This window comes from Lynx rufus, unplaced genomic scaffold (genome assembly GCF_022079265.1).
Source record: "Lynx rufus isolate CCGP_SWC_20201006 ecotype Redwood Valley unplaced genomic scaffold, mLynRuf1.p SCAF_16, whole genome shotgun sequence".
Classification (NCBI taxonomy): domain Eukaryota; kingdom Metazoa; phylum Chordata; class Mammalia; order Carnivora; family Felidae; genus Lynx; species Lynx rufus.
Genome location: NW_025814830.1, coordinates 15,698,156 through 15,820,051, shown reverse-complemented (window position 1 = coordinate 15,820,051; position 121,896 = coordinate 15,698,156). Strand labels below are relative to the sequence as shown.

Below are 121,896 nucleotides of genomic sequence, written 5' to 3'. Positions count from 1 at the left end.
GGAAGGACAAAGATATACACTCAGCTATGTTTTTTAATGAACACCAACTAAACTATCCATTTTCAGTTTCCACCTAACCGCCACTGATTCTGTCCTGGCGGTGGGTGAATTGAAACCCTGTATGCCACGATGTGTCTCAGGTACAGCTGGGCTGGAGAAACGTTTGGTGAACTCAAACTCCTGACACTCAAGACTGTCGTTACTCAAACCGCTCAGCGTCACCAAGAACTTAGGGGCTGTCTGTGCACCAGCAGAAAACCTGAAAAAATGGTTACAGATCTGAGAAGCAGGGTGCCTGGGTGGCTCGGTCGGCTAAGCATCTGACTCTCGGTTTTGGCTCAGGTCACGATCTCACGGTTGGTGAGTTCGAGCCCCACATTGGGCTCTGCGCGGATAGCGTGGGGCCTGCTTGGGACTCCCTCTCCCTCCCTCTCTGCTCCTCTCCAGCTCACACACAAGATAAACTTAAGAAAAAAAAAAACTCTGAGAAGCAAACAGGAAAAATGGTTTCGTTTTAACTTGGTCACTTCACGAGCACTTTTGCGTGCCTGTCGCAGGAAGAAATCATCTGTACTAAACGCTTCAGTGACTTTTCAAGGCATCTAGCTTGGGCCACAGAGTTTTCCACCCCATGGTGGTTTCACCTCTGGTGTCCTGTCTTCTCACGTGCCCTTCATCTTGGCTTGGAAACTCCTGGATGACGGCACCGTGAGGAGACAAACCTGGACCGGTTTGGCACAGAATCCCCCAGCCCCGGGTTCTGCGGGAGTGCGGAGCTGGGCCAGCAGAGGTAAGGACAGGCATTCTGCCCTCGGCAGGGACCAGGCCCCGCCAGCCTTGAAGTCTCCTTGCCGGAGAGGAATCTGGCCCGTGGGTTTACGCTTAGGGAAGACGTGGTCTCAGCAAACACGGAGGCCACGAGAAAGCTCACCTCTGCCGTGGAGCTGAGCTGGGGGGCAGTGTCTCTCGGGCAGATGCCGGCTTGGCCAGCACGTCCGGTGTGAAAAGGAAGTCAAGGCAGGGAATCTCTGCAAGTCTCAAGTTTTAACTATGCCTTAAGTGCCCCCTTCAGAAACGCAGCTTTGAGGCCGTAGCCGTATCAGAAAGGCTTCTTCCTCTACCGCTTCACCTTCTCCCGTGCAAAGGCGCGTGGAGGCCGGCTCCAGCTACGCGCCCAGCACCCGGCGCTCTGCACCGTCAGCGCCCACGTCCTAGGTCCGGCCACGCGTGCTCATCTGCAAAGGGAGAAAGGACAGAGAGGGAGCCGCGCACAAAGGCCCATTTTTGGAAACTTTTTATTGCAAGTTCCATTCTGCATATTGATTTTTGAGAGAAAACACTGGAAATGGATCTTCCCTGAGCAGAGGAATACAAATGACAGCAAGACACATTTTAGTTGCTATTAAAGAACAGAACTGTTTTCCATTAGCATTTCAAAAGCCACTGTCATTCAAGCAAAGTAATAGCAGACTGAGGTGTGATCTTGCAGAAGGTTAAGAAAGATTTTCCCCCGAGGAAACAGCATGATCAAACACGGACCCAGCCACGTGATTTCCGAGCGCCCATCTGGCCGCCGGAGGGCCCGTCGTGAAGAAAGGTTGCCAGGCTGGGTCCCTGGTCCCACTGGGTGCTCCCAGCTGGCTCTATTTGGGGCCAGAGAAGGGAGTAAAGGCCTTGTCGCTGCCTGCCATGCACGCTTCGATCTCCTCCACTGTGCGGGGCACACAGGTCAGCAGTTCCATGCCGCTGTCGGTCACCACGACGTCCTCCTCGATACGGACCTGGCTCGAACGGCAGACACTCAGTATTCCTGAGCTTGGCCTCGTGCACCAGATCAGAGTGTCAGAGGGGCCCCTTCTCAGGAGCGGTCTGTCCTGCCCCTGATGGAAGGGGCTGGCCTCCGGGCTTCCGGGGGTGGCCGCGGAGGGGAAGGCTCCTCCCATGGGGCCATCTGCTCCCGCCACCTGCCCACCCCATCTGCGACAGACCAGGAGAAAGGACGGGCCCGGGGTCCTGGTCAAGTGAGGAAGCGAAGATCATCCCTCCTCCCGCTAGGGCTCCTGTGTCAGGACAAAGAGGCGACCCGCGGCAGCGTGCGCTAGGGGGATGTTCTGGAATCAGAGACCCCGGGGCCTGTGGGCACTCACCCCGCCAAATCCGCGGAAGCGCTGCAGGACCTCACGGTTGAAGAAGCAGGCGCGGGCCGGGTCCGCCAGGGCCTCGTCCAGGAGGTGGTCGATGAAGTAGATGCCCGGCTCCACGGTGAGCACCATGCCGGGCTCCAGGTGCCGAGTGGTGCGCAGGCTGCGCAGGCCGGGCTCATCGATGCGCTCCACGCCCTGCGCGGACACGAAGGCCACGGGGGCCTGAGGAGGGCTGGCTCCACGTCTGCGCTCCCCGGAGCTGCGAGGGAGGCTTTGTGCTCCGGAGGGGCTCTGGCCCAGGCTGCCCCTTGCTGGGCCGTGCCCCGAGCGCTTCGGTAAGACCCTCTACTCCCCGCAGACTCTGCCCGCTCCCCCCCCAATACCCCCGGAAGCGCCTGCGGGAGCCCCGGGGACAACCGGCGCGCACACACCCAGGGCCGCCCGCCCGTGCTGGCCGTGCGGCCGCCTGGGGTCCGGCTGCCCTCACGCAGGCCTCTCCTCGCCAGAGGAACGGCAGAAGCCAAACTCGTGAAGCCAAAAAAGCTCTTAGGGAGGCTGCGAGGCTTCCCGTACCACATCTTTTCCTTCCAGGCGGCTCACTTGGAAAGCGGCCCCCGCGGTGCTGGGCGCTGCTCCCCCAGACCCAGGTCTCCCGTGTGGCCTTCCAGGAGGGGGGCCAGGTGCCGTCAGCAGGACGGCCCCACGCACATGCTCAGATGCACGTGGAGGAGGCCACGTGGGCGCCCCTAAGGAACGGCTGCCCGCCTCCCTGCAGAGGCACCCTCTCCCCACAAACGCACACCTGGCCCTGGCCTCTCGACTCTCACGGCGTAGCCAACACCCGTGTCCCCGGGTCCCTGAGGCCCGGGGCCAGGGAGCAAGCGGGCAGCGAGCAAGCTCTGGGGCCGGGCTGCGGGCTTGCCCCGCCCCGCCTGCGGCTCTTCCCTGGAAGCCCAGCTGCTGGACACGGAGCTGTCATTTCTGACTGTTTAGGGGCCAAGAACATCAGACTTCAATTAGCGGTTCATGTAAGGTAACCAGAAACAGGCTGGCTCGGCCTCCACAGCTGGGCACAGCAGGGAAGGCTGTGACCGGGATTCCACGAGGGTGGGGACAGAAATGCGTGTGCAGCCACTCTGGCATGAGCTGGGCCGGGGCGGAGGTGATGAGGGGACGTTAAGGCACTGTGACCCCTGATGAGTCATGCTTTGGGTACAGATGCCTATCTGGTGTGGTACCGGGTCCCGTGACACTTTTTGCCCGGAAGGGCCCAGCCTGGAATGTCGGTCCCCGTGCTCAGGTGAGAGGTGCTTGCGGGGCAGGGCCTTCTGCCACCTGAAATCTGTGGCTGCCCCCGGGCACCCTCTCCCTGTCCCTCACCTTCGTGCCACCCGAGCACCTATCCCTTTCCCTCCACTCCAAGGGCGGCAAAGCCAGGGCCCTGGCAGAGGCAGAAACCTGGCCAGGTCGTGTCTCCCCGTCCTCCTTTGGTCACTGTGTGCCCGCACCGAGCCACACCGTGGGTGTGCCCAGGGGAGGGGCCGTCTACGCAGGCCTCCGGAAAATTCCAGGACCACCACCCAGACTGCAGGTGAGGGGGGGAACGGACCCTGGGGGCAGGAGACTATGCTGGCCCCGACCTCTACCCCTTCAGAGCACTGGCTGTCAGGAGTCTCCCCACAAGAACGCCCGTCCGAGCGGGGCCGGGAGAAGCATGGGGGCTGGGCAGGGGAGAGCAGGCCCCACGAAGGGGAGAGGCCGAAGCCCCGGCCCCTCCAGCCCAGGGACCCGAGGCTTGTGGGGAGCGGGGGCGCCTGCCCGTGCCGCACCCACACCGGCTTCCGCTGGGGCAGAGGGCTGGATGGGGCCTCCGCTTTGACTGGGCTCTGAGCAGAGGGGACCCAGATGTGTCTGCAGGCCTGAAATAAAACAAATGACTTTTATAGGAAAAGCCATATTTTTTCTACAATGTTTATCTGTCAAAAGAATAGACTCTGTGAGCACAAAGGGCTGCTTACTGGAAAAGATAAAAGCAGTTTGCTGCCAATTTTCTCTGGTGGAAAAAAAGAGTCCTGGCGACTAATGAATAACGAACCTCAGTTAACAATGTCTGGAAGGCCCTGCTCTTGGCTCCCTGTACACAGTGTGATGGATAGAAATTAGGAAATTAAAACTGATTTTGTTTCTCCAAATTTAACTGTTTACACTTGAGGAAAAAATAATTGAATAATAATGCTTCTCTTGAGCAATTTTTCCCCCAAAAAATCGTTCTTGGTGCTTTCAAAATACCCTGCAGCCAACAGGCCAAGCCTAGTCTTGGCTAACTGGCTGGTGGGCCCCAGGGTGTGCACCGATTGCATAATCAGCCCCCTGCACCTTGGGCACCGGGCCAGGCGGCAGGGCCGGGCTCACCCCCACCCACCCGGGGCCCGGAAAGACCGCAGCCACCTGCCGGGCAGGGCCTCCCCAAGGCTGGCTGCAAGCACCCTCTGGGTGGTCCTTTCGAGACTCGGTTGGTAGGAGGGGGAGGGGAAAGCCTCGTCTGGAAATGCCCACGGAAGCCTCCCTCCCCTGCCAAGGGTGCCTCGAGCGCCTGCAGACGAGGAGGCCACGGGGTGTGCTGGCCCAGGGGCTGGGTCTGCTGCTGGGCTTGTGAGGGGTGCTGGGCTCTGCTAGTCCCTGGAAGGCCCAGGGCCAGCCATGGTGCCTCGCCACCCCCACCCGAAAGAAGTCAGAGGCAGGGGACAAAAGGGCCGCAGCGCCAGCCCCATCACTAAGAGCCAGCTCTGGGGTCCCCACTGCTCTCTGGGGACCCCGCGTGCTGCACACTGGCCACCTCCCACCCTTCGGGGCAGCTGTCACCCCCAGCGCACAGCCTGGGGCTCACCAGGCAGGGCACACCCACCTGGCACTAGGTCCTGAGGTGGCAGCCACCAGGGGAGGCGCACTCCGGGAAACACCCCCGCAGCCGCCTGAACCAGGACCGACCAATGGGTGGAGGGACAGGAGGGGTGGGGGGACTTGTGGGACCCCGTTCCTCCTTCTCTAGCCGGTCCCACTACACCGCAGCTGATCCCAGAGCCCCGACCCACCGTGGGCAGGGCCAGCTCAGCTACCGCTCACGGGCAGGCCCCTGGCTGACGTGTCCACACTGACCTCGGGGTAGCCTCCCACGTCGTGCACGTCAATGCCCAGGAAGTGGCCGAGCCCGTGAGGCATGAACACAGCTCCCAGGTGGGCCTGGACCATGGCGTCGACGCTACCGCTCAGGACTCCGATGCGGGCCAGCTCCTCCAGGTGGATGCGGTCAGCCAGGCGGTGCATGTCAGGCCACCAGACCCCTGCGGCTCCAAAGGAGGCTGCAATGAGCTGCAGGGACTGGCAGTCCGGCTGGGGCTCCCCAAGGGAAAGTTTGGGGGACACGTGGAGCCCTTGCACTGGCTGAGGCAGGACGGCCGGAAGTGAGTGGTGAGGGTGCCGCAGCTGGGGACCCCGAGACCCTTCCTCTGTCTCCGTTGTGCCCTCAGGGGCAGGCTCCTGTCCCCCGTGGCCGGGCGTCCAGCTTAGGTCTACTCCCCAGCCCGTGGCGTGTCTGCCCGCGGCCAGTGCGTGCTTCCGGGGCCAGCGAGCCCAGGAAGGTTCCTGAGCATCAGGAGGAGAAAAGCACATGTCCCCCACAGATGTGGGGCTGCCTCAGTGAGCCCCAAATCAAAGCTCAGGGCCTCAGGCTGTGGGGCGAGGGCATGGCTGCACACCCCCAGGCGGGGCTGAATCACCCCTGGAGCCACTGTGGGGAGCAAAGGTTTCGGGGTGAAGGTGCAGCTAGCACGAGCTAGCACGGCCTCGTGGGCTGGCCGGCAGGGGTCTGTGGCTCCGCCTGCCATGAGCCAGGGTTGACGGTCTCCACGGCAGCCCAGACATCCAGGCCCCAGACTGCTAATCCAACTCATCTTTGCCCCACGCTTCTGGGGCAAAGGTCACCGGGGAGAGCATGTCCCCAGGCACTGAGTTTCGAGGCAAGCAAGCTCAGGGGCTCTGTCCAAGGTTCTCAGGCAGCCACCCTCAAACAGCCTTGGCCATCGCGGGGGTACGCCAGCCCCCCCCACTGGGCTGGCGGGGTCCCACTCCAACCTCACTCCAGGGCACTGGGCACTCCACCTAAGTACCACACAAGGACTGAGGTTGGTGAAGCTCCCTGCCCCACGCCACAGGGCTGATTTGGGGGCAGGCCACATGCTGGCTGAGGCCGTGGGCCAGGACACGTGGGGCCAGGCAGACGTGGGGGCGTACACCCCTGAGCAGTGATCCAACCAGAGGGGGCCAGTGCCAACCCTTGCGGCCTCGTCCCTGTGGGGAGCGACACTGGCTCCCAAGTGGCACCCCCATGACGCCCTGCCCTCCACATCCACCAGCACGGATGATGGCAGCCGCAGAGGGGCGCCCTGGCATCCTGCACCATTGGGAACCTGCACGGAGCCCGCGCCCACAAGGGCTGGACCAGCAGGTCTGGGCTCAGGGCTCCGAACCTCTGTGGCTGGCAGAAGGTAGCCCAAGGGCTCAATCCAGGGGTAGAGAGGGGGGCCCACTCTGGGACACAGGGCATCACCCTTCAGGCACTTGCTGGGCACCAGTCCTCCACCTGGGCCCCCTTCCCCGCCAGGGATGGAGACCCCACAGTTGGGGTCTTGGGCTGGCTGGAGGCACAGCGTTGACCCATCCTCCTGCATCCCTGCAGGCCAGGCTCTGAGCAGGTGGCGAGGGCTGCACCCGGGCCAGTTCATAGGGCGGGAGTCGGCCCAGGGCCCAAGGTGCAGGGAGGCCGGGGCGGGGGGGGGGGAAGCCCCGTCTCTAGAGACAGACAGCCTCCTTGGAGTCCAGCTCCTGAGGCCTGACCTGCCTCGGCCCACAGAGTGCCAGGGTAGTGGCGGCATCCTAGGGTCTGGCTTTACCCACTCAAGCAGCGGGGAGAGCCCGGTTCAAAGCCCTGACGGCAGAGTCAAGGTGGGCGGCTTTCCTCCGAAAGTTGGACATCCTGAAACGGAAGGCTGGGTACTGGATCCCAGCTCAGCTGCTAATGCACTTCTGGGAGCCTCAGATGCCTCCCTTTGTCAAACAGCTGCAATGCTGGCCCTAGAAGACTGGCCACAGAGACTCTGGCATCTACTGGGGGACCGGGTCAGTAACCCCCCGCAAAACTGTCGGCCAATATTCATCTGTTGCTTATGGCCCAGCCAGACCCTACTTCAACGCTGGATGTCCGCCGTGCTCCTGGGGTACCAGCCAAGCCTGCTCCGGCCTCGGCTCCCCGCTCCCCCGAGGCCGACGCACCCCACCTCGCCCTCCCCAGGCCGGGCCACCTGTTACAGCCGCACACAGGCCGCTTGGAGTGAGACCCACTGCTCAGGTCTCGACATATGTGGGCCCTGCCCTGGAGGGACCTTCCCAAGCACTCTCTCCACCGTCCCGGTTATTGCCCTCCTAGCACCTTGTTCCCTGGACGGGTCTGCCTGCTGGTTCCTCGCACCTCAGGACCAGAGAGCTTGCTGGTTCAGGGGCAAAAACACCGCAGCTCTTCCGCAAGTTGTGCTTCCGCCCAGATCCCCTGGGCCTGAAAGTGCCCCCAGGCAGCTCTGCAAACTCTCCCGGGCCCGCCTGGCCCTGGGGCTGAGGAAGGGCATCCTGCACCCCGACTCCAGAGCAGCTCCGTTTCTCTTGGAAAGGGGCCTTTTCCGGTGGCCAAAGGGAAGCCCCAGGAAGCGGCCTGACGTCAAGCCTGGCTGGCTTCCAAGTGGGCTGCGGCCTCGGCAGAGGGGAGTCAGGTATAAATCATGCTCGGCCGGCAGCTCGGCTCCTCTCCTGTCCTCTTGGGGCCAGACGCGAGGGCCCAGGCGGTCCCCACGGCGCCTCCAGTCTTCTTCGCCTGTGTCCTCGGGGCCGGCCCTGCACACGCTCTCGTGGCTGGCAGTGGGGCTGCTGCCTGTGTGTGGTTAGGGTTGTGACAGTGATCCAACCTCCAGCAACTTGGCCTCAGCGTCTGGCCCGGATGGTGGTTACGACACCCTCCGCCAGGACAGGGGCCCTAAAGTGTGTGAAGGTTGCCGTCCTTGGGCTGGGTCAGAGGAGTGGATGCAAACCAGGGGACCTCAGGCTCCCCCACAACCTCAGCAGCTCACAGGCACCTCGGGGCCCATGTGGCCAGCTCAAAGCTCAGCGGTCCCCTAAGCCTGCTCGGGTTGGGGATGCCACACTGGGGACCACACTGCAGACTGGGCATCGGTGGCCCTGCCCGCCCTCCCACCTCCGGCAAGCCCCAAAGCTTTGTCCCACCTTCCCTGAAACATCTCTGGAATCTAGACCCTGACCTTTCCTGGACTCCTGCCTGTTTCCTCCCCAACCCTTGCAAGGCCTCGTTTCCCTGCATCCTGCTTAGAACGCGGGAGCATCCTGCCCTGAGGACAGAGCCACGTACGTGTACCTCAGCCCGGCCTTCTCCAGGCTCACTGCCCTCCACCCCTGGGCCCACGACCCTCGTGCCGGCGCTTCCCTGTGCTTTCCACCTGCTGGCCCCTCAGCTGGTACCACCTCTCCAAAGTCCTCACCTTCTCACACTCTCTCCTGTGAGCCTCTGTGTTAAGGCCTTCTCCGGGAAGCCCTCCCTGACTGCCCCTTCCTGTGCTGTCAGAGCTCTTCCCACCAGTGGACAGCACGCTGGCCAGCTGTGGCTTGGTCAAAGCCTCTGAGCCCTGGGAGGAGGGCCCTGTGTCCTGTTCCATGCCCGGCAAATGTGTGGCCTGAGCAGGAGCCCCGGCCCCCATCATGGCTCTCTCCTGCAGCCAGTGCTGTGACCTCATGGGCCCAGGATCCAGGTGTGACCCCCCCCCCACACTGCTCCTCTGTGCACTCAGACCCTGGGGTGCCAGGGTAGCATCTAGGTTTGTGCCCGTAATCCGGCCGTTGGCTCAGAGAGACCAGAGAGCCCTGGTGCCCAGGCCCCAGGTCACAGGCTGATCTGTGCCCACCTGGCCCCCTTTTCCCCACACCTTTCCCCAACGGGCCAGGGTCCAGGTTGGCCCCTGGGAGCCTCAGCGGCATCCCTCACCGCCTTAGGCCTCCCGTCCAGAGTGCGGCAGCCCCAGGGGCTCGGCCAGAGCTCAGCCAGGAGGGCCCGGAGAGCTGAATCCTCACTGCTACTTCCAGACAAAGAGCTCACTTCATCCAAAGACAATGGCCCTCGGGAGACCACGTGTGCGCCAGACCCTGGGGGTGCCGCAAGGAAGGCGCAGGGCCTGGTCCCAGGGCAGGCCCCGTGGGCTGCAGGGAGCCGTCTGGTGGGCCAAACTGGCGCAGGGCTGAGGGTCTCCAGCCCACCCCACCGCAGACCCGGCTGCTGCCAGGACCTCCGGGGACCCATTCACCCTGCGGAAGGGCAGGGGGCGGCATGCGCCCTGGGGCTGCAGGCGCCTCCATGCTGAGTGGAGCGCGGTTGCCTCTCAAAGTCTCCGCACGCTCCCCCTCCCCGCACCCCCCAACCTTGGCCAACAGCCTGAGGGAGTAAATGAGGCCAGGGAGGGTGGGAACTTGTCCACCATCCTCCAGCCAGCAGGGGGGCCTCTCAGGGCCCTCCCCAGACAGCCTCCTCTGTCCCGGCTCTTGCGACAGAGGGCGCCCGCAGACCGGGAGGCACACTGTCCCCGCACCCTTCCGCTCCTAGCCATCTCCAAGAAGGGGCCTGAGGGGAGCCCAGCCACTCCTGACCCTGTTCCCATCCGGCAGGGAGGCAGAGCTGGCAAAGGCACCCCGACCACAGGCCACAGCCGACACGCGTTGTGCCACGCGGGCCGGCACAGCTCCGGGTGCCCTCCTCCTGCTTGGTCACCTGGTGGCTCCACAGCGTCCTCTCTTGCCGCCTGGGCTGCTCTGGGGGCAGTCTGCTTCTGACTCTGTGCTGGCTGCACCGGCCCCCGCCCCCAGGTGGCCAGAGCCCGGACACCAGCCGGGCCAGGAGCTGCATACAACTGCACGAGCGCAACGATGAAGGGCTTGTTCATACGGACCCGCCGCTTTCACAGCCGTGGGCTGCGGGGCCCAGAGCCGAGCGCGCAGTCTACACTGCCTCTGTGGGGCCCTGTGGCGGTGCGGGCTCAGGAGGGCGGACCTGTAGCCTAAGCGGGGGAGGCCAGGGCGGGCAGGTGAGCACAGAGGGACGCGGAGGGGAATCGAGTGCTGGAAGCGGCAAGAAGTGCCCTCAGTGCTCCATGGTGGCTGGAGGGACGAGGGACGGAGAATGCACGATGGACAGCAGTCTTTGGGGCGCTCCTGCTTGGGTTCACCCCAGGCCTCCCTCACAGGCACCCATGGAGACTCCCTGGTACCCATGGAGACAGGGTGGTCTGCACGGGGTGGGCCGCTTGCCCCAACACAGGAGCCAGGGAGAGCTTCAGTTCCACCCAGCCATGGCGGCCAAGCCCCTGCCGTAGGACTGGCGTGGGGGGCACCTTCCCAGGTACGGCCCCTCTGAGTGGGCTCAGCCACCCTCCCCTGGCTGTCTGGGTGACAGGGAGGCAGGCCCCGACGCTGACCTGGGGTTCTGTGTGTTCTGACACACAGAACGCCTTCGGGGTTCTGGTCCTTCTGCGCTTCTCCTCTGGGCATTTCACTGCCACTCTGGTGTCTTTATTTCCGCTTCCCTGGAAGGTCGTCGGAAGCAGCCGTGCAGTCTCAGCGGGTGTGTGTCTTGGCCCAGCAGCCGGACCCACAAACCAGGGGCATTTCCGCTAGGACAGGACATGGGGCTGACCTGGCCACGGCCTCCTCGCAGCTCTGGGGAGATGAGCTGTCCCCACGTGAGCAGCTCTGTGGGCACAGCTCGGCCTGCCTGGCATGGGAGCCGACAGAGTCGGCCCTTGGGCACTGTCAGTTGTGTCGCGATCCCCAGTATCCGTGGGAGAGGTGGGGGCTACAGCAGGGATCCGTTCCCACCCCGCACCCAAGGGAACCTCCAGGCCCCAGCACAGGCCCAGCCCGTGCCCCACTGTGTGCTGGGGGAGGACCACCCCGCCCAGTCTGTGCAGACCAGCTCCGCCGAGCCCAGCCTTCTGCCTGCCCCCAGAGGGACGTGGCCAGGCATGTCCAGGGCACAGAGCACCAGGCCTTTCTCAGTGCAACTGGCCGGGGGCCCTGGGGACAGCGGGCCTGACTACTTTCTGGGCAGAATGAGGACCGCTTTGTCAGCCGTCGGCCAGGACACCCACCTGGGAAGCGCTACCCAGGTGTGAGCAGACTCTCCCGAGGGTGGGGGTGCTGCCAGGTAGGCCGGGCTGGGGGCACAGTGTGGGGAGCACAGCGGAGGGAGCCCCTGTCCCAGTCCTGGAAGTATGTCCGGGGGCTGCGGGCGGCTGTGCTCACAGATGCCAGGGAGCACGCCACAGCCCATGGCTAGTGTTGTTCAAAACTGAACAAACCCTTCTCATTGTGGTGTCGAGGGAGCAGGAAGGGCCATGCCCCTCGGGGTGACGGGTGACCGCTTCTCGAGGCTGGACCTCACTGGGAATAGGGGATGTGTTCCCTGGTTTAAAGGTCAGAAACACCCCGCGCCCACCAGCACGCTCTTCTGCTGCCCGGCTTCCAGCGCCCCTCCTACGCCTCCTCCGTGGATTTGCAGGCACTTTTACACTCCCTTCTTTTACACAAAAGGGGGCCATTGGCCACTCCATCCTCCACTTTCCTGACAACTCAACAACCATCCTGGAGGTTCCCATGTTAATACTCAGTGGCCGCCAAGGCTTTAAAAAAATTTTTTTTTAAGTAGGCATCATGCCCAGCATGTGTGGGGCTCGAACTCACGACCCTGAGATCAAGACCTGAGCCAAGATCAAGAGTTGGACACTCAACCGACTGAGTCACCTAGGTGCCCCGTGACCTTGGCTTTTTCAAAAATTAACAGAAGATGCTGCCTCCTTCTGCAGCTGCTGAAACACGCAGGTCCCATCACCTCGTCACCCCAGCAGGGGCTTAACTTTTAAGCTTTCCTTTCGGGTTGAGCTCCCCGTATTGGGACCACCGAGCTCTGTTCTTGCTGGATGAGTGAGGGGGCCGGGCTGGGGTCTGCCAGTGTCCCTCTGTGGTTCCCTAACCTCTGGTGGGGTTAGGTGGGGGGGGCTCTGCGGCCAGACGGGGGCCATCCGGAAAGGCCCGCTCAGTTTGCCTCAGAAAGTGACAGTTGCTGAGGAACCCTCAAAAGCAGCTCTTGGCCTGATGACCGAGGCTGTAACTCATCCCAACAACGGGCAGTGGGGGCCCCGGGGCCGTTTAGCCAACACAGAGCCATCAGCCTCAAGAGGCCACATCCTGGGGATTTTATAGTTTGGGGATCTTTTCTTTTCCTGAATAAAGGCTCCATGGAGGGATGGCAGTCTGACTGCCATAGTCCCTCTGAGTTCAGAATGAGCTTAGAGTCCAGCCTTCGAGGGTGTCATGGCCAGGTCCCCAGAGGGCTCTGTGGCAGCCACTCACCATTCCCCAGACACTGGGGAGACACTCGGCCCACGCCAGAGCCAGCTGCGGCCTGAACAGAAGGGCGCCCTGACGTCCAACCAAATGCCAGTGTTGGCATTTGCTGATCAAGACCTCTCTGGAGTGGACCCTGCTCCAGGAGAGGACAGCGGACATGCTGACATTCCAGTGGCCACTGCGACCAGGGGTTCTTGCTGGTGGAGAGTAGCAGGTGGGACTTGGGGTGACCTTGGGCTGAGCTCCCCGATTCCCAGCTCTGTCTCTCCTTGCTGGCCAGCCCCCTTTCCTAGGACTGCTCCTGGGGGTCTGACACCGCCTGGAGTCTTGGCCAGCTGAGTTCCTCCAGTGACGGGGGACCGAGTCAGGCTGTGCAGTGCAGGACCTGCCCCACAACCACCAGTGCCCTCACCTGGCTTCATGGCGCTCATGACAGCGCGACAGCTCCGCAGCACCGCCTCATAGATGGCCTTCTGGTCTGCGGTGAACTTGCCGTTGGCGGGGAAGGAGCAGGTGATGTCGGAAGAGAAGCAGTAATACTCCCCACCCATGTCGAACAGGCTGCAGGGAGAGGAAGGTGTGAGGTAGGGGGTGCCCTCCCCCCCCCAACTCTCCACCGCGCGGCTCAAGGGCAGCCTGTCGGACCCTGCTGGGCGCTGAGCCCGAGCCATCTTGCTGGGTCACCAGCGCAGGAAGCAGTATGGGGCCTCCCACCCCAGTGCATCCTCACGGTGCCATCAGCAGAGACCTCTGACCCCAGAGCAGGGAAGCCTGGAGTGGGGCCGATCCCACACACATACCCCTGCCCTCCAAGGCCTATGGACGCCCAGCTGTGGGGACTGACTTGGAGAATGAGGAAGGGGCAGACAGGTCCCCAGGCCCTGACGCAGCATCTGGCCTCCATGCACTGCTCATGGGAGCCGTGCAGGGGCCGTGGGGAGGAATGCCCCCATCCAACAGACAAGTGGGATAAGGAGTACCACCCAGCTCTCCTGGGCCTTGGTGTCTGAGTGAAAGCTCAGCCAGTGTCTCTGTCCCAGCACGGAGGTCCCCCGACCGGAGGACCCTGCTGGGATAGCACAGATGTGCTCTTCCAGGGCCTGAGGGAAGGTCCTCACACGCAGCAGGGTGCCCTGGCATCCCAGTGGCAGGGGAGGGACCAGCGGGCACAGGCAGAGGTGGAGAGTAGGAAGGCTGCAGAGGCCCTGAGCCAGGGTCTGTGAGCCAGCAAGCAGGATGGTGCCAGAGTCCGGAGGACAGGCCGGCTGGGCCTGCCCTCTGGACCCCCTGTGACAGGGCCCAGTGTGGCAGGGCTAGGAGGGGGTGGGGTGGGCCACTCCACCACCCTTGCTGCCTGCCCGGGCCTCAGGGCCCTCGCTGGTCAAGGGCAGGAAGGAATCCTGCCCTGCACCCCCATGGCGGAACGCAGCGGGTCATGCGAAGGGCTGCTGGGTCACCACGCCAGAGGGGCCCCGGATGAGAGCAGTGAGGGGGGCACAGACCGAGCCCCCCTCCACATCCCATCCCACCCGAGCACCTCGGCAGGGTGTTTGGCAGCAGGCACACAGGGGGCCCCACCAGCACCCCCAGCCACTTCATCAGCCAAGCCATGACGCTCATGGTGACAAAACCGATTGAGGGCCACTGGTCTAGCCCCAGGCCCAGGATTCTGCTGAGTCTTCAGTGCCAGGTGGCCACAGAGTCGGGAGGAGCTGAGGGGTGGTGGGGCTGCCTTCTTCGACGGTGCCCGGCTCTGTCCTCAGCTTCTCCTGGGGGTTGGTCTGCAGCTGCACAGGTCCTGGCAAACCTGAGCCAGGGGCAGAGCTGTGCCTTCCACCGGGGCCTCTCCCCCAAACCCAAATCCTCGGGGTGAACACCACCATCCACAAACATTCCAGGGGCTGCCTGCGAGCCTGCCTTTGGGGCCCTGACCCCAAATGACAGAGCAGGGGGTCCCTGGCCCTGCTGGTGGAGCAGGGGGTCGGGTCATGTGGCCTGACAGGAAGCACCAGCTACTCCAAAGAAACAGATCTTTGGAGAAGAAAAACTTGAATGCTCAGGATCCCTGGACACTTTGCTGGAATCCAAAGTCCCCAGCCAGGCACTTTTTAATCTCCTGTCTTTTTCCTATTGCAAAACACCATAAACAGTGTCAACAGTGCAAAAAGCAGGAGATAACACCTCAGGTGATTCTCCGGGAGTGGGGGGAGCCCCAACCAGGATGGCACAGGAACTTCAGGCTGGGTCAAAGTCATAGACTCCAGCAGACTCTGCTTGGGGCAGGCTGACGGGGAGGACCTGGGCCTCACTAGAGGTGACTTGAAGATGAAACAGAGAGGCCTTGAGCAGACACGCCCAGGCATCTGCTCCCTGGGAAGCTCCAGATGCAACAGGGTGTTTGGGCCAACAGCTGCCTGTAGCTTTACTCCTGCCAGGGGCACACTCACAGAGCTGGGTGGGAGGGCGGCTTAGCCCTAACCTGCTGGGAAAGTGAGGCTCTGAACACTGGTCCAGCAAAGTCCCATGTCGGGGTCAGAAGCTCAGAGCCCAGGGATGGGCTCTCTTGTCCTGGCTCCAGCACTGGGTCTCAGGGCCTCAGCTCTGCTTCCTTTAAGATGGAGATGCCTCCACGGCTGCAGGTTTGTGTCCTTTTAGGGCCGATGTATAGAAAGGCGTGGGGAGCAGGTCTGTGTGGGGCCATGGTCCAGTTTCACTCGGGGAGCAGAGCATTTTCATTGGGGCCCCTCAGAGGCAAGAAAAGAAAAATCGTTTGTGGTTTGTGGATTCAGAACGTCCAAGAATGGCCTGAGCAGACAGGACAGAGCCGGGAGCTTGGGGGACACAGACTCCTGGGGGCCACCACATCGGCAGCACCCCCCCGGCAGAGGGCTCTACTGGTCCGTCTGGTCTCAAACAAAAACAGAAATTGAACTATTTAAAAAACGAGGAAGCCCACAAAAGCGCATGGAACACTGGAGTCATCTAGAGCAGCAAAAACAAGACGCTTCTCCTCGGCAGACAAGACTCCTGACCAAGTTTTCCAAAAACTCTCCTCAAAAACACAGAACATGGGACAGTGGGTGCTGGGAGCTCCTCAGCCAGCCTGGCCTTACTGTTCAGATTCTAGAAGACTTTGCTTGTATTTTTCGTTTGAAAATCATCTGCTTACTGTAGAAGGAAGTATACGCCCAGTCGGCCAGCTCCATCCTGCCCAGCGACGCGCGGGGCACGGGGCTGGAGTCTATTTTCGTGTTCTCAGTTCCCTATCTTTCTCTGCCCCCCCCTTTTTTTTCTAAACCCCCCTCAGAGTTCCTACACACATAAGTTATTCACATTCAAGCTGCTCTGGAATCCAGGGACGAAAGCTATCTCTTTCATAAATCATCTCCCTCCAGCTCCTCTGTGTCCATTTCATCCGCCCTCTGAGCGCAAAGTGACAATGGGGAATTCGGTCATACTTTGGCTCCACCAAGCGCTCAGGATCCCTCCTCCCCGGCTGCCTGGGGACACCCACCAGGGCCGCTACCTTCTTTGGCCGAGTGAACGCGTATGATAATCTAAGACATCTGGGGAGATATTACACATCTCTAAGCAATACGCTGGCGTCTCTTTCCTCACATGTGTTTATCTGGTTCTATTTCTGGCCGGGATGAGAGGTTCTGTCTGCCCTTGGCTCCTCCCCAGCAGCCTCATGCCCGGGCTACCCGCCACCATTGGCTCAGCCAGACCCTCCCTAAGCCCCTACCTCAGCTCCCCTGGCCCCACCGCAGAGGCCGGCCGGCCTACAGGCAGAAGGCCTCTGAGATGGTTCGGCCAGCTTGGGCCGCATCTTGGGGAAACGCTGCTGTGCACGGACAAGGCTCCCTGCGCTCGGTAGGTAGCTTCACTTCAACCTCCCGAGCTGTGGCCTAGCCCTCGGCCACCTCTCACTCAGGACCGGCACTGTGCATGCACACAGGCCTCTATGCGATGGCAGGAGCATTTCAGATCGCAATTTGCAGTTGCCCCAGCCTGCGTTCCAGGCGAGGCCAGGGGATTTCTGAGAAGTCGGAAACTCCTGCTTCCCTCCAGGCCTCAGGGTGAGAGAGGAAGACGTACTAGTCGCTTTCCCGCTGATGTACTCCAGCGGGCAGCCCCTCCAGATGAAGCACACGGGCTGCCTGCCCGCCTCCAGCCCAACCTTCTGTGGAGTGCCAAGGCCCTGATGGGACCAGCGGGGCAAAGGCCATCACTTGGAGGCCGCGGGCTGACTCATCAAGCAGACCTCTCCCCACACCTTCTAGGCATCCCTGCTCCACACCCTGCTCCACGGGGCGACTGCTCCCATGGGGCCCAGGCAGACAGGAAAGTTGCCCAAGCAACCACCCCCAGGAACCCAGAGCTGGTGATCCCTGGTACCCATGGTAACAAAAGCAGGCACAGGCTGGGGGCGTCCTGTGTGTCTGGAGAGAACTGCTATTCCCATTCTACGGATGACGTGGAGAGAAGCAGAGCACCGGTGAGGGGTCAAGTCCCCAGGAAGGACACTGCATGGCACCAGGCCTGATGTGTGGGCGGGACACAGCGCCCACCCAAGCCCTTGCCGCCACCGAAGCACCGTGGACAAAGCCTGGGCGTCAGGGCAGCGGCCTCCGCCAAGGAGGGACTCAGTCGGTGTCACGAGCACAGCACATGGTTCATTTCACTTTTTTGGAGTGCAGTGTCCCATGATGTGTGTGAGCACCCAGGCTGTCTGGACCAGTGCTTTTCAAACTGTGGGTGGTGAAGTCAACAGAGTGTGGGGTACAGGCCAGGATGTAACAGACAGAAAGCATGTGGTAGGGGGATCTGATTATAACTGGGGCTGGGTTAGAACATCAAGGATACATCTAACTGGGTGGAAGGCTGAAGGTTACAGCCACCGGTCTGGCTGTCCAGGCTAGCAGGGCCTGTGCCCTTCTGACAGTGTTCTCTTGCCCTGAGGCCTGGGCACGTCCGTAAGACCATCAAAAACTCAGGATGGGGCTGCCGGGTGAAAATCAAGTGTTCCCCTGTGCAAACAGCAAGGAGAGAGGGGTCTGGGCTGGGCCTGACACCAGGGAGTAGGCCCTGGAGGTGACACTTGTTCTCTGAGGTCAGCCAGGGCATCAGGCACCAGGACAAGTGGGGCCTAGAACCCAGCCCAGATGTTCCACCAGCTGGGGAGGAGCCCCCAGGCACAGACTCACCCCTCCCTGTGGCCGCAGAACGGTCCTGTCAGCCTGTGGGATGCCAAGGGGGCGGCTGGGGCCCTGGATGAGCGGCAGCCCCCCTCCCCCATGGCCTGCAGGGTGTCCCATGGATGCAGGCTGCTGCCCATGGCACGGTGGCCCAGGATAGAGGGAGCGAGGTAGGGTCACTTCCCCAAGCAGTTTCACGCCTAGCCCACATCTAACCTGCGGGACTGACTGGGAATGAGACAAGGGAAGGAAGGAGTTGGCGGTAATGGTGCTGGTGGCAGGAAAGGGTGGCCAGGTAGGGAAAGAGCCTGCCTGGACCATGGCCCCTCACAGGCCAGTCCCCTCATCTATGGAAGGAAAGGACGGGGCAGCTTGGGGCTGTGACATGGGCAGCAGGAGCAGTAGCATGTGTCACTGACATGCCAGCAATAGGTCAGAGGTCTCCAGGGGCTTCCCTGTGAGGAAAACCCTGGTTTCTCCAGGCAAATAGAAGGGGGCTTTGGCCACTGTGTGCTGTGTCCCCACCTCTGTGTTAGCAGGGTAAGGCAAGAGAGAACCGGGGCTTCAGGCTGACCATCATCAGGGCGAAGAGAAATAGGGGTCCCTGTCTGCTGACAGGAGAGGAGAGGAGAGGCGGGGAGAGGATACTGCATGGGGCCGGACAGGCCTCTCTCCTGGAAAGTGGGCTGGCTCCCATGCCCCAGGGGCACACAGGAGAACTGCCTGCAGGGAGGAGGCCCGCCCACACATCCTGAGACAACACTGCCCTCTTCTGGCCAGTGCTGGGAGATCCGGCTCGGCACCCACATGCTGGGCCACCCAGGCCTGGTGATCCTTAGGTGTTCTAGAAGGTTCTCAGAGGGAACACAGGGCATGCTACCTCAGGAACCATCACTCTGCTCCCTGATCAAATGGACGGAAGCAGCAGCTGAGGAGGGGGTGTCCTGGCCGTTTTCCAAATCAGAACCCACTGGAGGCACAGCCTGGCCCCCTCCTGCTGAGGGCCCCAGGGGAGGCGGGAAGGCTGCCAGGCCAGGCTCAGACCCAGGAGTTCAGCACAAGAGAGGGTCCAACCCTGGGTGTACTGCTTCCGGGTGGACTTGAACATGGACAGTGGTGCTCCCTGGGTGCACCTCCATCCACTTTGGGACTGTGGTTTCTGGGAAGCCAGTGCAGTACATGGGAGCTATGTCTCTCCTCACACCCACCTAGCAGGGGCTGATTTGGTGAGAAGGGGTCTTCTGGGGATCCCCCCCAGGATGGGTGTCCAATGACAGTAGCCACCACCCCTTGTGTGAGCATGTGAAGGGCATTAATCAGCAAGTTTCCCACACTCCTGCCACCCTGGTTTACAAGGTCTGCCACTTGCCTCAAACTCCAAAACAGAAAGCAGCTAATGGCTCCTCTGGGATAGTGACGGGGAGATGGGGTTCCTGGTGAAAGGGCTCTAAGCCCAGGGCAAAGCCCCAAGAGGTCCCACAAGAGGCCTCACGGTCCTGAGTGAGCTGAGTACTAGGGCCCCAGCGATCTGAAGCCACATCAAGGTCACGCAGAGCAAGCAGGACAGCATCTAGCAGAGAGAAATGGGAAGGGGCCCACGGAGTCGGCAGGCCCTTACTTCTCAGCTCTGGGTGACAAAGCTGATGTGCAGGGAGAAGCAGCATGCCTAACCTATAAGCTCCAATTCACAGGCAGACGACGGAGGCCAACAGCGGTCATGGCCCTAGGAAGGTGCTGGTACTGGAGGGACAGAGGCATGGGCGGTGGGCCGGGCCCGGCTGGCTTCATGCTCTACTTGCACACACCTTGAGGACAGGGCTGGGGCTGAAAACATACAACAGGCCTTGAGACTCGAGAGCTATCTGGCTCAGAGTCTGCCGGTGGCTCTCACCGCCAGTCTGTCATGGAGCCAGCTGCTGGAAAATGGCCTCAGGGCGGGGCGCCTGGGTGGCGCAGTCGGTTAAGCGTCCGACTTCAGCCAGGTCACGCTCTCGCGGTCCGTGAGTTCGAGCCCCGCGTCAGGCTCTGGGCTGATGGCTCAGAGCCTGGAGCCTGTTTCCGATTCTGTGTCTCCCTCTCTCTCTGCTCCTCCCCCGTTCATGCTCTGTCTCTCTCTGTCCCAAAAATAAATAAACGTTGAAAAAAAAAATTAAAAAAAAAAAAAGAAAATGGCCTCAGGGCCCCGGAGCACAGGTACAAGCCCCAGACTGCTGGCTCTGAGGATGGCCACCATCGCAGCTCTCACCTGCCAAGGCCATGCTGTGCCAGGCTCCCCACTCAACACTGTGTATTCTCCCAGAGATAGGTGCCCTATCACCCCGTGACTGATGGAGAAGCTGAGACTCAGGGTACCATCCACTCAGCTGGGGAGGGGGAGGGCAGGGGCATCATCACACAGCCTGGGCTCTCTAAGGCTCCCTGTAGGGGTGCGGGGACACGTGTGGGACTGCGAGGAGAAGGATGGAAAGGCTGGCTGCCTCAGCCCTACCCCCACCTTCTCCAGTACAGCCTGACTGCCCCGGCCCAGCTCTGACCCCAAACAGCGCCTCACTAAACGTTCAAACATCTCTGGGGCATTTTCCCCTGACTTCAGGGGACTGAAGCACCCAGAGCGTGCCAGTCGGTGGGCACCTGGAATAGCCGAGGCTCTGGGAGACACTCAGCTTCAGGAGAAACTCTGTGCTATGCTCATATTTTGGTTTCATACCTTATGATAAAGTATTGTGGCTTTTATGTTGGGATAACAGAGTGATTTATTATTTACCGAACACAGTAGGCACTCGGCAGATCAATTTCAATAAAACAATGGATTATAAACGCCGCCAGCAATCTGGCAGCAGCAGTAATCAACAAAACATGTTGTTCTAAATGCTGCATAATAAATTGACTATAATAAACTCATAATTATTCTACTGGCTACATTTCAAAGTTAGTACGAGAAAAATAAAATCACCAATTTGGACTTGGCATTAATATCCGTGGGATTCCTGGATCGCTCTCCTCTCTTAGCTGCAAGCGGCAGATGCAGGTGCCATGTGCTCCCACGAGGGCCAAGGCCACATCTGGGCCATGTGGAAACCTGATCTACGCTGCGCCCCGGTCAGCCGGGCCCCTCCCCAGCAGTGGCCACCCCAGGAACACAGCCGTGACCAGCCTCTCCTGGAGTGAGGATCGTACTGGGGGCAGATAAAGAGGAGAGCGGAGAAGCAGACAGTCCTCTGGGGTATGCCAAACTCACAGAGGAGAAAAACTCATGGCCACATGATGCTGCCACAGGGCCCTCCGGCAGGCCAGAGCTGGTCCAATGACAGCTGAAACCTGCTGGTAGGGCTAGGTCTCTGCCTCTGCCCGAGGACCGATTCCCACATCCTGGCCTCCAGGCCCAGCCAGAATGGGCTGCACAAAGAGCATTAGGAAATGTTGCAGGAGGCAAGAGTGCCTGGGGATGCCAGGTGGTTTCTTGGGGCCACGAGTGGCTCAGCCATGGCCCGGAGGGCAGAGCCCTCCCCTGTCTTTCCTTCGTCTCCAGCTGAGCCAAGTCTGAAGCAGCCAACTCCCTCCCCAAATCCTTCTGGCTCTGCACCTGGACCCTCCTTGTGTCTCAGTGACCTCACCTACACGTGGAGATGGGCAGCGGGACACAGGGTGGGGACAGGGTGAGAAAATCTACCCAAAGGGATGTCCCTGGTGCCAGGCACTGGGGAGACTCCTGTCAAGGTTTTTGCATGCCCTTGGCCCCTATGCCTGGAATGACTCGGGAAGGGTGCAGCCACTTTGGGTGCCCCCCTCTGTATGTTCTGGTCCCTGCCCTGCCGGCCCAGGCCCCTGGGAAAGGGCACATGAGCTCAGCACCTGCGTTTCTGACATGTCTCTTCCACCCCTCCATGTAGTCTTGAGAGGCATGTGCCACCTCCACCAACAGAAAAGTAAACTGAGGCTCTGGGAGGGAGCTAAGTGACTCTGTTTCCTCCCAGAAGGCTGAGCTGGGCTCTTGCCAACAGTGGCCCTACCCAGAACATCCCGTCCAGCCGCTGACCCGGGTGAGCGCAGCTAGTCACGGAGCCTGCAGTGCCCCTGGCAAGGACACCCTGGGATTGGGTGGGCTTCTGCAAACACATAGCGACAGCTCAGAACATGGCTCATGCCCCCCAGTGGATGTGGACCAGGGACCCCTGCGTGCAGGCTCCCCTCCGTCCCAATGCAGGGCTGAGCTACACGCGCGTGAAGCCAGGTTCAGGTTCAGGCCAGCATGCAGGCATCACCAGAGCTCTAGCTCGGGAACTGAGCCCAGCAGGGCAATGCCCACACTCTGAGAAGCAGCAGGATACCGACTGGAAGCAGGCTTGCTGAAATCTTGCTCAGGTGCCCCGGCAACCAGGAGGCGAAGGCACCAGAGAACCAGGTGGGACAGTCCGTGTCCCCCACTCCGCCCATGTGTCGGTGACCACAGCAAAGATGCCTGCAGGCTAAGGCAGGGTGGCGACGCGGGGCTTGCAGCCTTTAACTGGTTCTCAGTAGCCCTGTGGCAGCCTGGGCTGACCCTGCCTGATATGTGGGTGCTGGAGAGGAGAAGCAGGGAATGCCCAGCGCCCATGAGCTGAAGAGAGAGCTGGTCCAGGTCAGCAAGGTCACAGACCCCTCCCGAGGCCTGGAGCAGCTGTCTGGAGAGGAGCGGCATATGCTCAGCATGAGCCCTACAGACCGGGGTCGTGGGCAAGATGTAGGATTCTGCCAACAGGGGCCAGTCCATCGGAGGGGTGGGGGCTGCAGATCCCGCCCACGCCTGCTTAGTCAGGGTTCCACGGGGTCCTGTGAGCACTGTAAGCTGTGCTCAGAAAAGCCCTGCAAACAGTCTTGAAGGTCAAGCACTACCTCTGACCTCCTGGGCTAATGGCCATTTATGGATGGCTGAGGCTGGCAGGATTCAGAGGGGGCGAGGCTCCCTCGGGGTCTTCCCTGATCCAGACTAGGTGCCCACCCTCCTGGTGCCAAGACAGAGGTGTGAGTGTGGCAGTTACGGGGCAGGGGCTGGGGGCCACCTTGGGCCCCCAGCACAGGGCCCTCCACATCCTCTTTCCCTGATGATGGACAGAAGGTGCCATGCAGGTGGGGGGCCCTGGCAAAGAAGTTTGGGCCCAGGGCAGGCCTGGGGGCCTCATTGTGCTCAGCTCTCCCAGGGTGGGGACCAAGAGATCCCAGTCTGTTCCCCTTGAGGTGGAGCCCCACTGCGGCCGTGCGGGTCACATGCAGAGCCAGGGCAGGGGCGCCTCAGGGCTGGCCTCACTCACCACATGTCTCCGTCCTGGATGGTCCGGTCGTTGGGGGCCCCGGCATGTCCATAGTGCAGCACGGCCGAATTCTCACCACTGCACAGCAACCAGAGGAGGTCAACAGCCCATCTTCGCCCAGCAGGCCCCGGAGGGGGCACCCCACCCTGCCCCGTGGGCACTACCGCCCACCCTCCAGCAGAGGCCCAGCGGGGGCTGTATCAGGCCCACAGTCTGAGGTGTGGGCGGGGAGCACACCGGCCCCGGCAGCTGTAGCCATACAGCTGGTGGAAGCCTCTGAGTGCACGGTTCACAGCGCTGCCACCGTCAGGGCTTCCCCAGGTGAGTGCTGTTCGGGCAGGTGCCCTTGGGCCCGGGGATGTGGGACTGGTGGGGGGGACAAGGGTCTGAAACCCAGGGAAGGGAGTTTGAGGAAGCCCTCTTGTCCTGGCGGAGGGAGAGGGGAGACCCAATGTCAGGGGCCACCATGCTGCAAGGCTGGCTCCTCTGCTCGAGACTGCTTCCCTAATGAGCGATGCCTTTAAGAAAAAAAGGACTTTTAAGTCTGTCCAAAGGAAAAAAAAAAACCCACCTGGGTGTAATATTTATGGCCCTGTTCGGGAGTCTCAGGAATCATAAAAGTAGAAATAATGATTTTTCTCTCTATCCACCAGAGAAGAACATTTCCAAAGACTGAGATGTTCACATGTATTATTCATGTGCCGAGGACGTGCACATCAGCAGAGCTGCAGGCTCCGTCCTGGCTGGGCAGAGGCCAGACCCTCTGACCCAGGGGGGCAGAGCAGGGGGAGACTGGCTGGGGCGAGCCTGGGAGAGGAGGGGCCACCCGCAGCCAGGTTGTGCCCCTCAAAGACACACACCTAGGGTGACACATGCAGACACACAGACACGCAACACTGCACACTCGGGAAGCCTGGGTGGCTCGGTTGGTTAAGTGTCCAGCTTCGGCTCAGGTCATGATCTCATGGTTTGTGAGTTTGAGCCCCGTGTCGGGCTCTGTGCTGACAGCTCAGAGCCTGGAGCCTGCTTCCCATTCTGTGTCTCCCTCTCTCTCTGCCCCTTTCCCGCTCACACTGTCTCTCTCTCTCAAGAATAAACATTTAAAAAAATATATAAAAAAAAATAGTACACACTAACAACCATGAGCCGCCCCATACTCATGGTCATTTGTACCCCATGCCTCCAGCCACCGTGCAGGTGACACACACACAGAGACTCAGAGCTCCCTGCCTCAGCCACAATGTGCCACATGCAGAGGTACCTAGAGTGACACCCCCTACTGCAGAGACCCAGACTCAACCACAGTGGTGATGTTCCTTACACAGCCACACTGACAACCATGCATGTGCACGCGCACACACACACACACACACACACACACACACACAACCACGGCCTCCTGCACTGACAGAGCTCCTTCCACCTCTGCTGCACACAAAAGCCATCACAGGGTAAAGTCACGTCCTGGCCCCCACACGCTGGGTGTGTGCTTGTGTGGAGGGACGAGGAAGGCCAGCCAGCAGCCCCAGGGGAGCGGCCACCCTAGAGGAGGCCAGGAAGGGCACGGCAGTGAGGGGGCCACCCCGGCTGGGGGCCTCAGGAGAGGAGAACAATTTCCAAGTGTAAGCGGGCACTCATGTGGGCACGGTAGTGAGCAGGCGTGCCTGAGCTCAGGGGGGCGGCGGGGTCTCCTCGCCTTCTCACAACCTCCTTCCTCCATTGTTCCCACTTACCTGCCGCAGATGCAGGTGTAGGAGCTGTGGCGCATGCCGCCCCGGGAGTAGCAGTAGTGCTCGAAGAGGCTGCAGGGGAAGGAAGGAAGGAAGGAAGGAAGGAAGTCAGGGTGCGGTTGCCAGAGCGTGCACAGCCCCCACCCCAGGAAAACCTTCAGCCCAAGCCTTGCTTGGCTGCACCCGCAGGAAGGCCTGAGTGACCCTGCATGGGTCCACGGGGCTCATAGCCTAGAGCCCAGGGTTGGCCACAGGCCACAAGAGCACAGAGGCCAGTAAGGACAGGGAGCAAAACTAGAGAAGCCACCCCGCCTTCTGGGCCCCCTGGGAAGCGGGGGCTACCGCTGTTTCTGCGGGGCTGGAGGGAGGGTCTCCCTGTGACTCCCAGGTCCAGTGGCCACGACCCACCCCACCAGGAGGGGCTGGACACATGGCCAGGAAGGGACATGAACTCTCCAGGCCCCAAGCTGGACTCACATGGCCCTGGGCCTGACCCTGGGGAGGTGCACAGGGAGAAGAGAGCAGGAACCACTGGGCACTGGCCTGGGGGACAGGATTGAGGGGCAGGCCCTCATGCAGACCGAGCAGGGCAAAGCCGTCTCTGGTCACAGGTAGAGGGGGTGGAGAGAGGCAGGGTCTGAGGACAGGCCCTGCTTCCCGTCCTCAGGCCAAGCAGCAAACAGGCTGGCTTCCTGGACCAGCTTCTAGCCTGGGAAGGGGAGGCCAGAAACAAAGTCTGGAGGGAAAGATGAGACCCTAGAGGGGGCAGCCAGCCCCCAGGCCGAGCCCAGAACCAGAGCCTGGGGAGGCCTCCGGGCGTGCAGGATGTCTGCAGACCCCTGAAAGCCCAGGAATGTAACAAAGGTCAGAGGGTAAGCCACCCTTGGCAAAGGTCTGGGCCCTGCCCCTGTCCCCCTGCCCCCACCCAAGGGGCAGATCCTGGAGATGACTGCAGGGGCTGTTGGACCCGACCAGCCACATCAACACCACATTAGGAGCAATGAACCCCAGGGGGCCACGCTGCCAAGAGCTCTGGGGAGGCCACGACCCTGCCCATACCCCCACCATAAGCCCCAGGATCTGGGGTAGGAGCTCGTCTTGGCATGGGACGCTGTGCTCCAAGAGCTCAGCATCTCCAGGCCTCGCCCCCTTCCTCAGGTCCAGCCCTCCCGCATCCCTGGAAGAGAAGCAGGTCTGGGGGGGGGGGCCCACCCCCACCCCACCCCACCCACCGGCCACCAGGGCAGGGGACCAAGCACGGGGCTGTGCCGCTGTCCCTGTCCTCAGCACACCGAGGCCGCCCGTGGGCACGCTAAGCAGCAATCCTGCCCTGTGCATTCTAGGCCTGTTTTGGAGAATGTCTGTATGGAGGAGTCTAATCTTCCAGGCACTGTAAACACCAATTATGTATAATTGTGATGACTGGGTATTAAGTAGTTGTCATGCAGGAGTGGTTCTGCTACATTCAGTCGGCTTTCAGACTTGCTTTACAAACCTCCCGGGATAATTGGGTATCTGCAAGCGAACTATTTCCTCAACATAAAGGATTTCAGGAACTGCCAGGGAGGCGAGGAAGGGCGCACACGTCTCCTTATCGGTGCCCTGTATTCACCAGAGAAAGCACTCTGGTGGCTCTGGTGGCCGCCACCGACTCCCACCTCCGTCCCAGAGACCATGGGGGGCGGCAAGACGGAGTCACAGCCCCGAGTGTGGCCACAGCCCGGCCCATTCCTCCATGGGGCAGGCAAGCCTGCCCCGGGCAGCCTTGGACACCAGCGGTGCACCACCTCTGCTCCCAGCCTAGAGACCAGGGCCTCGGACGCCAGGCTTCCACACAGCGAGCCCACAGTGAGTGGAGAAGGCCCAAGCCACCACGGAGCTGCAATGCTCCCTTAGCTTTGGAAGACACAACCGTGCCTGGTCAGAAGCAGACCTTGGGGCTGCACGGCCATTCTCCAGGTGATGGGAACAGCGGGCCTCTCCTGGGGTCGGGGGACAGGCAGACAAGTGCAGGCTGTGGGAGCCACCAGCGTCAGGAAGGCCAGGCAGAGGGACAGCTGTGCCACCTGCACGTGCAGGTGACTAAACAGGAACATTCTGCGGCAGCCTGAGGACGAGGGGTGGGTGGCTTGTCTCCCTCCTCTGCAGCCAGACTCAGCGGCCTGCCATGTAATCTACTCAGTGGAAGCAGCCCTCGTGACACACCCCTGGCTTCCATTTAAGAAAAAAGGACTTTCGGGGGCACCTGCGTGGCTCAGTAGGTTAAGCGTCCGGCTTCAGCTCCGGTCATGATCTCACGGTTTGTGGGTTCAGGCCCTGCATCAAGCTCTGTGCTGACAGCTCGGAGCCTGGAGCATGCTTCGGATTCTGTATTTCCCTCTTTCTCTGCCCGTCCCCTGCTCATGCTCTGTCTCTCTGAGTCTCTCAAAAATAAACAAACATTAAAAAAAAGAAAAAAAAAAAAGAAAAAGAAAAAAGGACTTTTGGGTAAAAGGCGTAGCTTACAGAAGCACCAAACTAAGCAATGGCTGACCCGGTTTTCACCCGCAGATTGCAGCCCGGCTCTAGGTCATTCTCCAGACACGGGGACAATCCCACACAGCGATAAGGAAGAGGAGAACCACCACAAGCTGAAAAGTCGCTCTAGCTGAAAATGATTTGAAGTTCTTCAAACTGGACTTCAGCACCTAATTTAACTTTTCTGATATGATGTGAGGACCAACTGGTGACGATAACAGGTGAATGCAACAGGCCCACATTTTCTGCTCCCACACCTCGGAGGCCCCTCTCTCTGGGACCTCGGGTGTCCAAGTTCTGGGACAAGTGCAATGGCTCAGGGGGCTCATGGAGAGATGTGAGTCCGACATATTTCTGATCTTCAAGGGGTAGGGGTGAGCAGTGGGTGCTCCAAGCTGGGGCCACATCGGTGACACGAAGTTCCTGCAGAGCGTGGTAAGCATCGGCCACGAGGACAGACCACAGCAGAGCCACCTGTTCCCACTGCACAGTTCACAGACCAAGGCGGCAATAGAAGGGCAATTACTAAAGATCCTTCTAGAACCTTACGGAAAATATGGCAAACTGTGAACCGGATGAGGGTCCAGGTGACTTATAACCATAGGAGCTTAACTACGGACTGGCGCAAATCTACAGCCAAATTCGGCCATAGGCTACCAATTAGCCCCTCTGGAGCCACAAGGAGATGACAGCAGAGTCCGCGGCTAGAAATCCTCCTTCTCCCACACTCAGAGGTGCTACGTAAAAGAGAATACGCAGAGCCACGTTCATAGGACAGGAAGGAAGGTGGGGCCAGAAGAAGAGGGAGCCGTCAGTCTCAGGAAGCTGGAGGTCTTGGCCTTGCACTGCCATGTGGGGCTGGCGACAAGGCCTCAGGGACATAAGAAGCAGCGGAACAGAACTGAGACCCCGCCCCCACACGCAGCTGTGGCCCCGGGCAGGGATGCACCCTCAGCAGAAAGGCAGGCTTGGAGAAAACTCGCCAGTGTCATAACAGGCAGTCAGGAAGCCTGCCTGGGCTTTGGGAATAAAACAAAATACATGCCCTCCCTCAGAATTCATACTGTAGGCCTGTCCTCCATGGGGTTCAGGTTCCTGGTTTTGGAAACCCCCACCCCCACCCCAAGCCAAGAAATGAGCAGAAAGCTATGTTCCTGACTGGTGATGCCTGGAGCACCTGCACCCGGCAGGGGCAGACACAGAACCAACTGGGCCGTCACACCCTCGACCCAGGCCAGCCAAGATCTGTGCACACGGATGCACATGCGCGCGCGCACACACACACACACACACACACACACACACACGCTGAGGATGAACTCACAATCCGAAAATAGTCCACAAGAGTTGTCTTCTGCTAACAGAACCGTCAGATGGAGACTGTACACATCGTTTAAAATAACTGGCGCCTAAACCTGGAGCATGCAGACAGAACAGGCAGGGCTTGTGAAGAACCACAGCGAAACTCCTGGAGGTGACCGGTCTGTCCATAAGGAGACGGGGGCAAGAGGCCAGGCAGTGGTGCTGGAGGCCCAGAGATCACCTCTGCTTGCTCTTTCCATCTGTGGCTCTCCCGTGTGTCACAGTGTCCTGCTGGGCCTGACTGCCCTGCTCCCTCCTGCTCTACCTGCACAGAGCACCTGACCAGGCACCAGGCATGTGGCCCAGCCACCACTGCCTCCCCCCCCCACCCCCGCCTCCCGCAGCAGGAGGGCTTCCTGAGGGGCAGAGGGATGCAGGGGTCTCTCACACACCTGCCGCTCTGTGGCCCCTGAAGCTCCCCCAGCATGGCCATTCCCCAAACTGTAAATTTATACTCCTTGCCTATAAATTTCTCCCAAGAAAGACACAAGTGGAAAATGCTTTGTATCCAGGCATCAATGAGAACCTTTCAGTAACCTGGGAGAGTCTGTGCTGTGAATAATGAGGTGGATGGAGCCACCACAGCGACAGAGGGGCAGGCCCATTTGTCAGTGCCTAGAGTGACGAATGGGGCAGGGAGAGCAGATGGCCTCGGCCAGATCTGCAGGAAAGGTGTCTCCAGGGACAGCACTGTGGGTCTCCGCCGGGGCCTGCAAATCCAGCCCACGGAACCTTCCTGGGCACACGGCCCAGCTCCTGCCCCCTGAGGTTTATCACCTGATGAGGAGATAGCCACAGCCCTATAAAAATGCATGAGCTGCCCAAGATAATGGCAGAAGGGCTGCCCCGGGCAGCCGGTGTCAGTGAGCTATCAGTGCAAGCGTGAGCACTGGCAGGCCAGCCAGGGAGGTCAGCGGGGGCCACATCAGCCCCCTCCCAGGCGGGGCCCTGATGCACGTCGGTTCCCGGGAGGCCAAGCCAGGAACAGGAGAGTGGAAGGGAAGCTGAGCAGGCTGGTGCAGGCCACTCGTCTGAGCTGCGGGTCTAGGAGAGTGAGCAGTGAGGACACAGGGTTATTGTGTGTGGGCCGAGGCACTCCGAGCTAAATGCGGGGTCCTCCTGGGCCAGGGTGCACCCCACACCCACTGTTACTGTGGTCTCAGGTGTGTGCCCCACGTTTTCTCCTGGCAAAGGCAGGTTCCAGTTGCTCAGGCCTGTAGGTTCCCTACCCTGTCTGTGCCCCATAGTCCTTGCTCTGGGCCACATGCCTCCCAGGGCACTGTTCCGTTCTGACACTGAAGTCAAATCCTAGCTCTCTGCCACTTACCAGCTGTATGGCCGTTCCGTGACTCAGTTTCCTTATCTGTAAAATAGCATAAGAGTACCTCCCACAGAGTTGTTGTATCACTTAGGTGACATTATACATATGAAGTACATAACACACCAAGCCCTATGTACAGGACACATTAGCTGTCACTGTTGTCATGGTTCAGGGGCCTCAAAGGGAGTCACACAGCAAGGATCCCTCGCTGAAGGAAAAGAGGCTGGGTTTGGGCCATCTCTTGCCTACTCCTTTAAAGCCAAACAGAATCCCTCCATGGCCGGACACTGGCGCCCGAATATTCCAGAGCAGCCAGGGTCTCCATGGGCGCCCACCAGCCCCACACGCAGGTGGACACGTGCAGCATCCCTATGACCGACATGCACACGGGGCTTCCCCTGACACGGGGCATCTCAGCCGCCTCTGTCCTGCTCACACATCCTGAAGTCTCCCCTCCTCGGGGAAGAACCAGGGCCTCGGGGGATAAGAAGAGAGAAGAGTGGGGGTGTCTCATGATGTCTGGGGCCAATGACTATGCTCTGTGCAGTTATCACAGCACTGAGTTACTTTTCATTCACGTTTCTTCTGTTTAATTACTCTTAGTTTTGGGGTAGAAATGACCACAGCTGTGTAATGAATGTGATATTGCCTTTTGCAGACCTAGCTACTAAAAGAAAATTCTTGATAAGTAAGGAAACCACAGTCCCACAGAGAGCAGTCATGACATCCACCCGGAGGCGACTGGAGGGTTTTCCTGTTTTCCCAAAGTGGAGGCAGCAGCCAAAGAGGATCCAGACCCAGAGGAGAGGTTTCTAGTAGGACGAGAACAGCCTTCCCGGGAAGCCGGAAGCACAGACCACATTGTTTTTGAATTTCCGGGAAAGGGTGGATGCTGCTTGGCTCACTTCTTCCGGGGGTGATCAGATGTCATCAGAACGCACCCAGCAGGAGGGCCCCCATCCCACCCTCATAATTGTTGCCATGCAGCGTGGTTCCAGCCACCCATCCAGGGCACGGCCCAAATTCCCGGGGGGGATCCTAGCTTCCGTGATGGAGTTCTCTGTGGGCCTTCTGAGGGCTGGGTTCCGGGCTCGGTGGTGGTGAACTGAGAGGCTGTCCTGTCCGTCTCCCTCCCCAGAACCCCAGTGAAGAAGGGCACAGGGCAAGCTAGGGAGCCACCGCCGAGGGGTTTTAAATGAGCGAGGAGCATCCACACAGTCTGTCACCAAGAAGGGACTGCCTTCAAGCCTTGGACTGAACCCAGACATGCGTTAGTAATAAAACCAGAGCTCAAGGCACAGCTTGTGAGACTTGGCACCACCAGAGACACAGACCATGTGTAACGGCTGTGGTGGCTGTCTCCGTCAGCAGCAGTTCCTTCTGCCTGATGCTCCCCGAATCCCTTCCTGCTGCCCCACCTGGGTCCCGGACTGGGGACAGTGACACCCTCCTGGCCAGGACCTCCCATGGCCCGTAACAGAAACCGAACAGTCACCAGCAGCCTTCAGTTTTCCACAGTTGTTGGTGGGAAGGAGCGATGTTCCTACTTTGTGGATGGAAGAATCTGTGGCTCAGACAGGTGGCGTGCTGTGGTCAGGGAACCCACTGCATCTGTGTCTGAGCTTGGCGTCTCGGCAGGGTTTCTGACCCCGATGCGCCCGAAGCCTCAGGCCTGTTAGTGGTGCACGTGCGGGAACAGCACCTGCCTCAGCGGGGCGAGGCGACCCGCTCTGCAAATGCTGGTGGTGGATGGTGCCACACCGCGCCTTCCAGGGCCCTGGCCTCACACGTGTGCACAGGGCCCCACCCGATCCCGGGCCAAGGCCGGCCACCCTGGGACAGCGCCCCAGGCAGGACGGTGCAACATACGAGCTGGTGCTCCAGGAGAGGCCCCTGGGACGCAGAGGCCCCGCAAGGGAAGATTCCACCAACCAGAGGCAAGGGCAGCAGCAAAGACAGGGTCACGGCGGGAAGACGAGGAGCACCAGAGAGAAGCCACTCACTCTCTCCCTGAGAGCAGCGTTATCAAGGTACGAGATAATTAGCATTTTAATTGGATAATTGGGAATTCTAAATTGCCTATCTTGTATTAAGCATAACTGAGGACATAACATGACATTCAATTAACAAATACTCCTCTTTATTCTTGACATGCTTGATTAGGTTGAATTTCTGAGTTCTTCGGTATCAGTTACTGGATAAAGCCCTGGCCACGTCAGACTGCTAATAAACACAAATCATATATATACACACATATATACATATATGTGTGTATATATATATATGAATATACATATATATGTAAATATGGAAAAGATATTAGAAATTCTCTACACAAAGAAAAAATTCACCCATAATCTTATGCCCCAGAGATAACCTCTATCAGATATTTTGTTGACCATCCTTCCAGGCATTTTTTTAATGCAATAAACACAGATTTAAAATTTTTTTACATTTTATAATTTCTAAAGCTTATTATTAATTTATTTTGAGAGAGAGAATGCATGTGTGAGTGGGGGAAGGGCAGAGAGAGAGAGAGAGAGAGAGGGAGAGAGAGAATCCCAAGCAGGCTCCACGATGTTGCAGGGCTCGAACTCACAAACTATGAGATCATGACCTGAGCCAAAATCAAGAATTGGACGCTTACTGACCAAGCCACCCAGGCACCCCTTAAACACAGATTTTCAAAAATAATAACTCTATACTAAAATAGTAAAACTGTTTTTTAAGTCACTTTTTGACTGATGTCTGATCTGACATGCATACAGAAAAGGACTACAATCAGGGCACCTGGGTGGTTCAGTAGGTTGAGCGTCTGACTCCTGATTTTGGCTCAGGTCATGATCCCAGGGTTGTGGGATCGAGCCCCACATCTGGCTTTGCGCTGAGTGTGGAACCTGCTTAAGATTCTCTCTCTCTCTTTCTCTCTCTCTCCCTCTCTCCCTCCTTCCCTCTCTCTCCCTCCCTCTGCCCCTGTCCCCCACTTGCGTACTCTTTCTCTCTCTAAAACAAAAAATGAAAAAGAAAAGAAAAAGAAAATGACTACAGTCCTAAGGACCCAGCACGGTGACCTGTCACGAAGTGAGCACGCCCATCCAATGTGCCCAGCACCCAGGGGCCCCTCCCAGTCAGACCTCACTCCCAGGGGGGCGGCCTGACTTCCAACACTGCAGGTTAATTTCGCCTGTTTTTGAACTTTATGTAAGTGGAATCAAACAGCATGACCTCTCTGTCGGCTTCCTCCGCTGCTCCCCAGTAATGCTAGGTGGTGCCAGGTGGTGGGTACTTGTCATCGTGCGTTCTCATTGTTGGTAGCGTTCCACTGGTTCCGCTCTGCTGCTGCTGAACATTTTGGCCATTTCCAGACTGCAGCTCTCATAGGCGGTGCTACTGTGGACATTCTGGATCGGTCTTTGGGGGGCAGGGCACATGCACCTCCACCGAGCACACTCCGGGGCGGACATGCTGTCACCGGATTTTGTGTGGGCTCAGGGTTAGCGGGTAACACCAGTCTCTCCAGGTACTGTATCAATTTATTCACCGGCTCATAACTTCCTCCTGTGCACGGGGCCCTGTGCGCGGGGCCCAAAAGAGTGGAGAATGGCCCCACCCAGTCCTGGACAAAGGCTGGGATATTTTGGGGAAGGTTCTTGCTAAAGCAAGAATGTTTTCCCCTGTCAATAGATACATGTCTATACTATTTTTATTTTTAGGGCTGTCCCTCTGTCCAGAATCTGACTACTTCTCCCCACTAATGCTGGTGCGGGCCACGTTCTTCTCTCGCAGGTTGATGGTGACGTTGGTGTGGCTGGTCTCCCTGCTTCAGCCCTTGTCCTCTACAGAGGGCTCCTTCTTCATGGAGTCCTGGCTTCCCAGGAGCTGCCCACCTTCCTCTCACTTCCCAGTCTCCCTTCATCTTCTCCATCTGTCTCCTTGCTATTCCTGGGACCGCTGGGCAAGCTCCCACCTCAGCACCACTAGATGAGCCCCATTCTCTCTGCCTGGAATGTCTGCCCCACAGATCCATAGATTGCTCCCTACTTCAGGACTCTCCTCCAATGTCCCCTTCTCAGGGATGCCTGTCCTGAGCTTCCTGGATAAAGGACTCCCTCCCCTATAGCCCTCACCATCTAACTTTTATCCATCCGGCCTTACCTCCATTAGGCTAGGGTTCTATTTTACGTTCACTCTGGTATCTCCTGGGCCCAGAATAGTGCCTGGCACACAGGCGCTTCTCGGTACGTTTCTGTTCAGTGGCTGAATAGTAAATGCTTGCGTGGGCAATACCACGGCCTATAATTTACTCAACCAATTTCACGCTGTTGGATATCTAGGTTGCTTCCACCTCCGTGTTACGATGGACACCCATGGCCATACGCCTGTCGCTGTCTTTGGACTAAATTCCTAGAAGGAGAATTACATGGGCACGTTTGGAGCCTCAGAGCCTGTTGTGCCAAACAGACCCCAAAAGGTTCATAAGGATTTTCAGGGTCCTGGATGGTGCCCCATGGGGCCTGTCTGCCCACTGAACTGTGAATCTGGTGGGCAAAACACAAAAGTATTTTGTTTTTCATTGATTAAGTGGCAAGTTTACATGTTTATTTCCTCATATTTCTTCCTTGCTGAATGGCTCATTTCTTTTTTAGGAAGCTAGACGCTCAGTTTTCTCTTATTGATCCTTACGGGATTTATATATGAAGGATACTAGCTAATGGTTTTGACCATCATCTATGTAGCAAGCAGCCGGCCCATGCTGACCCTCTCTAGTGCCTTCTTGGATGATTCCCTGGAAGAAGGGCAGGGCAGCTGGGGCAGGGGCTACACACAAGGGCAGGGATGACTGGTGCCCTGAATGTGACAACATACAGGAAGACAAAACCTGGAGCCTGCAGCGCACGGCTCGAGTGGAAAATTCTATATCTGTGAGCCCCGACCCCTTTGGGGCTGACGTCTTGAACGAGTGTGAGGGCCCCAACTTTGGGAGGCCCCTGGAGAGCTTTGTAAACGTTTACCAGTGCAACTGACAACGATCTGCCTTAATCTGGGATCAGTGTCTGCTCACATCCGACCCAACCTCACCAGCCCTTGCCGATGTCATCAATAACACCCTTTTCGGCCCCAAATGGAAAACTCTCCCTTGAAAAAATGCACCAGGCCATGCTAGGAATCATCCACGGAGGCTTAACGTATGACCAGGAAGGGGTAGAGGGAGATAATACTTATTCAACACAATCTAGAGGCTACTCTCCCTCCAAAGGATGCTTGCACCCCCACCTCCCCTCCCCAGAAAGGTGCAGGGGAAGGAAGAAGGCACATGGGGCACCTTCAGGAAGAATGATGGGGGGGGGGGGGCTTCCTGTGAGCTAGTATTTCCCACGGCATGACAAAAGTCCACGAGATGACATTATAGGGTAGACTGACAAACAGGTTTTATGCATTAGGTATTTATTTTAAAGTGTTCCGCTCCATTTATGGCAAATTATACTGAGTTTCACTCACGACAGGGATATAAAGCTTTCTTTTAAAGGATATTTAAAGGAAAAAAAAAAGCAAAGAAACTATTAAGCAAATAGTACTACAAGTGAGACCAGGATTTGGCAGATGGTGAGAGCGTGTCACGTGCCCGATGCTGGGGGTTTCTGCTTCTCTGAGGAAAAGCCCGTTTTTAGTTCTGGGTGGGAATATATTGGTCCAGAAGCTCCCTGCCAGAGAGCACCTGCTGGTCTTTGAAAAACAGCTGGTGGGAGGGACTCAAACAGAACCCAGTCTTTCCTGTACCCCCACTTGCTCCTGTCCCTGGCCCAGCAGCCTTGGACCCTGGGCCACCTCGGAACCCATAGGGCAAATGCCACACAGGCTCCTCTGTTCTTAGCACCTGGGGTGAGGAGAGGTGTCAGGGAACAAGGCCACGTCCAGCAAATCTGGCCGCCAAGGTCCTCGGACGAGCAGATGCCAAGTTCGTACCACGTTGCTCTGCTCCGCCACTGACTGAAGACGAGGAAGGGCTTCCCCGTGGCCTGAATCCTGGCTGGAGCCTTACTTGGCACTGTTTCCGCCTTCCTTTATTTAATAGCTCCTCATAAAGCCGGGTCATTAGACAGAGGCTGTTCAGGGCAATGACTCCCTCGAACGCCCACGCGGGACCACGGGTGAACAGCACCTCGGGTGCCTGGCGGCTCCCGCTCGCCTGTGGCTCCCTTTGGAGGCACCACTCGCCAGGAGGTCCCATGCCCCAAATTCCCGCCACCACCAGTGGAAGAAGCAAAACTTGGGCTCTTTCACCACACGGGTGCTTCCTACATACCAATCCTGCGGAAGACGAGGGTCCGGGATTCCACTTGGTGCACTCAGGACGAGACCCCTCGTCATCCCTTCTAGAGAAAGAGAGGGCTTTGCTCCTCGAATGCCCCTAGGGTGGGTGTCTTGGTTCTACAGAGCCCGGTGCTACTTGATTTCCAAACATCGAATTTCTTTCTCAGTCCCATAATCTTAAAGAATTTCATAAATTTGCCGTTTCCCATGTAACTTTCCTGGAAAGCACCATTTCACATCAATGCCTTTCTAAAGTGGCGCTCCAAAGTATCGGCTGGCTCTCCCCATCCCGTCTCCAGCTCTGGCCAGCCCTCTGGGGCTCGCTCCCCTCTTCTGAATGAGTCACCCTCTGGGTCTCACTGGTGTCCACATGTTGCCTCCCAAACACCCTCTGCTCCAGGCTCTGACGCCAGCCGGGCCCAGCTGCGCACACACAGACCATTCGAGGTGTTTGAAGCACAGGACACTAAATACAGGGACCTGGCAGGGAGGATCACTGCGCAGCAGAAGGCTGGGGCCACCTTTAGGCGGGAGGACCCAGGAGAGTCCCGTCACTGCAGGATCCTGGTCACCTGCAAGAAGTGAGAAGCATGGCCGCCTCACCAGGTGAGCACTCCCCCAGGGACCTAAGACACAGTGTGTCCTCTTTGAGAACATTCTCCCAAGCTCCCGGGAACCACGAAGCCCAGGTTGGAGCCAAACCGGCAATGGAAGGAGGCCCAGACACCGTCGGGCAGGCCTGGATGGGCCCTTGGTGGAGACAGCCCTTTCTCCTCCAGCATATGGGCTTCTCTGCCTGGGCTGCCGAAAACCCTCTTCTAACGAGCCTTCGCGTCCCCGCTCACAACTCCAAACGTTCAGACACACTTGGCTGAAGGAACAACGGCAATGCTATTTATCACTTTGAAAGTCTTTATCCACTTAAGATGATAAATGGGGAAAGCATTCAGGCTGCCCCTGTAGAAAGATCAGCCCTGAAAAGAGGAGGCACCGCCACGGGGGACGCTCCACAAGCACGGGGCTGGGGAGTGGGGCGGACAACGGGGCAGCGGGCTCGACCTTCCCGGGCCCCAGGGCCTCAGCACCAGCTCATGTCACATGGGCAGGTGGTGGCTGGGGGGACGGCCACGGGTGCTCTCCACCTGCTCCCAACCTGTTGCAGGATGTCCACTCTGGGTCCATAGGGAACAGGTGAGGTGACTTAAGAACTCGTTCTCCTACTCTGGGCCTTTCCCCTGCTGAGTTCCTGCAGATGAAGGGCAGGTTCCTGAAAGTACTCCTCCAACCCCCGTGAACTAAAAATTTCTGTAACGTAAACCTATTTATCAATAGCTAATTAATAAGGTCTAAGTCCTATGATGACAGGGTGATTAAAGGGTTTCTGGAATAATCCATTTTTAATTAAAATGCGACCCTCTCTTGGTTTCTGGATAGATTCAAAAGAAAGCCTTAACAGATGTCTTGTTTTTAAATACACGTTATATGAAGCCAATAATTAGAAGAATTCATGCTTTTAATTATATTTTAATTATTCTTTGCCTATTGATGCAAAGTTAAATATTCTTTCTTTATGGTACTAATACTGCTAACCAAAGCCAGCAGACAGCTAGCAGGAATTTTTGCAGGTGTGAGTCCCATTTCAGAGAGCTGTGCAGCAAGCAGCAAAGGCACTTTGGAACTCTGCCTTCATCCGGATGGCAATCTACTTCTGGTGAACCGCATGGTCTGGAGGTGCTCTCCTGGCTCCTGGTCTGTAAGAGTCATGCTCCAGGGCAGAAGCACCAGCCATGTGATAGGAGGGTCTGGGTCTCCCCTTCTCCTGTCCAGCCACGAGGCAGAAAAGTCCCGTGGCTTCTCCATCCCCTTCCTGCACATACCGTGAAGCACCTCACCAGGGCAACCCACACAAGCAACCAAATCACCCACCAAAATTCAAAAAGCTTACAAAATGCGATGAGAACTTGGAGTAGGGGGCAGAGGGAGTCACAGTGTCATGGTGTGCTTCCCCGTCTGCCATGCTGGCCACTGTGGGGAGCATCCATACAGCCCAGCGTGCCCTGAGCACTCTGTTCCAGGGTCTTGCCGACTCCAGCGCAAGCCCTGCCCCCACTGCAGCACGCTGTTGGCTCCCCTCCCGCCAGGATTGCTGCAGCCCCACCTCACTGGTCCCTTGAGTCCAACAGGCTGCTCTGCTGGCCTCGAACCAGGTCCCCTCATGGCCCACCTGCCTGCCCAAGAGGTGGTGACTGGGGGGAGTTCTCAGTGGCCTCTCCCCCCTTTCACCATCAAAAGCCCTTCCTAGGTCAGCCTCCTTCTCCTCCCTCACCACACACCCTTCATGGCTTTCACTTTTGCATATGGCTATGCCATGGCACCTGTCCTTTCTCCTTACCGGTCTCGAAGGGAACCCCTAGATGTAGGCCCAAGGCACCCTATACCTGAGGCTGGGCACACAGCAGGTCCTCAGTAAACATCCGAGCAAAGGGTAACAGATGGCAGGGACAGCTGGCCTGAACATACCTAATGGTCAAAACAGAACACACACACACACACACACACACACACACACACACACACACGAGCACATGCATGTGTACACACACATACACGTGGCATTAACCCCCAGCTTCCCAGGAGGTGCCCTGGGCAGAGACTTGGATGTGTAGCTCACTGTCTTCCTGTAGTCAGTGGGACCACGTGATGGGCTCTCACCAAAGGGAGTATGAGCGGAAGTGACGTGTGCTGCATCCAGGCAAGGCTCCTAAGAGTGGATATAAGCTCTCCATGCTTTCTCTCTCCCCTCTCAACAGGGGCAGAGTTGGGCAACGGAAGCAGCCCTGACACTGGTGAAGGACAGCCGTGGGGCCTGCTTCAGGCTACAGCATGGCTGGGAATAAACAGTCACTGAGCTGATCCAGTGAGATTTGGGTTTTTGTTGTTAGTGCAGCAAAGGCTATCCTATGCTGACTAACACATGTAGTGGGCTTACCTGCCAATTCACAGGGAGCAAAAATGTCAGCATCATTCTTACTTGTTACTTTTAAATGCACTGTAGGTAGACTAAAGAGTATAAGTATAAAAAACAAAACCATGTGGATGCATGGATTTGTCATACTATCCACACCAGTGTTGAAATATTTCATAACTGTAAAGTTTCTAAAGAAACTCATAAAATCATAAGGATAGGAGAAGGCATATGCAAATAGTTGAATTGTTTAGAGGCAGCAGAAGAGGCCTACGTACTCATGCAAAAGACAGCAACTCTACAGGAAAGGATGAATTTAACCATTTATTAAATGGTCAAAGCTATGTAACAAACTAGGAAAAATATTTTGACAAATAAAACTGAACATGAAGAGCACATGAAGTGCTCTTACAGATCAGTAAGTCAACCACGAATGTCCCAATAGCAGATTGTGCCAAGGACAGACAAGCCACAAAGACAAACGCCAGAGAAATACCCGCAAGAGAAGTGTCACCTCTCTGGTAATCATGGTTTCCCTTATCAGATTGGTAAAGATGAAAAACAATAAAAACAGCACAGTTAACTTTGAGGGCCAAGTGCACTCGTGTGTGTGTGTGTGTGTGTGTGTGCACCCGGCTCAGTGGTAGAGAGCATGGGTTCTACAAAGAGGCTGCCTGGCTCCTCCAAGACCCATCTGGCCACTGTGGGATCGTGGGCCAGTTGCTGAAAGCCTTGGCCCTTACAGGCTTGGTGTCCGAACAAGTGCAGAAGGTAGGTCTCCTCACCTCAGGGGATTAGATGAGAAAATTTCTAGGAAGCACACAGTATGTGCTCACTGGACATGAACGTCATTGACAGCTATGAGGGAGAACAAGTTCCAGAGGACCAGATGGGCTCCGTGAATCAAAATTTCCCCCAGCGATTCCACTTGCGGAACCTACCCCGAAGACATGACCGGCTGAGATGGAGAAGAGATGGAGAGATAAGGTCGATCGCTGCAGTGTCATTCACACTGGGAAGCCACTGCCAGCACAGGACCTGTGTGAGCGGAGATGGCGGGGCCCCACAGGTGCGCCGTGCCCTGGCTCAGAGACGGAGGAGACAGCCACTTTGCACAGGAGGAAGAACAAACTCTGCCCTAGCGTGATCCCAGAAGATCAAAGTCCGTTTGTCTGTGCCCCTGGTGAGACCCAGAAGCATGTTTGCTAGAGCAATAGGGGTTAGCAAGCCTCTGCATCACAGGGTTTTCTCGTATCTTGTTCATAATGTTCTGTACTGACTAATTTTCCTACTGGAACAGGTAATATCCTTTTGTCAGACAAAGCCATTTCACTTTGAAAATATTGTTTTGGAAGAAACGGAAGCTCCTTGTTAAAGACCAGCTGGCCTACACCCAGCCTTGCCCTGCTGGCCTGCCCAGGACTGGCGAGGTGCTGGCCCAGCGGACACAACCCACGCAGCCGCGATCCGGGACGACTCCGCGAAGCTGCCACAAGGGGTCGCCAATGCACACCGCCTGCCACCGCTGGCACAGAGCATCTGGAGAAACCTCAGCCAGGCTTGAGGGCCTGCAACGCAGAAACTAACTCTGTAGGCAAGACTCTCTGGTATGGGGTGTGGAGAATCCGAGCCACAAGAAGGTCTTGCCAGTGAGCCCTGCTTCAAAAGCGCACTCAACTTCCTTTCTTCTCTGGAGTCAGATTCTGTGGCCAAACCCCTGTCTGCACAGAGGTCTCCCTCCTGCAGGGGGACACTTGGGGATGTCAGAGACTGGCTGGAAAACAGTGCTGCCTGCTTCTGCTGGCTGCCCACTGCACAAATGCTGCCCACCCCTCAGGGAAACACGGAGGGCTTGGGGCCCCCCTGGAGTGAAGGGAGCAAGAGACAGGATGGGGCCAAACGTGCAGCCCGGAAGGACAGAATTAAGACAAAGGCAAATCTGCCTTCCGTGCTCTCCATCTTCCCTAGGGGCAGAAGGAAGCTTCCCTGCCCAGGGGGACTGTGCTGCTCCACAGAAGCAAGCCTGCCATTGTAAACAGATTCAGCAGGCACAGGGCAAATCACCTAGAAAACACACAACATGACATTCACCAAATGCTCCTGGAAAAAACTCGGATTCAGCAAACAGCTCAGATCTGAGTGGACTTCCATTCGCAGCTTCGGAATCCCCTAATGGAATGCACTGGGGCCTGGCAAAGGTGGGATGCCGGGGCTCCCTGCACAGGCAGCCCGGAGACAGTGGCCCTAACGTTGCCCGAGTCACAGGCACACATCCCCCAGAGGCGCCCTGCCCCCGCCCCCCTGCCATACTGACCCACAGCCACGCCGGGTGAGGGGTGTCAGCCCCCCAGTGCCTGCAGCAGGGTGCTGTGGGGGCAAACACTTGAAGGGAATTGTTTCTACCCCACTAGTTCTGGAACGACCAGGGATCCCCAGGGCCCTGGGAGCTACACAAACACTTCTATCCCGTGTGAACTGGCTTGCCTTTCCTGGCCTTCCTCGCCTCGGGCACAGAACAAACTCAGCGATGCCTCAAAGCGCCAGCCTGCCCGGAAACTTCAATAACTAGGGAAGGAGAGTTCTTTATGAAATTTTTGTAGTCGGGCTGCTAGTTCTCACCTCTTTCAGTGTGAGCAGGTGTTTTATCCTTAAACTACAGAGCCAGAGCTCTCCCTCCCTACTAAGGGGGCATTCCCACTGAACAAACACAGGGCACACCAAGGCCCTTGAGACTGTCTTAGAATAATGATGCCCATTTTGTACCTCCAGGGGACTTAACTAATTTAACAGGCAATTTTAATAATAAGTATATATTAATTCTACATTCTCTTTTTACCTATTTCTGTGACTATGAACTGTTAGGAATTAGGCAATATATTACAATAGGCTTCTAGGGACTTTTTATTAACTAATGCCCCATATTTAAAAACCTTCCTGTCAAATGAGAAACATTAAGAAATGCGGTCCCTTTTATAATTGCTTCTAATAGACTCAATATTCAGGTCCTGGCCTTAACAGACAGCCGGGGAGGTACTTCCCTAAATTGCATTTAACTTTTCATTTTCTTTCTGTCACTGGCCAATGGAATAATTCTGAAAGCACACAAATGGTCATTTTACTATGTCAGCCTGTAGCTCTCGAGAGGCCTATAAATTTGCAGAGTATGAGGACGGCTCACGATAAGGAACAGACAGCAGCCTTCCTACCCAGACTGTCACTGCAGTCACCCTGCTTTGTAGGTTTGCTCTTTGCTTTTTGGTTTCTTTGGTAAACCTATTTATTGAAATAGAACACCTACAGAAGAGTACAAACATCTTAGGTGTCCCAGACTGATGACAGTTCACAAACAGATCCCTTTGATCAAGATCCAGAACATTCCCGGTCTGGCAGGTGTCGACCCCACCTCTCCCCCTGCCCCTCTGCTCCTCCACCACACTAAGTTTTGCCTGTTGGGGAGCTTCATGTAAGTGGGGTGATACAGCAGAGGCCCTTGAGTTTGGCTTCTTGCGCCAGACACGGCCCACATGAGAGCTGTCCGCCCGTGGTCTCTGCACAGCGACAACCTGGCTGTCCCCACCACTCAGCAGTACTCGTCGAATGAACACGCCACAGTTTATTCATCTCTGCGGGAAGGCTTTGGGTGCCCCCGGTGTTAGAGTACGCCCCGTCCGCGCATGGAACGTTCTCGCACACATCCCTGGCCGTGTCTGCTGTGTACTAAGCGGAAACGCTGGTTGCCAGGCATGGAGTGCTCAGCTTTGGTGGATGCTGCTGGCTCTCTCCCAGTGATGGTTCCGGCACCTCTGCTCTTTATGTTCACTATTCTTCCTTAACAGGGAAGAAGGTTTCAAGCCCGTGCCTTTATGAACCAGAGGCTTGAACCTGAGTGTGAGGCACTGGAGTCCCTGGGAGCTGCAGGGACCCTCCTGCCTTCCTTAACCATCTTTCCCGTGGCAAGACCTTTCCCATAGGACAACAGCGCAGTGGCCTGCCCTCCACCCCAGGGCAGGACCACACATTTGTAAGAAACAGAGCTGCGGATGGCTTCCGATGCCCCCTCGGAGGTACCTGTCTTTCCACCAGTAGACGCCTCAGCAGAAATGGAAACTTAATCAGGAATAAGGAAGGGGGAGTGAAACACACAAACCAGTTCAACTACAGAAGAAAGCTGCCAGCTGAGGGCACCCAGAAGTGGCTGGGAAAGGTCACGCCTCAGGAACAGGGTCAGGAAGGAGCCAGGTGGAGGAAGAGGACGTCCAGCAGGCAGCAAGTGAGGCCCAGTCCTCTCAGGCCTGCCCTCCCTGCTTCCGATAAAGGACTGAGATGGGGCAGGCAGGGGCTGTAACACTAGACGGTCATAGACATTTGAGGACAGCAGAGACAAGGAGCCCAGACAGACACCAGCTCCCACAGGGAAGGAGCCCCAGGGCGCGAGTCTGTTGCACCATGAGGGACAGGGAGGGATGCTCAGGGGTGGGGTGGGACAAAGGAGGTGTTGGGGCAGCCAAGTTCGGGCAGCTGAGGTGACGGCTCCCTTGTCTACTCCGCACTTTCAGGCAGAGGAGAGAAAAGGCCCAGCCCCCCAGGACTGTCCCAGTAAAGCCACCAAGCTGAGGAGGATCCTTTGTTTTCATTTCCAAATTCAAAGGGCCCTGGGCTAGGCTAAGCCAGCGTCTGATCCTGACTCAAAGCCATAAGGGACCCTGGTGAGCCCAACACAGAGGAGCCTCAGCTGTGGCAGCCCAGGGGGCTGGGAAAATTGAGGCCCCAGAAGCCAGTTTCAGAAGTTTATGAATAATAAATGCAATTAATGTGATGGAAAACAGAATCTGGAAGCTAAGCTGAGGCCCCAGGGCGGTGACTCACCAGGTCACCCTCCCTTGTCACATCTCTGCCCAAGACTCTCAGAATAGACAGGTGGTATGGAGGCGGGGCATCAATCCCTCATCTGGCTATAGCCCAGAACAAAGGACAACTGAGGCCTGGGTCTGGCTAGAGGACAAAGGCTAGAGAACCACCCCCCCCCCCCTTCTCTAGCTCCGGGCACAGTGCACCAGGTGGTAGGCTCCTAGCCCGAATATGTCTCTCTGGCCTCAGTTCCCTTCACTGTCAAACGGGGATGACAAATATACTTTGGATGTGGTCACGTAAGTGCTGACCTCAGAATCTCCAAAGGCTGCAAGCAGAGGATTGCCCTGGGCCCTCACACGACATTCCCATGGTGTCCCCCACTTGGGCTCTGACACCAGCTCCACATTGAGGGTCTCCTGCTAGTCTGAGGCCCATTCGCATGGCGGTGTCCCCTTCAGGCTCTCAGTAGGTCCTCTGCCTGCCTCGTGCAGGAGGAGGGGAGCAGGTGTGGAGGAAGGTGCTGGCCTCCAGGAAGCAGTGAGAAGGAAACAGGCGGGAAGAGCAGGGGGAGGAGAGGAAGAACCTGAGGTTCAACCGGCCCAGAGCTCCCCCTGACTTCCCAACCCCAGGCTGGTTTCAGGGTTCTGCTCTGGCCTAGGGGAAGTGGGGGAGAAGGACGGGGTGGGGGGAGGGACGGGCTCTAAGTGCCTCACTTGAGGCTGGCACGAGCTTTCTTCCGTGTCTCCCACTGGCCCAGGGCAGGGTGCTCCTTCTTGACAGGCTGGGCACAGCCACGAGCTCCAGGCGGCCTGAGGCTGAGGAGACACCTACCCCACCACGGGCCACAAGCCTGGTGCCCCCGGGAGGCCTCAGCAGATGCCGCAGACCCTCCTCACTCTCCCCACGAGGGCGCCAGGGCCGTCCATGAAGATGGGTGAGGTATTACCAGGAAGGCTCTCTCACTTACTACAAATTGCGCCTTTATGGGAAAATCAATGACACTGCCTCCTTGGTCTTCCACACTTGTTGCTGGTCTAAAGTAATTACTCGGCAGGGCGACAGGCCGGAACTGGGCTGGTGTTCCCGGGAGCGCCTGCTGGCCCCCAGCCCTGCAGCCTGGGGAGCCCAGGAAGGGAAGCTGTCTGGAGAGCTCCATCCATCACACCCGGCTCTCTGTGCTTGCTCCTCGGGTCTGCTGGAAACACACGTACTGTGTGCCAGCCACGAGGTGCCGTGATCGCGGGGTGAGCAGGGCGGATCCAGGCCCTCTGTCCAGAGAGAGACAGAGGTTCCCTGAGTGAAGTTGCACAAGGCAGAAACCATGTGGGGAGGGGACCCGTGGGAAGACTCCCTGGAGGAGGAGGTCAGCAGAGAGGGCAGAGCAAATGGGAAATCCAGAGGCAGAGAGATGTAGGGCATGTGAAAGGAACAGCAGCAAGGCCCGAGGAGACAGCCAGAGCTCGGGGGTGGCACAGAAAGCAAAGAGGCGGGGGACCCGAGGATGTGGCCTGGGAGGCCAGAGGAAAAAAACCCCTTCCGCCTCCGACCCTCGGAATGGCCGTGGCAACCCTTCCCGGCAAGGCCACTCTGAACGCTAACTTCTCGCTATAGTCTACCTCTTTCTTCCAAGATTTCTTTAAATGATAGCTTGTTTAACTACCAACATCAATTGGCCAGCAATTCCATGAACAAATGCTTCTCTGCTTGTCTCCAAGTTCAGCCACTTTTATTTGTCCCCGAGTATTTGGCAGGAACCAGTTACATCAATAAAGAAACGTCAATTTTTAACAGCCACATGAGATGCAAAAGCTTCAGATGGATTTTTCGTCAGCAAACAGGGCGCCTGGAGGAACAGTTATTAACAGCCATTGGAGACACACGGGCAGGCCCGGGAGACAGGGCTCCAGATTTAGCCTGGATTAAGGAGCCACTGCAGGCACCGGACCTCTCGACATCATAAATAATGCTGAAATTTTACACTGTGGTTGAACTCCTCGTTGTCACATCGTTTAGTCGCGGGGTGTGTGACGCTCTATAGCAAAATGACAAATCTCTTTCTCAACTGCTAAGTGGATAGAGCCCATCGGAATAAATCCAACCAAATTGCCCGCTACAGGTGAGCAGGCAGCGACACGAGGGAGAGAATGTGCAGAGGGTGGTGGCATCAGAAACAGCTTGGACAGTGATTTCCGGAGGCACCTGGACTGTGCGGTGAGGGGCCTGTCTTCTCGGTACCCCTTGCCACTTACTGCCACATTGCCTCATGGCCTCCTCAATAAGACAGGAGTCTGATGCCCAGGCTCTCCCCCAAAACAGCCAGGTCGCAGCTGAGCTAATGACAGGGCAGAGAAAAGTAATATAGGCAGAATAATGTAGTGATGTGTCTCACCGTGAAATATGACGATGGGGAAGTGTGTTCATATAACGGGTGATCCTCCTGGAGAGCCGGAAATAACCCTCTGAGTCCTACAGGCTGGACCACTGCCCAGACGGAAGTCCCACGGACATCACTGACCAAAGAGACTTCAGGAAGCATTGGGGGAACTGAGGCAGGATCTCAGAGGGCAGCCCTTGGGCACTGGGTTTCTGGTACACACACTCAGCTGAGCACAGGGTAAAGAGACCCATCTGCTCCCTGGGACTGGAGAAGCGTCCCAGCGGCAGGGATGCTACACTCCAATGGGGCACCCCCTCTGCCAGGCCCACGCTGTGCCTGTTCGGCGGGAGAAAGAGTGCCCGTCTTACGATCCCACCCTGGCTCAGAGCCCCAACCAACACAGCGGGGTGCTTCCTCTCTTGGGCCAGACTGGCCTGACTTTGTGGTCATCAGACAATGGAACCTGCAGGGCACCAAGAGGCAGATCAAAGGGTTCCACTGGCCCTGCAGTCCGATAACATGAAAAGGCCAGGCCACACCGACAGCCCAGCTCTGGCAGGGCAGCTGTCCTGGAGGAAAATGTTCTTCCTGCACTGGTTGCTCTCCTCAGAGTGGTAGAGTGGAGCCTCATAATGGCAGATCTCTGGGACTGAATGGGTGGTGGTCCCTCCCCATTCTTTAACAGGAACACAGGAAACAAGCAGAATGCTTTCCAGCAAAAAGGGATCTGTTCTCCAGGACAAGCTGGTGGCACCATTCTCCTCCCTGAGGTGCAAAAGTGTCTGTTCTTGGAAGGGACCTGGAGTAGAGGTTTGGGGTCACGGCCCAAGGAGGAAAAAGTGTGGTGTTGCTGGGGCCCCCATAACCTGGCATGTCTCACATGCACTCACAGCCCTCAGAGTATTTGGGCTGGGGCTGGGTCCTGCACTTCCTGGCCCCGCACCTGCCCTGGGCTGGGCTCTTAAGCTTTCGGGGGCCATGACCTCTGCCTGGATTGGGAGCCTCCAAATCCTCTCCCAGAGGGGCCAAACCTCAGGCAAAGTTGGGTCAGCACCAAGGCTTTCTCCCCTGTGCACAAGGGCAGTGGGAAGGGGGGCCCAGGCACGGGCAGGCTGGCCTCTGTGCAGACTGGTTGGAATGCCTATTGAACCCCCCTGGGCATCTGGGTCTACTGCGGGACCCAAGCCATTGGTCTCAGCTTCTGAGAGCTCTCTGCAAAGGAGACGCTCAAGGTAAAAGGGACCTGAAGCAAACATGACCGCTACAGCTGGTTCCTCCTCTGTCTGCAGTCACGGAGCGCATCAGTGTCCTCCTGAAGGGTGGCTGGCGCCCCCGACGGTCAGCCTGCTCTGTGACTCATCGGCTCACTTCCTCTCAGGTGCTACGACCCTCGGGCTTCGATTAATGCCTCGTATAAACTCTCCAGGGCAAATGCCAAACTTTACAAGATGAGGTTCCAAGAAGTGTCCTTAATGATTTTATGCTGGCTTTTCCTCAAGCACAGCAATGGTCCATTTATAACGACTCTAAATGACATCCAGTGGGACCTGTCGTAAGATGGGTGACCTTAGCTGGAAAGGAACTTGCCCCACATGCTCCTCTGATCTTCCACTGTTGCCTCAACTTCCCCAGGCACAGGTGGTCTGGACTCTTCTTCCAGCGTTCCCCACCTCACTTAGTAGCAACTCTATCCTTCCACGTGCTCAAGTCAAAAACCCTGGAGTCACCCTTGATGTGACAGCAAATGCTGCTGGCTCTACCCGGTCTGGAGTGGATTTCCTGAGTATTGCTGGGCCACCAGGTTCACCAGGCCTGGCGTAAAATATGCCCAGAACTTGCCCGCTTCTCCCCTCCGACACTCTGACCCCGGGCCGGTGCCCTGTCACCTGTCAGCCCTTAGGGGCCTCCTCACTGCCCCCCCCTGCAGTCAGCTCTCTGGTGACCACCAGACCAAGTCCCTCCTCTGCTCGACCTCCAGCCCCAGCCCCGGTCCCTCTTCTCTGCCACTCAGGCCTCTCCTGACACCCCAGGGCTCAGCCCCCCAGCACCTCCAGGTCTTGTTGGACCTCTACGCAAGGCCTTCAATGCCACCCTACTCAAAACTGCAAATTACTCCCAGGACTCCCTCTTTCCTGGTTTTATTCTTCCCTGGTATTTGCTACCACCAAAAATGCTGTACATTTTACTTATTTATTTTGTTTATCTCCCCTCTGGAGCTTCACAGACAGGTTTTCCTCTGTTCTGTCTCCCTGCTCCTAGAACAGTGCCTGGCAGCTGTAGTTACCCAATAAATTTTTATAACCCAACGAACTGGCACAGGCAGGCTGGGAATGAGCCAGTACTCACTGGCCCACACGTGACCTGCTTGCCAAGAACAGAGGTGTGTGGCAGGGGGTGGGGGGGGGGGAGGGCATGTGTCAGCCTGCTCGGCTGAGAGCTACAAGAAAGTCAAGAGAGCTTCTGCTGTGCTCCAGGCAAGCCATCTGCATGATCGAATCGGAGCTCCCTGAGCTGGACAAGTCTAGGTGCAATTCCTAGCAAGGTTCGGCTGCACCGACTACATCTGGAAATGTTTTGGAAAATCCTGGTCTTGTAGGGACAATGAGTCCGGTTTATGCAGGTTCCATCAAGCCCACAGAGATCAGCTCTGGCTTTCCCAGACCTCCTGAGATGGCATCGTAAATCTGCCTTCAAAAATGCCCTGGCATTTCACCTCTTGCTTGTCAGCCTGGCCAGCCCTGGGGCCACCTGTGAGCGATTGCCACACGTGCCACATTGCAACACCAGCACACGCCCCTTATCTGCCAGCGCAGGGGCACAGATCCAATTCCCCGATAACCACTGGGCCGTCGGGTTCACCAGGGCCGGTGACCACATCCACAGGAAGGGAGGCTGCCTGGAAGGGTGCACGGCCAGGGGTGAGGTGGGGGGTGGGACACGACCTTGTTCTGACACACATGACTTTGGCCCCAGTCGGGTGGACGCTACTTGGACCCTGAGTCCTCCGAGGGGTGAGTGAGGAGCCATCCTTCCCTACCACCAGAGGAGGAACAGGAACGTTTATTGAGCACCTGCTCTGTGCCAGGCCACCCTAGGCCCTGGGGCCCTGACTGCAGCCTGGAACCTGCTGGGCCTGGGCTCCTGGGACACCATCCATCCCTGCCAGTGACCTCTGCCTACCCCTCCAACTGCTTTGTTCCAGACCCGTTACCTGTGCAGGGTCACAGACAAGAGGCTGCAGCAACCTCTGAAGGCCACACCTGGCTCTCAGGCAACGGCTCCTGGGCTTTCTGGCTGAGGCTGACCCTGGCCAGGGTGGGGGCAGGGGTGAGCTAAGCCTCCTACCCCTTCCTAGGCAAAGGTGGAAACTTCTACCTTAGGTCGAGGTGGCCAGATTCTGCCCCGATTCTGGCTTTAGGTTATATATCACCATAATTCAGACCATCAACATTTTGTCCTTTCTAATTTTTACAGGTGTTTTAAAAACCAGGACCCCTTCCCCTCCCCCCCCACCCCCCCAAACGAGACAACCAGGCCTCTGTGGTGCCCTGCGCCCTTACAGTGGGAGTTGCTAGGCTTTGAATCCTGGCTCATCTGCCTGCCAAAGGTATGACCTCATCAAGTGACTCGGCCTCTTTGTCCCGCACTTTCCTGGCCCACGGAAGGGACTGAACAGTAGTCCCTACCCTTGAGCACAGAAGAGCAAGGGGCCCAGACCAGGCTGCTGTGTGATCAGACCTCAGAAAATGCTGCCACCACTGCCACTGTCCCCGGAACTACACCCCACGGAAGCAGGGCCATCCCTTTGCGTTGTGTCCCCAGAGCTCGGGACAATGGCAAATGCTTGTGAGAGAGGAGCGGTCTAACTGAGGGGACATGCCCTGGCCTCATGGGTTTTGCGTCTTACATGCTGGTCCAAGAACTCCTCCCCAACTTCCCCTTGCCCCTCCTGGAAATCACCACCTTCCTGTCCCCACATGTCACCACTGTGTCACTTCTAAGACCCCAGAACTACTGCCCCTGGCTCCTCCCTGCTCTTCTACCTGGATGGCGACCCCAGATTTGTACCCTGTCCCTGGGAAAGTGGTTGAGTGTTGTCAAAAGACCCACCTACTGCCTGCCCTGGTTCCTGTGCCTCTTGCCCAGGGCCAAGGGGGACCTCCAAGGGCCAAGCCTGTGCACACACACACACACACACACACACACACGCCTGTGGCCCCAGGCAGGGAGTGTGAGGAGGTGTGCTTAGTGGGTATGCACACCACACACACACTTGTTGGAGGCTGGGGCACTGAAATACAGCCAGGCCCTGACTGAAAGTACAGCACCAGGGCCCGGGGGATCTCTCTCCCGTCCAAATCCAAGGGCCTCATAAAAGCACAGCCCGAAGGCAGAGTCTCTGCCATTTTAGGCAGGAAATACGACTGGGAGGCAGGAGGCAGGAGGCAGGACAGAAACCAGACAACGGGCGCCAGGGGGAGCAAAACCGGGTCTGCGCAGCACGGCCCGAAGCCACCAGGCAGCCAAGCAAGAAGTGGGGGACTCACTGCCATTCCTCCTCTCCCCTCTCCCCACCGTCTGTGAGTCCTCAGCTCCAGCTCCAAACTCACCCCCCACCCGCCCTCTCCTCCCACAGCAGCCTCCCTGCTGCCCTCCTGCTGCCCTCTGTCTACTTGCCACCCAAAGCCACAGTTTCAGCTGGTCAGGTCCCTCCCCCGTCACAGAAACCTCTGAGGGGCATCTCACTGAGACCTCGCCCCGCCACCAACTCCTCTCTTAGCTGCCAGGCCCCACCCACTGTGCCCTCTGACCACCCGGCAAGTGCCGGCTAGCTCCTCGCCCCCTCTCAGTCTCAGCTTGAGGGTCATGCTGGGCCAAGACAGCTCCCTGTTCTTTCCTGGACTCCAACTTCCCACCATGTGTAATTCTCCTGCTTGTCTGTCTCCCCCTCTGGAATATCAGCTGGGAATCTGCCCCCCACCACCCGCCCACCCCGGGCCAGCCCAAGCCCTTCAGAATGCCAGTACTGCTGAGTTACCTAATGAACCAGCAGACAGGAAACCAGGCCTGATTTCTCCAGGGAGCAAAGGCAGTTATGTATGGGCTGAGTTGTGTCCCCAAGAATTCTTATGTGGAAGTCCTAGCCCCACTCCATCAGAATGTGACCGTATTGGGAGATGGGCCTTTAAGGAGGGGATTAAGTTAAACTGAAATCTTTAGTGGGGCCCTAATCCAGTCTGACTGGTGTCCTTATAAAAAGAGGAAATTAACACAGAGACACCAGGATGTGTGCCCACGGAGGAAAGGCCACGTGAGGACACCAAGAGAAGGCAGCCTTCTGCTGGCCAGGGGGATAGGCCTCAGAAGAAATCAAATCGACTGACACCTTGATCTGAAACTTCTAGCCTCCAGGACTACAGAAAAATAAATTTCTGTTGTTTAAGCCCCTCCGTCTATGGTACGTTGTAATGGCAACCCTAGCAAACAAGGTACCTTCGGGACAGAGGGATGAGAATGGGCTCCAGAGGGAGGGAGGCTGTGACCACAAACCACCAGGCCTGAAATCACCCATGACCTGAAAGCTGAACTAGAGTCCTGCCAGGGTCAAAGCCAAGACCTTGAAGGAGCGGGGAGGAGGGGGAAGGGGAGGAGGAGGGAGAGGAGGAGGAGGGGGAAGGGGAGGAGGAGGGAGAGGAGGAGGAGGGGGAAGGGGAGGAGGAGGGAGAGGAGGAGGAGTGGGAAGGGGAGGAGGAGGGAGAGGAGGGGGAGGGGGAGGCAGAGGGGGAGGAGGAGGGAGAGGAAGAAGAGGAGGGGGAGGGGGAGGAGGGGAGGGGGAGAAGGTGGAGGAGGAGGGGGGGAGGGAGGGGAGAAGAGGAGGGGGAAGGGAGGGGGAGGCAGAGACGGAGGGGGAGGGAGGGGGGAGGAGGGAGAGGAGGGGGAGGCAGAGGCGGCGGGGAGACGGAGGATGTGAGGAGCCCCTCCCTCAGGCCAGCTCCAGCCACAGCTGTGTGGCCTGCAAGGAGGGGCCGGGATCTGTGTGGCAGAAAAGTGAAGTGGACCCACCGCCAGCCCGTCCCCAGCCCCACAAGGAAGGACTGCCAGTGCGGAGTGTGCAGACCGTAACCTCTTGGAGATTCATTTCTTGCCTCTTCAAAGCATTATAGATTGATTGCCAAGTCTTGCCGTAAATCAAAAGAAAGTCACTACTCATTACCTACTTAGAATTCCCTGAGTTCTTCCTGGGAAACCATTTCTCAGCTGTTTGATCTCTGAGCCACCAGCACTATCTCTAGGCATGCCACCCATCACGGCAGCCACCAGACACTTTCTTCTTCCAGGCTCCTTTCTCAGCACCTAGATGAATTTCCACCTTTCTCAGTTTCAAGAAGAGCTGCCAAGACAAATGATTCAAAGACTCCAGGACTCCAGCTCACGCTGAAAATATATGGACTGCATACAGCCTGTTTGGAAACACGCCACGCCGGAAGGAAAGGCATGAACCACACTCGTGTCGGACAGGTCATGCTGGCGGCCAGGCCCCAGACTCACCAGGACACCAGGACACTCTCTTGTGTCCTTTTGCTTGTGGGACAGTGACACTTGTCCAGCTTCAGCTAGCAGCAGCTGCCCTTTCCCTGGTCAAGACCCTCCTACCCCTGAGCAGAATGTCCCCAAGGGCCCCAGGAACTCACTAGCTGGCCGGGGCTAGTAGGAGCAAGGAAGTGCCTCACTGGAAACTGTGCATCCAGGAGGGGCCTCCTTCCCAGTCCTGCAGCTGGTACCATCTTCCCAAGGAACCCCTGCCCCAAAAGGGCTCCTTCACCCCTCAAGAGAGCAAGTGGTGCTCGGCCGACATCAGCTTCCCCCACCCAGAGTGTCTGTCTCTACAGCCACCAGCCCGGCTCCAGCAAGAGCAGTCAAACCCCACTTCTCTTGCTGGGATGAACAGCAAGACAAAGTAACACAGCAAAAACCAAGTCCGGCCGGGCCCTGACCCCTACCAGCCACCAGGCGTGTGCTGTGGCCGGGGGCTGGACGGGCAGGGCCTTCCACCAACGAGCCCCAGTCACCCCTGGCTGGAGGGCAGGGGACAGTGCACCTGGATCTTGCCAGGAAACCTGGAAGACCCGCCCGGGCAGCCCACAGTGCTGTTCCTGAAGGTCATGAAATGGGGGCAGCCCCAGCCCAGGCCCAGACACAAGTCAACAACCACCACTCATGAACAGGGGAGCCAAAGTGCTGTCACACGCGCAATTCATTCAGCTGGCGAGGGTGTGTGGCACACTCACAGAGGGCGGCCCCAGGGGAAGGCACAACGCAAGAGCAGAGGGGGCGGGGGAGGTGCGGGTACTTGTGCTGCGCCACCAGAGCACCGTCTTTTCTAACAAAACCGTAGAATAAACATGAACGCGGCCGGCTGGGCCTGTGAGGAGTGGCGCCGGAGCTGGGAGAAGCCAGCCTTCACGGCCGGGGTCTCGCCCAAGGGCAGTGGCTGCCATCTCATTCCGCTCGGAGAAGCGGGGAGCAGAAGAAGACCTTGGAGCGCAGCAGCGCCAGAGGCCCGGGAGGAGCCTGCAATGTTCCACGGTGACAACGTGGAAGCCCAGACCCCCTGGCCTGCCACCACCAGCAGCCATCAGCGGCCTGGCTTGCAGACGCCTGCATCTCTCCTGGACCCAAGTACCACGTGTGGGGTCCCGCATCGGCGAGGGCTGCAGGAGAACAGCAGTAGAGTGGGGCAGAGCTGCCCCAGCCCCTCTGACCGGCCACCCCGACCCCACACCCTCCTCTGGGGCGGCCGCAAGTGGAGGCAGCCGGGGCGAGGACGGCAGCCTGGACTTCAGTGACCACTGGAGGAAGCCGGAAGGCTTGCACTGACTGCACGCACCATCTATAGAGCCTGTACACCAGAGACCGAGGGGAGCCGCGACGCAGGCCAGCAGCCGGTCTGGCCCGGGGCTGGGGGCCCTGGGCGACTTGTGTGGGACACGAGCCTGGCTTCACAGAGAACCCAGCACCCAGAGCCTGTTGTTGGGGCCTCTAAGTGGAAAATCCCTCTCTGTGGTTTCATCAAAAACTACCTCCAGGTTTCAAGAGCAGACATGCCTGCTGGCAGATAGGGAAACGGGCTTTCTGAGTTCCTGGATTCAACCCTTCATGACATCTACAGAATTCTGAGTTAGGAGGGGAAAACTCCCAGCCCAGAATAATTGCTCCCACAGGGAGCATCTTTCTGCACCAGCATGTAATAGGCCTGGATGAGAATTTTCTAAAGACCGGCACCAAACCTCACCATATGATCACAACTGTCTGCCTACTCTGGGCGCAACACCCGGACAAAGGCTCCTACTGGACAGCTCTGCGCTGACGCTCCTGGGACTTGGGAGCCCTGCTCTCTGGTGGTCAGAACTGAACAGGACTACTCCCCCTCCCCGATGGACACGGGTCCACAGGCCGCATCCCCACCCCTCCTGCCGGCCACTGGGCTCCTTCAGAGGGTGCAGGGAAAGAAAGGCTCTTCCGGGGTGGGGGTGAGGCCTGGGGGCACCTGGCAGGTAACCTGTAAAAGACTGAAGCTAACCAGAAATTTACACACGAAACATGAGAAACAGTCTTTTTTTCCCCCTACAGCTCTCCCATTTTTCTTAAAATACATGACCCTTTGGCTCTTATTTTTCCTGCTTTTGATAGAGACGTTGGTATGAGAAATCTTTCTTGACTCTGAAAGCAGCTGCGGCCTCAGAGTGATGAAAAGGGTGATGGAAGAGGGCCGCCTGGCACTGGGGGGAGTGGGGAGTGACAGGGTGGGGTGGGGTCTGTGGTGGGTGCCTGTAGCTACTCAGTGCCCACTGGGTTGCTACTCCTTGGGAACTTCAGCCCAAGGTTACCATCCATTTCAATTTCTAGGAAAAGCCAGAAAAGTCTCCTGAGTTTTCATTATTGAGGCTAAACAACCAGAACAAACCCAAAAACCCCACTGTGTGAGCCCAAGGAAAGCTGCCTATGTCCTAGAGTCTAGCCCAGAGGCTACCAGTTTACAAACTCTGGCCTTTGTCTTGCTAGAAAATTCCTCCTTGGGAGTGAGAAGTGGGGACACCCAGGGTCTTCCCACCAGGACCCTAACCTGACAGAAGCTTCTGGAAGCCCACGGGAGCTACAGGCAAGTCTCACATGGGCCCCAGAGGGGAAGGCAGGCCAGCTAATGGGACGTGGCCAAAGCCAACTCAGCCAACTCAATGATCCGCTACAGAGAAGAAGAGGTCTCCTGCCGCCACCAAGAGAAGGCTCAGCATTGCTACAGCCAGACCAAAGTCGTGGTAGCCAAGTCATAAACAAGGATAATTAGTGAGCAGTAGAGCCGGTGTATGGCGGTTACCATAAGTGAATGGGAAGAGAAGCAGGAGAACTTTCTACTGGTGCAGAAGTGGGAATCATGACAGAAAAGATAAGGGCCAGAGGAGGCATCCAGGGGACCCCATGCAGAGCAGGAATTTAAAAGGAAGATCCTGAAGTGAGGAAAGGTTTCATTGTTCAGATTAAAGAACCAGATCTTGGGGCGCCTGGGTGGCTCAGTTGGTTAAGCATCGCACTTTTGATTTCGGCTCAGGTCATGATCCTAGGGTCGTGGGATTGAGCTCCATGTCGGGCACCATGCTGAGCATGGAGCCTGCTTGGGTTTCTTTCTTTCTTCTCTGCCCCCACCCCTCATGTTTTCTCTCTCTCAAAATAAATGAACATTAAAAAAAAAAAGAAAAAGAACCAGATCCTAGGCTCACAGGGACAACTCTAATCCTGTCTGCATGGCTTCTGGCCCCCAAACAGGTCACCACATTAGCTTCTGTAACTGAGAAGGAAGCCACAGAGAAACTGGGGAGTGACGTCTGTCAGAGTGACATGATAAATGATAGTGTCTCGGATAACGTGACCCAAGAAGATAAATGCCCCTGGGGAGTGACCAGGGAGATAACAGGAAACACACAGGCGTGATATTCCCACTTGAGTGGGCAAACAGCCACCACTGCTGGCCTGTCCTGCATGGACAGACCAGCCTCGCTTGTGGCCAAGCTGCTCCTGACTCCACAGGGCTGTTGCTGACATCACAGGACCTATCACCTAGATCACAGTCAACCTGCTGTGTCCTCTACCCCGTCTGGTCTGTGTGTGATGTATGATGCTCTACCCGCCACTGGCCTAAGTCAGAACACACCTGATCTATGTCTCGACCCTTGAACCGTGTGGCCCTCCGTACCCCCCAAGACCCTTGCTGACCACTGGCTGCAGAACTGTATGCTAACGCAAAGAGCTCACACCTCTTCTCAAGGGGACGCCTTTGCCTGGGCCTTCAGGCCAGCTGGCAAGGCTGGTGGGATTCTGACACCCTAAGTACGGCTGGAGCCCAGACCAGCACCAAGAAACAGCACCAATCCTTGGGAAATCCCGTCACCCTCAGAATAAAGAAAGACTCCTATAAGCATCAAGGCAAGAAAATTACAAAGTTCCCTAGAAAGGAGAAAGAAGATGATTTGCCTAAGATCTCTGGCAACAATGGAGGGTATGGTTTCATGGGATGAAGATTCAATACCCAGTGAAACCATCCTTCACAGAGGAGGCAGCAGAAAAACTCTCCGATGTGCAAGGTCAAAGCGAAAGCATTCAAGGAAAGGAAAAACATGGTACAAAACAGGGGTCCACACTGGATTCAGTGAGACAGTGCTAATTCTGAACTGTTACAAACATGATTATAAAACAACACAAATGTTGAAAATAACTGCTGGAAAGAGAAGTCAGATAGTAAAAAACTGGAAGGCAGAGGTGGTGGGGGAGGATAAAGAGTAAAACCATGCTGAATGTCTCATTTTTCAAAGTGAAGAATCGATATTTTTCACAGAGGTAGAGACTATAGAGAAACACAGGGCCTTTCTTCTTAATTTAAAAGTAACTCTACACCAAAAGTGGAATGTGTAGAACAAAGAAAACTTCACCAACTTTCCAGGATGACAAAAAAATTTAAAATCCTGAAAGGTGGTACAGAGCCAGAAAGCACCAAAGCGCATGAGAGAGGAAACCTTCTGGTCATCAAGACGGATGCAAATGGCTCTCCTAACACCTAGGGGCCCTCCATCTGGAACACAAAAACTGCAGCTGAGAAAGTTAAAAGCAAGAGTAAGCAAAGATACACCAGGAAAATGCAAACACACACACACACACACACACACACACACACACACACACACACACTTAATATCAAAACCAGTAGCAGATAAAGTCAAATTCAAGACAAAAAAGATTAATTAGGTCAACAGGGGTTCCTCGAAGCTGTACGAAGGTAAAATACACAATAAAAAACATAACAACCATGGGAATGAATAAAACACAAAAATCTGTTAAGAACCACAGAGGAATTCATAAAACCACCTCTCTTAATCCTAGAGAAGATGTACAAAATTAAGGGACGAGGCAGAAAACTGGAATAAGATGAGAAACCGTACATTAAAGCATGTACTCTAAAAATAAAAAATTAACATTTTCCAATAAATGTTTAATGTTTGGTTTTATCCCACAAAATACTGACAAAAATAATTTTAAATAGGTCACAAAGAAAAATCTCAAAATTAAGAAAAATAAAATTTACATAGACTACACTTTTTTTCTTAATTTTTTTTAAACATTTATTTGTTTTCAAGAGATGGAAAGAGACAGAGTGTGAGTGGGGGAGGAGAGAGAGAAGGAGACATCGAATCCGAAACAGGCTCCAGGCTCTGAGCTGTCAGTGCAGAGCCCAATATGGGGCTCGAACCCACTAACCGTGAGATCATGACCTGAGCTTAAGTCGGATGCTTAACCGACTGAGCCACCCAGGTGCCCCTACATTTTCTAACTCCAGTGGAAACCAGTAACCAAAAGTTAACCAAGAAAATCAACCAACCACATCTATCTGGAAATGAGAAGAAATGCTCTTAGTCCATTTCTTAGGTCAAAAATCAAATCAGCTAAAACTTCGTAGGATATGGTAAAGGCAGCATCAAAAATATATGAGCCAAAATTCATTTATTACTCAACAAGAAGAAGATTGGAAAAAAATGAAGTTTCAACTGAAGAAGTTTAAAGACAGATGTTCATAACGAGGTCAGGAAGGGAGGAGAAAGGAACAAGCATAGAACTGGGGATCTAGGAGGCAGATCAGCAGTGGAGCTGATAATTACATCTGGAAGCTGATTGTATGAAGATACCATCAAAGTGGCCACACAAAGCATCCCCATACAGAAAGAGCAGACAGTCGGGAACAGGAAAGGAAACGTAACTCACAGACACAGAGCAGGTTTTCACACTTAACATAATAAAATAACCTGGTTCTAATAAGTTCAAAATTCTTGATGAGAATAAAAACGTTCCAAGAACTAGTTTAATATTACATGTCAACTATACTTCAGTTTAGAAAAATAGATAAGGGGCGCCTGGGCGGCTCAGTCAGTTAAACGTCCGACTTCAGCTCAGGTCACAATCTCGCAGTTCGTGGGTTCAAGCCCTGCATCGGGCTCTGTGCTGACAGCTCGGAGCCTGGAACCTGCTTAGGATTCTGTCTGTCTGTCTCTCTCTCTCTCTCTCTCTCTCTGCCCCTCCCCGACTCATGCTCTGTCTCTCTTGCTCTCAAAAATAAATTTAAAAAAAAATTAAAAATAAATAAATAAAAAGATGGGGCCGCCAGGGTGGCTCAGTCAGTTAAGCATCTGACTTCAGCTCAGGTCATGATCTCACAGTTCGTGGGTCAAGCCCCACATTGGACTCTGCTGTCAGCACAGAGCTCACTTCAGATTCTCTGTCCCCCTCTCTCTGCCCCTTCCTCATTCATTCTTTCTTAAAATAAATTTGAAAGAAAGAAAGAAAGAAAGAAAGAAAGAAAGAAAGAAAGAAAGAAAGAAAATGATAAAAAAGAAAAACAGCCTTCCAGGAAAATGTACTATACGAACTCTAAGAGGAATAAAGGATAAAGTCAGACTGAAACAATGCCTTAGGAAAACCTGAAAAAGTTGTCCAAGAAATCCTCCCCCCAAGAAACAATAAGTTCTGATAGTATCGAAGGATTTCTTTAAACGTTCAAGGAATAGACATGCTTCTTTGCCTTCTTTTTCTTTAATTTTAATTTTAATTCCAATACAGACAGCATACAATATTGTATGAGTTTCAGGCGTACAATAAAGTGATTCAACAGTCCTATACATGCCTCAGTCCTCGTCACCACAAGCGTACTCCTTAATCCCCATCATCTATTTCATCCCCCTCTGGAACCATCAGTTTCTTCTCTATAGTTAAGAGTCTCTTGGTTTCTCTCTCTCTCTCTCTGTCTCTTCCCTTTGTTTGCTTGCTTTGCTTCTCAAATTCCACAGGGGTGAAATCATATGGTATTTGGCTTTCCCCGACTGACTTATTTCACTCAGCATAATACTCTCCAACTCTATCCATGTTGTTGCAAAGCCCCTCTGCTTTCTAAACTGTTCTAGAAAACAGAAAAATGTGAAGAACTTCCCAAATCACAATCTCAAAAACCCTGTTCTCAAAATATGGCAAAGGGAGTTAAACAAAAAAAAATGTGTAGCTCGATCCTCTACTTTGAGCCTTTATAGTAAAAGAGTTAACAACAAAACAGTCCTGGTGATGCGGACTAGATGCCAGGCCTGCTCTACATACTGTCCACATAATGATTCACTGGGTCGTCCGAATCATCCTATGAAACGCTGTTATTACCTTGTTCCCAGATGAGGAAACTGAGGCACAATGAGTGGCAGAACTGGTATTCAGATGCGGGGCGCACCAGTCTCCGGAGGCCGTGCTCTAACCACCACTCTTTACTGCCTCCCCATCTCAGTCATGCGGCTTGTTACAGCAGAAATCTGCCGTGACGAAGCAGTGCGTGACACAGACGCCACACTAGCTCCCCACCAGGAGGTCCCTGCAGAAAATCCACCTAAGGTACACCTAGTGCCCGATCCTGACGTCTCAGCCCCGCTCCGATAAAAGGAACTGCGGCTCCTCGGAGAAATGGCTGATTCTAGGGCTGGAGCGGGGAACACACAAAATGAGCCTGGAACATCCCGCCGAGCCAGAAAGTAAGACAGAGCTCAGAAAGCAAACTGACCGGGGGTGGGTGATGTCAGAGGGACACAGGAGCCTAACTGAAAGAGCCCCCGATGCCCAAAGCTAGAATGATTGGAGCAAGAAAATAAGTAACACCAGATTCTAACTCAAAGTAGAAAATAATCGGCTATGAGTCCATATAGATAGAAAATAGTCCATAAATGAGTGATTCAGCAAATACATAAACGGAGAAGAAGAGACAAATCCCTACACAGAAGAATTACAGACAGCATATGTAGACGCTTCCAAACCAAGAGGACAGAGCACAATGCGGTACGGGAGGGGGGAAAGAGAAGCTTATGGTGGAGACACTTGACAAACGCTGCCTGTTAGGTGAGGGAGGTCAACACCAGGGATAAGTGAGGTTGACAGCACGGAGCCCTGATACGACACGATGCCAAGAGGCACTCTGCTTCTGTGGTCTTCCTCCCAATGACCCATGACCCCAGTGTAACCCTGAGAAAGACATCAGAAAAACGAAAACTGAAGGATCTTGTACAAAGTATCTGACCAGCATGCCTCAAAACTGTCAAGGTCATCAAAAGTAAGGGCATCTGGGAAACTGTCACAGCCAAGAGGAGCCTAAGGAGACCGGACAACCAAAGGCAGTGGGTGTCCTGGGTGGGATCCTGGAACAGGAAAGGAATATCAGGTAAAAGGTAAGGAAAACGGAATAAAGTGTGGACTTCAGATAGTAATAATGTGTCAACATTGTCCACGAGCTGTGACGAATGTGCCAATCATGTTTAACGACAGGGGGAAATGGGTATGGGGTATGCCTGAACTAGCTAATATACTTGTAACTTTTCTGTGATCCAAAACTATCATAAAATTAAAAGTTTATCAATTCCTTGAAACACATATACACAAAAAAGGCCAAGGGAGACGCCAAAAAGGCATCTGACAAAATTCAACATCTTTTCCTGATAAAATCTTCTCATAAGTCAGGAAGAAAACACTACTTCCTTAAGCTGATGATATCTATTTATGAGAAGTCAACGGTTAGAATCGGGTTCAATGGTGAAATACTACAGGAAAATCCATACAGATGCCTGCGGGCACCGCTGTTACTTACCAGGATTCTCAGGGGGCAATTTCCCGGGCATTTGAAGAGTAAATGCCTATTTCTATTGGCTTTGTCCCCAAAAGCTCTAACTAGGGCTGCATCAACCAGGCTGCTTATTTGCAGGAAGCCTTTCTCTCTGGTTCTTTGTCCACATTTTCCGGCCGAATACCAGACCTGTTTGCACCCTAAATGCACCCATTTTCCAGTTACTCTTGTGGGCAAAACGCACTACCTTGCTTTAAGCCTCAGAGGCCCACAGCCCCTCCACCACCAAGGTCCCAGCTACACTTTCAGACACGGGGTCTGCTGAACCTCACAGAGAGAGCTACTCCCCTCCCTCATGTCTCGTCGTGCGGACACAGAAGGCTGGCGGGCACGCGGGACCTGCCCTGCCCAGTACGGGATGGCCCAGGATGAGGCAAAGCCTGTTCTGAACACTGAGGAATTGTCTCCCCAAGGTGGGCCTGCCTCTTCGAAAGGGCTCGCTCAGCTCATTGAGGTACAGCCAGCTGGGTGCAGTTTCGTGGGCTGCCTTCCTGAAGGGTGTACCAAACAGATGGGGGTTTCCTGACCCCTCTCGTGGTAGGCCGAGTGTGGCCTGCCTCCAACAGCCAAGGAAGTGCTGGCAGGAAACCTGCATCAGCCTCACAACACAAGGCAAAGAACGGGTTCCGCCACACCCAGACCTGGGGTCTCAGCAGGCCCTTTATGAGCCAGCCGTGCCGTGGCTTCGTCCCTCAAGGTGGCCAGTGGACAGAGGATGTGTCTGCCATGGAGGGGACAGGACATGCCCACGACAGTGACTAGGCCCACAGAGAAGGCCTGTCACATCCGTTCTCACCCAGGGGGGCTCAGGGTCAGAGGCTGACTGGACCCACACCTGCCCCAAAGGCCCCGAGCAAAACTCTAGCACCTTCATGGAGGAAAGTAAACTGAGGGTGGCCTTACTGGCACCCAGGCTTGCCTAGAGGGAGACCACATTAGGTCAGACCACTCCCAGGGGACTGAAAGCTATACATCTCCAGAGCCTCCAAGAAGGAGGAAAATACGGGCTTCCTGGTAACATCCATCACCAGTGAAACCTGGATCCTCTGCACGACCCATAAGGGGCACGGCCAGAGCCATACAGGGCCATGTCTGACCACCACATCCAGCACGGAGAGCCCCCGGCAAGACCCAGAGCCAGAGTGGGGCACGCGGGTCCAGGCACCTGAGAGATGGTCCAGTGCACCGGGAGGGCTGGACAAAGAGGGAGCTAATCTGAGAAAGCCTGGCGGTCTCAGGACACCTGGAAATGCAGCCCCTGCAGATACAACAGAGAAGCCGGGGAGTCTGTGGGTCCTGTGGGGGAGCTGGGAGTGAGGGATGAGCTCGGGGGTCACCTGTGCCTGGTGACGCCTAGGGCTCGGGTCAGGGGGCAGGACAGGGAAAAGCAGCTTGTCTGCGCCAGCTGCCTGTGTTTCTACAGCCATAATCGCCGCGAGTTAGTAGGCTTGTGGTTGTGGCGTTTTCCTGAAAACTCTCCCATCTTCCAATTATCCTCACTGCAGTTAAGCGTTCTAGTCCTCAAAAAAAGAAAAAAAAAAAAAACGGACTTATTTTACAACAACACAGCAAGGGTTCTGCAACCTGCTCCCTGGGGTGGGTGAACTGAAAGACCCAGCACCGCACAGCTTACGTGGAAAGAGAGAGAGTATGTGAGTGTGAGTGTGTGTGTGTGTGTGTGTGTGTGTGTGTGTGTGTGTGGTGTATATGTGGGTGCAGGTGTGAGTGTATATGGTGTGTGAGCGGTGTGGTGTACAAGGTGGTGCACGATGTGGGGGGGTGTGTGCACAGTACTTTGTAACTGTGTGTGTGATACGTGCGTCTGTGTGGTGTGAGTGATGGGGCGTGTAGTGTGCATATGTGTGGCATATGTATGCGTGGTATAGGTGGGTGGTGTGGGGGGGTGTATAGGTCTGTTGGGAGTGTGTGTCGTGTCAGTGGGTGATGTCTGTGTGTGTGCACACACGGGCGCACAGCGTCAGGGGAGGAGACCCTTCCGCTTGGCCCCCATCTCCCATGCCCGGTGTGGACTCAGAGGGCACACCGAGTGCACAGAATCGTGACTCACTCGGTCCTGCCGGAGGGCAGGGGAGGTAAGACGACCTCAGAGCGGCCAGCACAGCGGAGCGAGTTCTTCAGCAACCAAGGAGGCTACTGGTGTGGGCTGCTGTGGGGACACAACAGCAGGGAAAACCCAGGCCTTGTCAAGGGTCTCCAGGCAGGGTCGGGGGCGTCTGCCAAGAAGGACCCCAGCCCGGGGAGGAGGACGGACAGCCATGCAGTCCCCCAGCACACCTCACAGACCTTCTGCCTTTAAATCCCTCCCACGACCCCCACAGAAGTGGTCACGGGTCACGGGAGAGCCCCAAATGCCCCATTCACAGCCTGGGGAGAAAGCATAATTTCAATTAAGTTCCCAGGCTGTCCAAAACATCGTTATTAATCTCCTTGTGGCAAACGTGAGCCGGGACCTGCTTACGTAGCCAATTGAGCCTGCTCTAAATTAGCTTTTGCAGGTAACTGGTTCCGCCGCCAGCCCCACGCCAGCCGGCTACATGCTGGTTACGCCTCTAACGTGAAATAATATGAGGCAGTAAAATGGACGGCCTGGTTGGGACTGCACTCAGGTGCCCTTGGCACCCGATTTACCCACACATTAACGTCTTCTCGCTTTAACACAATTTACTATACCTCAACTGCAGAAAATGATGTTCGTTCCCTCTGAAAACCCTACTCACAGGCACAGCCCAGAGGAGAGGGGGATCCTAATAAACGCCATCAGCTCACTTTTTCTTTTAACATGCCCTCAAGATTTTATAACAAACCTTTGATTATAAAACAGACAAACAAAGATGAGGACCGGGTTTCCAGGCCAGCATCTCTTTGGCCTGAGTCTGGGCACCACTGCCCTGATGGTCTGCCCTCTTCTGAGAAAATCAGCCCGTCTCAACCCCCCATCCCCTGGGCAGGCTCCCACCCTGCCCCCAAGTCCTGACACACAGGAGTCCTTGCTCGTCTTGCCCTGTGTCCCTCTGTGGGGCTGGTCAGGCTCCTGGCACAATGTCCAGCAGGTTCCAGGGATGCTGTTTTGGGCCCGTGGGTCAGCAGCCTGCACAGGAACCTGGGCTCCCTGGGCCTTCCCGGGCATCGGTCCAGCCTGGCATTAAAAGGGCCACACCCCATGGGGAAACAATACCTGCTTTAGAGAGGATTTTATACTCCCCACCTAGTTAAGAAAAGAATTCTAAAAGTTCACGGTGGCATAGAGGACAGCAAAAAATAGCTCAGGACATTTTCTTCTCTCTCCCATCCATCCATCCAACTCACCCACACATATCTCCTGACACCAACTGTGGGGCAGACACTGGGGATAAAGGAGACAGGACTTCAAGAAGCCTCCAGCCTCCCAAGGACACCAACCACAAAACTGTGTCACAGAGTCACCCGGGCAATGACAGAGAAACGTCCTGTGGGGAGGAAGCTTGAGGCAGAGAGAAGTCAGCCCATCTCACCACAGCACGTGTCCCCAGGGGCTTCAGCTGGCACTGGCCTCCTCAAATCTGGCCTGGGACATCCCAAAGGTTAACAATGACAACCATCTTCCCACTGCCTTCGGGGGTGACACCCTCAGCCCCCAAAGGTCACCCTGCTCACCTGTCCTTCAGGAACAGATTCCGCCTGGTTCTCATCTTCTCTGCCTCAGCTTTTCCCCAGCACAGTCCCAATCCCCCAGTGCGGTGCCCCAGGAACGTCCCTGTTCTCAGCTTCCCATGTGCACCTCCTGCAGCCAGCTGTAGCGTGTGCAAGGCATACAGTAGGTGCACGATAGCATGCACACCTGGTGCATCCAGTCAAGCTGAATTAATGCCACTTGGCATCCTCAGGACAGCTGCTCTGCTGTGAGCTTCAGGCTCATGCTTCTGATCCACAGAGGAGGCGGCCGTGGGGCCAAGGGACTGGAGGGCGGGGGCACTGAGCAGTTTGAAGACGAAGGTATGGTGTCCCCAGAGCTCAGCTTAACCAAGACCCCTTCAAAGAACAGCCAAACTCAATGTGGAGACTCCGGATCTTGATGCAAACAGACCAGCGTGGACTAGGTATTAGTAAGATTAAGGAATTACTGTTAATTTGGTTAGATGTGGTAATGATGTGGTGGTTACATAAAGGGAAAAACACCCTCATCAGCTGAGACACCTACTGCTGTATGTACAGGTGAAATGACATCATGTCTGGAGTTGGTTTTAACTTCTTTTAATGTCTATTTATATTTGGGGGGGGGAGGGGCAGAGAGACAGGGAGACACAGAATCCGAAGCAGGCTCCAGGCTCCAATCCGTCAGCACAGAGCCTGACGCGGGGCTCGAACCCACAAACCGTGAGATCATGACCTGAGCCGAAGTGGAACGCTTAACTGACTGAGCCACCCAGGTGCCCCGTGGGGGTTGGTTTTAAATATAACTATAGCAAAACAAAAGGAAACACAAACTCTGCTGGGGACTTTCAGGCTCATTATATTATTCTTTTCTCTTTTTTGCATAGGGTGGTGGATTTCTGAACTTTCTCATGAAAAGAGAAAAAAAAACCCTGCACTGCCTTGGGTCGGGGAGCAAGGAGCTGGGGGAAGCATTCCGAGGGCCGCTGGCCAGAGCTCACACACAGGCCCACCTGGGCTGCAGCGGCCTCAGGCTCTGGACAGTGGGTGGGAGGGCAGCTCATGTCCCTCCCAGGAGCCAGCTTTGGAGCTAGACTTCCGGCAGCTTAGGACACGGGGCTGCCACCGCACAGAAGACGTTAGGGCTCCACCCTGGGGCAAGCTAGTCCTGCTCTAATTTCTGGGTTATTTTTATTTGAGGCATCAGCCAGGGGCCAATTCAGCGGGGAACAGATTTGTGGGGGCAGTGCCAATCTGGGGGACCGCTGCCCGGCCCACCTCCCAGGTAGCCCTGTAGAACCCTTCCTGGCCCTGATCCTGGCGGGGGACAGGGGCTGCGGGACTACCAGAGCAGATACCGCACTGCAGCAGACCACGTGGAGGCAAAAGCTGGGACAGCTCTGCGTGCCTGTCCCTGTCCTCCTCCAGCGTGACAGAGCTGGGTCCTTGATGAAGCACTTGTTCCGTGCCCCCTCCTGGGACTGCACAGCAACAAGGGCCCTCAAGGCCACGTTAACCTCTCACTACTCGGGGTAAGAGGAGAGAAACACAGAGGCCCTCTGTTCTGGACTCCTTTCAGGGTTAGACTTTGAAAATCATGCTGATCCCCAAGCCACATGAGGTGAACAGAAATGCCCACAGTGTCCACTGCTGATTCTGTCTGCACTTCAGTCTCACCCCACACTGACAAAGCAGGCAGGCCAGAAAGGCTGAGAGAGGGACGTGGAGGCACAGCGGGCCCCGAGAGCACCTGGGGGGACTCAGCAAAGTGGGGAAGGGGTGACAGTACCAAACCCGTACAAGGGGCACCCCGCCATGGGGCGGGCAGCATAAAGGTGAAACTCTTTTCTGTATGTACACTTCTGACACCAAATGTGAGTGACACCAAGCAATCTTCCCATTCTCTGTGGTCACCAAATGGACGTCCTACAATTTAGTTCTGACATGAACGGCCAGAGTGAGTTACAGACCTCCCAGTCCCACAAGCCTGCCCCCACTTCGGACACCAATCGCAAGTCCAGGCCTCTGGTACTTCTGGCTGACTGGCTATAAACTGGGGGTTTCTGTGACCCCCTCCCTTGGGTTTGATAATTTGCTAGAATGGCTCACAGAACCCAGGAAAGTGTTTTACTTACTATTACCACTTTATTAGAAAGAATACGACTCAAGAAGAGCCAAACAGAAGAGGGAGGCACAGAGCAAAGTATGGGGGAGGGGCAAGGAGCTTCCATGCCCCCTCCAGGTCGCCACCCTTCCAGCACCCCCCCACGTGTCCACCAACCCCACTGTGTAAGGTTTCTATGCACGTTCCCTTCTGCAGGCACGACTGAGTACATCACTGGTCAGAAGTCCACCTCCAGCCGCTCTCCCCCTCCCTGGAGTTTGAGGGGGGGCTGCAAGTTCCAACCCCCTAATCTCAACAGTGGTTCCTCCAGCAACCAGCGCCCACCTTCCACAAGTCACCATATTAGCATAAACTCAGGTGCCCTTGAAAGGGGCTTATTATGAATAATTCAAGAATTCCAAGGGTTCTAGAAGCTCTGTGCCAGGAGATGGGGGCAGAGACCAAATATGTGTTTCTTATTATATCACAGGGGGTGTCCTCTCCCCAGTGGAGCTTCTAGACGGTACTGTCACTGGCGGGAGACCCGGGACTGGGGGCCTCCTGCCCCAGGACCTGGGTGGGAGGAGAGCCACAGGAGCAGTTTGGGTCTGACCCAAGGGCTTCCTCATGCCATGGGCAGCAACCTGCTGACCCCTGGGTCTTGGAGAGGGGCTGAGGCGCTGGCCAGGCCACACCCCTCATGCTGGGCAGCCCCGGGAAGCGCTCCAGTGGGGCGCTATAGCCTAATTGGAGCCCAAGGTCAATGGAGTTCTCCAGAATGCTTTACGAGCCACTTAACCATTCCTCGACCCAGTCATCCAAGCACAGCAGACATAATGGCAGTGTTTACACATAAAAATGGCAAGCTTTCTTTACTAGCGGCTTTCAGAGTCACAATAGCAGCTATTTGGTAAAGTTTCCTGCAAATTGCAGAAACAAAGTCCAAGAGTGGAATGATGGGGCACTAAACCATCCTGAAAAGTAATCAGAGACCATTACCATCAAACACTCCGCCGAGAGCCGGGGAGGTGGCCACAGTCAGAAGACAAATCCTCTGCCCACGATGCCAAAGCCCTGCTCACGATCCCCACTCAATCTGTGCGCGGGGCTGCGGCGCCTCATCTGTTACTTGCTCAGGGAACATAAATTACTGTTTTTTACATTTTAATCTTTACCCAGAGAAACACGGCAGCTTACCTTTCCATCTCATATTCTTTCATTCCCACTTTTACAGCCTTCATTACCTGGAGGATGGATATTAAGCAAAGACATTTGTATTAAGGAGATAAGTAACACTGCCTTATAAATAATGTATAGCACTTTTTCAAAAGAATCTCTTCTTTGAAAAAAAAAAAAGAGGGATATGTGCACACAGTGGTGCAGAAATGTAACAAATTAGAACTTTTTTAAAGCTCCGAAAGCCGCACAGTTTATTTAAACCACTCTGGAGCACTTCCATTTGGAAGCCAGTGGGCATCCAGCACCCAGCTCTACGGCACAGGCAGCGGCAGACCGAGGGCGGCAAAGATTTAATCCAGATGCCTCGTGAATACTTGATGCTCAGAGAGTGACAGTGACCGTCCTAAAAGGTTTCCTTTGTTTAGCCGTCATAGAACGTGCAGAAAATGAAACACATACAAGAGGCTGTGGCTCACAAACGCACAAAGCCACGACCACCACTAAGCAGGCACCAGGCCACCCGTCACCCTGACCGTCCTGCAAGAAATGCGCCTCCTTACTTGCTCTGGCTCCTCAGGTAAAGTGGGAAGGTTTGGGAAGGAGGACAGTTTTTGGAAAACGGAGGACAGTAATCCATGTGCTTGAATCATGGGTGAGGATGAGAGAGTCTTGAAAAGCAGCTGGAACCTGCCGGAGTGCTGGGAAGGAGAGCCCTGCCCTCTTGGAAGTGGGGGACTTGTGGCTGGGAAATGCCCTGAGGGTGGGTGCCTTAAGGTGAGGAAGGGGCAGAGCCTCTCTTGTCCCTGCCCCCATGGGGGAAGAGAGAAGAGCCATCACGAGTCTGCTGGAAGGGACACCTGCTGCCTGTTCATGGGGCACTTGGGACTAAAGCTCCCCAAGACCACCCATCCCAATGGGGCCCTCCTGCCCTGCTCAGAGCAACACCACTCACCCACCCCAGCTACCAGCACCCCAACGAGCCTGTGCCCAACTTACCTCCCGGTGGGCCTCACTGGAGATTCTGTTGGTGTAACGCAAAACCTCCAGCTCCATGTCCGTTTTAAAGACCCGGCTTCAGAGAGAACAAAGCGGCAGGTCAGTGACTCCCAGCAGGGGCTGGCTGAACAAGCCCCCTCCAGCACCGCCTCCACCCCACGCACCCCCGCCAGGGAGACCTCGGGGCCCGTCACACCTTGCACAGCCTGGGAAGGGCTCGCGCCCAGCCAGGCTGCAGATGGGCCGCCAAGGCCCAGGACGGATACGCTGCGCTAAGTACCACCCATCCTGATTTAATGCCAGCCTTGGGCGTGCAGGCTGTTTCCAGTTTCAAGATGTGGAACCCACCGTGGGTGGTGGAAGAGGCCCAGATTCTGTAGCCAGACACGCCCTACCTCACTGAGACTCAGTTTCCCCATCCATAAAAGGGATAAAATCTACCTGGCAAGGCTCTTAGACCTGAATCAACTGTGCTGACTCCGAGGCTCTGCCCAGTTCGCTGAAGAGGTCTCCCGTTTCCTCCCTACCCCACCCGCCTGCCCTCGGGGCAGCCCAGGAATACCCCCTGACTCTGAGCCAGGGGTGGGAGTGGGGACAGCAGGTGGTGCAGCCACTTCCAGCTGTGAGTGCAGGTAAGAATTGTGGAAACAGCTGGTCTGCAGAGAGGAGACCAGGAAGACACGAGAAGAGAGGGGGTGCTGTGTGGGGCAGGCAGGCACAACCCAGAGACCCTCCTGTCCTTCTGACACTTAGCTGTGCCTCCTGCCACTGGACTCCAGGGGGTCCTGGGGTCCTCATAGTAAATTCATGTTAGTTTTCCCAGATCTGCTTAGGTCTTTTTGTAATCGATCTCATTGCCAAGTAAGACTCAACCAGAGAAGCTACAGAAATACTGGTTGTCTACCCCTCCACTTCGAATAAGCAACTCTAGGCCATGGGCAGTGGTGGCCGCGACCAGTCACTAACAGCCCAGCATCCTCGGTGCATCCCCCATGGCCGGCTTCACCAAAGCTCCCCTCCCTCTCACGAAGGGGACACATCTGAGCAACCTCCGGATCAGCAAAGCCAGAGTGTCTGACGATGGCCCGCCCCTCTGTTCACAGTGTATCTGTCTCTCGTCCGGCCGCCATCTGTGCCCTGAAGCCCGACCCGGGCCAAGGATGGCAGCGAAGGTGCCCCCACCTCCATCAGGGGCAGCAAACCTCTGGAGACTGCACAGAAGTCGCCGCAGTCAGCCACTGACTCATGCCGTCTGCATGGTGCCATCCAGCTGGGACAGCCAGCCATCTGCCACGGGGAAGTGACAAAGGTATCCTGGAGCACCGAGACGCCCTCCTAAGACCGTAAAGCTTTCTGGGGGATGTGGAAAATATAAACCCCTGAGCCCAGTGGGACTTTTCCCAAATGAACATCCTTTCTTTCTTGAGAAGGAGTCCCTGAAGGCTGACATTTGGCTCTTTATCATCATAAGGTGTCTCTGATTCTCCACCAGGACACTGGGAGCAGCCCACCTGGGGACCAGAGAGCTGCTTCCTGTGCCCTGGAGGTGAGGGCCCAAAGCCAGAGCAGGACTCAGGTGAGCAGCTCAGGCTCCTCAGGCCCAAATCCACTCACAGGATAACCTAGCAGCCTGATGCTTTGCTCCCCACTGCCGCCTGCCCGGTTCCAGCCTGAGCGACTGGTAAGCAAGGAGCGGGCCTCTCTGTTCTCAAATGCGGTGATGACCAGAGTAACAACGCAGGTGGGAACCAGGCCCAGGCTGTGCCCGCCTCCAGCCCTCTGACCCTCTGTTGGGCTTAGACCTCTGGTCCAACCTGCCAGCTACCACTCCTGCCAAAATTCCAGACCCCCAGGCCCTGTGCCCACCCATCCGTGTGGCCTTGACCAAACCCTCACGAGGGATGAGCCAGAGCCCGTGCCTGCTGCCCCCATGTTCCAGGGCCATGAAGGCCTTGGGAAAATCCACGGCCGGGCGGATGGCACAGCAAAAGCTCCCAGTCACCAGCCCCACCGGTCTCGCCACGGCCCCAGTTCTGCTGTGAGTTGTGCGGGGGTGTGCAGGGCGGGAGGGCTCCTCTTAACTTTATCTCCCCAAGATCTCTCCCTTCCCCTCCTTGGGCCCCCTCCCCAGCTCAGTGCATAAATGCACTCCTCTCTCTCCCCTCCTCTCCAAATTCTCAAGCCTTCCCCTCCCCACTCACGTCCTCCTCCCCACCCACTTACAAGGGAAGGGGTGGATCAGGCTCAGCACCCCAACACACACCTGGGTTCAGAGCCCACGTGGCCCCTATTACCGGGAGCTCTACGACCACCCACTTTCCTCCTCACCCCCGCCCCCCCCCCACCCCGTCCTCCTCCTCCAGCCAAGCTCTAGCCTCCGCTACTCCGCCACGTTTCTGGAAGGGAAACCACAACTGTCCTTGCTTTAGGCGGGGAGCAAGAGGAGCTTTCGTGTTTGATCTCAGAGCTCTTCCCCATCCCCTTCCCTTCTCTCTCCCCTCTCCTCTTCTCCCTTCAGCCCACCCCTACCCCCTGCCAGCCCCCCTCTCACAATGTGTGGGAGGACCCCAGGCTGCCAAATTCAGGGGCCTTCCCTGAGTGCAGAGAGGAAGCAGCACAGTGACCCCCGCCTCCCCTGGCACCGCTGGGCTGCTCCCATCTCCCGATAAGGCCTCCCTCCCTCCCCCTCTCCACTCTGCCTCTGCACCTGCTCCCGAATGGCTATCTGTGGCACAGGCCTCTCAGCCGCTCCTCCACCCGCAGGTCGCCCAGGCACCTCCAGCTCGGCGGGACGCCAACTCCCCCACCTCACCCCACAGCTGCAGCGCCCCCCTGCCACTTACAACAGAGACCTGCGTGCCATCCCAGATCCCTTCCTGTCCCCTATCCATTGCTCCCACATCCAAGTGATGACCAAGGGCTGCAATTCCACCTCTATACCCTCTCTCAGACCCTCTGTTTCTCTCCATCCAGACCCCACTGCCTCTGGCCTGGACAACCTCTCTGGCCTCTTCGTGCCTCCAGGCCCATGTGCTCAGGGACAGCGGCTGCGGATCTTTAGTAAACGCAAATGTGATCGTGCTTTTCCTTGCTTAAAAGCTTTGGTGGCCATTGGCTTCTCCTCCAAGGGGACCTGGACCGGAACCACATTCTCTTCTCATCAGAGACACAAGCACTTCCAGCCATGGAGGCCACGTCTTGTTTTCTTGCCCAATTTGAGTTTGTGGAAGATGACACATGAGGCTTCTAGCTGCTTTACTCAGGACTTACTTGTAAGTCATGTTTTAAAAAAAGGGGGCTTCCTGAGTGGCTCAGCCGGTTGAGCATCTGACTTCGGCTCAGGTTATGATCTCACGGTTTGGCTCATGAGTTCAAGCCCTGCGTCAGGCTCTGGGCTGACACCTTGGAGCCTGGAGCCTGCTTTGGGTGTCTCCCTCTCTCTCTGCCCCTCCCCTGCTTGCACTCTGTCTCTTTCTCAAAAACAAACATTAGAAGGAAGGAAGGAAGAAAGGAAGGAAGGAAGGAAGGAAGGAAGGAAGGAAGGAAAGGAGGAAAAGAAAGAGAAAAGAAAAGAGAAAAGAAAGAAATCAAACTGAATCAGGACAAACTATGCCACAAAGGCAGTTCTCCAACGAAACCGGCCTGGCCCAAATGAATCCAAGCTTTAAAGACCCCGAGAACAGATGCCTGTGTGCTGGCTCACCTGATTATCCACAGGGCACTCTGGGCCTAAGTCTTGTCCAGGTGCCGGGCGTTCAGCCTGGCCCCCTTATCTCCAGGACACAAGCACCAGAAACGGTTTTTAAGATTACTGTAAAAAAATAACAAGACTTTCCAGCATCTGGCAATTTCTCGCTATCTTCGGGAAGGACTGACTACCCTGAGCCTGAGGAGGCTATTTCCATTACTCGTGGGCAGGAAAAGATAAGGAAAAAGGGATTCCACCACGGCCCCGCCTCTGTTGTCCCAGCGGCCTCCGGGGTGAGGGATGCCTAGTGTCACACTCGGCCCCAGCCTTGTTTGGCCCCGGGATGTGTGGGGTGGCAACAAGCAATATAATCTGCAAGTTTTCTATCCCCAGGAAGGGACCGAGGCTGCCTCCTCCACGAGGCATCAGAGGACCCAGGCTTAGGACAGGACAAGATGCAGTTAACAAGTCTGCGCTGGAAACAGCTCAGGCTCCTCGACTAGCAAGAGGAGGTGGCTGATGTGTGCAGGCGATGCAGCACTCGTGCAGAGTCCCCAGGCCTGCGGCCACACCCGTGAGCATCATCACAGCCAGCGGGCCACTCAGGGGGAAGGCAGCGCTATGGGCAGGGGAGCAGGAGTGGGGAGAAAGTCCCTTCACTATGCCAGGCCCAGAGTCCCCTGCAACAGGCCAGAAATGACAAAAACCGGACTAGGTTGAGATTTTTTTTTGTGCAATCTGTTTTTTTTTCCCCTTAAATATGCATAGGTCACAAAACTGCCTCTGGGCATTAAACCCAGGATTAAGGCATTAATGAACTGAGGTTTGAATGCTCCACTAATTAAAATAGTAGCAAGACAGAATGAAGTATTTCCAAAATCAGTGTCTAAGTGTCAAAGTGCCACCGTGTTGAACAAAACCCATCTGAAGGGACAAGTATTCCATCCCTCCTGGAGATGAATGTGCAGGGGATGGGTCTGTGGGAGCAGGCGGGCAGAGTTCAATGCCACAGGACCCCACATCCATTCCCTCTATACCCCATGACCTCGTGTTGCAAAGGATAAAATCCCAGAACAACAGGAGGGACAGAAAGGAAAGAGCTAGTTGGAATTACATATCTTCAGGAGGCTCAATCAATAAGCCCTCTCAAAAAATCAGAGCCATGAAGAAAATAGCGGTTTCGCTCAGCAGTGAGCTGAGTGTGCTTGAGACGTGGCGTGGGCCGCGTGCAGGGGAGGCATGGGAGGGTCCACCTCTGCGTTTGCTGACTGGGGCCCGGCCACGCCTTCCCCTCTGCCTGATGTGCCCACACCCCATCTGCTGCCTTCTGGAGCACAGTCGCTCTGCCCTAGGATCCCCACTGTCCACTTGGCTTTCCTGTTCACGTAGGGTTAAATGCCTCTTCCTCAGGAGACAAAGGCAGCAACCCTACTGGAAGACTTTTCACGTACACACCAAGAATCTAGGTCATCATCTACGTATCTTTTCTAATTCGGGACGTGTTACCAGGATGCAGGGTCCTGCTGTGCCATCCACACCTCACCATCTCCTGCGCACAGAAAGCCAGGGGAAGGAGAAACAGGTATGTTATTCCACTGCCGGATTAATACACGCAGGACACCTTCACTCTGTGTAATTAACAGTTCTAAAATCGGCGTGTGACTCAATTTAACACAGTCTCTCTTAAAACCCAAGAAGGCACACGGCAATTGCTGACATGCTTGCTCTTCTGTGACGCTTCCAGTGGTACTTAACTGAAATCCAAGGCGCCGAGCTATTAAGACTGCACAAAAGTATCTCCTTTTATTTCCTAACCTGCCTTCAGATCAATTTAATCATCTGCAGAACAGGAAAGGAGAACCACAGCCTAAATTATGGAAGTGAGACGCCTGCTCTTAAGTTTCAACTTTTGACCTCCACATCCAAACTGCAATACCCAGCACAAGAAAAGAAATTATCAGTTATGATCTTATGTTTCTGGGGAAGAGTATGATGATAGAGGAATTTACAGGAAATCAAAAAGGCACTGCTTGAGAGAATGGAAAACAATAAAGCAGTCACAGAAAGGAAATGAATGACGCCCAAACAAACACTAGGAAGGAAGCGTCCTCTGTGCTAGCAGAGGCTGCTCCTTGCCTATCAGACAGGCTCTGGGAGGAATCCCAGATCCCCAGCCCAGCAGCTAACCAGGAGCCGGGGTGCATGAGTGGCAGGGGGCATGGTGCTGAAGCAGGCTTAGCCACACAGTCCTGGGCACCTACCTGCACACGCTGACCTCACACAAGACCCATGCCGGGACCTCTGAGCACCCCTGCATCTGCAGTGGCCTAGAGGGGACTTTGAAATGGCTGAAACGCAGGCACCCCTCCCCCCCCCCCACTCCTCCAGGGTGCCCCTCAGATATACAAGGGGTAGCACAAGATCCGGGAACTACCGACCTGGGCTCAGCCCCTGGCTTTTCCTCAGGCAAATCATCTCCCTGTGCCTCAGTTTCCTTACCTGTAGAATGGGGATAATCGGAGCACCTAGCTTAAAGCATAAGCAAAATATCTCTTTGAATGAGGTGACATATGTCAAGTGCTTAGTACAGTGCCTTGCACACAAGAAGTCTCAAAAGGTGACATTTTATTAAGCTGAGTTAGCACTTGACTTCTACTCTCATTCAAGCCTTGAGCCATCATCCACCAAGGGAGACCACTTCTGTTTTGCAGGTGAGGAAACTGAGGCTCCATGCTATAGGCTGAATATCTGTCTCCCCCCACAAAACTGATATGTTGAAACCTAATCTCCAATGTGTCGGCATGCAGAGGTGGGGCCTTTGGGAGGTGATGAGGCCATGAGGGCAGAGCTCTTGTGATTGGGATTGGTGCTCTGATAAAAGAGACCCAGAGAGCTCCCTGTCTCTCCTGCCATGTAAGGGCACTGCAAGAAAATGGCCACCTCGGGACCAGAAAGTCTGTTCCCACCAGACACGGAGTGTGCTAGCACTTGGATTTCCAAGGTTCTAGAACTGTGAGAAATACATTTCTGTTGTTTATAAGCCACTCATGATGGTAAATGTTATGGCAACCAGCATAGTCTAAGACACTTGGTGAATCTTCACAAGTTAGGTATTACTACAAGCTCACTGACAGATGTAGCTGAGGCTCAGAAAAGTTAAGTGACTTCCCAAGGGGTGCAAGCTGGGGTGAGAGTTTGGATTTGCCTGCGTGGAGGGTTTTTGTGTCACCCCAGGCAGTCCCTCTCCATGGGGCCTAGACAGAGGGGGTGATGAAAGCATTCAGGACGCAGGGGCCCAAAGATGTACCAGTGAGTCATAATTTAACATCACAGAAAACCCTCTCCTATAAATGAGGGACCAGCCTTCCATTGCACCCAGAATCCTTCCTTCGCTTACTTGAAGAGGGCAGTGATCAAGACCACCATGGATCTCACCCGAGAATGACTGCAGTCACTACAGAGGCCAGAACCCATGCTATTAAAACACACCCTTGAGGCAGGAAGGACAGTGTGACATTTCTAAATAGTTCTACTGCCATCAAATGCCAAATAAGTCCTTTCTGCTGCTGGCTTTGATAAAGTTGGGAAGTATTCTTATGAATGCAAAATCCACCTCAGAGCCTTGGAAGTGTCACTAGAATTAAAGTGTGCTTGTTCCAAAGTAACGAGCTAATGGCTGATCCCTCAGGAGATGCCGGAGCGGATAACCCAGCCCGGTCTCCAAAGCACCCGAACTGTTAGCAGCCGTGAGGGAATGTCATCTGTGGGGCGTAAGTGGGTGCGGGCCCATTCCTGGGTATCCAGGATTTACTCTTCTGTCCACTGGGAGCTACAGATGGGCCAGGCGTCTGTTACTTTACAAAAACAAGAAAAGGAGGCTGTGAACGAGAAGGACCCAGGCCCCATCCTCAGAGGGCGCGCGGCTGCCGACAGAGCTGGGCTGGCCGGCCTGCCCTCCGGTGAGCGCTCCCAAGGGGTCAGTCCCGATGCCAGTCCCAACGGCCCTCGGATTTCCACCTCTGGCCCAGCCTCTCTCCCACTGGAACCTGCTTCAAACTCAACATGCCCCAAACAAGTCCCCGATCTGTCACGGCACCTGCTCTTCCCAGCCATCCTCATTTCAGTGACACACCACCCAGCTGTTTAGGACAAAAAAAGGAGTCACCTTCAACTCCATCCTTCAGTTGTGTCATAGCCGGCTCCTCCCAGGGGCGTTCCCCTGGACTGCCACGCCACTCTCAGCTCTGTCACACCACCTTTCCCCTGCCACCTGGGCCCTGCAGCAGCCTCCCAGCTGGCAGCCTGTGCCCTCTCTTGCCCTAGAATTGAGTCTCCAGACCAAGGCCAAAGCGATCGTTTAAAACACAAACACAATCCTACCATTCTCCTGCTTAAATTCGTCAAAGGTTTCCCACGGTTCCCGTTTCTCTCAAGATCAAGTCCAAGCGGACACCGTAGCCAACCCAGCCCCCTGCCCATCTCTCTGACTGCCCTCAAGGCCTCGGAACACGCGGCCCCTGGACCTGCATCATCTTCTCCTTCTTCCTGATGGAGCTTCCCCTAGTCAGAAGGTGCCCAAACTCCAAGACTAGGTGAGCAAGACCTCCCAACCAGATGGGGAAACATGACCACAAGGTCATAGCATCAGACACGAAAGGTCCACGCACCTCCCCGCTGTCAGGTGATGAGGTGCCAAAGGCCCCACCTCGCCGCTCTTCTACATTCAGAGTAAGTGCAGCCTTAGAACCAATAAAACACGTGTTATTGCTGAGCAACTCGATGGCTTAGGAAGAAAACTGGCAGCACGTCAGAGCTGGAGGGCCACTTCCAGGGCCCACGGAGGGGATGCCCAACCCGAGAAGGTTTGCCTTGCTGTGACCTAACAGAAACCAGTCGTGCTGCAGGACCGGGCTGCCGGTATCAGCAAGGGAGGAAACTAGGCGACACAAGAACACATACAAAAGGATGGCAACTTGTCAGGACACAGATGCCACAGGAGGAAAACACGTTTACCTTTCTGGTAATAGCATTATGGATGATGTCTGTTTTTACTCTTTTCATTATCTACTTTAAGTGAGCTATGTAAGTGTGGCTCGCTTAGGGTAGGAGTTTTTAAAAGACTGCTTAACAAAGGAAAAGATAAATTTAATTGACATTCAAGTGATTTATGCCCTTTCAGAAAAACAGACCAACTGGCGCGCGCGCACACACACACACACACACACACACACAACCAGAGAAGAGAGCTGTTCTGGGGACTGTCTTGTCTGAGGGGCTCTCTGAGATGGAGCAGGTGGCGACAGCCGGGTCTCTGAGCTTCCTGAGCGGAAGCACAACAAACAGCCAAAGCAACCACAGGCAATACTCACCACTCCACGATCTCTGGATGAAGAATGGTGTTGTTGACGTTAAACCTGCAGAGGAAACACAAAGCAAGCCTATTAGTTCAATGGTCCATCTTCTCCCAGCAAGAAATACCTCTTTCAAGACATACCAAGAGAGGACATGACCCAAAGAGGGCCGCAAACTATAACTCCACGACCCTCCGGCCCACAGAAGACCTGCCGCCCGCTGCTTGCAGCAGACATGCGGCCGCACCGAGCCCCCTAAGTGCCGTCACTTGGGAGAGCAAGCTGCTCGGCTGCAAAACTACCCTCCACTCTTGCCAGGCAGACCTAGCCTCCTCTGTCAAGTGTACCAACACACTTACAACAGGAGTCCCAGAAGAAAAGGAGAGATGAAGGAGAAGAATATTTGAAAAAATAATAGCCCAAAATGTCATCGATTTAATGAAAAACACTAATCTACACATCCATAAGGCCCAATAAACTCCAAACAGGATAAGTCCCAAGAGATCCACACTCAGACATATTATAACCAAACTTTCAAAGGACAAAGAGAAAATCCTGAAAGCAGTAAGAGGGGAAGAGAAAAAAAAAAAAAGAAAAAGCATGACATACAAGGAACCCTCAATAAGATCAATGGCTGATTTCTCATCAGAAACTATAAAGGCCAGAGGACAGTGGGATGAAAGAAAAAAAACAGTGTCAACCAACATTCTATATCCAGCAAAGCTGTGTTTCAAAGATGAAAGAAAAATCAAAACAGTCACAGATAAACAACCTGAGAGAATTCATCGCTAGAAGACCTATCCTACCAGAAATACTAAAGGGAATCTTTCAGACTATAGTGAAAGAACCCTAGACTCACTCAAATCCACGTGAAGAAAATGAAGGCATTGAAAAAAGTAATTACATAGGCAAGTACAGAGACAGTGTAAATGTATTTTGTGTAACTCCTTTTTTCTCCTCTCTGACTTAAAAGACAACTGCAAAAAGCAACAATCATAAATCTGTGTGGACCAACACAACATACGAAGATGCAATCCGTATGCAACAACAGCACAAAGGAGGGGACAAAACAAAGCTATGTAGAAGCAAATTTGTTGTAGACTACTGAAATTGACATTAATGCAAACTAGACTGTTATCAGTTTAAGAGGTCATTTGTAATCCCCCAGGTAACAACTAAAAATATAATTAAAACAAGGGCACCTGGGTGGCTCAGTTGGTTAAGCCTCCAAATTGGGATGAGGTCATGATCTCATAGTTCGTGAGTTCAAGTCCCACATCAGGCTCTGTGCTGTCAGTGCAGAGCCTGATTTGATTCTCTGTCTCCCTCTGTCTCTGCCCCTCCCCAACTTGCTCACTCATGCGCGCGCTCTCTCTCTTTCAAAATTAAAAAAAAAAAATAGCTTAACGAACTGAGCTCATCAGCATATAAAAAGGATACACACCATGACCAAGTCCAATTTAGCTCAGGAATATAAGGTTACTCTGACAGACAAAAATAATCAGTGTAATATGCTCTAATCTATTAATTATATTAATAATTTATATCAACAGAATACAGAACAAAACCACATAGATACAGAAAAAGGATCTTACAAAATCCACAACCTTTCGTGATAAAAAAAACTCAGTAAACTAGGAAGAGAAGGAAACTGCCTCAACCTGATAAAGATATCTACAAGAAACCCACAGCCTACATCATAGTTAGCGGTCAAAGACGAAAAGCTTTCCCCTAAGATGAGAAGCAAGGCAAGGATTTCCTTTCTCTCCACTTCTGTTCAATACTGTACACAAGAAACATCTGTCACAGTGATCATACACTGGAAGTCTCAAGAAATTTCAAAGCACTGAGATACAGAAAATGTACACTGATTACAGTAGAATTAAACTAGAAATCAGTAACAGAAAGAAAACTATAAAATCCCAAATTGTTTGGAAGTTAAGCAACAAACTTCTAAAGACCCACTGTTCAAAAAAGAAATAACAAAATTAGAAACTAAAAGCATGAAAAATCAGAACTGGTGAAATGCAGCTAAAACAGCACCCAGAGGAAAACTGATAGCGCTAAAACGTACTTAGTGGAAAAGAACACTGAAAACAATGATCTAAGCTCCCATCCCAAGAATGTCCCTTTCTTCTCTCTCAAGAAGCTAGAGAAAGAGGGGCGCCTGGGTGGCGCAGTCGGTTAAGCGGCCGACTTCAGCCAGGTCACGATCTCGCGGTCCGTGAGTTCGAGCCCCGCGTCGGGCTCTGTGCTGACGGCTCAGAGCCTGGAGCCTGTTTCCGATTCTGTGTCTCCCTCTCTCTCTGCCCCTCCCCTGTTCATGCTCTGTCTCTCTCTGTCCCAAAAATAAATAAACGTTGAAAAAAAATTTAAAAAAAAAAAAAAAAAAAGAAGCTAGAGAAAGAACAAACAAACCTGAAGAAATTAAAGGGAAATGAAAATGTACAGAAATCAATGAAATAAAAGGCAGACATAAAAATAAAGAAAAATCTACAAAGTCAAAATGTGTTCTTTGATAAGATAAACATAACTGACAAGGGGACCCCAGAAGACAAAAAGATCAGGTCGGGGTACATCATGTGTGACCCAGAGCCCAAGCTGTCAGTGGGAAAGCTGGGGAAGCCTGGCATGGCCCAGCACAAAGCACAGGCCTCAGCAGAGAAGCTCCAGCAAGCCTTCAACCCTTTGGATTCTGAGCCCTGCTCCATCTCAGGTCAGGATATTACACACAGGGCATGCTGGCTTGTGACCAGGCAAGGACTCTCCATGGCCCCATTACCAGGGTTTGAAAAACACCTATCTAATGCCGTGGTTGTGCAGCTGGTACCCCCACTGCTGGCTGAGCCCATCGAAGAAGGAGGGACAGAGGAGAGAAGGGAGAAGGGGGCATTAGCAGGCCGGCAAGATTCTAGCTCTCCAAAGCTGTCGGGAATCCTAGCTACACAAATTCAAAGTCACCTGACTAATTCAAAGTCACCTGAAATGCTGTAGAATCAAAGCCCTACTTGTGAAATATCAAAGAGACCTCAGGCAGCCAACATGGTTTGGAGTCAAGAACAGAGCAGCAAATGACATAAATCAAGACGACAACCCATGCTCTGCCTCCCATTTCCCCAAATGTCACTTTGACATTAGGAAAAGCAATGGCCTATCTACTCAGCAGGCAAACACAGCAGTAAAATCTCACTTTATAAAATGTACATACGTATGCACACGTGCACCTGTGCACACACAAGCAGCAGAGTGACCCAGCGCACAGGTAACATGGATATAAAGAGACAGGTAAGATGAACACACACACAGGCAGGCATGCGCTTAGGAAGAGATGCACGTAGACACACACAGATGTGTATGCAACACACACACACACACACACACACACAGGCATGTAGACGCACCCAGACTAATACACAAAGATCCACCCCTAAATATACACACATAAACCCACAGATGCACACAAATGCACACTCAGATACAAAAACACTCAAGACAGGGGCACCTGGGTGGTTCAGTCGGTTAAGCGTCTGACTTCGGCTCAGGTCATGATCTCACGGTTTGTGGGTTCGAGCCCCACATTGGGCTCCGTGCTGACAGCTCAGAGCCTGGAGTCTGCTTTGGATTCTGTCTCTCCCTCCCTCTCTGCCCCTCCCCCGCTCACGCTCTGTGTGTGTGTCTCTCTCTCTCAAAAATAAACAGTAAAAAAAATAAAAATTAAAATTAAAAAAAACCCACAAAAACCAAAAACACTCAAGACACACAGAGAAGAGTCCAAAAGACATTCACCGCAGCATTGGCGGGATTTAACTTGGGGTGATGAAATTTGGGTATTATCTCTGTGTAGTCAGCATTTTCTATGATGAGCATGTATCAACTGGGTAAAAACAACAACAAACCCATCATTGCCTATGAGGGTGGGGAGCGCGTACCCTAGAAGCAGAGGGTAATTCCCTGATGGGCTCTGCCTGAGGGACGGGTGACAAAGGGTGAGCAGTATGGGCCCAACCATCCCTGTCCCTGTCCTCCTCCCTGCAGTTTCTAACCCAAGGAGGGAGGCGAGGCTTGCCAGAGAACAGGCCCTAGAAGGGCCCCCCACTGCCCACCCTTGCTAGGGGCTGGGGTGGGTTCCTATCTCCTCATGGAGACTCCATGGGCCATAATGAGAAGCCCACGCCTCACACTGATACACAAGTTAGCAGTAACCACAATGCCAAGTCCTCACGCCACAGACCGGCATTTTGTTGCGATCATCAGGTTTTAATAAAGTCCCTCTATTTCCTGGGTTTAAAAATTCACATCTTTGAATATTAATACTCCTACATTAGCAACCCCCAAATTCAGCAATTTCATATTTAACTGCTTATTTAAATGGAATTCATTTGTAACCAATTGTCTTCAAATATGCAAGGCAATTTAAGTAAATGCCAGAAGATAAGAGATATGCTTGTCCCGAATAACCAGCTGATGTGAAATATCGACCATATTTCTCTCTCAGACAATGGCATGACACTGAGCCCTCAGTAACTCACTGCCCTGGCCTAGGGCTCCTGGGCAGTCTGCCTACTTTGAAGGGAACTATTTCATGCCAAGAAGGCACCCCCCTGGGCCACTTGGCCCCCACAGATCATCTTCTCCTTCATGGTCAGTCTCTCTCTTTCTCTCTCAGGAAAATCTGCTCTAAAATCTACCTCCTCAGATGCTAACAAAGATTTATCACGCCTGCCTCTGCTCCCAGGCTACAGGAACCAACCTCTCCAGGCAGCTGTGGGAGGGAGCCCACGGGGAGACCTCACAGCCCCCCACTCCTGCACAACCAACGTCTTCACCTCAGCTCTGGCTCACCCCAGCCACAGAACAGTCCTGGCCATGCCCTCCCCAGGACCTGGCAAGAAGTACCCGACCCCACTCTCCAGCCAGAGCCCATGGGGTGTCTGATCCTTCCACATCTTCTGTGGGACTTATCCCTGCACCAGTGTGGCCACACGTGGAGCCGTGGCCTGTGCCAGAGCCCAAACTCAGCACAAAGCCCAGCAGACTCTCCCCACCTGTTCCTGTCATCCCAGAGAGAATAGACACACTTCTCGGTGACCCCAGGGGCTCCAGGCCATCAGGAGGCCCCAGTGCATGTCTACCCTTCCCACCTCACCCTTGTCTTCCTGTTCCCTCTGCTCCTGTTCTCTACCATCACCACCACTGTGAGACCAGACACATTCCCCGACGTGGGTAGCAAGCAGCCTGACCCTGATCTGAGAAGGCTGAGACCGGTCTGAGGTCTCCCAGAACCAAACCCACAGCCCCACCAAGGTCACAGACCCAGAGGCAGCCAGCCCCGAGGAGCCAGACTTGGATAGAAGGTCGCAGGCCAACTGTCCACCTGGACCAGTGCCCAGGGGGTCTGGACTGGGTGGACATGTTGAGGCCACTATTCTACTACAAGCTCCTTCCTCCCCTCAGGCCAAGGGATAAAGATGGCCTGGGATGGCCCATCAGCATAAACCAAGAAGCGAAACCGGAACTTCTGCCACAGCAGGTCAATCAAAAATCCAAGATGCAAGGTGTTTCAGAGAAGTTCAAAAGGGTCAAAACCAAAACCTCCGGGAATAAGGTGCTTTATTATAACCGATGATAGAAGCTGATGGAAAGTAGGACAATAGCAAGATTCACCTTGCTTAGGAAACAGGCTATTATTAGCCCCAGCAAACAGCTGGAGACAAGGCAGGCAGGTGAACGTGGTGGCTGAGCCGCAGCAGCCCTCAAGGACAATGGCAGAAGTCAGGAGGAGGTAGAGTCAAGGCGCTGGCAGCCAGGATGGTGGGAGGCAGGGGTCTGAGCTGCACCCAGAGCCCAGGAATATAGACATGACTTTCTGTACGGAAGCCACTGGCGGGCAGCTGGAGGCAGAGACTGGGGCCCAAGGTCATACCCGTGGCCTGTGGGGTGGGGGCACCTACCAGAGGTTCCTCCCCAACAGAACCCCTGAGGGTGGAGCTGCTCAAAGGGTGCCCCAGTGGGATGAGAGGCCCAGAGGGAAGGGAGGGAGTACCACGGGCAGGCCAGGGGACTCCAAGGCAGAGAAGCCCAGGGGAGGCCTCTCACCAGCAGTGCGTCAGCCAAGGCACACGGGTACAGAAGTCAATCCCTCAGCACCGGCATGCAGGAGCAGGCTCTCAGCCCGGTAGTGAGGGGCCTGGCAGTACCCCAGAGTCAGCCCTGCCTGGACTGGACTACAGATTAGAGAGGGCCTGGGGAGAACATGCAACATTAAGGCAGTCCTGGTTCTCTTCCAGGTGCTTCCAGATGCTGACCGGGTGGGGTGGGGGTTTGGCAGAGCAGAGGCTCCTCTGGGCTCTTGGCAGGGGCTAAGGAGTCCCAGGGAGCAAAAGGGGACAGAGGCTGAGGTCTGCCTCCTGAAGGGAGGTCATGTTCACAGCAGGACTCCTCCTAGCAGGGGAGGGGAAAAGGTCTCGGCTTCCACTGCCCCCTGACTGTGATGTCCCTGGAATCTCCCCATGCCTCTTCTCTGGGAAAACTTGGGGAACGGCCAGCAGAGCTCTGCTCTCAGGGGCCACATCGTGAGCTGCCTCCCAGGAACCACACCTGCCACAGCACCTGCCAGACCTGTTCCTGGGGTGCTAAGGAGGTTCTCGGCATCAGAAACTCTGGAGGCGGCAAAGAACCCACAGCTCACTGGTACTGGGAACCTTATAATCAGTGATCCTGAAGTCCACCTGGCTCACTACATAGATGGGGAGACCAAGGCTCAGGAGGCAATGGGGTTGGGGGGGCTTGATGGGGGTGTGCTTGTGAACAACTGTTTACTGAGCGCCAGCTCCGTGCCAGGCTCTGGGGCAGCAGGATCCCGTTTCACCCCCAGGGCAAGCCCAGGCAACACCACGCTACACGTGGGGGAGCTGAGGCTCAGAGGGCAAGCTCTGTTTAGGTCATAGCACCAGTCAATGAGGTGATCACCAGGGCTCCCTGCTCCCACTCAGGGCCTTCCCCACCAGGCAGAGACCGATGAGAAGCTGGAGGGGCCAGCCCACGGGAACAAAGACGTTGGTGTTGGTCAAGATGCGTGAGCAGGGCAGCGGTACGTCCACGGTGCTGGGGGACCAGGGGAGGCTGGGCCCCACACCTCCCCCTCCGGGGCCTGGGGAGAAATGGCAGCTCCACAGCCAGCATTTCAGAGAGCGAGCGCGTGGCGTGGCCGTTCTGAGGAAATTCCCAGGAGGACGCAGGGATTTGAGCAATGAGAAGCAAACCTGATACCCGCCCCCGTCCCATTGCTCTGATCATTGGGGGAGTGATACATATTTATGAGCTCATAATCCTTCCTAATCACCCCTATATCACACAGCCGCACAAACTCCCTGTGGCTCAGGCTCATACATAATTATAAGGCACTTCCTCTGTCACCGCCTCAGTCCACCAAAGGATGACAGGACGCAGTGGCAGTGGTGCAGAGTTAGGCTCCAGTGGGGGAGGAGCTAGGAATAGAGGCCCAGGAGCAAGGCTGGGAGCTGTCCACACTCAGCAGCCTGTAGGAACAGGTGCCTCCATTCAAGGGCTCCTCTGCTGCAGCCTGGGGCCCCACAGACGCCCCAGGGCCAGGCACGAGCCGGCCCAGGGACACAGCACAGCTAGCAGGCGGCACTCTCCAGGGGCCTTGGCGTGAAGGGGACAAGGAGGGCAAAGTGCTCTCTCTGGGCCCCACATCTGCCTTCCTGCCCGGAGAGGTCCAGGAGGGGAAGCAGGGATTGAAGACTCTTCCTGGAGCTAAATGGGGGAGTAAGGGCAGGTAAGGGGGTCCCTGAGACTGGGGCAGCAGGGGACTCAGTCTGGGAGAGGTTAGCAGCCAAGAATAAGAAGGGGCTGAGAAGAGCAAAGACCACAGAGCTCAGAGCAGGTGTCCAGAGGGAGAGCAGGCCCCCGCCTGTGTGTGCTCCCCAAGCCTAGGCAGGTCTGCACTTGCATTATGGAGCTCAACAGAGAAGAAGTTGAAGTGATTTTCGGCAGATTATTTTCTAAACATTTCCTCAAAATGCCCAACTAACTCCTTAGCCTCTTCCTGTTCACGTACTTTACGTCTAGTTTGTAGACAGGGCAAGGCCTGCTGGTGAGATGTGAGGGGGGCAGGACGGAGACCATTCCGGGGGCCCCAGGACTCACCTGCTGATGCCCTCGAAGGAGGCCTCCCTGCAGACACTGCCACTGTCGGTGTTGACACCACGCTGCAGAGACAGAGGGAGTGTTAAGGGTAGACTCGTCACACGGGGCCACGGCGCAGGTCCTCACAGCCTGCGTGGGAGTGCCTGCCTCCTCCATCCAGCCTTAGGACTGGGGAAGAACCTAGAGCCCCCACCCCTGCCCGGCAAACATATCCATCCCTTCCTGCCTGTCAGGTAGCTCCCAGCCAACCTCCCCCTCCCCACAAAGGCAGGCAGTTCCTTTCTCTGCCGCAGCTTAAAAAAGGAGGAAGGGGCCACACAAACAGTGTCCCCGGGGCACAGGAGCCTCCTCTATCAGATCACTTTGCCAAAACCAGCTCAGGCTGTGCAGGCACAGATGGGGGCGACAGGACCAGGCTCCACCACCGATCTGCTCTCCCGGGCCGGCCTCATCTCCCTCACACACATACGTGTACACACGCTCCCCACTGACAGGGTCCAAACAGCACTGTCAAATCCAGCCCTCCCGAGATGCAGGTAGGACCCAACTCAGGCATGACGGGCCCTCCCAGGTGACACGAGGAAGCTGCACTACATCCCTCTTCTTTCTCTAGCTGTAAGGAGACTCCAGGTGGAAAGGACGGGAGACAGACCAAGGGACTCAGAGAAGAGTGTGCCATCCCCACAGAGACAAGGCCTTCTGACCCACCCTCTGCCCTCAGGAACTGCAGGCCGATGTTTAATAATGGCCCCCAGAGAAAACACACCGGACCGTCTCTGACCACAACCATCTCACGGAATCTTCCTTCTTGGCCATCAAAAGAGCAGAGCAGAACAAAGAGAACATGTGAGGGGCTCAAGTAAATAAATAAATAAGCAAGAAGAACCATTTCTGAAGAATGATTAACAAGGGAGAGAAAGGTCACTTTGGGAGGGAAGAAGGGTTGCACACTCTCCATATCTGAAACTCCCCAAGGTCAAAAAAGCGTAAGACAGCAGCAGTCTTCTTCTCTGAGCCACTCCGCAGCCCCAGTGCCCCCACAGCCCTATTTAAGGCACCACAGGCCCATTGCGCACCCCACCCAGCCCCAGGTGGCACCAGGGACCCACCACACACCCTGCCCCACGTGGTACTAAGGACCCACCATGCTCCCCACCCCACCCCACCCCATGTGGTACCAGGGGCCAGCCGTGCACCCCACCCCACCCCCAGGCTGTGGCAGGCCCTCGGCCATTCAGTGTACCCGATTCTAAATCTGATGCCACAAGCCCAGCACCCTCGTGGGCAGATGCCACAGGTGCATCTTTAAAATCCTATTAACAATGGAGGAGACACAGGGTGGAAGCACATTGATATTCTACATCCACGGACTCCAGGAGCTCAGCCTGACACAAATACATTCTCTGGCTGGGTTTTATTTTAACCCTTAGAGTAGGTATCTTGTCACAGCGGCCTTCTGCCAGAACACAGCACATCCCAGGGACACGGGAGAATCGAGGTCGTGACCCTGGACACGTTCAGCCACCCCGGATGAGAAGGTGTCGCTCTGTGTCACCGATGACCATTCCTCTAGGTTCTCAATCCTCCCCTATGCCTCTGCTGGGACAGGCAGCTCCCCGAAACCCTTCCCCATGGTGTCCGGTCCCTGGATACCAGCCACTTACCAAAGTGAGGAGCACAGAGGGGCCTTGTGATGTTAGGACACTGGCAATCTGAAAGGTCAGAAAGAAAAATCCACTTTTGAGCAACCGTGAAGACGTTCGATGGAGATGATACACCACCATTACTTAATCATGGCGGCTCACATTTACGGAGCACAGTGTTAAAACGGGCAGTGACGTTGCTGTCCCCATCCTGCCGCTGAGGACGCCGAAGCTCACAGAGGCCAAGGGACTTCTGAAAGCCACGCGGCTATCAACTGGCAGGGATTCAAACCCAAACATGGCACACATTCCCACATGCTGCCCTGCCTCCAGGCCCCACACACATCCCAGGCTCCAAACCGCCAGACCTGCCCACCCTGCGAGGCCAGCACCTCTGTCCATCTGCCAGTCCCGCCCAAAAGACCTGTTCGTAAGAGCTCTTAGGCACTGATCCCAACAGCCTCCTGTCCCCAGGGCAGACACTTTCCTCCCTGTCCCCTATTCATCTCCTAGGCCCTGTCTACCCTCTGTCCCCCATCCTACATCCCTACTCTCCATCCCTGCTCCCCCTTGACCCATGCAGGCCTCTTGCCCCTGCATGTTGGTTGCTTTGCACCCCGACGCCATGAAGGAGCGTGTCCTGCAACCCCATCTCTCCACGCCTTTGCCTGGGCTCTCACCTCTGCCGGGCGCGCCTCCTCCCCACCTCATCAGTGCGTACTGAGAACCGAGGCCCTCTGGCCCCCCAAAACAGGCTCGCTCATTCTCTCCTCTTCTGCCCCATTCCTTCAGCAAAGCACCTACCACTCTGCATTAGCCATGACATCTGTACCCCAAGAACGCCAACCACCCCAGTGGGAGCACTTTCTCCCTCTCCTGGCCCCCACTCCTCAGTCTGCCCTGCATCTTGGCTACTGTAGCTCCTACTGCATTTGAGCCACTCCCCCCCCCCAAACTCCTTCACACCCCGACACAGGGCGAGAGTGAGGAAGATTTGTTTGTGTCTTAAACAGCCTTACTGAGCTACCACTGACATACTCTATAACGCACATATTTAAAGTGCACATTTTGATAAGTTTTGACATATGTATATCTATACATGATTTTTTAATACTGAGAGGCTCCCAGAGAAAACCTGGAATATACTGAAAAGTATAAGAAGATAAAATACACCTACAATCCCATCCCCAGAGACTTTTTTTTTTTTTACCTCTGCACATAAAAACAGAGATCTGTAATGACATTTGGATCATAAGGAGTTACACACTTCACTTATTTCCTGAGATTAAGTACTCTTCAGCCACGTGACTCCCACCAGTCACTACGGCCGGGGATGGTAAACAGCCAATGAGCCCCTGATCACGGCCTGCGCCAGTCCTTCAGACATCATCTCATTTTGCCACCCGTGAAGCTGGTGCTACAAATGTCCAGATTTCACATATGAGAAAGACTATGGGTTCGCTCATTTGTTGAGGTTCACAGTTCAAAAAGAGCGAGCCTCGGAGCTGAACATACGGCTGCATGGCCCTCTCTCAATAGATATGGCACACGATTTACTTACTCATTCCTCCACTGGACACTTAAGTAATTTCTCATGGTTAACCAGTATAAGTAATGCCTGAGGAACATTCTTCTACACGTGTTTATTTCCTTAACATAAATTCCTTCAAAAATTTATTTCCTTAAAAACAAAATTAGACCCAGTGAGACTGCTAGGTGAAACGCCATATACGTTGACCTTTTTGATGCCACTGGCCAGGTTACTCTCCACATGTGCACCAACCGTCTTCCCACCATGGTGCACAAGGCTCCCTCCCCACCCGGACCCTCCCCTCTGACTCGGAACCGCTCTGAAGACTGAATCCCCCACCTCTGTGCTGCACAAACCAACGGCTTGGCTGAATCCCCGCCACTCCCGCAGGCCCTCCTGGAGGAGTGGGGGGCGGGGGGGGGGGACTCATTAAAAGAACAAGAGCTGTGCATGTCAGGCCCCTGGGTGTGTTGTCACGTCGATGTGAAGGGTCTACATTCATCAGCACAGAATGATTCCGTCAATTACGGCAGCAGCACTGGAGAGCAAGCAGGCACTTGGGGATTGTATGTGCTACTGTCCTTGGGAGAGGGGAGCCACATAACAAATGTGTGGTCTGACGGTTTTTCTCTCGGCAACGGCTCAGGACGTGCCGGTTAGGAATAATGCAGAAAGCAGTCCTCTCTGCACCGCCTGATGCGCAGGCGGGTCGAGCCCCGACACCGAGCAGGCTGGGCGTCTGCTACTTCTGTCAGGGCAGCGTCTTTCATCGATCACGGCTGCTTGAGCGGGCCCTGGTTACCTTTGCGGTTGCAAAACCTCCCCCAACCTGGCAGCTCCACCCGCCCTTCCCCACGGACACCCATTAGCAGTACATTCTCATCAGCAGACCCTGATTCCGGGCCTGGCGATGAAGGAGACGGGACGCGCCTGTGTGTCGCCAGCTCAAAATGCAGCTCCAGCACACGGGACGGCACGGCTCTGACAGCACAGGGCCTCATTTCCATGGAGCGGTGGTCACTGGGGACCCATCAGCTCTCACAAACCAGTGCCATCAAATGCCCCTGACTTGCTTCGTACCACGGCCAGCATCGATTTCCCGGGCAGCCGGGCCTCTCTGGCAGGTCGAGGTAGATGGCACACACAGAATTTAGCAGGGCCTTGTGCACAGGGACCCTCCCCACCTTGGGGACAATCAGAGGCTTCCTGAGGACATCTCATGCGCCTTCATGCCCAGGGCCCCAACCAGGCCTGAAGGCTACTCTTCATGGGTGATGATCCAGAGAAAGGGGCAGGACAGTCCTTAAATGGTGCTGGTAAGAAAGCCTGCACTGCTCTAGGGAGCTGGACCCTGCAAGCATCTGAACGTTTAAAAATGAACTCTTTTCCATGGCAGTCAAAAACAGGGGTGCAACTTGGTGGCTGGGAATGCATTTAAAAATATGAACTTGTTTCTAAAATTTAAGTATCAGGAAAGATCACATACTACATGGATTTGCAGGCACTCCTCCTGACAAAATGAAGTTTCCAGCAACTCTGGACCAGCAGTCCAGATGTAGCAGCCATCCCCACAGGGCCCCCCACACCCCTGCCCTCAGACCCCACCATTCCCTGATGTCTCTCCACACCGAGGCCGAGAGGCAGGCAGCATCTGTCTCTGTGCCGCCACAATGGTATCTCTTTCACCCTTCCTGCCCGCATCTGAGCCAATGACCCTGGCACCTCCCAACATGTGCCCGGCACCACAAAGGAGAGCAAGCGCACGAAACGTGCCCTCCACCCTGCAGCTGCCCTCCCATGAGGAATGCCAGCCTCTGCACCGCACTTGAGTGAGATGTCTTGAAGCACCTGCCAAGGTTCTCCTGAGCACCCCGTTCTCAGGGAGGCACCATTTGCTCTACCTTCCCAATAATTCACATCAGGTCGTCTATGGGGATGAAAGGAACCAGGCAGCCATGTTTCCTATATCAGACGCCTGCATTTTATACATGACATCAAGTGACCAGCCACAGCCTGGGGTGCGGGCCTTCCTGCCTTCTTTCAGAAAAGACAAGTGAGCTGCTTCCCATCTGTGATTTGTCACAAATAACCAAGACTGCCCAAAGCCAGTTGGGGCTCGGCACCATAGAAGTGGCCTGAGGAGTCCTTTCCTGATCCAAGGGGCTTCCTGTCACCGTCTATGATGGAGCAGGTCCCAAGCACCTCAAGGGCCCCCCAGCACAGGCGTCTTAATCCAGTAGTCTATATTGTCAGGCTCCATTTCGAGCCACAGAAAATCGAAGTCACTTGGGAGTCTATGTCATCCCCTTTGACAGGGCAAATGCAGAAGTGGAGGGTCTCTGGGGTCCAAAGGTCCTGGGGTTGCCCCCTAACTCTGCTGCTTCCCTGGCTAAGGGCCCACAGTTAGGGCCTTTCACCTTGGCCTTGGCTTCCTCTGCAATGGGGCAGGGGCTGTGGCCTGCATGGGATAGGGCACAAGGGATGTTGCTGGAATCAGCAGGTGCCACCCCAGAGTGAAGCATTTGACCAGCTGTTAACAGTGAGCCTCGTGTCCAGTAAGAACCACAGTGGCAACAGTGATGAGAGTACTGATTAACGATGACAGCAGCGATGATGGGACACAGAAAAAGCTCCTGGACCTGACATCCTGTCCTCTGAACTCCTCTGAAGACCTCATTTAATATTCTGCTTTGTACATACAGACTCAGAGTGAGCTGCTCTCTGGGGCTGTAATTCTACACTATCACTACCGGCTCTCCTGTCCCGCCACTCCAGACTCTGTTTCACTGCATTTGGAGGCCAGTTCTACGCTTCTCCCCCCAGATCACAGTACAAACGGAGTTGAGTTTCTCCCAGCCATAAAAGCAAAAATGTCAGAATGCAGCTGGGGAGGCTGCAGTGAAGAGATGCTCTGACTTGGTGAGTCCCAGGCTGCCCCCTCCAAATTTCTGGAAAGGTCAAGGTCCCCAAGGACGATAATGTTAAAATGCAGTTTATAGAGGCAGGAAGGATGCACTTGCCAAGGAGAGGGTCAGGAACAAAATCAGAACGAAGGATGAGCGGGTCCCTCGCTCACTGGTACTTAGAGATGCAAGGTAAGTAGCAAATGACCTCATTAGGAGCACGTGAGTAAATGTTCAGGCTATTTGAGATCCTATACCCAAAGAAATCAATACAACAGGTCACAAGTGTATTAACCGACTCTTTAGATGCTATGAGTTGCCCCCCAGTAACTCAGTATTGAAATCCAAGGACAAAAAGAAAGATCAAAAGCCACCCTCTCTCCACAACCCAACCAGGCAGAAGGTGCTGCAGAAACAGGTGCCCATGGCCCTGGGCGTATGGGTGCAAGCCGCACTCCTTCACCAAGGCCCCCCCGACCAGGCACCGAGGGCCACAGTCACCCTCTGCACCAGACCGTGTCCTGGCTACGGAGTTCAGCCCTGGGTCCCAGCAAGCTCTGATGCCCACACACCCCTGGAACATTTACTCAAGCTGGCTGGCTGGCTCCTCTGCTGCTTCCACATGACCCCCAGCACTTAATGTATGTCCACGTGCCACCTTGGTCTGGGGAAATTGGCATGCGAGGGCCCCATCCCGCCAATCCTGCCAGGCTGGCGGTGGGCCTGGAGCAGCAGGCACTGACGTGCTTGGGGCACCCAGTCCTGCCCCATCAGCAATGAAAGTCAGGGGCAGCCCCTTGTGACTGTCTGGATTCGGGACAGATGCAGAGTCCCAGAAGGACAGTCATTCACCTACCCAGGCCACATGACACCCCTGGGCACCCACGTTGGGAAGTAGATTAAATCCGGGGGCCTCCAACTGCACCCCACCCACAGGTCTCTCAAAGTCTGGGGTTTTTCTGACAGCAGCATCTGCAGCCGGCAATGGTCTGTGGGGGAGCACCTCCCCACACGTGAAGGCCCGGGCTGAGCCCGAGGGGCGCTTAGATCGGACCTCCCAGAGCTGTCCTCCCACTGGGAAGCTCAGCAGCCACAACCCAGGTACAGAGGCCTCCAGCTGCCGAGTCAGGGCACCGCCCAGGCACCTCCCCTTCAGGGAGGTCTGAGGTACACACTTCCCATCTGCTCTCTGCAAACGTGGGCACTGCCGAGGTGGCTGGCAGCCGGGCGGTGGCATCCCACAACACACAGCCAGGCTATGGCAGCGAGAGGAAGGGGATGCCGGAACGGAGGGGTGACGGAAGCCCTGACCTGCACAGAGAGGAGCCGGCTGCTACTGACCTCGTCTGCATACTGGACGTCATCCACGGCATACTTCTCCTTGAAGTACTCCTTGGAGTGGATCCTCAAAGGGAAGCACAAAGAACACCAGGGTCAGGGTTTGGCCACACTCGGCACGGGCTGCCTTCCCGCTCTCAAGCCCAGACCATAAAGCCCTGGGGCCCATTCCCGCCCCGACACAGAGCAGGCACAGACTCGGATGGCAAGGGGCACTGGGCCACAGATTTAATGCTGAACCGTCTGCCTCTCCCGACCTCCCCAGTTGACCTCCACTCGTCCTTGGAGCCCGTGACCCTGGCCGCCTGCAGCAAGCATCTGCAGACCAAACTTCACTCTCCACCACCAGCAAGAGCCCACCAGGCAGCCAGCCAGTATACCCTTTGGGGCATGAAATAAGCTGCCTCCCAGGAGCTGCCCCCCATGGAGCCTCTTTAAAGGAAAGTTTTAAAATTAACATTTTAAAGAAGTCAATATCAGTATTACTCATTGTGATGAGAACATTCAAGCTTACTCATCTCTGAAAAACCAGCCATGAGAAGACAGACAAAGGAAGGAGGAGGTTGGGCCACCTCCCGGAGGGCTCCCAGTCATGGTCATGGTCATGGTCACGGTCAATGGTCCAGCCAGCACCCCCCCATCCCCCTGCCTCCCAGCAGGTGGGTGAGTTGATGTCACTGCTGGTGACAGAACTCACATGAAGTGGAGCACTAGCCACACGAGGGGAGGATGTCACAAGCCAAGTCTATTGACGCACACACGCCATCCTGCGCCATCCCACGCCTGGGCACCACATCAGCACAGGGGATATACCCCCCAGCCTGCCTGTGATCACATGGTATTCTAGTCATCGAGCGTTAGATCCGAAAGCGGCCTCGGGAGAAAACAGCAGATGGTTTTCAGACTGTGCTTCCTGGACTCGCAAGGGTGAGCAGATGACAGGGGGGTGAGGGTGCCAAGGGCAGTGTGCCTGGGGACGCCCAGAGGGGGCAGGGGAGGGAGCACACTTCCAGACTTGGAGATGGCCACCTCCAAGAGCAAGCTCCATGTGCCTTTAAGACATCAGTGACCAGGGTCACTGCCCGGGAAACAGAAGCCCACTACCCTCCCTGAGCCCTGCACGGCTTCCCGCTCCACTCAAGCATGCACCAGACAGATCATGGCCAGGAAGCAGAGAGCATGGACCTGGGGGGCAGATGGGTGGGCCTCAGGGATCAGCAAGGAGCTCACAGCCACACACGGCGAGCAGGGCTGAAGAGATGACGGTCTCACTGCAGCGAGCTGCTCGGTGCCCCAGAACGCTCTTTGCTTTATCTCTCTTTTGGCTTCTCTGAAGTGGGCACTGGGTGTCAAGCTCTTGCTGTTAATTAAATTTGCACAATCCAGTCACATTAGCTTCCACGCCTGAGTCAGGACTCAAACGTCAAATGGCCAAAGTCTGGCACCACCAGCAGTACCACCTGAAGGAGCTACGGGGCAGGAACAGATGACAGGTACCTGGATGCGGGAGGCCCCGGTTCTCTGCTTACTACGGACAGCTCACTGACCCTCGGCTACTAAGCGGTGACACTCTCAGCCGTGCGCAAAAGCACGTGCCAGAAGGGAGGGGTGGGGCCATCAGTGTCATCACCACGTCCACCCTCGACCGCACCAGCTTCGGTCTCAGCTCCAGGACGGATGCCCTGCATCCTCGGCAGGTCCCCAGTCCACCTCTGGTCCCCAGCCACTTCATCGCTTGCAGCTGTGGCAGGCACCCAACGCCAACTCCCAGCAGATTTGGGAAGTGCAAAGGGCCTGCTTTCAGGGGATGCTCCCTACAGGTGGGCATCTCAGCCATTACCCCAGGGAATGTGTGCCTGCCTGCCTGCCCGCCCTGCCTGGGAGTCTCGGTGGTCAGGCTTCAGCACAGACCTAGATTGGAGACCTGAGAACATCTCCACACACTCAGCCTGAGGTCAAGGTCTTCGCGATACGGAACCAGGGGAGATGGGAGGAGGAGGCGTAATGGCGAGGCAAACACGAGGTAGCTGTGACCTGTGGGTGGCCCCGGGGCTGTGCGCTCACCTGTCCACCCCTCGCCTACCAGCCATAAGCCGCTCCACTTGCCACAGGGGCCGAGGAGCAGCCAGGGCCAGCCAGCCCACACGAGAGCCTGCTGCCGCCACCCTGATTATCCGGGAGGAAGGCAGGGCAGGAGTCAGTCCCACCACGTGCCCCTTGCCCTCCTCAAAGAAGTCGAATGACACAGTCCTGAGCACCCACTGGGCCTCAAGGGTCAAAACCACTGACTAGCCACAGGCCTGGTTCGTAACAGGAACGATCACTTCACAGATACAACGTGAAAAGCATCTTTTCTGGCACTTCGCCTGCCATTCTTTCCTAAAGGGCACAGATAATTAAGTTTGAATACTACTTGTTTTTCATGTTTTGAGGCTAATTATAGTAAAAAAGAATTTAAATGTCACCCTAAGGGAGACGTGTGCCAGGCCACCGCATCAAGCCAGCCACCAGAGACTCAGCCGTGATGACTTGGTGGGGTCGACCAGGGAAGGAGCGGCTGCTCCAAGAGCCCCGCTGGACAGGCAAGAGAGGTCAGCGGGCAGCTACAGGACCCACTGGGGGCCAGGCTGGCGGCAGCCACACGGAGGGCCTGCACTCTGCCCTGTCTGGGGTTCGGGGTCCAGCGGGGCAGCTCATGCCAGATCCCATCACATGGCAGATCCAGAAAAAACCACTGGACCAGGGGAGAGTGGGTCAGCAGAGAAGCTGACCTCACCCTAGAAACTGTCCCTTCAAAGGGAAGGGACGGCTTTGGCAGGAGAGAAGAGAGAGCGCCCCACTCAAAGCGGTTTGTGACTTCACCACCAGCAGCCGGGGCCAGCATGAGTTAGAGGTGGCCTTTCCCAGAACTCAAGGTCAGGGTTGAGACTGTGAGTACCCACGCCCCGTGCAGGGCCTCCTGTGGGAAGGAGACATTAAGTGAATGCCTGTGGTGTAGACACAATGGAACCCTTCAGAATATGAAATTTCCAAGCACAGATCTTGCCAGCTAGCTGCCCACCTGTGTGCGGTTAATGAATAAATAACAGGACCAAATTACAGCAGTCACCATCAATTTCAGCGGCCAGAGTCTGCCTTCAGCTACACGCAACGCTGCTGCCTCTCATCCTGCTCACAGCACAGCACTGGCACTCGCTCCCAACGTGGGTCGGCAACCACTGCAACATTCTAGTGGCTCGTCAGAGAACAGGTCTCTCCAAAGCAGTGCAGGTTCCTGATCCTGGGGATCACAGCCGTGAGGCGGTGCTGGGCATCGGGGGAGCCAGGGCTCCGGAGGTGATCAAAAGGAGGCCCGTGATCAGCAGAGCCAGAGCCCCAGGAAAGGTGCCCAAGGGTTCTGGCAAACACTTAGCCAGGCCTCGGGCTGCCTGAGATCAGGCTCCCCCCACCCCGGACTGCCTGGGGTAAGAGCCAAAGGGGCTCCCTCAGCCTCCTCGGGAAGGCCTGCACCTCCGTCAGTGCCCCTCCCTGAAGACAGAGGGAGGGACAGGGTGAGGCCACCAGGTGGGCTGAGGCGGCCTCAGTCCTCCTGACCCAGGTGTGTGTAAAGGGTGCGGAACGGTAGCTGTGAGAAACCGCTCACAACATACACAACCCGCAATATGCACACATACCACATCGCACCCTACCACACCCCCCCGCACACCCCATCCCACAAGTGCACATACACACCGCATACCGCATACACCCAAACCACACCCACCCACAACCACTCCCCTGGCACCCACACACACATCACAGCACGTGCGCATCAGCTCCCATACCAGAAAGAGCAGGGCTCAGGCCCTGAGGCCCTGAGCCCGGGGGGAAACTCCCCCTCACCACTCCTGGGCAGGGCCCTCAGTAGGATAAGCACCCTCCTCCCTGCAAACCCCACACCAGGCCCACTGTCTCCCATACCAAGCCACAGTCTCAGCCAGGAGACAACAGGAGCAGAACACGGTCAAGCTGCAAAGGTTCTAAGAGGGCCCCCCAGACCCCGCAGGCCCAAAGTCACTCACCCTCTCTGGGCGCTGAGGCTGCCCGGTATTGAGTTACGGAGACAATTTTAGAGGACCCCAGACCAGCCAAAGCTGCCACCAGCTAAGCCTGATTCTGACAAGACATGATGGGAAACACTCTCACGTCCAAAGGCCCCGGACTTTTGTCAGCAAAGATTCCAAATGAAAACAAATGAGAAGCTACCCTACCCCTGTACCCAAAAAGGCCCGGGGTGAGGAACAGGCCGGGCAGCAGGCAGACCCCTCGGCGTCTGCTGCCCTGACAATGGGACAGGCCCTCTGTGCAGGAAGTGGCAGACCCGCAGATGGGGGTGTTGTTTCCCTGGACGACTGTGGATTGCAGGATCTGCCAGATGGATTTTCAAAAGCCATCAGAGACTGAAAAGGAAGCTGAGGAGCTGAAGGTCAAATGTTCAGGCTGGTGGGTTTTGATTGCAAAGGCCAGGTAATCCCGCAGCCTCGCTCCTGAGCCCTATTGATTATGAGTGTCTGGAAATAGCCACATGCAATCAGATCCGGCCATTCCCCAGCTCCAGCCCCAAACAACCCACTCATTTACCACTGCCCCACTATAACTGAGCCTTCTCTCCCAAAGGCTGGGGACATGGGGACCGGGAAAGGGGCACGCCAGAACAGAGGAAGGGAAAGGCCTGCCCAGGTGGCCACAGTGGGGAGCCAGGTCTGTAGGAAACCGGGGTCTAGCTCTCTGCTGCGGAGCCACAAGGCCCCTGGGGACCAACCTGCTCATTCCGGCCCACCCAGCATGGAGCCTTTCCAACTGGGAGACCTACACTGCAGACCCATTTCTATACTCAAAGGCCACACAAGCAGCTGTGTCTGCACCAGACAATCAGCTGACTTGGCAAAGCAGGGACAGACTGAAGGAGAACTTTTAACAGTGGTCCTGAAAGTCAGCCATGACCAAAGCACAGAATATTATTCCTGTATTATTGAAGATTATGCTTCAGAATAGCCAACTGCTAACAGCTGTTCCCTGACCAATCAGGTCCTGGGTTTTAAACCCTCCAGTCAAGTGCCATGTGGCTCCCCAGATGGTGGCTGTGGGGAAACATAGTGAGATTTGCTCAGATTTTCCCACTGGATGGTAGAGTCCCTAAGGCAGGGACAGGCCTTTCCTCCCACTGCCCCAAAAGACGTCCACCCTCCAGGACAGGCACTCCCCAATTTCACACAAGAGTCAGCCCTACATAAAAAGCAAGCAGACAGAAGAGAAAATGCACTCAGAGGCTCCCCTACATTTCCAGACAGAAACTCCAGTGAGGCCCTGCTCACACCCTCCCCTAGCCACCCCCCCCCCCCCACCCAGGCCCACATCTCCGACTGCAGGACCGGCACTCCTGGAGCCAGTAGGGAGCCACAGGGAGGATCACAGACAGCCAGTTCACAACCCCGGGTGCTGCAGAGGGGCCCTGGCTCTTTGTGGGGTATGCCACTGGCAGCTAAGTGACCGCCTAGAGTGCAGGAAGGGTCTGGAAGGAATCCTCTTACAAAGACCAGACCTACACTCTCACCAGGAACCTTCTCACCACAGCTGAACCAGTCACCAGGGTTTTGTAGCAAACCATACTGACATTCTTCACTTTCACGGACCCTGAAGGTCTGGGCTTGCGACAGAGCCCAGAGTGGACAGCTTATCTCTGCTCCACAAGGTCTGGGACCCAAGGGCTGGGACTTGGGAGTCACCTGTTCTGATGGGTGGTCTGGCTGTCAGCTGGGCCTCCGCTCCTCTCCATGAGGTCCCTCCTACATGGGCCCCCTCACGGCATGGCAGCCGGGTTCAAGGGCCAGTGTCCCTGAGCAGGACCAGGTACAAACCACAGTGCAGTTTATCGTCTGTCTACAAGATGACCCTGCCACACTCACACATCGAGGCAGTCACCAGGTCCTGACCCGAGTCAAGCAGGAGGGGACAGATTCCACCTCTGCATAGGGAATGGCCACAACTATTGCTGTGGTCATTTTTGGACATTACAAGCTGCCTGTCCCTGCCATCTACCACCTCACTTCAGTGTCACAAACATAACCGTCCCCACTCTGACGACAGCCCTGGCGGTGCCTCACGAGCAGCACTGTCACTGTTCCCCAGATAAGGAATCAGAGGCCCCAGCAGTGGCGAGACCTGCTCCACAAAAGGGCCATGCTGAGCCGTCCGGCAAGCTTCCAGCAAGACGGGCCCACAGGACCTGCACAGGCCACACCACCACACTGCTGTTTCCTTTCAAAGCAGGGCAGTTGTACGGATTCAACCAGGAATTTGATGAAGACTGATTATAAAGGCTACAACAGGATGGAGAGGTGGAACCCACCCTCCCAGGAGTACCCATGTCTCCAGGCCCGGATATGCTGATCTAACAGGAGGAGGCGTCCAGGAAGAATGGACTGAGGAAGGCCTGCCCCAGGCCAAACCCGAGGCCAGTTTCTCTGCAGGTACAAGACACTGTGGCAAGGCAGGCAGGGAGGTCCAGAGGACAGAGCAGACATCTGCCTCTGCACTCCCCCACACACCCCCACCCAGGCCTGGGCAGTGTAGAGCCTCTGGGGGCTGTCACTGGGCCTGGCTCACCTTGACCAAGGTGCCGCCCCATCCCTCTGGGAAGAAGACAGTACAACCTTCTGTGTCCACCCTGACCCGGGTATGGAGGCCAGTGGGAACCTGCTCGTTACAGCAGGGACACATTTACGCCATCTGCCCTGAGGCCTCTGAGAGGGCCAGAACCTACGTGGCTGCTCAGTCACGTACTCCAGAGGCCAAGTGGATCAGGCATGGCCACTTCCCACCCTCCTCCCCCAGAGGCAAGCAGGAGAATGTCCTCCAGGGAAGCACAGCCCACTTCTCTTCTGCCGTGAGTGCTGCCTAAAGCTGTCTTTGGCAAAGCTGAAGGCCTGGGGCCAGGAAGCCCCAAAGGAGAAACGTTACCAACCTGTGAGCCTGGATCCCTTGCCCCAAGATGACAGAAGAGGGATCTCTCAGGCCAACCAAAGAAGCTATGGAGTCTGCACTGAAGGGCCGGTGGGGAAGGGTGCTGCATGAGGCACAGGAGGCCCTGTCCTGGGGTCTGCACAGAGCAGCTCCCTGTAGCAGCCACAGGCCCGCCAGTCCACCTGGTAATGAGTGATCGAGGACACGAGGCAGCGAGGGCTGCAATTCAGATGTTTGCCCAGAATGACCACCCTCCAGGCAGGAACGACATGCTGAAGGTGATGAGCATTTTCCGGGATCCCCTGAGCACCTCAAGCACCCACAATGAAGTACAGTGTCTGACTCAGCACCTCTGTGCAGGCAGGATGGCTCCCAAGGTGGGTGGACATGGCCAAGGGCCCTGGAGCTGGTAGAGGCCGTGGATGATGGGGGGGAGGCCTCTGAGCACAGCCCAGCCCTGGTCCCACACTCTTCACACACCACAAGCCTAGAGCCACTGACCTGTCTCATGGGTGAGCCAACTGAGGCAGGGCCTCCATCTGAGCCAGAGACGGGCACACGACAGGCATCCCGCAATGCCACATTAGCGATGGGCCTCAGAGAATGGTCCCAGGCTGCCCTCTCTGACCCGAGCCAACCCCCATGACACCCAAGGTGGGGCCACCTCCCACTGATGCCATGCGGGAGTGATGGTTCACTGGGGCCACAGCCTCTGACATTTTAACAAAGCTGAGAATCCAGAATTTCAAGATTAATAAATAGTACCTCCAAACAAACATGACCACAGTCTGTGGCTCTGACACCCCTTCCCAACCAAGGCCGCAGGCTCTGGCCCTGAGCAGAGGTCAATGGGCCTGACCACTGAACCCCGCCCCCCATCCCCGGCTACTCTTTCCCTCCTTGTCACCACAGGCCAGACCCTTCCCCCTGCCCCAACCCCAGCGGTGGTCAGCAGGCCCGGACTGCTCCTTACTTTCCCATCCAGGTGGCATAGCTGGCAGGAAGCCGGGGCACAAATAGGGTTGACTTCCCGGTGCCGACATCAATTGTGCCGTAGCAGCCTGGATCCGTGACGCCAAACGCCCAGTGAAAGAAGGACTCCTGTGGTGAGAACAAGGACCCTGGTTACCCGGTCAGCAGGACAAAAACATGAGGCACAGGGAGAGGTGTGGGGTGTCGGAGCGAGCACCGAGCACCCTGGAAAGTCAGCTCGGGGCCCCCCAGCCCCACACAGTTGTCCATCTATCCACTCTGTCCCCTGACAGCTGCGGGCTGTCTCCCACTTCCGGGATTTGGCATGGGGCAGCCTGGCTGGCTCCTCCCACCCTGCTTTCAGCTTTCTCTGATGATGCACATTTCACGACATGCCCCAGCCCCACCTGCACCCCTCCCCGGCAACACCCTCATGCCCCCCCACAGGGCACCCTAGGGCACGCCAGGACACGGGTGCCCATGAGCACCATGGGTCCAGCTCAGCCCTGCCCGCGCCTCTCTGCTGCCCCCATGCCCGAAGGTGGGCAAGATGCCACTCTGACTTAGACACCGAGGCCAGACATCTGCACGGAAAGGAGTCCTCCATTTAGGACTTCTTACTTCCTTCTCCCACCCCCGGGGCAGCTGATGACTTCAGTGTTTAGCAATAAACATTGAGCTAAAATAATGTTCGAAAGGTATGAAGTGGAGGAGGATCTCTTCTAAAATTAACCTTGCATTACAGCAGTCAGGGAGCCAAAGGCTGAATTTAGGAGATCGATTTTTAAACCACAAAATACGTAAACCTCAGGAAGCCTCAAGACTAGGCAGAAAAGCCTTACTGAGACCTCCACGTCTCTAGCAACCAGGGGACTGCAGGCTTGCAGCTGCAAGAACAATGTGGCATGGGGAAATGTGCAGCGGGAGCCACTTGCGGCATAAAAACACCACAATGGCTCTCAGCAGCCGACAGCCCATCTGTGTCCTGTGCAGGGGACACAGCCCAGCTGGGGAGGCCACCACTTGCCGCGCCTCCACACTCAGGTCCCCTTCACATTTCCCTGACTCCTCCTGGCCTGGATGCTGGACAGCCAGGTCCCCAGGGAGGTTCCGGAGTTCCCAGGGTGCCAGGCCCCAGATCTGCAAGTGGCAGGGAGGAGAAGAGAGCCCTATACTTGGAGTCCAGAGATGCGACTCTAATTAGTCCCAGCTCCCCCTCTGCCAAGTCATTTCCTCTCGGAGCCTCGGTTGCATCATCTATAGAGTGAGTGCGATGCTAAGATCGATGAGTGGGGCTGGCTCAGGGCGTCTCCGGCTTTCTGGGTGAGCCTCTCTGCTCAGTGCCTTTGCTCCTGTTCCTGGGAACTGAGTGATGCCAGCGATTCCCAGCCAAGGCCGCCACATCCAGGCTGCAGCTAGGCTGCCCCTACTACCCTCCCCCGCACAGGGCTCCAGATCCTTAAGGAGTCCCTAGTCTACTTCCCAGGTCAGGAAACTGAAGCCCGGTGAGGGTCAGTGAGTCAGCAATGGCCAAACCATGATGAATGTCTGGGCCTCCTACTCCTGCTCAGCACCCTGTTCACATGCCCCCTCCCGGACGTCTGCAGCCCCCTGCAGCCCCCATCTTCCCTAGCACAGGAAGAATCTGGCCCCAGGAAGTCAGACCTCCCCATCTGCACCTCTGCCCAGCCCACCCTCTTACCACCCACTCCTGTGGACACTACCCTCCTCCCCAGCCTGGAACACCCACACCCAACTGCACTTGTCAGAATTCACCCTGGCCTTCAAGGGCCCACACCGAATACTGCCTCTTCCGTGAGGCCTTCTTGCCTACTTGCTCCCCCAAGAATGTCATCTTTCTGTATTCTGACCTAAGAGCTGAGACTGGCTGGCATCAGCTCTGCCTTCAACCACAGCTAGCAGGGATCTGCCCCTCCAGACTATTGGGTATGGGCTTCCTGGGTGCCCACGCCTCGACCTGCCCTCAGAGAGCCTCTGCAGGGTCCCCTTGGGGGTAAAGCTGCCCAGGGCCTACCAGGCCCGATGGTGGAGGAGGGCGGGCAGCCCACAGAAGGCTGGATGCACGCTTACAGGAAGCTACCAGGGTGGGCTCACCTGGCGGAAGAGGACCCCGGTGTCGGTGCAGTAGCGCTGTGTCTCCTCCCCGCCCTGCAGCAGCACCACAGAGCCCGCCTGCACAGCCGGGTTCTTCCGCAGCCGCTCACACAGGCGCCGCCTGTTCAGGGCAAAGAGTGCCAACGGCACCTTCAAGGTTTCATTCCCCAGCCAAAACGAAGGTCTGCAAGACACGAACACACATTGCCACATAGGCTCTGTTAGCGCCACCAAGCACATCTGCCACCCGTGGCCTCAGGTGACTGGAGGGCCGAGCCTGCTGTGGGACCCCCATTAGCATGGGGCAAGCTGGTCTAACCTCAGTCTGCCTGACCTAGAGACAGCCCCTCGCTGGGCTGCCGAAGACCACAGGGACCCCTCAGCCGCTCCCTCCCCTGCTGTCCCCGAGCGCCGGGCCCCGAGAGCAGATGAGGGAAAACAGCATCTGTTTAACCAGCTGGCAGGTGAGGCCCATGGAAGGAAGCCTACAATGGCTTGGAGATGCACTCAACTTCTGCCCTCAAGGATCCTACTATCCATGCAAGAATGAGCTGTAATCTGGCCCAGACAACACTGGATCCCTGCCCAGTGCCTTCATAATGCTGTCTTCTCAAGTCACAGACCCAGCATCCTGGGCCGGGACACCCACCTGGCCCCAGCACACACACACACAGGACACCCAGTACCAGGGCCTGAAGTGAGTCTGTGCCGAGGGGATCATGGTGAGATGGACTGGGCAGTGGCAGCCCTCAGGGTGCTCTCCTGAAGGACCCACATCACAGGAGAGCAGGTGGATGTCTCTCCCCACCCCCACCCCAATCCCCTCTACACTGAGAAAACAGCTCACCCTCCCAGCATCCACCCCCCAAAGCCCACCTGCATCCCATGTCCAGACCCTGCATCCCATGTCTATTCCCCGGTTGCTCCAGCATCAAGTTTTCCCTCTCAGGATCGCTCTTTGTAACCAGTGTACAGGAACCTCACCCTTGTAAAAACTAAATAAGGAAAAACACTTACTCCCCTTGACCGCAACGCCCCTCCAGCAGTTGATGTCTCTGTCACCTTTGCAGGAAATATCCTCTGCAGTCACTCAAGTCCACTGTTCTACTGCCCATGCTCTCCTCGATCCCCTCCCTGGCCTTGGCCGGGTCACAGTGACCCCTGCTCCTGAACCTGCACCCAAAATCCTCATGTGGCTTCCCAGTCCTCGCCTAGCTTCTGGGTTCCTAGGCACCTGGGGGCCACTCTTTCCACAGCCCCCCACCAGGCTCAGGCTCGCTCCCCCCTCAGCGCCACCTCCAGCTGGAGGAACCCCTCTCCTGCCTGGACAACCACAGGGAACTCTCCAGGCTCTCTCAGTCCCAGCTTCCCCCAACCAGAGGGACACTTTACAATGCAAATCGGAGCAGGCCCTCCCCTACCCACCCCCTCTGCTACCTAGTGCACTTGGCCCAGAGCTACCAGGCACTGAGGGGATGCAGCCCCACTCTGCCTGCACTGGAACTCCAGTTCTTCCCCAAACAACAAGAACACTCCCCAGGGGCCTGGATGGCTCCCGTTCTCACTGTATCCGGGCCTCTGCAGAAATGGCCACACTTTCCAGAAGCTTTCCACTACTCTGTCCAAGACTTATCCCCTACTCTCCTCACTCCTCTCTAGAGCACAGGGCACTGGCTGACATCATTTATTTACTTGCTCACGGTCTCCCCAGGTAAAACGTAAGCTCTAGGAGGGCAGGAACCTCACCTTCTTTCCGAAAGAATGACCAAACGGAGGACAGGGGACGGAAGACAGAGGTAACATCCTAGCAAGTGTGCTGGGGGCTAGGAAGGCTGCCCGGCCAGGCCCAGGGGGCGGCGGGGGAGTCAGGCAAGTGCATGTGGTGTGTGCCCCAGGGAAGGGGGCAGCAGGTGAGCACGCAGGCCCAAGAGGGCAGAAACAGCCCAGAGCTGGTTGAGAAAGAAGGCTCTGCCAGGGACCACAATGAGAGCCAGGCACCGCACTCACCTGGCCATGGGCCCCTCAGAGATGGGGGCACATGAGCAGGTGACACCCCCATGCACATCATGGCTTAAAAGCCACCGCATTCTGGTCTTCCCCGGCTTTCCTCTTTACACGTACAGCTCTCTCCTCTCTCCCCCCACTTAGCACCCTCCAGATTCACTTTCCCTGCTCCGCCCAGGTCCCCCTAGCACTTCAGTAAGGCTCCAGGTGGATTTAGCCGCTGGGAGGCAGGGCAGGAGACTAAAGGGTGGAGGGAGGACACAGAATCCATTCCCTGCTCTCCCTGGTGAGCTGGAACCTGATGGCTGGTTGTCCCGCCCCGCAGGACCACAGCTTGGCTTCCCTGGCTCCTGACCAGCTTCCCTCCTCTTCTCTCCCAGGTCCCCTTAACCTGCCCATAGCTCTGTAAACTGACCCTGTAAACTGTCCCCTTAACCTGCCCATAGCTCTGTAAACTGACCCTGACCCCTTTGAGTGAGGCCCTGCCAGGTCCCTGGCTGAAATGACACATCTACCTTCTTTTTTTTTTTATTTTAATTTTTTAATGTGTATTTATTTTTGAGAGAGAGAGAGAGAGAGTGTGTGTGTGTGTGAGAGAGAGAGAGAGAGAGCGAGCGAGCAGGGGAGAGGCAGAGAAACAGAATCCGAAGCAGGTTCCAGGCTCTGAGCTGTCAGCACAGAGCCCAACGCAGGGATTGAACCTGTGAACCATGAGATCATGACCTGAGCCGAAATCAGGTGCTTAACTGACTGAGCCACCCAGGTGCCCCGACACATCCACCTTCTGACACATAGGCAATCTGTATGTACTGGTGCTCACTGGGGAGGTCCGCCTCCACGCACAAGAAAGTAATCCCATGGAGACAGATCTGGGCCTGCTCTGGTCGCTGCCACCCCAGTGCCTAGCACTCCGCTTGGCACACAGCAAGTACTCAATAAATATCTGCTGAGTAAACAACAGTCACAATGTGGGGCCACCCACACAGCTGTGCAGATCAGAAGTTGCCACGTCGGCTCCAGTGGGGCAGGAAGCAGGACCCTTGGGCCCACCCTGGCCCAGAAAGGGAGGAAGGGTCACGCACACCCCACACGTGTCGACAGGGCTAGAGCTCCCCACCCCAGTCCCTGGGCCTCGCCCTTACAGAAGGGTTGTACAGGGGCCAGGACTTCCTCTGAGCTGGGCTGCTTTTCTGCTGTGCTCAGCCACAAGGATCAAAGGGCAGAGGTGACAGCTCGTGAACATGCCTGCATCCCAGCTGGCCATGCAGTCAGGAACCGAAAGTGCAGCCACCAGCACCCGCACGGCCCCCCACACTCTTTCCCCTCACTCAGCAAAACCCAGGGAGGGGATGGCACAGGGAAGAACCTCATCTCTGCAGACTCCCCAGTGGCCCAGCGGGAGCATCACTAAGACACTGCTGCAGGTGGCCTCGGCCAAAGTTGCCCGGATGCACGAAGACTCCATAGCACAACTGGCTGAAAATGCCCAGTTGCAGCCAGCACCCATCCCCTCGCCTGGCCCACCTCATCCCCCACCACTCCTCACCCCTCTCCCTGACCCTCTCTCCTTAAACACACCAGACACTAGGTCCACCTGGCCTGCCACCATGCCCCCACCAGGAAGGCTCTCAGAAGAAGAGCTGGGCTTCCTCTTGTCCAGAACCTTCTGAGAGGCCTACATGTTTCAGAGCATCTGGACTGGGACCTTCTGGCCCAAAGGCCAAGCAGCCCAGAACAAGACAGGTAACTTAAGAATCCTCTCTAGGAGCATCAGCTGTTATTGTGAAGAAAACGTGCAATACTCCCTAAGTCTCCATGGGTCTCAGCCCGAACAGAGAAGGGCAGCCCAGGCCAGCCCAGGAGCTGCATTACTGCAGGGCACCCCCAGAATCAAGGTTTATAGAGACGCGCCCTTTGATTTCTCCTGACGTAAACCAACCCATCCCCATCCCCCCATCCCCAACAGAACATGGGGCCCAGAGCCAGTGCAGGTGACTTCCTGCAAGCTCAGCAAGAGCAGCACCAATAAAACGCCTCCACCTGGTTTCCACTGGCGCTTTCACAGATCCCCAGAATTGAAAAGGCAAAAGCCAGGTCATCCCCAAGTGCCAGCGTAAATAAGCCAGCAGAGGCTGGCACACCAGCTCTGGGGCACCGGAGAGACCCAGAGAACAAGCTCCGGTCCCCACAGGCCAGCCCACCCCTACCAACCGCCAGGGCCCAGGAAGCAGCCAGTGACCAGGAGTGGGGCCAGCCTCGGGGAGAGTGTGACGCTGCTGTCCCTGCAACCCTATCCCCCCAAACCATACTGAGCCACCCCCTCCTTTGCCTCAGTGGCCACCTGCGGGGTTCTCACCCACGGGGATTCACCCATGAGGATTCACACACAGAACTTAGGGACTCCATCTTCTTGGGTGGGGAAAAAGTAGATCTTTCTTGCCTTTAACCTCTCATTCAACTGTACGTTTTCTTCAGTTATTATTAATGTAAGGAACTAACCACGGCAGCATCAGCAGTGTATGAATCTGTCACCAGCAACAATCATATGTGTTTTCCTATCATATTACTGATGTCACGGGATCTCAAAATATCACTCTTGTTCATCGCTACTTCATAATTAGGGTGGTCATTAGGCCTGTTGTTTTTATGACTTAATGTGTTAATAAAGAAGCATATATTACTATACAGCAAATTTATTAACATTTTGATAACTATTTCAGTGTAATTAGTTTTCCTTGTAATTCTCTGTATTTTATTTTATGCATTAAAAATTTTTTTTTCATGTTTATTTTTGAGAGAGAGAGAAAGAGAGCAAGCGGGCATGAGCGGGGGTGGGGGGAAGGGGGGCAGAGAGACAGTGAGACACAGGATCTGAAGCAGGCTCCAGGCTCTAAGCTGTCAGCACAGAGCCCGACTCGGGGCTCGAAACCACAAACTGCGGGATCATGGCCTGAGCCGAAGTAGGACACTTAACCGACTGAGCCACCCAGGAGCCCCTATTTCATGCATTTAAAAACATGTTGAGAAGGGTGCACAGGCCTCACCAATGAGCATGGGGTCCACGGCACAGACAAGGACAAGATCCCTGCACTAGAATGTAATGCCACTTCTAGATGGGGCCCACACTGCTAAGTTCCCAGCAAGAAAGACCAGCCATGGGCCTCTGCTTCCTCACCCTCAGCCTCCGGCTTGGGCTGGGCCCCAAGCCCACTGGCTGGCTGTCAGCAAGGGCAACCCACTCACCCTGGCTGGAGAGGCCTAGAGGCAGCTGACCAACACTCCCCCACCCTGCCTCCCTCTTTCCCGGGAAGGGTCAGGGGGGTCTAAGCATCCACAGAGACCAAGAGAGAGAGAGCTATGGAGTCAGGACCAGGCCTGGAAAAGGGCCAGAGGAGGGCAAAGGAGCACTCAAAGGCCAGCCTGCCTTCCACAGACCCACCCCTACCCACCCACCAGCGTCAGCCTGACACCTCTTCTCCAGGAGCAAAAGGTTCGTATCAGGGTGGGGACAGGCTTTGATCCAGAACCTGACTCCTCCAGTTACTTTCTCTCCCTAAAAATGCTGACTCCGGCATGACCTATGGCCCAACAGGTACACACCGAGGGCAGCTCATCTGCTTTTCCTCACTGGCAAAGGCTCCCTGGGAAGCAGCTCCCTGGGAGCCACTCGGTTAAAGAATTAAAGGTATTTCTTGGGGCGCCTGGGTAGCTCAGTTGACTAAGTGTCCGACTTCGGCTCAGGTCAGGATCTGGCTGGCTGGGAGTTCCAGCCCTGCGTTGGGCTCTGTGCTGACAGCTCGGAGCCTGGAACCCGCTTCGGATTCTGTGTCCCCCTCTCTCTCCGCCCCACTCCTTCTCGTGCTCTCTCTCTGTCTTTCAAAAATGAATAAACATTAAAAAAAAATTTTTAAGGTATTTCTTCATCTTACTTGGAATTCTGTCTCCCCCCCCCCCCCACATTTCCTTTCCTCAATCACTGAGAGCCTCCTGCAAAGCAGGACAGCACACTGGATTAAAGTTCCCCTTTTATTCATTAGGCATCACGTCACCCAGCACCAATCACAGGGTGGCCAAATGGCCCTGAAGGTACAAAATGACCTGATCCCTGGGATCCAAGGATGCCCGAAGAGGCATAAAGGGAAGCGACATCTCAACCACAACTGGCAGGTGTGCTGACACGGAAAAGCATCCTGCCAGTGGAGAAAACTGGGAATCTCTGGAGTACTGAGCAGGAAGCTCGTATCAGAGGTCAGGAGGGAGGGCAGTCAGGAAAGGTTTCTAGGAGGAGGAATCATCATCTAAGCTGGGCCTGCACGTATGTGAATAGTTACATCGGAGGCCAAGGGCACTCCAGGGCCAGCAGGTGAGTGGGCACAGCCAAGAAGAGAAAGGAAAAAGCCAGGGGAGGGAGGAGATGTAGGCAGCTCTGGGTGCAGCCAAGTCTCATCTCTGACCACGAAGGCTCAGGCATGGCTCAAAGAGGGGGCACCAAGTGCTATGGGATGAGGGGTCGAGCGGTGAGGGAGGGCTTCAGAGCAGACCCTCTGGGGGCTATGGGACCCTCCATCTCATACATGACGTCCCTGCCCAAGCTGGTAGGACAGAGCGGGGTCAGCCCTGAAACACTCCCCAGGGGAGCTTCTTATTGCACCTGGTCTTCTAGTTGAATCTGAGATGCTAGTTTAGGGCTTCCAGTGCTCCCCAAATCACACGCAGCACACTCCAGTCCCTGAGACTCTCACAGCCTCCCCTGGCCCAGGCTCTGGAGGACCCTGCAGGCAACCAAATCCGACCCCCCGAGGAGCCCATGACCATGACTTGATGGCATAGTGCCTCATTACGTCTGACACCCTGATCTGTCCTGTGTGTGCAGATGGGCAGAATTTTGCTGGAAACACACTCAGAACCTACCCCCCCTTAAAGAAGCTGCTAGGGTTTGACCTCAGATTCAAAGTGTCCGGCAGGATAGTCCCACATCACGGCCTGGGATGGCTCCTGCCAAGGAGGCCCTGTCAAGCTCCGGAAGCTCCCTGCACTTCCAGCGGTGCACCTCTCCAAGAACCCTTCATTTTGTGTCACCTCCCTCACCATCCAGCCCAACCCCCCCCCCCCCTCGCCAAGGCCCAGAGGATCAGCTTTGCTGTAAGAGCCCTCCTTCCAGGATTCGGCCAGCTCCAGGCTCACGCCCATCCAAACAAGGAGTCTGGCTTCTCTGTACCTTCTCTGACGCCCATCCAAACAAGGAGTCTGGCTTCTCTGTACCTTCTCTGTACCTCTGGCTTGCCCCTAACCCTAACCCTAACCCAAATGCAGCCCCTGGAACTCACTGTGGCCACCTAACTAGCCCAGATATAAACACAACAGACCCACATCTGGACACTGGCCTACACTTGCTCACTCTGCTCCTTCAGACAGGGTCATAGGCTGGGTTCAAGGATCTGACCCTGGGTTTTTTACCCCTCATCTGGGATTGTGCATGCACAGTTCTCTGCCTGAGGGGCACCCAGAGACTGGTACACACGTCATCCATTAAAGGTCGGCCCAGTACTGTCCCCAGAATACAGCAAGTGACCAATAAATGTTTGATTTGTATGTCCCAAGCTCTCTCAACCTTGGGGGCTACTTGAGGGGGCCATTTTCTGTTGCCATTCTCCCCACCTTCCAAAAAGAGAAATGCAGTCAGTCCCCACTCTGATCTCAGTTCCTAGCAGGGCATTTGGGGCAGTGCCCCCTAGCTATGACTTCCTCTCCTAGCCCCCAGCACCACCAGGCCCATTTGCCCTACCCATTACTGGGCCTCCCCTTGAACTCACACACAGTCCAGGGTAGCAATCGTCTAAAGAGCACATATGATTAGATTAAACACTTGGATAGCTCCAGCCCCTCGGGACAAAGTCTGGAGAAGCCAACTGGGACACCACGCCCTCCAGCACAAGGATGCACCCCACTCTCCCCTGTCCCCAGCAGTCTTAACTCTCAACCTTTGTCACTCGCCCTTTGTTCAGATGTTCCCTCCTCTGGTACACTCCTCCCAACGCTGCAATGAACCCATCTGTCCACGCTTCCTCCCAGCAGGACCACTCACCCATTTTTTCCTGCAGAATTTAGGAAGCACCTACTGCATGCAAGGCACTTACTAGTGAGATCCAGGAGTGAACCAGCGAGAGGCCCTGACCTTACTTTCAAATGAGAAGACGAGAAACTAGTAAAATAAATGTACTATGTAGTTTATCAGGAGGTGATAAGGGCTGCAGAAGTAAGATAAGTGCTGAGGGAAACCGTCTCCGAGGTGACGTTTGGGCCCCGAAGGAAGCGGGAAAGTGGCCCTCTCGGGAGGGAATTCCAAGCCCTTTTCAAACACCGCCTCCTCCCGGGAGCACTGCGTCCCGGACGCCGGGGCAACGCCGCCTTCCCATCTGAGGGTCGTGGCAGTGAGCGCGCCTGCAGACGCGAGCCCCTGCCTCGGCCACACAGCCGGGCCGCCACGCGCGCGGGTGTGTCTGAGCGCCAGGGTGATCCCGAGGACCACCCTGCAGCGGGCAGGGGAGCTCAGCTGCCCCTGACTCGGAGCGCGCAGCCAGCCCCCAGCGCGACGAAGCGCGCTGTCCACGGCCACACAACTCAACCAGCGGGGCCGCCGCCCGGCGGCGGGGGCTATTGACGGGGAGACCCAGGCCCCCTCTCCGCGCCGCCTGCCAACGGCCAGGGACAGGAGCAGCACTCACCCGGTGGCCGCCGCCATGTTCGCTCGGCACCAGCGTCACGTGAAGTGAGGCATCAGCTGAGCCCGGCCAGGTCCCACCGCCGGAGGCAGGGCCGGGGCGGGGCCGGGGCGGGGCGGGGCCGGGGCGGGGCCGGTTGTCCACGCCCCGCCCCCTCCAGCGTCTAGCTCCTGGAGACCCAGAGGAACTGAACCTGCAAGAGAGGAGGATCCATCTACTCACCGGCAACCCGCTGTACTCGAGGGGCAGGGCCGGAGTAGGGGGCAGGGGTCTTTCCAGGGTAGGAGGGAGTGTCCCCAGGCCACGGATACCTTGATTCAACCCCCCACCGGGTGTCTCAGCGCCCACCGGGGGAGGACACCCTGGGAGAGAGAGAGACCTTGACCCAATCTAGGGACAGGGAAGAGGTGATAACTGTAGCTTAAGAAGGGAGATGACTTGAGCAGAGGCCAGGACTACCGGAGTAACCAAAAAGTTCAGTGTCCAGGAGAGGGGATGTGGGAGTGAGAGGTAAGACCTCAGAGGTAAGCAAGGGTCAGATCCTGTAGGACCTTGGAGACGGGGCTGGGAAGTTAGGTCTGGTAGGACCTTTTCAAGCTCCCTCAACTGCAGGATGGAGAAGGGCCCAGAGGCAGGGAAGGCAGTGAGGAGGGCTGGGGAGAAGTGGACACAAGGAGGGCACAGTTCAGGAGGGAGAATCTACCAGAAGGTATCTCCCTTTGCTCTGCTGGGCACTGCTGTTGGGTGCAGGGTCCCCCAAAGAGTTGGAGGAAGGGGTGCCAAGGAGGGAGATGGGAAGCAGATGTTCTAAGGGAGCAACCTAAGCTGCAGGTGTTCTGGAATAACAGTAATACTAACAACTACTGCCAACAGGTACAGAGCACTTACTGTAACCCAATGCTTTGCAGAGTTAGCTCACTGAGTCCTCACAAGAGCTCTGCGCAGCAGTCTCTGTTCTTAATGCTTTTTAACAGATGAGGAAACTGAGGCCTGGAGAGGCCTCACTTGAGCTCACGCAGGAGGCGAGTTTATGCAGCCACACCCCCGACTAGTTACCCGTGCTGGCTCTGTCAAGGAAAGGGGCCCAGGGCTGGGGTGGGGTGCCCCTGGGATCCTGGGCCACATGAGGGTGTGCATATGTGTGAGGTCAGGAAGTAGAGCCCAGCACAGGCCCACAGGGATCCTGACCCGAGCCTCCAACTGTCTCAAAGCTGGAAGTAGCTTCTGGTTGAAAGGCTTGGGTTTGGGGTACCTCTTGTTTCTTTGACAAGGATGTGGGTCACTGTGGCCAGGCTGGGGGGCCCCAGAGGCTATGAGATGGAGAGGGAGAGAGAGCTACTATGTGTTCCCACAAAGCTGGGAAGAGAAGAGGGGGAAGAACCAAGCCAGACCATAAGCAGAGTGGGTGACACAGCATGGCCACTTTGGATCCCATCACCACCCCCGGTTGCCTCATCTGTCAGGTGAGATCTAATGGTACCACCTTGCAGGGCTGTTGTAGGGTTTCATAAGCAAACCTCCAGGCATCGTTAGCCTGTGGCACAGCCGAAGAGGTCAAAGCCGTGAGGAGGAAGGCGTCACCTCCAAACAGCTCTTCACACCTCCCTGACCCAGTTAAGAAAGAGGAGAATTGAAGGAAGAGGGGCCCCCATCCTCCCTCCCCCTTCCTAGTACATATATAACAGTTCTCAGGGGTCTCTGTCCCCCAGGTAGGATTCCCCCAGAGAGGGTCTATCAGCCCCCTTGTGAGTTTCCAGGGAGAAGAGCAGAGGTACCAGGCTCTATAGCTTACCACCTGGCCCTGGGCCCCCGAAATCTTGAACCCCTCCTTCAGCAGTTCCTCCACCTCCAGCCAAGGAAACTCAGTTCCCTAAAAAGAGACACTTGTTAAAATTAACAAAGGGTGAGCAGAATGAGCTTTTCATGTTCCTTTGTAGAAGGAACACCTGCCCCTGAGCTAATTACAACCCCTCCACCATTTCTTTTGACGTAAACTATGTCAAAATTAAGCCAACTGTCAGCTCAGAGTGTTTATTAATATGAAAAAGAAGCAATTATCCTAAACATCCACACAATAATAGAGGGAGGGCACCTATCAACTCAGTGAAGCTCCCTGGTGTGTGGGCAGTAATAGGAGGGCCCTGCCCGTGACTCCTGTACACCCAGGCCCGTCTGGACCGAGGCCTCCCCTGCCAGTGTCACAGGAGCCTGGCCTAGGGGACTACCCGTCACCACTCACCCCTCCCTCCCCATCAGAGGCTCTGGGAGGGCTATTCCCCACCCCACCTCCACCCCCCCACCATCTGAGCTCCGGCAGGGCTGGTCCCCACCCCCACCCTTCCCCATCAGGAGCCGGGGCTCCAGGAGATGCAGCCCTGGGAGTGGGAGAAGATTGCATAGTTACTCATGCAGGGCAGATCCGGACGCTGTTGGGAGCCAGGAGGCAATTGGAGAAAGATTGATTTTAGGGAGTTGGAGCAGGAGTGTGTAAATCAGCAAGGAAGAACACTAGGCAGCACACTCAGGCCTTAAGCGATGTCATGTCTGAGGTCACAGGCCCTTGGCTGAAACAGTCTCCCATAGTTGTGACCTATGGTGTGTGTGTGTGGGGGGGGGTGTTTGTGCTCGGCCATCTCAGCAGCCAGAGCATCATAACTCTCCAGAAGTGCCCTGCCCCAGCCAGACACTCACCAGAAACCTGGTCCCAGGAAGGCTCCACCTGGGAGCTTCTGTGGCTCCCTAAGACACTGTGTCCTTCCAGGTTTCCCTGCCCCACCCACCCCTCTCAACCTAGCCACATGTTCTTGCAGCCCCATAGACAGTGATGACAGTTGGCTGCCAGGCGATGGCAGCCCCAGCAGCGCTGGCCAGCCAGATGGACACGTGAGCCACCCTTGGGGCCTTGAAGGGGTGTCCCCTGGCAGAGCTGGGACATGGGCCCCGTCCATCTTCGGCTGCATACTGAGGACACTGGTCTGCTGGAAGGCTCTGTGGGACCATGCTGGAGGTGGCCTGGATGCTGGCTCTGACTCTGGCTACCAAGCTGTCCCCCGTGGTGCCACTCTGTGACTGGTCACACTATGAGGGGTCAAGGCCCAGACCCTGCCCTGGATGTCCCAGGACAGAGGAGGAAGAGGAGCCCACCATCGGGAAGGCTGCTGTTTCCTCCTGCAATCAGTGGGGGGGTTCCTGATTCTGGGCAGGAAAGCAGGGGGGCCAAGTTCATGTGTGGGGCTCGAGCTCAGGAGGGTCACAGGATGGACCCAGAAAGAAGCCAGCAAGAGACCCTGTGCCAACCACATGGGAACACCAGCCTCAGGGTGTGGCATGTGACATGGGGTGTCATTTGGGGTATCCTTGATCGTTTCGCTTCTGCCGAGAACGGAAGACGGGGCTCAGAAAACCAGCACCAAATAGACTGAACAGAAGGAGTAGAGGGGGCGGGAATGGCACGTTGCTACCCGACCTCTCCGCCAGGGAGGAAAGATGGAAATGAAATGCCGGGAGGCTGCCTCTCCATCACCGCGCTGGCAGGTCCCAGCCTTCAGCCTCTGCAAAGTCAGCAGGGGTAGCAGCCGCAGGCCTCCCTCCACCCCCCCCCGAGGCCCACGTGGCCAGCCCCTTCCTCCAGGCCCACGCCAGGGCTATCACCCCCATCCGCCAGCCCCCCACAGGAGCCCCCACATCACGGCACACTCCGCCTGCCCTTCCTCCCCACCTGCCCGCCTGCGTATCAGTCTTCCTGCAGAAAAGAGGCGGCAGCGGCTGAGGGGCCCTCCCTAGGAAGCCCGTCACCACGTCAGATGAAGTGGTCCCTGCTGAGTGCTTTGCCAGGGTCTACGAGGCAATTCAAGATGAGAAATGGAATGGTGGCTTCGGAAAGGCAAATCATTCCAACAGCACCTTAAAAACATCGACGGAAACAAGCTCTTTGTGTGTGTGTGAAAATGGGGAATATATTGTTTTTCACTGTTTGGAAGACTGTTTTCTCATCTTGAAATCACAAGCTGTTTTCTTCCAGAGAGACTTATAAATACATCCAATTATCGACATTCAATATAGGAAATAAAGTTCTGGAATGGTTTTCTTCCGTACACGCGGAGTGGGCCGGCCAGGTTGCGCAGGTGATAATGACTTTTATTTCTTGTGAGTTGCATCCGCACAGAGTGGCTGGTCTCTGCACCTTTTATTGCTTTCACCTTTATTACATTTCCCGTGTTGTGCTGGGCTCTTCATTGGTGTAACCTTATTACCGCTTTCAAGATCTTGATAAAAATGAATGAGAGTCCTAATTTCAAAAGTAGGAGTGTGGGGTCCCAGAGCAAGGGGATTTGCTTAGGTGGCTTGTGTCCTGCAGAGAAATCTCCCTGGCGGGGGACGGCTCTCCAGCTGTCCAGCTCCAAGTACTGAACTTGTTCTGCTGACATTCACAGTGGCCCTCTCCCATATTCCGGTCGGCGTGGCATTTTAAGGAGGGCACGTTTGGCCCTTCATGAAATCACCCCCAGACTGTGTCCCCAGGGGCCATTAACCTATCCATGCCACCGTTAAGGCTGGGGTCACCTGTGGCTCTGCCTTTTCCTGACCTCATGCCTATCACCCCTTCCTCTTCAGTGCCTTGTCCCTCCCATGCCTCTTCCTTCCTGAGGGCCTTTGTCACCACACCCCCACGTGACTGCCAAGGCTCCCCGGCTGCCTGCCTGCCTTCAGTCTCTCCCCATTCAGAGCCCCCATGCTCATCAGGATTCTTGGTAGCAAACAGCCCCTGAGTCTGTCTATCTCAAGCAGAAGAGGGATGGAAGGATGTCAGGCAGCACATTTAAAGGAGAGGAAGGCTCAGAAAACAGGCAAGAGCTGGGCGGTTGGTAGCCAGACCAGGCCACACCACATGCTGCTGCCCAGGACCCTTGCCACTACCTCTGCCCTTGGACATAAACTTGGACTGACACAGTATCCTGGCTTCCCTGCCCCCCATGGCCAAAGCCCTTGATGGGCAGTTCAGCCCATTACAAAGTCCAAGCCTTGTGCCCACTCTGGCTATCTCATCCCTTTCGGCTTCAGGGCAGGGGGCAGAAGGGGAGTATTGGCTACCTAGCATCTCACCGAGGCCCATTCACCAAACAGGCGGGGGTTAGATCCTGCTATGTATACACAAAGCCTTATGACGTACAGTGATGGCTCAGCTTGAGGACTAGCAACTCCTCAATGAAACCTTGAGAAGTCCACAACTTGGACAGACTAGTCCTGAGTATTGTGAGCCAAAAGCCTAGAATGCAATTATTTCCATTTCAGCGCTGTGGGGAATAAGCTTAGAAACTCCCTGGGCTTACACCAATGGGTTAACAAGGCATAAAGAATTACAAAGCCATAGGGTGTTCTCACCCAAGCTTGAGTGAACAAGATAAGACCCCCAGAATGAAGTGGGGGGGGGGGCAAAGGCCCCAGAATTTGCCACAAAGGTAATATGCCAAAGCAAGATCAGGCAATTCAGGGCGAAAACGCCCCCCAATTTAGTACTATAGCAGAAAGTTGCTTTCACAGGAAGGAAGGACCAAATTAGGTAAGCTGGTAAATAGGACTATAGACCGCTGCTGCTGTGGGTGATGCTGCCCAGAGCGGAGCTGATTAACAAAGGAGAAGGTGCCTTGATGACCCTGAGGTTATTCGCCCTATCTGTCTTATCCCCTAGGCTAGCTAAGATAAACAGACGCGGCGCCTCCTGTCTGCCATTAACAACCATCTGCCCATCTGCCCGGCGCCAGGATTTTGTTTTATATTGACCCAAACCCCAACACCATATATCTTCAAACCCCCTTTTCCCTCATGCCCATGAGTTAATGTTCACCAATTGTCTCTTTGTGCACACCCATTACGTTTGTAAGCCTTCTGATCTTAATAAATACGGAGCAAGGACCCTTATTCGGGGAGCTTGTCTTTTCCGGGACATTAGTCATCTCTCGCTTTAATCCTGCATCCCGCTCTTTAGCTTGACAAGAGAGAACTTTAGACTCAGAGTCTGTGACACAGCACAAGTGTGAATTTCTTGTTCCATGGTTTTTATTTTCAGATTACATGGGAAGGTGTACAATCTTCACTTCTTCGGCTCTAAAGATCTTTCCTGGAAGCCCTGCCTCCGTCTCACTGACAAACAAAGATCCCCACATGCAAAGTGGCCCATTAGAAATCACGTTGTGTGGAAAGAAGTGCGTGGCCTTCAGAGTCAGAAGCTCGGTCCTCTGACTTCCTTCTCTGGTCCTCACTCTTTCCATTTGGAATTGGACCCAAGATGCCTTTGCCTCCGTATGGGGCAATTCCAGGGGTCAAATGAGGACTTGGGAGACAGTTTATACAAATGTGGCAGTAGTCGCTTGCGTTATTATGATCCTTCTTATTAGAGAACATTTACACACGGTGGTTAGGAATGTACAATACCAGGTCCAGTTCCTGGCTTTGCCGTTTACTCACTGTGTGGCATTAGGAAAGTTACTCGACCTCTCTGAGCCTCAGCTTCCTTGTTGGTCAAGTGGGGGTGATGGGTCTCAGCCTGGAGGATTATTGAGGAGATGAGAAAGGGTGGTCCTATGAAACACAGCACAGCCCCTGGCTCATGATGGCCACTATCCTTATTTCAATGGTCAGGCAACAAGTAGGGGCATCAGGAAAGGACTAGGACCCTTATCCCATGCGCTGTGAGGTCACTCTCGGCCCTGTCCACCTACAGAACACTTTTACACAAATAAGTGAATCCATAACCCCAAGGCCAGGTGGCCAGGGCTCGCTCCCTTCGGGAGGACTGGCTGGCTGAGTGCTGGGGCTGCCTGGCCACCTTGAACCAGCCCTGGGCTCCCTGTATGTGGACTGGCAGTCCAGCCAAACCCAGCGATATGGAAGAGCATCTTTCAGGGAAATTGAGTGAATGGGGAAAACTGCAGGGAGGGTGTTCCTGGCTGCACCCCGGACCTCTGACCCAGCCTGGAGCTTCAGTCGGCAGGGCTCCGCTAGGAGGCACGGATTTGCATGTAGGGAAGAGGGTCTGATGGGAGGTTTGTGAGAGGGGCTAAGGACATATAACAGATTGCAAAATTGGCCTCAAATCCTTGCTGCGTCCACCCCCCTGCTTAGTGATGCTGTGGCCCCTCCCACCTGGAAGTGGGGTCTATTTCACCAGCCCTTGAATCCGGGGTGGACACTTGACTTATCTTGGATAACAGGACGTCAGCAAAAGTAGAGGCCTTCGAAGGTGCTCGCCTACTGGGGCTCACCCTCTCGCAGCTCTTGGATGCCCTGCCACCTTGTAAAGACGAGCTAGCTACTCTGCTGGGGCATAAGATGCCTGTTGGACAGCCTGCATACAGCAGACATACAGGCTAGGTTGGCCTAGATTATCAGCCTCCAGCCAACCCGACGGCTGCGTGCCGATGCACGAATGAGTCCAGCAGAGACCAGTTGAGCTGACCCCTGGAATCCTGAGCTATACAAATGACTGTTTTGAACCATTACATGGAGTGACCTGTTGTACCAGTTTATCAGAACAGACGCAGGGCAGAGGGAGGAGATCATGGGGCTCTCCCTACAGCCGGGGCCACGGACAGATGCGGTAGGGGCTGTTTTCACAAGGAGCTCTGGGGGATGCGGGTCCAAGCAACACTGCGGTGGGGCCCTGAGGAGAAAGTGTGACGTTCACCTCACCCCTGCCTGGAGTACAGCCTAGCTTCAGCTTGGAGAAGGTTGCGGGGATGCTGATTCTGCCCCAGAACTCTGTGGTTACACTACCGTGGGGGCCCCAAAAGGCACCATTTCCCAAAGCTGCTTTTCTGCAGGTGGCTGGGCAGTGGTAGTGTAGAGAAGTGGGCAGCAGGCTTGAAGCACAGGAAGTGGGAGAACGCTGTGAGCTTCTGTAAGAATCCTTCTGGGGACCCCTGGGGACACCTGGAACAGATTTTCAAGGAGACTGGCAGGTCCATGGAATAGAGATGGGGCTGGAGCCAATTAAATCGAAATGATTCTGTCGATGGAACAATGTGTGCACCAAAAACCAATCAGTGAGCCTGGCCTGGGGGCTTGGCCTGCGCTGTCACATCCCAGAGCAAGGCTGGCATGGGGCGCCCACAACATGGGATTGTACCGGGTGGCCTGGATGCGTGCCTGAGAAGTGACAGTCAGCAGGGAGTTCACCCCTAGGTTAGCCTTGCTCAGACAGACTCAAACTTCATGGGTACCAAGCATATGAAGACAAAGGCCCTGCTGCAGAGACACCTGCCCAAGTCTAAGGTTGGGACTGTCCAAGCTGAGTGCCCTCCTTCACCTCTGAGCACTGGCCATTATATTCTGAGCCTCTTTGACAGAGATTAATAGACACTCCAGAAGGTGCCACTGCTGTGCTCAGTCCAGACAGTAGCATGGCCTCTGCATCAGATGTCAAGTTCACCAGTAGTCTGATGAGCCAGCCGGGGTCTCGCTCCCCTCCCCATTTTTTTTTCTGAACATTCCATTCAAACAGGCTTTGGGAAAATCACAATTTTATTTCCAGATCTCAGAGATCAATATTTAGGGCTTGAGGGAGAATTTACTGGAAATCATCTCACAGTGGAAACAGCAGAGGCAGGAGCTTCCGTCCATGCAGCTTCCCCGAAGAGGCGTCTTGTCTCAGTTCCCAGACCACGAATTCACCTGTAGGACCAAGCAGTCCGCCAAGCACTGGGGGGTCTCC

At 55.7% G+C, this 121,896-nt stretch overlaps 1 protein-coding gene across 4 annotated transcripts; it reads right to left on the bottom strand.

Moving 5' to 3' along the window:
- Nucleotides 1-1,277: 1,277 nt before the first annotated feature.
- PEPD (peptidase D) lies at nucleotides 1,278-113,272 on the bottom strand. 4 transcript variants are annotated; one of them, XM_047078298.1, is made up of 15 exons: nucleotides 113,190-113,272; nucleotides 104,461-104,644; nucleotides 102,347-102,474; nucleotides 94,375-94,438; nucleotides 88,621-88,668; nucleotides 86,957-87,018; nucleotides 78,806-78,850; nucleotides 69,749-69,824; nucleotides 68,771-68,817; nucleotides 24,873-24,941; nucleotides 23,140-23,217; nucleotides 13,066-13,214; nucleotides 5,301-5,485; nucleotides 2,148-2,339; nucleotides 1,278-1,781 (listed from the first exon to the last, which is right to left on the bottom strand). In XM_047078298.1, exons 1-15 carry the CDS (start codon nucleotides 113,204-113,206, stop codon nucleotides 1,644-1,646), a joined length of 1,482 nt encoding a protein of 493 aa, XP_046934254.1. In that variant the 5' UTR covers nucleotides 113,207-113,272; the 3' UTR covers nucleotides 1,278-1,643. The 4 variants fall into 4 exon arrangements, with proteins under 4 accessions (XP_046934254.1, XP_046934255.1, XP_046934257.1 ...); XM_047078299.1 differs by lacking the exon at nucleotides 24,873-24,941; XM_047078301.1 differs by lacking the exons at nucleotides 23,140-23,217; nucleotides 24,873-24,941.
- Between the last annotated feature and the right edge of the window lie 8,624 nt (nucleotides 113,273-121,896).

Excerpts from the sequence above, each read along its gene's own strand:
- PEPD (XM_047078298.1), bottom strand. Across the intron at positions 69,825-78,805 it reads CATCCAGAGATCGTGGAGTG|CCGGGTCTTTAAAACGGACA; the intron begins GTGAGTATTGCC and ends TTCTCTCTGAAG. Across the intron at positions 1,782-2,147 it reads GCTTCCGCGGATTTGGCGGG|GTCCGTATCGAGGAGGACGT; the intron begins GTGAGTGCCCAC and ends CGTTCGAGCCAG.